General features: G+C 34.6%; 4 protein-coding genes and 2 long non-coding RNA genes across 19 annotated transcripts; 4 read left to right on the top strand and 2 right to left on the bottom strand.

Annotated features, from left to right (window-relative positions):
- Nucleotides 1-2,592: 2,592 nt before the first annotated feature.
- LOC125674576 (uncharacterized) lies at nucleotides 2,593-22,530 on the bottom strand. Of its 4 annotated transcripts, XR_007370152.2 has the most exons (21): nucleotides 22,371-22,520; nucleotides 20,846-20,996; nucleotides 20,176-20,199; nucleotides 19,856-20,002; nucleotides 18,415-18,480; nucleotides 18,104-18,271; nucleotides 17,861-17,920; nucleotides 17,322-17,498; nucleotides 16,513-16,578; nucleotides 16,019-16,180; nucleotides 14,867-14,935; nucleotides 14,703-14,753; nucleotides 12,042-12,148; nucleotides 11,814-11,917; nucleotides 10,836-10,897; nucleotides 9,591-9,662; nucleotides 8,689-8,764; nucleotides 6,670-6,755; nucleotides 4,362-4,435; nucleotides 3,950-4,042; nucleotides 3,018-3,073 (listed from the first exon to the last, which is right to left on the bottom strand). XR_007370152.2 is itself a non-coding variant. In XM_048911746.2 (20 exons), exons 2-20 carry the CDS (start codon nucleotides 20,894-20,896, stop codon nucleotides 2,867-2,869), a joined length of 1,848 nt encoding a protein of 615 aa, XP_048767703.2. In that variant the 5' UTR covers nucleotides 20,897-20,996; nucleotides 22,371-22,530; the 3' UTR covers nucleotides 2,593-2,866. The 4 variants fall into 4 exon arrangements, 3 of the variants coding, with proteins under 3 accessions (XP_048767703.2, XP_048767704.2, XP_048767706.2); XM_048911746.2 differs by lacking the exon at nucleotides 4,362-4,435 and having other exon boundaries at nucleotides 2,593-3,073; nucleotides 22,371-22,530; XM_048911747.2 differs by lacking the exons at nucleotides 4,362-4,435; nucleotides 6,670-6,755; nucleotides 8,689-8,764 and having other exon boundaries at nucleotides 2,593-3,073.
- Nucleotides 22,531-32,524: 9,994 nt separating this feature from the next.
- Nucleotides 32,525-40,283, top strand: LOC125674590 (uncharacterized). The gene is made up of 8 exons (XM_048911781.2): nucleotides 32,525-32,600; nucleotides 32,772-32,862; nucleotides 32,967-33,081; nucleotides 33,589-33,811; nucleotides 34,005-34,121; nucleotides 35,467-35,524; nucleotides 38,753-38,904; nucleotides 39,649-40,283. Exons 3-8 carry the CDS (start codon nucleotides 33,019-33,021, stop codon nucleotides 39,732-39,734), a joined length of 699 nt encoding a protein of 232 aa, XP_048767738.2. The 5' UTR covers nucleotides 32,525-32,600; nucleotides 32,772-32,862; nucleotides 32,967-33,018; the 3' UTR covers nucleotides 39,735-40,283.
- LOC130053192 (uncharacterized) lies at nucleotides 33,712-43,410 on the bottom strand. Of its 4 annotated transcripts, none has more exons than XR_008801698.1 (3): nucleotides 35,539-35,817; nucleotides 35,080-35,224; nucleotides 33,712-33,842 (listed from the first exon to the last, which is right to left on the bottom strand). It is a non-coding gene; the product is annotated as an uncharacterized LOC130053192 (long non-coding RNA). The 4 variants fall into 4 exon arrangements; XR_008801697.1 differs by lacking the exon at nucleotides 33,712-33,842 and adding an exon at nucleotides 43,319-43,410 and having other exon boundaries at nucleotides 34,989-35,224; nucleotides 35,539-35,667; XR_008801699.1 differs by lacking the exon at nucleotides 33,712-33,842 and adding an exon at nucleotides 36,979-37,281 and having other exon boundaries at nucleotides 34,989-35,224; nucleotides 35,539-35,667.
- Nucleotides 43,411-46,331: 2,921 nt separating this feature from the next.
- LOC125673605 (nuclear speckle splicing regulatory protein 1-like) lies at nucleotides 46,332-142,413 on the top strand. Of its 8 annotated transcripts, none has more exons than XM_056159876.1 (18): nucleotides 46,332-46,493; nucleotides 74,902-74,983; nucleotides 75,143-75,365; nucleotides 81,272-81,388; nucleotides 94,120-94,207; nucleotides 94,317-94,405; nucleotides 94,748-94,795; nucleotides 94,886-94,960; nucleotides 97,349-97,456; nucleotides 105,362-105,442; nucleotides 112,042-112,128; nucleotides 118,086-118,172; nucleotides 121,010-121,096; nucleotides 123,708-123,794; nucleotides 126,406-126,498; nucleotides 134,679-134,795; nucleotides 139,434-139,532; nucleotides 141,830-142,413. In XM_056159876.1, exons 2-18 carry the CDS (start codon nucleotides 74,918-74,920, stop codon nucleotides 141,931-141,933), a joined length of 1,656 nt encoding a protein of 551 aa, XP_056015851.1. In that variant the 5' UTR covers nucleotides 46,332-46,493; nucleotides 74,902-74,917; the 3' UTR covers nucleotides 141,934-142,413. The 8 variants fall into 8 exon arrangements, with proteins under 8 accessions (XP_056015851.1, XP_056015852.1, XP_056015858.1 ...); XM_056159877.1 differs by lacking the exon at nucleotides 46,332-46,493 and adding an exon at nucleotides 74,435-74,524; XM_056159883.1 differs by lacking the exon at nucleotides 46,332-46,493 and adding an exon at nucleotides 74,446-74,524 and having other exon boundaries at nucleotides 75,143-75,251.
- Nucleotides 48,793-70,068, top strand: LOC125658529 (uncharacterized). The gene is made up of 13 exons (XM_056159874.1): nucleotides 48,793-49,549; nucleotides 53,269-53,398; nucleotides 53,545-53,683; nucleotides 54,695-54,890; nucleotides 56,131-57,823; nucleotides 58,147-58,243; nucleotides 58,561-58,639; nucleotides 59,753-59,885; nucleotides 61,170-63,194; nucleotides 63,831-63,941; nucleotides 65,851-65,946; nucleotides 68,246-68,302; nucleotides 68,420-70,068. The coding sequence occupies exons 2-13, from the start codon at nucleotides 53,278-53,280 to the stop codon at nucleotides 68,644-68,646; spliced, it is 4,974 nt and encodes a 1,657-aa protein (XP_056015849.1). The 5' UTR covers nucleotides 48,793-49,549; nucleotides 53,269-53,277; the 3' UTR covers nucleotides 68,647-70,068.
- On the top strand, nucleotides 86,625-89,989 carry LOC130053195 (uncharacterized). The gene is made up of 2 exons (XR_008801703.1): nucleotides 86,625-86,860; nucleotides 88,467-89,989. It is a non-coding gene; the product is annotated as an uncharacterized LOC130053195 (long non-coding RNA).
- Nucleotides 142,414-144,179: the final 1,766 nt, after the last annotated feature.

Below are 144,179 nucleotides of genomic sequence, written 5' to 3'. Positions count from 1 at the left end.
GCAGAATGCTTTTCAAGAATAGGTGAACCTTGCACCAAAAAAGAGGTGATGATACATACCATGCATTGTTTACAAATTCATAAAGAGAAACATATTTCCTTATGGTAGAGGGATGACCAATCGGATTGTAAGATATGAGTATTGAAAGTCAAGTATTTATATACATTATTTAGAGAGAAAAAAGGCATTCAAATTATGCCAAAATACTTTGCATTGAGGTTGGATATGCAATGTTAAATGCCAAGCTATTTCATAAAAGAGTTGTGTTTTTTTTTCAATTTGAATAGAAAAGTCATGCCAATAATGCATATTTGTCAAACGTAAAAAAATAAGGCAAGGACGTTTTGAACATATAAAGAAGTATAAATGCAGGTTACAGACCTAGGTCTTTCGTAGTTGATATAGATTCGTGTCTCTGCCTTCCATTTATTCGGGAAACCACGTTATACACTTGCGCGCTTCTCAGTTAGCTTTTAATTTTCAGATGGCTAGCGCTGATTTAATATTTGTGATGATTTTTATAATAATGTTTATACTGAGTTACTGTGTATTATTCATTTAATTAATGATAATGAAAATGGAGTTTTCAAATAGAAGAGCAGCTGATACAGAATTTTGTCTCAGACTTCTATTTATACGATAGGGCTACTCTGTTCAACCTGTGAGGGGTGGATGATCCAGAGGATTACTTCTAACAAGGACTAGAATCTACGAAGGCTGTACATAATGTGTATTGTACCATAGCACGATAACGTTTTGCACGATTTCGTAGATGATACTCTGGAATAGCTCTATTCAATACCTTTCCAACGGTATAAACACGAGACTTCAGCTCCACATAGTTTTAAACTTACATATGCAAAGTGAAGATAACGAACAGTGATCAATCTCATAACTCCTACAAGCAATACAAAATAGATAGTTGTGCAAAGACAATTTCAATAGAGCCAGTCGTTGACCACTGTTGTAAACATGGTGGGGAAAGGGGTTGAAAATATTGAAGAAATTATAGTTTATATAAAAATTCGTACAAAACGGGGTCATTCGGTAATGCGGATTTTTACTGAATTGCGAGAAGTTTATGAATCTGATAAGATATCTTATGAGACAGTTCGTAGGTGGAGAAAGAAATTTCTGACTGGCACAGAGTCCGTCAAAGATGCAGCAAAATATGACCGATCAGTGACTGTAAGAGGCAATGCAAATGTCTCAAAGGTCCAGGAAATAATTGAAAATGATGGCAGATACACAATTCGTGATCTTGCTAATGCTGTTAGCATATAGCTATCGCGGGTGTATTTCATTTAATAGTACGAACTATTTCTGCCATAGGAGTACCGCATATATTGACAAATGACCGACAACGGGTACAAGTACAAACCAGTAAGCAATTGCTCAAAATCTTTCCGAAATTCAATCAAAGACGATTTGCAAACGTTGATACTAGTGGCGAAACATGGCTTCACTATTTCGAACCAGTAAGAAAAATTGGAAACAAAATATGGCTAACTAAACACGCTAGAAGGCCTGAAGTTGCAAAAAGAACCATAGGCATAAAGGAGGTTCTTCATTACACATTCATTCTTCTCATGTGATGGTATAGCCGTGAAAATTCCGGTACGGAAGGGCAAAAGTGTTACAGGTTGGTATTACCGAGATGTTGTACTACAAAAGCTCAAGAATTATCATCATAAACGACGCCCTGTGTCAGGATTTAGGCATGTTTGTCTACGTCATGATAATGCTCCATCACATACATCTGAGCTTGGGAAGCAATTCTTTGAGGTCGGAGAAGGTTGCCGTCTCGACATACCCACCATACTCTCCAGATCTAACCCCATGCGACTTTTCCTTTTTCCAAAACTTCAAACGTTTTTATCTTGTCGTTACAAGTTGCGACAAGCCTTTGACTCTGCCATCAGCCGGTGCCTCAGAGGTCCACCTTAATCAGTGTAGCGTGACGCGTTTAAGGAATTGATTCAGAGATTTAGATTATGTATTTCAAACCGCGGGGAATACTTTAAAGATATGCAATGTTCATTTCACTATTCGAGTCGAATTCTTTTGAAATATCATACAATACACATTACATATCTAACAGCCCTCGTAATTGTGTGAAAGCTCAATAGTCAAACAAATCAGAACAGAAATATAAATATAAAAAATAGAAAACTATTTTAAAGCTGTTTTGGGATATGGCATGCAATGGGTCAGGTGATAAATTCCAGCAACGTCTGCATGTAATTTAAACGTTGGATATTGTTTCCAATATACAACAGCAGTGACAATTCGCTTTTTAAGACAGTACACTTGGTAAAAGTCTTGCAAATGCAGATAAATTATGTTGCATTTGAATGTTATTTTCAGTGGTCCTTGTGTGTTTCCCTAATATGCAAATCATGTGTGGAATCATCAGAACATTCCGTTTGCAATATAACCTGTATCATTTTTTCATCAATTTTGAACATACGATTAAAAAAGTATATCAATGTGTTTATCGTTTAGAATATTTCAATCCGACGCACTTAAATTTAGTGCATTTCGACATATATCAAAAATGGGTCAAATTCAAAAGAAAATAATCATCATAAATGCAAGCAAACTAATTGTATGTCAATAATACATATATACATATACTCGGTAGTTATTGATACAATTGATACCCGAGAGAATATATATGGATGCACTGAAGTAGCTATATCTTGCATGTTATTTTATCTAAAAGTGCACATTGTCACCTCCTCCATAAAAACTACATTCTAAAGTAAATCTTTTCAGTACATATGAAATACACTATACACATTACATTTCCAGATTCCTACTTCATTTATTGATATTTCACATTGAATTCTACCCCAAAAATACACTATTTACTACTTGAAATTCGACGATAAAAAAGGATGTAAGGTGAATCACGCTTTACACAGGAAATATTCGCTTCTGATATGGTGGTATCAGCACATCTGTACCACTTTCCATTTTTCTTTTTCACAAAGGCATAGTAATGACCGTCTTCTAAACCACCAATATGAACTATTGTACCAAAGAGTTCATACTGATCAATTCCCTCCTCCTAAAAGAAATAACACAATGTTGATGAAAAAAACACCTTGATTATCTCTAACGAAGTTTGACACGTTGTAGATGAAAGATAAATGAGTGTAAGAGGAGCATACATTGGTGTCGATTCGCAGGTCTCATGATCGTAATAAATATTCGCTTTCTAATATAGCTTTAGAAGCATCAATATAATGCAATTTAGGCACAATTCTTAAAAAATCAACTGAGATATTTAAAAATTAGTATATAATCGCATTCTTTTACATACTGCTGCGCCTCCTAACTGCTTTGCGCCCTTCGGATATTTTTTCTCCATTTCATAAAAATCAAAATACCTTGAACTGATCTCCAATTCAATCAACTTTTTTAAGAATGCAAGCTTTTCATCTTAATTGTGATAAATCCTCAATGTTATCTGGTTTAAAAGTATTGTCAAATCACACACATCTAGCATTCCTATATCATTGAAATATTATTTTACAATAGTTTGAATTATTTCTTTTAAAGTATTGCAAAGTGATGCAAATATTTCGTGATCTGTTTCAAGCTCACATTCAACATTAACTAAGTACTTCGTTACTAGCTTGAAAATACGGATGTATATTCAATTGCTGTTATAAAATTTAGAAATTCATTTCAAAATTAAGGATTATCTCCCTCATGCATAGCTCTTATCCTTGGACGAATTTGGCTCCACTTTTTTGGCACGCTGTTTTTGGCTATATTTAGCTCTAAAACTTCATAGTTATTTCGGATTTCAAACATTTCAGTTGAGCATCACTGAATAGACATTATTTGTCGAAATGCGCATCTGGTGCATCAAAATTGGTACCATATAAGTTTTACATTAGAACAAATACATTTATATAGAATTGTTAATCTTACTTACAGCATTATGTGTTGTATCATTTGGAACTTCAAAGGATTCCTCAAAGCATGTAGACTCTAAATATTTTGATAAGGATTGTTGCTCGCTTGACATCTGTAAAATATTTGCCGACATAGATAAAAATATAGAGTAGATATAATAGATATAATTCAAAGTATAGGTTAGGTTTACTTTGTCAATCATTACGCATAGTGTAGAGTGTGGGTTTATCTTCTATCAACTTGTATTCTATATCATTCTGTTTTCAATTTCGGTTTTCGATTACATGAATGTCCTTTTCCCTTTGTTTACATAGATTGAGTGAAACTAATATTAAGCTATGGATTATGTTTGCAATACTTAAAACAGTCTTATAAACACAATATTAAGACGTCTTCTTCGTATAAAGGTTTGATAGGGATTGTCTTCTTACTTTTTGTTTATCCCATCCTTGCAATTGTCATAATTCTGGATCAGATCAATCAAATATAATCCATTGCACTCGCACTGGAGCATATTTGGAAAATATGATAGATTATTGAATATACATTTCATCTGACTACTATTTCTAAAGCAGACAGGGATACACAGCGACTTTCTATATGTATCTTATATTCAATGTTACTACACTTAGGATATATAAAGGTGAAGGTAAAGAAAACGAACAGTGATCAATCTGCAAAGTATGAGACACATCTTATTTCATATTGTTTGGCCTCTGCCACGTTAACTAAAGTCAGACCTTTATATTTAAAATGGTATCTGATATCATCCTAAAAGACGAAAAGGTGAGGATTACGAACAGTGATCAATGTCATAACTCCTATGATAAATACAAAACTAAGAACTTTATAAAACACGGTTCCCTGTATATACCAGATGATTTCAGCTTCTCCATCGTCAACTTCCCACATTTATGTAGCAATATTCCATTATCACCTGCATATGGTGTTTATATATCTCAACTGATTCGATATGCAAGAGCTTGTTCTGGGTATAGTCAGTTTTTAAATCGAGGTAAGCTACTGACAAACAAGTTGATGGTACAGGGATTTCAACAGTCTCGATTGAAGTCAGCATTTCGCAAATTCTATGGTCGTTATAACGATCTAGTTCGTCAATACAACCTCGCATTGGGTCAAATGCTGTCTGACGTGTTTCATACCGATTGTTAAGCCGTTCTTGGCACACTGATTTTGACTGCGGATAACTCTGTTTACCTGATCAGGATATGGGGCTCACGGCGGGTGTGACCGGTCAACAGGGGATGCTTACTCCTCCTAGGCACCTGATCCCACCTCTGGTGTGTCCAGGGGTCCGTGTTTGCCCAACTATCTATTTTGTATTGCTTGTAGGAGTTATGAGATTGATCACTGTTCGTTATCTTCACCTTGCATGTTGGATCAGTTGCTTGGGAAGAAGTATCCCATGAGGAAATAATGTTCTAATTTTTATGATTTAACACTTTGTAGATATATTTGTCCAATATTCAAAACCTTATATACTAAGCACCAAAATGACAAACGCCACAAAGAACCAGATTGTCAAATTTTCGGGACGACCAGTCCCCTCTGCAGGATACACAAAAAGGTTTATAAAATATGGTTGGTATTAGCAGAGATTAACAAAACAACATCGATACATCTAGAACTAAAGCTACACTCAATCTACAAACGCATTTACACCCTCAAATTACATGGTTTTGGGTTTAAGCTTACTAGTCAATGACAAGTGTTGAGCGAATTATTCCTCTTAAGGGTGGATCCACAATGTAGTAATAATAGATTTAATCAATTTCAAGTGGAAGGAGTTCACTCATTACGTTAATAAAAATCAAAGTTAACTCGTATCTAGCATTTTTGTGTAGTTGCTGTGCATTACGAATTAATGAATAATTTAAAGTTAATAAAGAATAAAGATATCAATGAATGAAAAATATCAATATATATATAAAGTATGTAATAAGATGCAGATGAAAAAATGTTTAAAATAACAAATAGATTAAACTGTTAACAATGTGGACCAGCTAAAACAAGCTATGAGATTAATCACTGTTCATTAACCTTACATTTTCATATTCATTATCTAATTCACATATACTATATTCAACCGTTGTTTACCACTCCTGATGTCATATTCGAAAGGCATAGAATAATCCTATACATAATCATCTCAAGCAATTTCATTGAAGGAACACTAGCTATTGTAAACTTTGGTTCTACATAATATTAACTTCATTGAAGGAACACTAGTTATTGTAAACTCTGGTTCTACATAATATTAACTTCATTCAGATGTTATGTCTAGTTATAACGATCTGGTTTGCCAAAACAACCTATGCTGTCTGACATGTTTCATACCGATTGCTAGCCCGTTCTTGGCACATTAATGTTTCGCTTATGGCGAGTTTGACCGGTCGAGAGGGGATGTTTACTCCTCCTAGGTACCTGATCCCACCTCTGGTGTATCCAGGGGTCCGTGATTGCCCAACTCTCTATTTTGTATTGCTTATAGGAGTTATGAGATTGATCAATGTTCGTTATCTTCACCTTTCATCCATGAAAATCAATTCAGTTCTAGAAGTTACATATACTATAGTTGCGTGTTTGTTAGTCAACTTGGTTTCGGATTTAGATAGTTCTTGCATTTCCAAATACACGCGCAGTTGAAATGAGTACAGTATAAAAGAACGTATCGCAAAGTAGAGCTCTTGTTTGAAGTGAAACAAATAATAGTTAAACCTTTTTTATTTGAATTTTTCCAAGCTGTATCACAAGAGTATCAGGCAATTCCTTTATTTGCAGTATCTTTGTCATAGCCGTCTTCTCTGAAAGCCAATATATGTAACTAAAATAGATATTCAAATGTTTTAAACTAATTAAAAATGTCTCATTGAATAGTTTGATTACATACAGGTTTCGAAAAATTACATCACCTAACTTTGCACCAAATGAAAATAATGAATTCTCGAAAAATGACAAGAAGTATGAGGGACCGTTTTTTATTTGTTGTTGTTGAATTTCTTCCCTAAAACGACAATACTTGACTGCAATTTTAAATGCATAACGGACATCGATGGAATCCATAAAGCAAATGCAAAGTTCTTTATCGTTAATGCTTTAAAGAAGGAACTATATAACATATAATGAGTGATTAAGTTAAGTTACACATGACGTTCAGAGGAACAGTGTAAACTGACACCAGATAAATGTATCTTCTAATAGTTACCAGCGCATATTTGATAATATGTTTAAGTGATTTACATCCTGCATTTTCTTAATCATTGGTGGGTAAATGTCGTGTACATAAAGGATATTTGAATTACACTACTTTTTTATGATATCATGTTAGATATATATCTTACCATGATAGATGTAGTTACTACACAATACATATTAATACTTGTACTCAATTGGTACTAGTAAAGTAGATTATTCTGGGTGTTTTATGTTGTCGATGTTTATCACTTCAATTGAAAGATGATGTGATACTGATTGCATAAATTTCCAGAGATTTGAAATTTATAATAAATACACTGTGAATATTATGTTGTCAAGCTCTGGTAGACTTTAAGAATTTGTGATTTAGCGCATTTTCTGGGAACTATGAGAAATATTCTGACTGAAATTAACAGCCAATTTGTGACATTTTTTGTTTTGTTTTTATTCAACTGGGCGTTTAAACCCGCAACCGATGCTATTATTGTACACTTATTGCAAGTTAGTGTTTTGTTATTGCTATGATGTAAAATTTATACGGTACCTATTTTGATGCACCAGATGCGCATTACTACAAATAATGTCTCTTCGGTGATGCTCAAGCCGGAATTTTGGAAATCCGAAATAATAGCAATCTTTTAATAGCTAAAATGAAAACTAGAGTGCCAAAAAAACTGAAGCCAAATTCGTCTAAGGATCAAAGCTATGCATGAGGGATATATCATCCTTAATTTTGGAATGAATTTCTAAATTGTATCTCAGCAATTAAATATTCATCCGTATTTTCAAGCTAGTAACGAAGTACTTAGCTACTGGGCTGTAGAGACCCTCGGGGACTAACAGTCCACCAGCAGAGGCCTCGACCCATGGGTCATAATGTAAAATTTATACGGTACCAATGTCGATGCACCAGATGCGCATTTCGACAAATAATGTCTCTTCAGTGATGCTCAAGCCTAAATTTTGGAAATCCGAAATAATAACGATCTTGTAAGAGCTAAAATGAAAACTAGAGTGCCAAAAAAAAAAAAAAAAAAAAAAAAACTGGAGCCAAATTCGTCCAAGGATCAGAGCTATGCATGAGGGAGATATCGTCCTTAATTTTGAAATGGATTTCTAAATTTTATCTCTTTTTTTATAACTTTCTCTCAATAATTGTAAATGAATTCTGGTAATTTTTATTTTTTTAAATTGTCTTTGATAGCAAATTATGCTGCACCATTTCGAGTTTATTCTGACACATAACAATATATTTTGTATGTATAACAACATGTAATTGTACTAATTGCATAACAGTATGTTGCAAATGTCAATGCTTACACTCATATCTTCTTTTACGCAATCAATATAAATGTAACGACTCGAATTCGACATGCCTGCAGAGTCGGATTAGACTTATTTGCAAAGTATATAATGCAATCATGCAGAAGGCACTTTCGAATTCAACAATGTTGGAGTCCTTGTCCAAAATTTCAATATTTTAATAAACTTATAATGAATGTATGAACGCTTCCAATATCTACTTATGGCATTACAGTATACCTTTACATTGCTCACAAACAAGTTCGACGCTCTCCTTTGCGAATAGAGACTTGAACACTTCATTAAATCTGAGATCCTGCAATGAAAATATCACAAATGATGGTGGACAATTTAAAGGAAATGGGATACAGTTAATTCTCAATGATCATGTAGTGAGTGACAGCTAAGTGAGAATTCCTTTGTCATCGAAAGCAAGTTGTTTACTCGCATAGATGGCCGAGCGGTTTCGATTGCTGATTACACGATGCCAGCAAAAATGATTCCACAGGGCATACGTTTAACCCCTGGCAGGGACAGAAATGGAAATCCCAAATTGGAATCCCGCTCGCGCCGGTAAGTGAGAAAGTTTCCCAGTTTACTTTCGGAAGGACGGTGGTCTTATCCCAGGTACATTGTATCTGGGTCCTTTCTTCCATCAATAAAAACTGGGCGCCACCAGATAACTGAAAGTGTTGAGTGTGGCGGAAAACAGCAAAACAAAAACAAATATTGATACTCTTACGAGAAGTAAGGTAATCTTAACTTATTCTATTTTTTTTTCGGAGTAGTAGGATATCACAATCAGTACATCTGACTGGTCAGTAGTCTGCAATGTTGGTCAAGATCCACTTTCATATCCAAACCAAAAAACCTAACCATGTGGTTTATTGTATATTATTTTAGTTTTGGTTAGAATAGAATATAAGCAGTTCTAATTTTAAGGTTTTTAATTTTCCTATTTATGGTTGAATTATTTGCAAATAGAAAGGGCAGACGGTTCAAAATAAAATAGCCATAAACTAAACCCAAACCAAATCTCAACACACTTCCTTAATATTTAAACTTAGAAACGTGAAACATGATTAAACAATTCATTTTCAAGCTAACTGTATATGTATTTTGATGAATTTGATAATACTTACCTTCATTTCATCATTCGAGTCTATCATAGGAAATGTAAGGTTGAAGAAGACACTAGCTCCATCATGTTCAGACTGTTGATTACAATATTTTTATTAATAGAAATGCTAGCATAAGCATGAATTGACTATTTCAGTCAATCAATCAATCTATGTAGATTAAGATTTTTTTTTGTTCTTCTAGTTTGCACTCAACTGATATGATTTGACCTTGCATGAATAAGCTATTGGATGTATCATACCACTGTAAACAGTAACAATAGCCATAGAAAACCATATGTGTGTTTCAATTACTAGTATATTTATGAAGTTTTAGAGCGGCACCAAACTGCTAACTGTCACCTGAATATTAAAACAGTTTGCCTGATCATCCATTATGTGATTTGCTTTTTTAAAAACTTGTTGTGGACTCTAGAATGCCTCTACTTCGGGTCCCTTATTTCGACTCTCAATCTTCAAGAGTCAGTAACTGTGTGATACAAATGCCCTATCATATCCGTCAAGTCCTCTAGCATACCTTTCAAGTTTTTAAAACCATGTGAACAGCACTGCCTGCAGACAAAAGCTGCATTTCAATATAATGCTAATTCGAATAAGATTCGATTTAAAACCTTAGATATGCATTTCTGTAGATGAAATATAGATAGACGTCTAACCTCGTCCTAACCTGCCTTTCGTCAACATTACATGCACAGTTTCTAATAGTGCATTGTCTTTTGGAGCTAGGGAACCACAATACTAGGATGATAACCCATGCAAATTCACAGTATTATACCAATGTGGTACTTTGCGAGATGTCTGCCATTTCCATGAGGGACGTCTGGTATTGGTAAAAAAAAACCTAGACGCCTATACTTTATACAGCTTTATGACTTACTTTTTCGCTCGCCTTAGTTATTAGAGCTTGCTATAAGTTCTTAAACTTGACAAATTAATAGAAAATAGCCTTTTCAAATCATTACGTCTGTAAATAAATACCAGAATTGAAATGGCATTTTAAAATGAAAATGTTCCTAATTGAAAATTACTAGAAGTGCCGTAGCAACAATATCTATAAAATTACTAATTTCGATTTTTAAAACAAGACTAAGTCTGAAAATATTTGTTGCATTCTATATTGCCAAATCAATGTCCACTTTAAAGGTTACACTTTTGTTTCATTCAAATGTACCTCTAAAAGTAACCACAGCTATTTCTGGTTTAATCCATATTTGTATATTTCATTAAAATACATAAATACTAGACTACCTTTTCACATCTTTGGCAGAAAAATTGGCTCCACATAATACCCTGGAATATCTTAGCTGCATCTGTAATAAAATAGTTATTAGGTTCTGTTGGTAAAAGGTCTTTCTAAAATAGTTTGTCTCACAAAAAATGACTTCATTGGTAGATTAAGTGTGAAGCAAGTGACTGGGGTTTGGGAGGATAAACAAAAAATCTAATATTTTTGTTTGTTTGAATGTCGTACATTTATTTTTTTTAATATCATTTATTTCAAATTGGTTGCAGAATACGAGTATATGCACTAAGGATAATACTTTAGCAACTTACGAGACTAGTTGCCCTTACGAGACTCTACGAATTGATCTTATAGATGATTTAATTGATTGTTATTTCAAATGAATGCCCCCTAGCTTGTGTTTGATTTAATTTATAAATGCCAGTTTTACTGTAGATGATAAATACTCCTATGCATTATAATAATGAAACACTTCTTCAAAAGTATTTCAGTTTCTTGTGAAATAAGTTTTGAAATCTAAAAGGTCATCAATTCTTCTAAATTTTAAATGGCAAGCTTATTTTTGTGAATATTTTTCTTTCCAAAAACAGAACACAACTTTGGACATACATTAACTGAAAAAAACCTATGGTATACATTTGCTTGTTTAAGTTTGTTGAAGCATGGGGTCGATGTTTACTATATGAAAAAAAAAGTAGAAAAAAAACAATTTGTTATGTCAAATTACAGAAATGGCTGCTAAATGTCACCTTTATGACGTCCTAATTCCAATCAAATGAACACATCATAATTCATAAACATGCTATTCTATAATAAGAATATAATACTACGTATGCAATATTCAAAATCAGAAAATACATGTACACATTAAGTATGTACATAAAATCATAATTCTGAAATATATTTCGATCACTAAAAGTTTATTAATCATGTTGAAATAATGCACGGCATACAATCAATTACGATCTGTCCTTATATCCGACCTTCATATCCACATTTTCTAGACCCAGCCTCTTTTATGTTGTTCATCAAACTCAGGAACAATGACAGACTGTCATTCACAGTACATGGAGGAAAATTTCCGTCACTATCATATGGTAAAAAAAATAATCTCTTTCATTTCTATCATAGTAAAATTTGTGTTTTCGCACATAAGGTAATTAAAAAAAAATAGAGAAAGAGAGAGGAGAGAGAAAGAGAGGGTGTCTTACGTCTCATGGTAACATCTAGAGAAGTCATCTAAATATATCTGAGGACAAACTTTTAGTTCTCTAATTTCTTCCAGTATTTTCAAAAGAGATCGTAACCATTTCGGTTCCTGAAATAAGCACATGTATGCTAATTTATGCAATTGCTAATATATAACAGAAGTAATTTGAACAACTGGACGTTTGATAAACGTACATTTTCCTTTACAGGTTAAAGATTTACAGTATTGCATTTTCTGCTCTCGTTTGTAATTGATTAACGTGCGTAACAAGACACTATTCTGGACGTTCTATTTCTAGAATGATGTTTTTCATAATTCAATAGAAAGCTAATTGTATTTAACGCGTCCTCGCAACCGAACGTCAATCTTGTCAATGTTTTCCAGTAGAATGTTTGATGTAGTAATACATATTCAAATGAATGAAAGGTGAAGATAACGAACAGTGGTCAATCTCATAACTCCTATAAGCAATACAAAAAAGACAGTTGAGCAAATACGGACCCCTGGACACACCAGAGGTGGGATCAGGTGCCTAGGAGGAGTAAGCATCCCCTGTCGAGCGGGCACACCCGTCAGGAGCCGTATATCTTGATCAAGTAAACAGAGTTATATAAGTTATGGAGTTAAATAATTCATGATGTATCTTTTAACCATTGTGCTCAGCAAACATACTAGCAACATATATTTGCCCTATACTGTTTATACTTACAAGAGAAATGGAAATTTTGGTGTGAGGATACATAATGATTTCCACTTTTTATTTCAGCCCCTCCCCAGTGTCCTAGGAACATCATACGTCAGGTTTTATCAATATCCTATGTACATAATTGATACCGTAATTGTTAATGTAACTATTGCAAGGTATTTACGTTACCGCTTATCCGTTACCACCCGAAGCTAGGGAATCCTACTCTCCTCTTTTGACGTCCCGTAGGGATCTGGGTTACAATAAGCAATCATCACCCCTTGCTTGTCATTTGAGGTGATTCGTTTGGGTGGTCCCTCGGATGAGACCGTAAAAACTGCTACCCCGTGTCACTCCAGGTGTGGAACGATAAAAATCCCCCCCTGTTCAAAGGCCGTAAGGACCGAGCATAGGTCTAGTTCCTGCTGCCTTTCACCTGCAATGTGTCTTAATATGAGTGAAAATTTTCAATCTCGAGTGACGTTAAAGACAATACATCTAACCCTCTTTTGATATTATTGCCTCCATATGCCATATTGAATGTAAACCATGCATAAGGCTCTGATACTGGATATATTTGGAATTTTAGATAAACTGACCCTGATGAACTCTTCCTACTCTTAAATTTGAATTCCTTATAGGAGTTATGAGATTAAACATTGTTCGTTATCTTCACTTTTTCATATAGGAATGAATGTAAATTATTTTCATATAAGAATATTGCTGTACTATTCTTTAGGATACATTCATTTTAAACATTAAAACCAAGCCTAGAGTCACAGTTTGATTTATTTATATTATGTATTTCATAGAACAAATCAATTTCAATTAGAAAGTTAAGGCACTTGTTCTTGCTCCATTTCACTGTGTGCGATTCCACCACATGTGACTTCTGATGAAATACCGAGCCCGATACATGCATGTAAAATTGAATATTTTCATCAAAAGAATTAGTGACACGCAGATGCAGGAGAACGTCAAATATAAATAGAGATGATGATATGCCTGTCCCTGCACTGCATCCTTGTAGAAAAAGGAATTCTCTATAACTTTTTATAATAAATAGCCTGATATTTACGGTAATAAGCACCCCAAAGAAAAACACTACTGGGCATTGGACTTGCCGTCAGAATTGTGACAGTTTATTTTTCTGCGTGAATTCAGTTTGGTGGTAAACAATGACAGTTTTGTGGAATTTGTCTGCGCCTAATGTAAATTAGTGATATCTAAGTTGTTTGCAATTTTTATCTTTGCTTGTCTGAGGTTTATTCTGTCCCGTAAAGACCATTAATTAAAAGTACAAAACAGACGATTCGTGAACTTGTCCATTATATTCTTGTCCATACCACTTTAGACGTCGTGAAGAAAATCCAGCATATTTCATATAAGGGAAAATATACACTTTTAATATTAAAGTGTAGCAATCAAAAATGACAATCTGTACTTTTTAGGAACTAAATGGGGGTTGAGCGGTAAGGGATATTGTTCGTTTACCATTTGGATGCATTTACATGTATACTAGTCCAGCACTAACTTTCATTTAAGTGCAAGTCACTGTAAATTGTATTATCCCCACAATGCTAAAATTTCACGATTTGTTACAACGGTATAGTCGCGTTGGTTTTTATTTCGTGTTATAGGAAATCTACTTTTAAAGTTTCGATTACGAAAGCGTTAACATAATTTTGATATATTATTCCCTATGGGCTTAATTTCGGGGGGGGGGGGGGTCGTGAAAATTATAAAATTAAAACCATAGTGTTAATTTCTCAATCTACACAATGTTAATGGAACTATTTTTCATATCTATAAGAGTAAAGTTACGGATCAGGTAGTGGACTGTTGACGCTCCTCTACATGTCATTCCCCTTCTCTTTAAAACACATGAAATTGATAGAAATTTACGTACAGAATATAATATAATCATATAGTGCTGGGCAATACTAAGTAAGGTGATATAATTTTTGGTTCACTTACATCAACCATTTCCCTGGGACAAAGTTCCGGTAGAGGTGTCTGTGCAAGAACCTTTTCCAAATTGAAGACAAGAAACATGATCATGTAGTTCATAATATATGCATATATGAATGTGAATAATATGTTCAATATCATCATTTATGCACATCATTAAAAATAATTACCTGAAACAATGCATTCCTATAACAACACAATCCTTCGTTGTTCAATCCCCCGGGGTCTATGGGTATTATCTTTAAAATAGATCATCTTCATACAGCTTATCTCTAAAGATTGTTCGACTTAACTAAATTCCTTATTGACAACCAGTAAAAACTATATATGCACACACTAGTCAATTGTAGCAAGGACATGGTACATGAATGGTGAAAATAACGAACAGTGATCAATCTCATACCTCCTACAAGCAAGACAAAATAGATAGTTGGGCAAACACGAACCCCTGGACACACCAGAGGTGGGATCAGGTACTTAGGAGGAGTAAGCATCCCGTGTCGACCGGTCACACCCGCCGTGAGCCATATATCCTCATCAGGTAAACGGAGTTATCCGCAGTCAAAATCAGTGTGCCACGAACGGCTTAACAATCGGTATAAAACACGACAGACAGCATGTGGCTCAATGATAGGTTGTATTGACGAACTAGATCGTTATAACAACCATATAATTTGCGAATGCTGACTTCAATCGACACTGTTGAAACCCCTGTAACATCAACTTTTTTTGTCAGTAGCTTACCTCGATTTAAAAACTGACTATACGCAGAACGAGCTCTTTCCTGCAACGTATATGATGTTCACCTATATGATCACGTAAAGAAACTTTTGGTGTATGTTTCAAAGATACTGTTTTCCAGTAGATTGTTTGATGTAGTAATACACATTCAAATGAATGAAAGGTGAAAATAACGAACAGAAATCAGTCTCATAATTCCTATAAGCAATACAAAATAAATAATTGGGCAAACACGGACCCTTGGACGCACCAGAGGTGGGATCAGGTGCCTAGGAGAATTAAGCATCCCCCTGTCGACCGGTCACACCCGCTGTGAGCACTATATCTTGATCAGGTAAACAGAGTTAACTGTAGTCAAAACCAATGTGCCAGGAACGGCATAACAATCAGTATGGAACACATCAGACAGCATTTGGCACAATGATAGGTTTTAGTAGCCCATAATATTTACGTTTCTGTAAAGGTGTCTTTTTGTTATCAATGTAATATCAGCAGTTACATGTAAAGTTCTTCACATACAACTATAAATAAAGAGCCAATGAAAATATTAAACATGTTTATTTAATGATTATAGGTCATACCATATATTTCTGACTTGTAAAAACATCTCTTAGTCCCTTGTTCGGAAGAAGCGTTGTGCAATCAATACGGGGGCAGTTGAAAAACCCATTTTCCACTTTTCTTTTCCCAACACATTCGAAACAGATGTAATGGCGACATTCTTGAAAAGAAACCGGGCAGACCTGTAAAAATACAATTTTAAAACTGTGAAGTAAAGCTCGTCACTTATGACCATCCGGCATGGAATGGTCTTTATCGTGCCACACTTGTTGTGACCTGGGATCTCGGTTTCCCGGTTTCATCCGAATGACCACCCCATTGAATAACGACAAGCAAGGGGTACCGAGTACGAATTTTAACCCGGACGTGGAAATAGAGCCTTTATCATTTATAGTCATTTCATTTTTAAATATAACTCTTCAAATTAATGTGCTTTCGGAATAAGCATGCTTATATAGTATCTTGAATTTTTATTTGATAGCGCATGCATTATTTCATTTATGTTACATCTTACTTTTAATTCAAGACATGCACAGCATTTTTCTTCTGTTCCATTCTGCAAAACGAATGCTGAAGCAATCTGAAAGGTAATTATGTTATGCATTAGCCGAGATCCAATTGAATTAAAACAAATTGTTGAATAAGATATTTTAAGATATGAATACTATTTCGAACTCTGATTAAATAATAACAGGTGCTCGGATAAATATGTCCAGTCACAAGATTTAAGACTGGATTTTCCATGTCTTTAATTTCATAGCAAATTCAGATGTGTCACCCAATGGGAATAGACAATTTTCTACATATATCGGATGTGATTTTCATAGAAAGGTCAGGAAATACACATTTGACGAAATCGATGTGAAGGAAAGTTGAAGTTACTAAGAAAAGAATATGGCATTTATTTTGAAAATGTTTTTATAACATTTAGAAATAGAATAAGATATGAAGTCCAATAGAATTTTAATTCATTTGTAGTATTCAGATCTTTCTAGGAATATGTTTTAAAAACTAAATTTGCAATTTCACAAACAAAAGGGTAAATTCTATAGAAATATGGATATTACCACATGCTTTTTAAATTCGGTGTCAATTTTGTCCTACATGACAGTAATTTCCCATGATTTCATGTGTGTGTAATTTTTACATCTCAAGTGAAAGTCACCTGTTGCGAAGGTAGAAATAAAGTGTATGGATGTTGATGCATTCCAAAATACCTTTGATTTATTACAAAGCATGAAAATGGCGTATGTTAATTCGTCACTTGCGACATGGCAGATGTGCCAACGAGCGTGTTGAAAAAGCAAGTGCAATGTAGCTTACCACATTATCCTTTCCCTTTAAGATATATGTCATGTATTTAAAGCACTCTGTTGAAATTATAGTATCACAGACTTTGCATCTGGTTTCTTTTTCTGAACTCTCAAGCACTGCTTCGCTGCATTTGATACAATATACATGACCACATCTCTTCAATAATATTTTGTGACTGTCCATAGCCTATGTTGAAGAAAAAACATACCAGTAAATACAAACTGGTAAAAATTTAAAATTCAAATATGACATTAAATTTCAAATCTTAGTTGGTGTATTACTCTTATCATTGTAAATATTTTCTAATCATATTCCATCGAAATAAAATAAGTCATTCGAGCGAACCCGAAAACCTTTTTCCAAACGAAGCCTGGTGCCCAGTATGGTTGGAATTGGCTATGTATGTCTATATGATAATTTGTTAATGTAGAAAAAAAAAACGGCGACGACAGATGACAAAAATCAAACTAAAAATGCTTAACTGCTAGTAGTGTGTATCAGTTGGATTAACTAAATCATGACCTCTTTGAGTAAATATAAAGTTTTACCCCTTTTCCTCCACATCCATTGCACTTGGGACTTGATTCAATTTTCATCATTGAAATGCTCTGCAAACATATCAATCAAAAATGAAAGGTGCATGAAAACATAAACATTATACACTTGTATGATAAATATACGAATTGTTGAATTGATTAAAACCACGTGTTAATTATTACTGTGGGAACAGTATACATATGTTTTAAATTAGAAACAATGCAGGTTAATTTTTTAGTCAAAGCATTACGTACTTTTAAATCTGTTTGCTTAAAATGGTGTACAGAATCTCGTAGATATGAAACCTCACATTTGTTGCACTTAAGATGTATCAAATGGTTTGGTCCACCTGCATACTTGAGTTCTCGATCTTCACAGGACAAACATAACGTGTGATAACAGTCCATTAACAGAACAAGTGCCTGAAAGAAAACGAATTGAAATATGGAGTATTTGAATTCCATTACATAATGCATGCATAAATTGGCATCGAAAATTATATTTCAGTGTCTTCACAATTAAGAACACGTTGAAAAAAAAATGAAAAGTGTTGAATTATATATACCATTTCCTCGCAGCATTTTTTGTCTGGATTCATACCATATGGCAGGGTTCTGAGTTTATCTTCGGTCTGGAATGTTATGTAAGCTTTATTTCATCACCATGTCAATATGAAATACGGCACAAATAATTACCGGATATGTGATATATTTAGGTCGAATGCTGTCTGACATGTTTGATATCAATTATTTGACCGTTCTTTAAAGGTTGATTTAACTACAGATTGCTCCATTCTCCTGATCAAGATGTAGGGGTCAAGCAGGTGTGATCGGTGATCAAGGGATAATTACTCCTCCTAAGTGTCCAGGGGTCAGGGTTTGCCTTACTCGTAAATTTGTTTTTCATCAGATTAATGAAATTCAACTATGCACGTTATATTAACTTTTTATCACTGATTTCAAAGTCTATAAATGTACGTTTTCAAACAACATTTTTAAGTGTAGTCGAATGTAGAGTACTTTGATAAAGGCCTCATTGCGAATGTGAGAAATCAATAGGGGATACCTATATGATGTCACATCCAGCGGGTCCATGGGTTCATGCTTCTCCTACTCTGAATATTGCATTCCCTTTAAGATTTATGAGATTTATCACTGTTAACTTCATTTTCTCATATATATATACTTTAAATATTTTATATCAATTTTTTCCTCATCTTTATGAATCAACATATGGAATGTCGAATGCAAACAGCAAAGCAAAGATAAAATCTTCAGACGTGATTATGGAAATGAATTGAAACGGATAAGGTAGAGGAAAATTCTTTAAATCCTAAATTTTCTTCACCATCTTGTCACTATGATAAAACAAGTGGGTATTAAATCTAAACATCAAGATGAAATGAAAATAATCATAATGGATTTATTCTCCTAATGTCTATTTATTTCTTAGTACATGTATATTGTTTTATCTTTAGGTGAAGTGTAAAGAACCTTGCCATGTGCAAGGCGCCAAGAAATTTGGTGGTGAGGCTTTGTTATCATTCCAACTACCTTATCATGGGCCTCCACTTTTAAGATTGTATCCACATGATCGGTGTATTTCACTTCTAATGTCATGTGGTTGACGAAGAAATAATCAGTGACGATGAAAAACATCGTATGTTGGACACAGTCCCGGTATCGACCTTGTTTCACCCGGTTGAAAATATCACTTATCACTTCACTCTCTCGATCGGCCACTCCAAATGTAGTTTTACGCCTGAGATCATATGATGCACATATTGATCATCATTTTATATACGTATTACTTGAAAAGTAAAGATACATTTGATAATTTGGCAATGCAAAATGCCTGTATAAAACAGTCAAACTTTAGTAGCTTTAATAGTAGGAAATTACATGTATATTACATTATGGGTTGTCTTTCCCCATCACTCCAGAAACATCCCATTGATGAAACAACCATATTAGTTTTTTACAATGCTGATATAATGATGATCTTACTGCTGTTCTGAGGGTATACTGATACATTTCGTCATACTCATCTCGGAAGTCGAAGTGACAACTTTCCACAAGACAACATTTATCTCCCTTTTGGAGATGCAGACAACTGTAGCAATAATAATGACCGCATGGACTTCTGCAAAATGCCTGTATAAACAATTAAAATTTAGTTGCTATATACATGTATATAAAAAGAAACTACATGTAAAAATCGTGTATACTACATTATGGGTTGTAGATTAGTGGCTTTTATCAAAGTTTTCATTTACTTTCCTTTATATGGAAATATGATGTTATATGTATTGCAGTATATTACTCACCTTCAATCCGCATACGTCACACGTCTAGATAAAAAGGATGATCATTATTCAAAACAAGATTGAATTAAAGTATCATTTTGCAGAATTCAAGAAGTTCATTGGATATTGACTTATGCAGAGCATGATGTTTATAATTGTAATACTGAAGAGGAATAAACAAAGACTATGATATCTTTTCAAGATATTGCTGTTTGATGCTTGAGATGTGTACTTGTAAAATGTACTTGTAGCTTCATGTAATTTCTGCATTGACCGAAAAGTAGAATAATATATATATCAAACTTTTAGTGTTAACGAGCATAAAACAAATATGATTTGATATCAGTATCAATCATCATTTACATACCTCGAAGGAGTGTAGCTTGGGTATGCCTGTGTTCGATGTTCCCAATTAAAATGTGTGAAAAGGTGCATGTTTCATATGTTTAGGCAGGTCGTTTCTTGTCGTTAAGTTACAAGTAATATAATGAAGTTGAACTTCAACCCAGTATTATTTCTTATGGTGCGAATTATCTACTGAAGCATAGCTTCACTAATTCCAAATGTCCAATCCTGATCATTACATATTTCAAACTTTAACTGAACTTTAGAACATGGGACATGGTATTGTTACATATATTTCTTCATTACCGAGTTTTCATTTATTAAGTATCATCGAGGAAAAACATACCTTAGATTTTGACGGCGAAGCTTCGTTATGTTTCTCTTCGTTTGATGCCATATTTTCTCTGGTGTAGAGAATATTTTGATCTCTGTCTGTGAGACTACCAATCTTGCCAATCCCACAATACTTTGATATCACTCTTCCTCAATTTCCAACCCTGTAACAGTAAACCAATGAAAATTGTGAAAGATAATGAACAGTGATCAATACCATAACTCCTCTAAGGAATACACAATAGGAGTTGGACAAACACAGACCCTTGGATATACCAGAGGTGGGGTCAGCTGCCTAGGAGGAGTAAGCATCCATTTTCGACCGATAAAACCCACCGTGAGATGATATAGATGTACGTTGAATTATATTAACCACAAAATTATATTTGAATAAACACTTCTTTAGGAATATATAAATCCGGAATAATGCAATAAGATTTGAAAATTCATGGCGGAAATGAAATTTTATGAGTGGTGCTTAAATTGCTGTTTTTAAAAGACGGAGATACAAGAATGGATTCATTAAGGTACGATTTAGATAAACAATGTCGATACTCAAGACCGAAACTAATGAAAATAAGTTTCATGTTCATTTTTATTAGGCATTGAATAAATCAAATTAAGGCGTTCAACCAACAAATACGAGTCAATATACAAAGATATATGCACCAAAAATGGCAAACAAATAAAGTGGAAGAGGGTAGTTTATACAAAATATACAGCAAGCATAAAAATAGGCATACAGGCAGTTGGGGATAGTGCAATGGATGTACAATGATACAAAATACCAATATAATTCAACAACACCCGCAACCTAAAAGTGTCGAGTCGATACAGTGATCAATCTCATAACTCCTACAAGCAATACAAAATAAATAGTTGGGCAAACACGGATCTCTGGACACATCAGAGGTGGGATCAGGTGCCTAGGAGGAGTAAGCATTCAATGTATAAGAAACACCGATATGACCAACAACACGAACAATGCGATGAGTCCTAGGGATTACCCGTCCCTTCCTCAGGACAAATGAAATCGTTTTACTGATAAAAATATAAATGAAGGTCAGGCGAACACAGGCCCCTCTACAATATGTTACTATTTTTTTTCAAAAGGGCATAGCTTAATGCTAACATATGAATTGTTTGTACAGTGATTATGTAATCAAATGGATAATAGAAAAAATCACAAGGAACTTCACTATATATGGTTATTCACTTCCGACCCTGCCTAAGGTCTGTGGACTCCGATATCTTAGCAGCGTGCGGCTAGAGCGCTAGCTAGACCACCCGACCATCTGGGCAAGCTAAAAGACTTGCTTCCGATGACAAAGGGAATCTTGCTACGTTTTCACACGCTACATTTCCATTGAAAATAAACATGGATAAACATGGGGTGGTAATTTGTCATAAATTTAGGAAATTAAACAAGCTTGGATATAAGCATTATTAATCAACTTACATGAAAATACAGTTACACACAAACAGTGAATCGGAAAAAAATCAAATTGTGTACGGTTAAACTGAATATTAAAGCTTACCTCGATAACAGTTCCTAATGATATTTCCTCAATTTAATTTTACAATAATTCTCTGCTGTCCCTTTAACGAATTTTTGAAAACATGTTATCAAATACCTGTACCGATCGATGTCTCGCAGGTACCTTTAAAAAGAAGAATGTCTACAACGTAGTGCGTTCTGAAACATATTTGTTTTGAACTAAATAATGATGGTGACTATGAAAAGTAATACTGGAGAGTGAAATGATATAAATGATTGAGCAATTCACTCATTTAACTTGTATCAATTAACTACAGAATGGACAAAAACTTCTGTTCTATAATATATCCCTGATATTGTGTTGTTGATCATAATCTACCTTAGATTGTTAAATCGTCATTTTACATTTATGTACCTCAGAAGCGTTGTAATTAGTCTAGTAATGATGCCATCTTGACGCATTATCAATTCTAATGAGAGTGATATTACATTCATTTCATTACTCGAAGTTAATGGGTTCTCTGCATTGTACACATCCGCATACACATCTTCCGGATCATTAACAGTGTTGAAGCCTTTGTCAGATTCCTTCACAGTGTCAGAATGACACCTACGCATGTGATCAAAATATGTCAAAATGTTATTACTAAATAGCTCACATCAAACCCTATACAGAACAACTGGGAGCTTCTCCTTTATATTCTAGCACCCCTAAAGTTACGTCAATTTTAGGGAACATCCTCAGCATAAGACAGTACACATAAATCAGTTCTCCTAGTCTGAATGATGATCATACATCCTTGGCATCATGGTAATTCTTTTCTTTCAATTCATGTGCTGTTTTCAAATATATTGGTTATGTGGACTATCTCTATTGTCTGGAGGCATTTCATACATTTGATTTAACGGTGTCTCACCCCAGCACCAACAAAGTTAGAAAGCATCGTGGGGTTTTTTCATATTTTATTGAGCTATACAACATATAAGGTTTAGACATTCAAATTTGATCCCTCATGGAAGTAATAAGAGATTACAAACAGAAAAGAAGCAAACCAATGTAGGGTGTATACAGACCTCATGACACAAATGGTGTGAAATTTGGTGGATAGGAGGATTTGGCATGCCCTGTTGACCGGTCACATTCACTATGATCCCTTTTATCTTGATCAGGTAAACAGAGCAATTTGCAGCTCAAATCAGTATGGCCTAACAATTGTTACGAAAACTTCAGACAGCATTCAGCCTAACGGCAGGGTATATTTGCAATAAGATCATCATATAGACCATATAAATCACAAAATGCTGACTTCAAACGAGACTGTTGATATTCTTCTACCATCAACTTATTTGTCAGTAACTTGACACCATTTAAAATTGATCATACAAAGAATCTGCTCTCGCGTATGAAATCAGTTGAGAGACAAACACCATAATGCATGTATAATGAAATATTGTTACAAAAATATGCGAAGTTGACGAAAACTAAACTGACGTCATCATCTTTGACAGCGATGCCAATGCCTCTGTATGGATTTATATTTTCGCACTGAAACTTTAATCTTCAAGAACAATTTCGATTTCATTATTCAGGATGATGTTTGCGACAATATTCCTATCTTTTCCTTTTAAATATAAGATAGCCTGTCTTTATCGCCAATACGAGGCGCACTGCTATCAGAAGATGCGGTAATGTGTTCAGCAATATTTCTTTCTCATTTATTATTTTTAACTTAATGGAATATCTATATGTATGCGATCTTTTCATTTACAATATAAACACCCGATTTATCGTATGCCTTGTCTGGTTGAACTGTCTGTGTAACCTGTGTTCGAATCACAACAATGCCTTATACAAGTTTTTGTTTTAAATTGTCAAATTTGGTTCTTAGTTGATTTGCTTTATTTGAAGTGTCTACTGTCTGGACGTGAGCCACATCTGATGTTCTCGTGTTGCCGTCCTGTAACATACAATAACCGCTACTGTCAATCGTACATGTATTACAGCAATGCATATTTGAGAGCGACTCTGTTTGATACGCATCTATATTAAAGAGATAAATCGCCATGACCGTTTCTATCAAAACAAGAATCCCGCAGTTGTCTCTCTTGCGGAAGCTTCATATTGTTTGGAATAACATTGATTCTCTCTCAAACATACCATAGTTATCTTTCTTGATGAAATGAGAAACGATTTGTAAGTAAACTAATGATGTTTGAAGATAAAATCCTTTTGACTTAATTTATTTTCTTAGTTATATGTCTTTCAGAAACTCAAAACCAAATGTAAATAATTTTGACTTATTGTTTTGAAATCAAGCATATCATAGGTATATTTCTTGCAAAAACTTAAAAACACTTGTAAATCTCATCTTGTCTTATTTCTTACTAAGAATACCTTAGTTATCGTTCTTACAAAAACTTAAAACCTGTATGAACTAAAAAATAATAATCCGCAAACAAGTGTGAAATGATGCAAAATATTGTGTTAAATGTATCATATGATGGTATATGTATTACAAGATCACATGCATCCAATGAATGGAATTGACCTTGGAGGGAAAATGACATGGTTTTCATAAATAAATGCTCGGATATTCACTTTATGGTATGGAAGCACTTGACATGTGTAAAGCATAGTAAGAATTACTAATTCTAAGAAACTGGCGGAATATCTAGCTTTCCATTTTTAACACAAGTCACAAGCCCTACTTAATTTTACAAGATACTTGATTTAACTATAAACATGGCGCCAAAGTTGTTGAAGTTGATGAAGAAAAAAGTTTTGCAGCGAAAATGTTTGGCTCTGTTTTAGGGGGGTGGTGGCTTTTTTTGCACATGAATACTAAATTGATTTCTCATTAACATATGTTGAATGTTCAGGGCATAAGGTTAAGAAATATTGTCGCTTTTACCTCCGTGTCTTAATTGATAATAAAAGCTTCCTTATGCAGCCCGATGAAAAATATGTTCATTCTTCTCATTCTGAATATAAACGAATATTGTGTTTACAAACAAGATGTGAGAAGATCGGTTTTTTTTTTTTTGGTAAACAGGATTTGTATTTCGTTCAAAGATATTATAATCCTAATTCTTATCTAATCTAATTCTTATTTATGAAGGTCTTTCTTTTGAAAATAACAATTAAAAATGTTAATTGCCAACGATTAGATATCATGCCCATGTCTTTGTAAACGCAATGTATCTTATTTGATACCGTTGACAAGTCAACATTTGGTGACTATGGAATTCGTATCATATTGATTCATTTAGGTTTCTGTCGTAATTGTCAATTCCAGATGTAGAGGGAAACAGCCTTTTTTTCTTTTCTTTTGGTCTGCTTTCTTCACTTTTGCTTAACAATAAATGACTGTTATTCGTGATTCAATTCTGTCGTGGAAGCCTAATGGTTGTTATATCTCTCCCCGACCGGGAGCAACATTTCCATTTGGTAGTGAACAAGTAAACATAAATATTCCATGTATTTTCCCCCATTTGGGCAAGAGCATGGGAAATGGATAAATATGAAGTCATTTGAATTGAGTGACCAAACAAAGTTGATAAATTTCAAAAAGAGAAACTTGCCGTACACTCATATTTAGCCTACAGAAAACAACATTTATTAGAATTAATGGTTTAAATGCGTATGTTCATGTTTTCAAGCTGATGTTTGTGTAACATACATTGGATATTTGTTTCTATTCTCCCAAATTCAATACTTTTCTATAGTATCCAATCAGCATTCAGTAATTAATGATGTGACTCCAACTTACTGTCAATCTACATTTTTGATTTGCTTGTAGGTAGACTTGGCTGCAAAGTGAGATCTTTATCTTTAAAAACTTAGAAATTAATGTGATTTTCGATTATCATAACAACGTTTTCTTAATATGGTGCAGTTTTTAAACAGTAAGTGAGAGAATTGGTTTCCTTTGTTTACTTTGTCAGTTTATGTACATGTGCTGTGGGGAAATTGGACAATGCAAGGAACGCTATGTACTTACAAGCGATAATGGATATCAACAAACCACTTAAGGTATGTATTGTTGGAAACTCTTACATTCACTGGCTAAAGGAATTTTGTGAGATGAAGGACATGTTAAATATAAGGTTACAGGAACATTTTTGTTCCATAAACTTTCGTGGAAAACGGGTGCTTCGTGCAAGCCATATTGGACACTTAGCGGACGGATCTAGGCATGCGTTGCTCCGTTTTGACGAGGTCCCTGACCCACACACATCAGGTTATCAGGCACCTACATTACATATGTAGGTGTATGTAAAACGTCTATGGTACCAATTTTGATGCACCAGATGCGAATTTCGACAAATAATGTCTTTTCAGTGATGCTCTACCGAAATGTTTGAAATCCGAGATAACAATGAAGTTTTAGAGCTATTATAGGGGAAAACAGTGTGTCAAAAAGTGGAGTGAAATTCGTCTAAGGATAAGAACTATGTATACTATGTATCTATTTATACTGATTTAATATTTCTAGTGGCAAATTGGTTGCTAAATAATGCCACCTTTCATATTATTTGACAATGTGTTGTAAAATGTGCATTATTACAGGAACAATGCTACCCACGCCCAGGTAGCTCAGAAGCTACCAGTTTAACATGTTCAAGTGATTCAGTGCGAAGTGATCCGAATCCCATTCAAGCAAATTCAAGTGCAGTGGACACTTTAGCCACACAAATAGACTATGCTGAATAAGCGAAGCATATAATTGCCCAACAGAGACAACAAGGAACAAAAACTCTGCATGGGGCATCAGCAGAGCCACAAACTAAAGTGACTGTACACCATCGAGCTCGGCTATGGTAAATGACAGTGAGGGAAATCAGGAGGTGTCGGCCCCCAACTTAAGTTCCTTGTTACACAATGTGTTTACAGGTGAATCGGCAAGTAGGTGATAAAGTCAAATACCAGTAGAAGTGTGTGACCCTGTGCCACTTTGGGCAACAGTGTCACAGAAAATGAAACAAAAGATATGGAATTTGTAGAGTTAAGATCTTTCCTTCCGTCTTCAGGTGAAGAACCACTGGCTATAACGGTCAAAGCTGGTAAAATGGAGGTCAACCAGGCATCCAGCAATAAAACGCTACTAAGCATTAATCAATGTACAGATGCTTTTTTAATCTTTACATCGATTTATTTGCAAAAGTTCCCTTATGATACCTCCAATATTCTCAAATATGCGTTCACGGTTCGTGAAATCAGTAGCCTTCATATTGATCAAGCATGGGGAAACTATGTTGAATCCTTTCGTCGTATCAGGGAATCTTCAGTTATTTCCTGGGAAAGGCCAATTGCTAAATTGCGCCTGAAGGCAGCATCAATGGGAGTTCGTCAAACAAACAAACAAACCTAAGTCCTTTCGTTCAACCAAAGTTTGTTTCGCCTACAATAAAGGTAAGCAATGTAACACCTCTCCCGGTAAGTACACCCACTTATGTCAAGAGTACAATGGTCACGTCCCAAATGCAAATGCACAGGGGCAAAATCAAACTGGTCAACCTTCCAACCCCAGTCAAAATTGCAAATGCCAGTCCTTCCAACCCCAATAAACCCGATAAATTTGCAAAGTCAGCTACAGGGTTATCATCCAAATAAATTTCGTATTATTCATGATATTTCTTTCCCTCAGAATGATTCAGTAAAATATATTATTCTTAAAGTAGTACACTCAGATGTCCAATATGATTCCATAGACACAGTAGTGTCCCTATAGATAAGTTTAACCGGGGATCTTTGATGGTAAAGTCAGTCATAAAGGATGCTTTTCGTATTATGCCTGTTAGTCCACATGATCATCATCTTCTCGGGTTTACTTGGAAGGACCATTTCTATTATGAACGTTGTTTACTTATAGGACCCAGCTGTTCTTCTCAGATTTTTGAGAAACTTAGCGAAGCTTTGCAATGGTTTATGATGACACACTTTCATGCTGTGGGTATGTCGCACATTTTAGATGTTTCTTTTTTATTGGTCCCCTTAATTCAGAAAAATGTAGGGTAAATCATAAGGCTTTCTTACACTTTGTGAAAGAGTTGGTATTCCTATCAATGCAAGGTGAAGATAACGAATAGGGGAAAAACTTTTGGTCCTTTAACAAAGTTGGTGATTCATGGCATATAAGTTGATTCAAATAAAATGACGAGTCGTTCGCCTCAGGATAAGATTTACAAATGCCATAACCTGCTTTTAACTTTCGCTTCACGAAAGAATGTAATACTAAAAGAACTTCAGTATCTGATAGGAGTTTCGAATTTTGCGTGTTTTGTTATAATCCCGTGATTTTCTGAGGCGTTTGATTGACCTTACCATAGGGGTTATCAAACCTCAACATGTTATCCGTTTGTCTAGAGCAGATATGTCTATGTGGTTGCAGTTTCTTGATCAGTTTAATGGAAAGTCTGTACTCTTTCTTGAATCTTGGGAATCTTTCTACACAGATGGTTCGGGTTCGCTAGGCTTTGCAGCTGTATTTAGCGCCAAATGGTTGGTTGGTTAATGGACCAATGAGATGGCTACCTTTCAAATTGCTATTAAGGAATTATTTGCCATTCTTTTAAGTCTTGAAATATGGGGTACTCAGTTGAAAAACCAAAAAAAAAGTTATCTTCATGTCAGACAATATGGCAGTGGTGCAAATCATAAATAAGCAATCTATCAAGGATAATACATTAATGAGGCTTTTGCGGCGTTTGGTTCTCACTTGTCTTACACATGGTATTTTTCTCAAGGCAAAACACATTCCTGGAAAGTATAACATCATTGCAGATATGTTGTCTTGTTTCCAATTTCAGGGGGCTGTTGCAAAGCGTTTTGTCCCCCAGACAATTTTGAGGGCTTCTTTGTCATTTTCAACTATGACTGCTTACAAACACTCATGGGAGCTGTACAGGACGATGTCTCCAAATATAGTTTCACTACCTTTGCCTTTGCAGAGCATTTGTAATTTCGTGGGATATCTGTTTGAAAAACAGTATAGTACCAGTAGTATTGCCTCGATTACTAGTATATCACCTCTCAGCTATGTTCATAAGCTGTTGGATGTAAAATACCCTACTCAATCTTTCATTGTAAGGAAATTGATGTCCCTACAGTAAATTATCACCTGTCTTTACAAATTTAAAATTGTATTATTTCCAAAAGACAAATTACAACAATTCATAAAATACAATTTCTTCCAGTTCAAAATTCATTACAAGGGGTATATTTTTTCCTAAACAAATGCTTACCTAAACACTATATACAGAACTGTTCCTCGGTTGTGGGGGCATTAAGTTTCTCCTTTGAGTGTGAGGGCAAAGAAAGTTGCAGTTCTTTGTGAAAACTCTGAATGAAGATTGTAAAAAATGCATTGAATCAAGACTTCCATATCATAATGCAGAAAGAACAGAAAAGGAAAAATAGCAAAAACACTTGAAACCTTTATTTGGCGATTGTTGGCCACGGCTGATATTTCCAGTAAGGGGGCCAGATATCAAATATTGCCTTACTGGCATCCCTAAACAATACAAGTATAGACAGGTGGATCCTGGTGCCGTGATAGTCACCTGCTTGATCACCTAGTCCAAAAATATCATACATTTAAACACAAAGTCAGATAAGAAGGATTTGTTGAGCACTACTAGTGAGCCAAAATATCCACCTTGTCCACACGTTGCTCATGGCGTAGCATTTTTCCAGCTAACTACTTATCTGAAATATAAACACACACAAGCCGAGAAAGTGGCAGTAACAGTAAATTTTTCGATACGAGTTTTAACTATAATTAAAATAGGGTGTGGTAGGGAGGGTTGATTTTTTTTTTGCAGACGACTGTCAACTTTGCGTTTGACGTCACCGATTTACTGTGTTTAGTTAATATCCCTTAAATCATGACGTGGATGATTTTAAAAACGTCACGATGACAGAAATAATACAGTATAAAATAACGGACTCAATGTCACTTTGATAAATGAATTTAACCCTGAGTGCTTAAATCATATCATTTTGTTTCTTTTCTTAGTTTTGAGATGACTTCAAACCTAAGATGCAAACAAAGGTGGTGATTGTCCCTTCGCCAGACGCTCAATAATTAGGAGTAATAATCAGGGGGATTTCGGATATTACATTAACATTGAGGTCCCTGGTCGCGGCAGGCAGGTCCACGTTACGTTAAAGGAGGCCCACATCTAAGGCCATAAGCGCAAAATTGTGCCTACAACTAATTTCATCTGAATATGAGTAAAACCTCTCAAAGCCGCGTATTAACAACCAATTAACCAACTCTTGTTTACAGGGACAAACAAGTTGGTGTCCTTACATAAATGGAATATAACACGTGGACATTTGGCACATATATCTAACAGAAACATTCTATGTTGCAATAAAAATGTATTTTAAAACAGATTTTTAAACATAGTTTAATCACGTACATATACAACTGGCAACAAAATAACTTACGCAACTGATATTAATCTGGATAAATTAGACTTCATAACATTATTTTTTATTAAAACACCGAAATCTGTTTCTCAAAAGTTAAAAGCATTGTGCAAATTCTCTTGACAATAGTTTATGAAACAACCGACCCCCATTATGCGCTACCATGTCATGTTTCAATCCATCAGGAACATCGCACTGTCTTTTTCCGTGATGTCGAGAAAAAGAAACCTCGCTTTTTCTTGACTTAACTGAAAAGACCATTCGATGTTCCGATTTGCTCTGATCAAAACTAGTGCATGACTTAGTTGACCCCCCCCCCCCATAGCATCTGGTTCAATCACACATATATTGTCTGTGTGGACCTCATGGCCAACGCAGGTATACTAAACTTTATTTCTAGAGTTCAAAATTGTTTAGACATTAAGTTTCTTTTCATTGGTTCGAATGAGAAGCATACTTCTAATGTGTCTGATTAATTAAACTTAATGTTTGCTGTTTATGTGCTCGTTGATTTACTTTTGATTCGAATATGTTAACTCGATAATTGTATATGCAAAAGAAAGAAAACAAAACTAGAAGTTTGGGGTTGGCGTGTTAGAGATCAATTCCCATCTCTGTTGTGGAGATTCGCCCCACCAATATTTCATCAACAGCACAATACACATATTGAATAAACATCGGGCTCAAAAACATCAAAGATCCCTACTTTGGGACCTTGAAATTTGAGGGTATTGTATCAGTGGCCAACTTCAAAAACTGTTATGGTAAACTCTCATGATTTGGATATCCGTCACTCCAATACTTCATATACCGTTTTTTATTTCACATTTGACATCTTTGTATATATCTGAGTTTGTTTTTGAAAATTAATCGTTAATGCTTTATATAATTTTTCTTGTAAACAAAGATTTTACGTTTTGTTTCGAAAAAGGGGAGAGGGGATTTCAGACAATACAGTATTTTATTGTGCGCATGTATTTCAATTACATAAGTCTAGTTAGAAGGCCTATCAACGTAACAGTGTTTCATGGTGCAAAGTAAAATTAGAAAAGAAAACGTAGTGCCAATATAAACGAATTTTTTCAGCGTACTCTGATAGCTAATCAAATTGTGTGTTACAAGTAAAATCAAATTATGGATGACTGAATGCTATATTATATGTGCTTTGTCACTTAATAAACTGGGCATGTATTCTCCAATAACTATTTGTATTTCTTAATTTAATAATCCAACCTATCATAAAATGACTAAATTCCTGAACATTTTAAAGGGGACAATATTGTACACAAAATTCCTTTCGGGAAATTCTGTAAAAGTTGACTGAAGTTTATCAACTGTTACGTTTATTTAAACTGACATTTTATTTTCTATTTAGTGACAATAAAAAATGTGTATATATTTGTAGAGTTGTGCTTATTTCGGACGTAAATCTACGTCTACGTCTGTTAGTAAATAACGTCTCACACGTAACCGTCCGCCACAATTAGATTTACTGTACGTTTACGTCTACAAACTTTAGTAAATATGAGTTATGATGCGGTAATCCTAAGACAACGTTTTTACATATTGTTTTATTCACCATTTTATTATTCATTTTTGATTACTATTTACTAGTTCATTTTTATTGCATGATTCATATATGAGTCATTCACAAAATATGTTTAAACTCGAATTTAAACTAGTTATATAATCTTCATATCGGATGTTTAATAGGTTATCTGATTTTGAGTTCTAGCAGACAATACATATCTGACCCATCTTCCCTTTAAACAAGTTCCGCACCTGCACAAGATGAAGCTCTTTGTGAACAGTATAGTCCATTAAACTCAGTTGGTGCATACTAGTTACCTCTCTTGAATAGATTGAGCTACTCATACATGTATAACAGCTAATTTAAGATTTGTAATTAAAGTTTTAAGGGATCACCCATACACACGACTGATATTTCTAAACAACCATCGCCTTGCAGCATAAATATAGTTTCTATTTTTTGTTATAAATCAGCTGTAATTGTGGACGGCCTTGACGTTAAAGTTTCGGTTTCATACCCTGTGCGTGTGCATATTTGGAAATTCTACTTTTGGTTTGAAGGAAGGTAAGTAGAAAATCTTTCTTGCACAATTTCTTGCAATTGCTTAATAAACCAACTAATTTTGTACTCTATCAAGTTTGTTTATAACAAACAACTATCCCTTTTAGTATTTTTGTGAATATCGAGATCGCTCTTTGAATACGCTGTTGAATTATCATCATGTTCCATGCGACTGGCAAGGAGGTGACGTTTGCTATAGTAATATGCCTCAGCTATATGAAGGTAAGAATTTTACATGGATTGTCATATCTGATCTCAACATAGAATATGCATGTTATGAGATATTTCAGTAAAATGCATTGATTTTCTTAATACAATTGCGTTACATATATTTAACTCGTATCGATGGTGGCTATCAGGCCTCATGATAAAACCTCTTCAATTGTAAATCTTGAGAGAGATTACGCGGGTGGTATTTGATTTTATCCTAGAGGCAAAATATGGCTATTAAGTTTGCATATAACATCAAATTACATCAAGATATTCGTCGACTTTTGTTAAATACTGATCTTGAGATGATTAAACTATAAATGTTACGCAAATAAAAACCCTTCGCAGATAATATTTAAATACTGCATTTTCACTTGTTGAATATTTACCTATAAAAGGGTACTGCAAATTCCTTTACCTACTCTTTCATACTTTTGCTAATTAATATTATATTTTGAAGCAACAGATAACACACACACTGAACTAAAATCAAATATGTCTTCATTTGTATCATATAAGGCGGTAGCAAATCCGTGTCCTGCATCTATCCCAACTTTGGTGGAAGTCCCAAGATGTCCACGAGACAAATCTGAATGGGATCAAGCGGCGTCGCGGAAACAGTGTCATAAGATTGCTGCCATTCAGAAATGCACTGATCCTGAAAAGTTTGTGTATCACTGCTTACTGAATGAATGGACAAACGGAACGGTAGAAATATGTGCTCCAACCTGGTTCATTTCTGGTGCGCTTGAATTTCCTTATTGATATCCTGTCTGTAAAGTACATTTTTAGAAATGCATTTTTTAAAACTTCGAAACTTTCAGATCAATTTGTTTGCTAATTATAGAAAAGATCAATGGTAATTTAGTAAAAATAATAATTGTAAATTAAAAAATTCAGAAAGTCTCCATTGATAGTATTTTGTACATTAACAGGATACTGTGCTATGTATAGTGTGCAGGAAGAACGGATCAAAGAAAGTACATCTTTAGACTGTACAAACTTCACAGATCCATGCGGAGCGAGATACACATCATCGGATGCCTACATGTGCAAGTATTTTATACGTGTACATGAAACAAACCCCTAGAGAACTCAGAAATATATTTTATCTTTTAAAAATCAAAAGTCAATGGATCATTTTTGGTCATGAGGCGTAGCTTTCATTGCATCATGATCCGACGAACATTAATGTAGAAGTTTTGACATTTCCTTCACACTTACACACTACTTGACTTATAGTTGACATGATTCCACAGTTTTTACAATTCCATCTTACATACACGTGTACTTCCAATGCATATGCGATAGATAAATGCATTATTTCCCTTCAAAACCTTGTCACTGTACATGTTAAAACTAAATTTATTGATTTTTCACCATTCGTTAGTTTGACTAAATCCAGAGAAATTGTCAGGGTTCAAATAATTTACTTTCTATTTTCTTAAGAACGGTAATCGAAATTTTTTTTGTGAATCACCTAAACATTCGAATATGTGTTTCGTATTTTTACATGTGCATTTGTAGGATTTTGTTCTTTGCTTTCCTACTTACAAGTTATGACTGTATATCAAACATATTGTAATTCACGGTGTTGATATGGAACAAGTTATTCATAAAAACGTTTAGAGGATCAAGGATATACCCTAACTTGACATACTATTGATATGTTTCTCTATGACCATTATTTCCATACATACCGTACAAAATAGATAGTTGGGCAAACACGGACCCCTATCATGTAAATTCACCGTTATAATGTAAATATCGGGAAGTATTTACCACCTTTATGCTGTGAAAAGTTAGGTTATAAATCACTGGAATACGACTTAATCACAGTAGCAGATTTATGATTGCTAGATTTACAATGTGACACTCATATTACTTAATACACAAAGTCAAATTAAAGAGCATGCGGGAAGTGAGTAGTCCCCATAGACTGGGCTGTAACAATTTTTTATCAATCGTACGTTACATAGCGTTCATTATGCAAGTAAAAGATGGCCATACACATTGTCCTCCATAGATCTCCATTTTCACATTTTCAATATCATCCACCAACAAAATTTCCCTCAGTCGTGTAGTGTTTACTCCATTCTAATGACTGGTAATTGACAAGGCGCTTTAGTGAAACAACTTCCGCAATGTTTGTCTTCTTCAAAATATGAAAAATCAATTAGGGAAGCAATCAAAATGGAAACTATCCTGGTTGATTAACTAAATAATGATTTCTTGCAATCATGTCTGGAATTTTTCGAACAATCTTGAAAATGTTGAACATAATTGAAAGCCTACGTAATTTAACTTCCTATGAGATTAAGATCTTTTATTCTTCCCGTAGAGTACTCATTCTTTAAGTTACGGTAGTGAATTAACTATGATCTTTTTCTCTTTCAGATCAAAGTTGTTATCAGGAAATTAAAAAGATGCCAACATATATTCCTGGGAATTTGACGTAAGCTTACTTACCGTTTTGAATGCATCGACCACTCGGGTATGATCTTTAACTAGTGCGACCTATCATCAGGAAATGGAGGTCGAATCTATATAATCTTTCCAATCGTAGTTTATCTAAAGTCTGGAGGTTTTAAAGAATTTCTGAAAATAATATTTGAAAATGTGATAGCCATGTGATTATGCATTAAAGCCATCTTAAACTAATCTTACAATTAGTTTGATAGTGATAACCCGCAGTCAATTAAAACCTGAAAAGATAAATGCATTTTATGCATGCAGTTTGCATGCAGTTTGCAATATCTTCATATTTGTATACACATTTCACTATGTATTACAAATTACATGACGTATGTCATTATATAATCACAAGATAGTTTAACACGTTCAAATTTACTTTTAAATCTAAGATACAATAGTATTGCTATCTACATGTAACTAATATCAATTCGAGAATGATGCGAATAAATGAACTTACATTTATGATTTTATTATATAACCCAATACACACATTCAATACCCTTGATAATTAGACACTGCAAACCTCAAAACGTCAAAAATATAAAGGAATAACTAGTCATATTTGACATATATTTTCATTTAACAGATTTTGTCAAATACAGGTTTAAGTCTAATCAAATCTACGCAGTGCATGTTACACACAACCAACGCGTAGATGAACATATTTAGAAGGTATTAAATAATAGTTTTAATGGATAAGACCATAAATTATTAATTCAGGGCTTTCAACAAATTTAAAAGTAGGAGGATGAAATGAAAAAGTAGAAGGTGATCCAATGCTCGGCGTCCTTACGGCTCTGGGGTAAATGAGGCAAAATCCTGCATTCTGGCGGTTTCCTGGCACTTAAATGCAGTTTTGAAATTGTCATTTTTTTGCCTGAAATTTTTACTTTTGCCATGAATTTATTGTTTCATATGTGAAATTTTCTGTTCATGCAAAGACTTAAAAAATTCAACATTGCAAACTACTAATTTTGATGCAAAATGAAAAATAAAGTGCATCAAGATAACTACATGTAATCATTTTTTGCAATGCTGTATCAATTATTTTTTAAGTGTCTTTGCTTGAACAGAAACTTTCACTTTTATTTCTACATTTGTACTGAAAGTTTATAAGACTGAATTGTTCTGTAAGAAAGTTTCTACATGAAGAAAGTATTGTTGAAATGAACTAAACTGCATGTTTTGCTCACCCCAATATTTTTAAATAAACCCAAACAATCTTTATTACAAATTAATAAGTAACATTTAAATGACCTATAATTTTATTTTTCCACAAATTCAAGTTAACAGCTACAGATTTGTGCTGAAAAATTCTACTTTCGTTTTTAATTAATACCACATGGGCATTTGCAAATTAAAAAGAATAGCAACTCTGAAATCTTTCCTGATTAAATTCTGTTTTCGCTTTAAAATTGTTGATTGATATTATACTCGTATCATTTTCACTTCTGGCCTTTTTAAAGCCAAAACTGAACAGGGTATTTGTTCTCTTCATTCCGTCAACATCATTGATTTTTACGTTCAGGACTTGTTGTTATCTTTCGGAACTTCTCGTCTGTGTTGTCACGACTTGGGTAAATCCGAGGCTTTCCGACTATTGCAATTGAAGTATTATTTTCTACACCAACAGACGACCAATCAGGTGCCGGTATTTACCTGAACTAAATTTAGCACAAGTAAACACGTTTTTACATCCTGGTTGATACGGCCGCGATTTCTGAGTCTACTAAAGTTTGGAAGATGTTTAAAATTTTATAAAAGTTTTTTTCATTGCACATACATTTTTGTCACTAAAGTAGCCGGTACCTAATGTTACTATAGGCGACGGAAATCCGCCGGCTACCGGCTACTTTTGAAAGCCCTGTAATAATTATCTAGTTTACATAGAAATAATCGTACTTAGACTAAAGTCACGTACGAAGGTACAAAACCTTCTTCTTGAGTCACCGATTACAAGCTAATCTTAATAAGTTTGCAAAATACATAATACTCTGCTCAAGTTGTTAGTAAACAGAGTCCATTCTGATAAATTCATTTGACATGCTATCCTTATACATTTTACGAAATGAAACTACTTTGATTTATTTACTACGTAATCACTATCCCAATCAATATACGAAATAAAACGATTCTAATTTGTTTACCACATACACACATTATTTTGATTAATACAAAATAAAGCCCGTGTACCATGTTTTGCAATGAAAATAACCATTTTATGTCAGAATACAGAAGAGAGTCGTGAAATGTCGTATTTATGATTGCATAATACGTTTAGTCAGTTTGAGAATTAGAATTGAATTCCATAATGGCATTAGGATTTATGAAATGAAGACGATGAATTCGGAAGCCAGAACTCCTATATTAAAGTGCAAAGATTGCCTACAGTGTTAGCTCCCATGTTGCAGTCCTGTTCAAACAGAATACGTAAATATAGTAATTGTTCTATAGTCAATTCTGAGCATCCAAAAGGGACAGCCATGGGTGTTTCGGCTATCACAATGACCATAAAACCAAAGCACCAATGTCATGGCAATCGTTTGAACGTTAATAAAACCTTCAGTGATGTAGTCCCGGTCACCAATCCTAAGTATAGATTTACGATACTTCACATAGAACTCGTATGTTGGAAAATGTGAACAATCACAAACTAGCAAACATACATTTCTAAAACTAATATTTAGGAGTCCTTTATTTATCAAAGAGTTTTTTCTTTCAAGCCATACCTCCTATGCCAAAGAACATGGTTTTGAAATTATATACATACATTAGAAATATAGTTGAGGATGCTATAGAAAACATTGTGAATGCTATGCAATTTTGCAAACTACATGTTAGAGCACATACTATAAATTTTCTCTTATTTGACAAACTTATCAACCTTGTGTCACGAATGTGCCTCCATGTAAATGATTCAGAATTTATTGATAATATAAATCGACAACCGTTACTGTTTATTAGATCAATGAATGGAAGCAACTCAAAATTTTCTTTCAAATCTCTGCAATTGTTGCATATCTACTTGTATATTTATATATCGACAGGGGATGCTTACTCCTCCTAGGCACCTGATTCCACCTCTAGTGTGTCCAGGGGTCCGTGTTTGCCCAACTATCTATTTTGTATTGCTTGTAGGAGTTCTGAGATTGATCACTGTTCGTTATCTTCGCCTTTCATTTAGGTACATTTCATGATTTTCTTTCAGAATTCTAAAGATCATTCTAAGGAACCCAGTGTTTATTGTGTCTACGGTTGGAATAGTTATATTGGCTGCTTTTACAGGAATCGCAGTATATATAATATGCAGAAAGATTTGTAAGGTGTGCAGACATGATAACGAGAAACCCAGCACAGAAGGTAGGTTCACAAATCTTGTAAGGAATGTTTTACATACAATTAGAGATAGGTCTTATTAACCCTTAAAAATATGTTCGTCAAATCGCCCGCTAAGTATGCAATGTTGTCACATTCATAATTTATTGAATGCCAAATTAACTGAAGAGTCGATATTGAAGGTATACAATGTACCTTTATTGTTAATTCTAATATTTAATTTTGGTAAATAAGATATTGTCGTCATGCATATTAAAGATACATGCAGCATTGCACATTTTTGGGGGAAAACATTTGATAGGTTTTATTATCAACGTGTACTTATGTAGATTTAGCCATTTCCCTACAAACTATTAGGCATTATTAGGTACGTGTGTGGGGGTATTTTCGAATATGACAAACAGTTGAAATTCATTGCTTAAAACAAATACAAGTGACGTAAACAAATCCAAAATCAAGATTATTTCAAACTAAGTATATTTTGGAATATCATTTTTATCGTTATGAATAAGTCCTTCATATACTGATCTGACATGCATAGACCAGACTTTGTGGCGCTTCACCTAAAGCTGATGAAAACTATTTTTCGAATGGAACATAAATGAACAAAGAAAGATACAGTGGTTTAGAATGTAAATTTGCTAGATTTCCATAATAGCTTGAAGCAGAGAATTGAAACGTTCGTATCAATGTGTTGCATCTTTCATTGTGATGTTGGCTCCATTGTCCATACATTTGGAGTAAACAGTTTCTTTGTCATTATTTCAGAACCAGAAACAGAGATATTGATGATTAAAAGACAAGATGGACTGAAACCAGCACCAGGGTATGGAGATAATGGATCTTTTCCTTAAGTCGAATATGCACATTATATATATATATATATATATATATATAGAGAGAGAGAGAGAGAGAGAGAGAGAGAGAGAGAGAGAGAGAGAGAGAGAGAGAGAGAGAGAGTTTCCCCATCTCTTAGCAATTCATCGACAAAACGCAATGTTATACACATACTCCAAATACATAGATGGATGATAATCAAAGCGTATGTGTGAGAACAAAGGAAGATAATCAAAGCATATGTGTGAGAACAAAGGAAGATAATCAAAGGGGAAATACACGTGCTTACATATCAATACATGTGACAGCATGACTAGAGGTTTAAGATGATATAAAATATTTCATAATGTTGATATTGAAATAAATTTTGTGATCATTGTTATAAGATTTTATTTGATTTGAATATTCTTAAAGCAGTATTGGTTTGAGATCGTGAATCCATTGTATGTGGATGTTATATTGATACAATATGATTTAAATTATATCATGTATTGTCAGAGAGAAATATAATGTTTAATATTTGTTTTGATATGTGTATATATTGTAAAATAAACGGAAAAAAACTTTCCTTTCGTCAATTTCCTATATCGATGTACATGTATCAGTAAACATTGTACCATCATCACTTGCATATCGCGTTTATGTCTCTTAATTGATTCGATACACACGAACATATTCTTCGTATGATCAGTTTCTAAATCGAGGCAGGCTACCGACATATCAGACGGCGTTACAGGGATTTCATCAGTCTCGTTTAAAGTCAGCAATGTAAATTATATGGCCGTTCTTGCTATCTAATTTACGAATGCAACCTGTCATTAAGTACAATGCTATCTAACGTGTTAGGACGTTCTTTACATATTAATTTTACTACGGATCACTCTATTTATCTGATTAAGAAATTGGACTCACGATGGGTGTGACAGGTCAACAGGGCTTATACCATCATGGTGCCCGATTTCACGTCTGGTATGGCATAGGGTTCAACTTTGCCGTTTTATTAATTTTGTATTTTTGATAAAATTTATGACATTGATCAACGTTTGTTATCTTCACTTGTTCATGCTAAATATGGCTACAAGAAATCATTAGAATGATATGCCTGTCATCTCACTAAATCTGAAGATAAAAGGAATAAAAGTAGCGTCATGAGAATAACGACACGAGCAACATATCATTGTCAAACTCTCGGGACGACCTGTCCTTTCCTCGGGACAATATATAGAAAAGAAAACTAAATAGAAAAGGAAACTAACAATACAACTAAACTACAAGGGCTAATAATAAACAAAACGTCTAAACATTAAAATTATTGAGTGTAATATGTGGCAATAGGAAAATATGTTCTAATCAAGCGTCAAGACTGAAATGAACTAATCAGTTCTACACTGGATCACGTCAAAAACAAATAACTAGCTAACTAATCAGTATTCTTAAGCGGTATGTTAACTCGTTCTGATAACGGCTTATAATATGTATTTTGTACCTGGAGGTGTAAAGCTATACAAATAGCGTTGAACTGTGATGAATATAAAATATAAAACTCATAAAATAATATGATATATCACTGTTGGCCATCTTCACCTCTCATGAATAGATTAAATTGAAAAATAGATATCCAAACCTGGCACTGGAGTATAGCTAAAATGTGAATGAAATAATTAGGGGTGTGTGTGTGGGGGGGGGGGGGGGGGGGGGAGCTAGGTAAGGATATCAATATATAAACGATAATGACTAAATATAAAAGTGATGACGGTAAGTTTTTAAATCTCACTGTTAAAGCAGGCTCTGGTAAGAATGGATGACGTGAAGGACTTTATTGTGCCAACAAAGATGGGGTTTGCGAATTTGACAACTGCAAGTTTCAACACATTTGTTCAGAACGTATAAAAACGCTCTCAAACAAATTGTAGAGTACTATAAACGGGTAATTAAAACAAATGACCCATCCCCAATACAACTATGATGTGGTGACTCCGGTTATCCCAAATGCCTTGCGTTATGTTTTAATGAATTATTTAATTGCTGTTATAAAATTTAGAAATTCATTTCAAAATTAAGGACTATCTCCCTCGTGCATAGCTCTTATCCTTGGACGAATTTGGCTCCACTTTTTTGGCACGCTGTTTTTGGCTATATTTAGCTCCAACACTTCATAGTTATTTTGGATTTCAAACATTTCGGTTGAGCATCACTGAAGAGACATTATTTGTCGAAATGCGCATCTGGTGCATCAAAATTGGTACCGTATACGTTTTACATTGTAACATTTTTATTGCTGGTTACTTGGTTTTTGGTTTTCAAATGGGATTGAATTGTAGTAACAGTAACCTAGATCATTCATAGTATATGTTTATTGCTTCACATGATATTCATTCATCCAGGGGTCCGTGTTTGCCCAACTATCTATTTTGTATTGCTTGTAGGAGTTATGAGATTGATCAATGTTCGTTATCTTCACCTTGCATGTTCATGTATTTGTGATACCTTTTTTTTTCAATCCAATTTTCAAATCTTCAGATTTCACCAATTGGTGATGTGCCCAATAAAGGAGAAGGGTCAATTTAGACTTATACATCGTTTATCTTTTCCTGTAAATAGTTCTATCAAAGAGTTCATAACAGATTCATTTTCTAAAGACGATTATGCCACTTTTGATGATGCAGTTGATATCACTCTCCTTCTGGCCAAAGACTTTCTTTTAAGCCAACACTGATAACGAATCGGAATATTGTGAGTTATTAGACATTCAAAGCGAAGATATGTTCTTTTCAATGACAATTGTTTACCTATGGGTTGCATAAGTTCCTAGGCGTTTTCAACTGCATTAAAAGTAATAGGCAGAGTTAAAGGTAGCATTTCTCACATTGTCCATGTGTTGGATGATTTTCTATTTACTCACTTATATCAGAGATATACAATCAAAGGTTCCATGTGTCCATGTCTTATATCTACGGAGACATAGGGATTGGACTTTAATGTAGACAAAACTTTCCAGACATGTACATCGTTGGTTTTTCTGCGTACCTAAATAAGAAATCAAACACGTTGGCTATTGGGAATCGACTACTTCAATACAAGTTGAAACAAACCATGGATGCAATGGACTTTCGACGTAAGGTGTGTCTGAGAGAACTTCTTAATTTATCCTAACTGATGGTGGTTTCCGTGAGTGCATTATTAAGGCGTCTGATTGACTCGAGGAAAGATCTCGCTACACCCCATCACCACAGGGATCGTGTTAAAGATATTAGGCATGCTTTTGGTCATTATTCATCTATTTCTTTAAAGTTCGATAGAAAGTCTTTCATGTTCAAATATGTTTGGAAGATATCGGAATAATTGCACATTTATACTGAAGCAGTTAGTTCTTCGGGGCTTGGAACAGATTTAGGGAAATTGGTTTTATGAATCCTGGTCAGAGGTCTGGAGATCTGTGTTACAGAATTTCTGTGTATTTTTCATTCTGATAATACAGCCGTTGTTCACATAGCGATTGCCGAAACATCAAACGCGTTAGAAATCAAGATGATTCTAGCAATAATGAGGTAAAATATTTTGTTTTCTTTGGAACATATCCCAGGGATGATCAACATCTTACCTGACTTAGCTTCACGCCTGCAGGTCAGGAAGTTCCATAAAGTGTCTCTAGATATTGAGGCCGAGCCAACAAGCATACCTATCCAAATATTTGCATTGCACACTATCAAAGTATGTGATTATCTGAGGTGGTTCCTACACGTAAATCATAATTTGTGATTTGGAATTCTAATTGCATAATCTTCAATGCAGCTATGTTTAAAATGTGTCATATAGAATGTAGCCCTTATTTCTATCGGGTTTTCATTTGTGTGGACAATTGAAGCCATTCCATATCTGTACCACAGGGCATCTGTGATTTGTATAAATATGACCACGCAATTTGTGCAAAGACATCTGAGGGGATTTCATTATCCCCAATTGCAAATATGTGAACTTAGTGACTCCGTGACAGTATGACTGGGGAACATGGAGGGAATCCCCAACTCCGATGCACATAATTTATTATGTAATGGACAAAAGGGAAAAACGCATTTGATCAGTATGTAATTGTAACATTTCTATATCTAAACAAACAACAAAAACAAAAGACGTTACCTATGGTGATCATACATGTTTGTTGAAGGCATACGAAATAGAATTTAATTTGAAAAGTACCGTGCATATCTAAATATTGTTATGAATTTGGACTTTTATTTTAAAGTAACAAAATTGACGTCGTCCAAAGGACAAGGTACGGTTTTAGCCAAATTCTGCCCGGCGTTTATGGAGGAAAATTATTTTGCGTTGCAGATATTTTCCTGTCAATTTCCCAAAAGATTAACTTATAGTAACTCTCAAAAGCATATGGAAATCAATTCATCTACTCGCATGCGTAGTACATAATCAAATAAAGTAAGGGGTTTCAGTCTATTTGGGTGTTTTCATGGTTTTTGTATTGATAAACTTGTGAAATTGAACACCTCTTCCTTCGTCGCCCGGAATAATTTTTTATATGGATTAAAAATTTACTAAATAACTTACACTTCCTCTTAGTTTCATCCCGGGCGACGATGGAAGAGGGGTTAAAATATCAGTTGAAAGATGCTAACAAATTCGCCATCGTGACGCAATTTGCGTTGATCGTTGCGGTCGAAGAGGAAACGAGAATCATTTGAGTAGTAAATATATTTTCAAATAATATATCCTCAAATAGTTATTTATTTAAACACATTGACATTTATTAAAATCATAATAATAATAATAAAAATCCGGATAAATTTAAGCCTATTTTACAGACCGGATGCCATTTTTGTTGTTATGACTATAGTGTAAACAGAACGGTATATAAATAGCACCAACCGACGATTCGTGAGAATTCATGTTACATACCAGGCAAACTACATTTAAATAGTTTATATAACGATGGACGATTCTTTTAATAAATAATATATTCCTTGAAGATCGAGGCATTATTTTTTACCATTCACATTCATTTGATTAAATGGGAAACGGCATGTAACAGCAGACGACAATATCCACCTAGGTACGTAAGTACGTACATCAGTGACGTATTTAGCGCGAGTGTAACATTTTATATTTTTCAATGACAACAATTTCTTTGTCAGAAAGTTTACGATGGTTATTCACAAATATAAAATTTTAAGCACACTATCTATCCGAGCGGTTAGAGCGTTCGCCCCGCATGCGGAAGACCCGGGGTTCGAATCCCGGCCGCGACAGACCGAAGTCGTTAAAACAGGTAGTGACAGTTTCATTGCCAAAATGCTCGGCATCAAGTGTGAATTTTTCCGTGACGGGTCCTTGGAGATGACCTTAACACCGGATGACCGGTGTCAATATGGCACTGGGGATCTTCAGTGTTCTAAAAAAGTTTGTGTAGCTAAGATAGGGATTAATATACATTTCTTGACTAAGGAATATATGTTACTCATTAAAATTATTTTTAAATTGAGGTGCCTGAAAGAAAATTTGCTCCATATGTGTTACTCGTATTACTATATGTATTTTAATTTACAATGATTGAAATAGATTATAGGCGCATAGATCGTTTTTTTTTTTTTTTTTTTTTTTTTTTTTAAAAAGGGGGGGTGACTTCTCGAAAACATTGACAAACACAAAAATAGGGATTTTGGTATCATTGGAGTGGGTTGATTACATGTATCCAATGTATCACTTACAATTACATTTCATCTATCTTTCTCTACTACTATTTAAAATGCAGTCCGGAGGAGGGGGTTTACACAAAGCGAATACACAACATATGGATAGATCTATATATAAATATAATATTGAGACTCGCAGTATTGAGCATTCCGTCAAAATTTAGTTTTTCTCCATTCAAGATAAATATACGATATATGTATATACTTGCATAATGAGAAAATGCAGTTTAGATTGAATGGTTTTCTTTTATCATGGGGCAGGGGTTGGTTAGCAAGTCTTAAGTTTTATTTCTCTTGAATAAACTATCGAATGATTTTTGTATTTTACAACTTTTAAGAGGGTTTCTTTGAGCAAAAGTGGATACAATGACACTAAATTGCACAAATAAAGTGTTGGGGTGTACCAGCTTTGTATCGCTCAGTTGTACAGTACCGAACACATTGACGATTTTTTGTGGAGAAGCCTGATAGTGGTGAGTGAGAGTGTGTGTGAATATGTGCATAAGAGACGGTCTGTTTGAGACATGGTATATTTGAGAGAGAGAGAGAGAGAGAGAGAGAGAGAGAGAGAGAGAGAGAGAGAGAGAGAGAGAAGTATTTTGACTTTAAAAGTTTTTCATGTTTTGTTTGTTTATTTTACGTCCTTTCGAGAATTTCCACAATAAAGGAAGTTGGAGACAGAAATAAGAAATAAGAAATCACTGTTACCAGCATATAAATGTTTCTTTAATTAATTTCGTGTTCAAACCATTATATTTCTGCACGTAGTGTAACTCTATATTTCATTTATTTTTGAAATTATACATTTTTGTGTTGGTTGAGGCTTACTTCTCTTTAAGGTTCAGTGTATATCTAGGGGGGTGATTTTAGTAATTGTAGTAATCCACCATCTGCTGTATTGTAGTAATTATACTCTTATGGTTAACTTCATTCGGCAACTAAACTGTTTATTACGCACATGTAACCTGTGCTCATTGCTACCATTAGCCGTGGAACAGAACTGCAGTTGTCAGGTTATATAGTCCGTCGTTTTATCAGTGTCAGTTTGTAAGAGGACATATGTGGAGTTACGTAAGTATGTGATTAAACATATGCGATCTAAATACATTAGTTTACTGGTTTTCTTTATTACTATACATTTGTATATACATTCATGTAACTATATATATATATATATATATATGTGTGTGTGTGTGTGTGTGTGTGTGTGTGTGTGTGTGTGTGTGTGTGTGTGTGTGTGTGTTGGTCTACCTACATTTCTGAGGTATTATATATGTTAACACACCAACAGACTGAGGTATGTGTGAAATACCGAGGTACATTTTCCGTGACCTCGGAATGTATACCTCTGTTTTGGGGTATATATTCTATGGTGATTGCGTGGTTTCAATATCTCAGTTACCTCGGTATGTCGTCAGTTGGCTGAAAGGTGTGTGACCTGCCTCATTCGACTCATATTCTACCACTTTCAACTTTTTACACACGCTTTGCATATCCTTTATCGTGATTGGCTGATTTTTGATTGGTTGACTAGCTAAAACTCGGAACTCGTTTAAACACTTCTAGACTCCTCGGATTTTACGACTTGGATCACAACGAAAACTTTTAAGGTAAGACTTTTCTGTTGACATATTTATAATGTAAGAACACATTATATATATATATATATATATATATATATATATATATATATACCTTATGTACCTGTGACAAAGATTATAATTCTACAAAGTTCTTAAGATTTTATTAGGAAATCCACGCATTTTATCGTACAAAAATGGCGTTCTGTTTAAACAAACAGGTTTTTGAATTTGAAGAATATTGTTAGAAGAAGATCAAAACAATATTTGAGATCAGTTTTAATCAAAAACTGGAGTTGGTTACGGTATCCTTCGATTTGTATACGTTCAAAATTTTCTCTAACGAGAAAATTCGGACGGTGAATAACGAAATAAAAAAAGTTTTCTTATATTTCTTATAGAATTTTAAGAATATGGTATATATATATATATATGGTACTGCCATAAAATCTAATTTCTAGTCTCTTGATAATGTGCAAGTTTGGTATATTTGTTCTGCATTCATCAAGTTATTCAGTTCTTAAAGAGTTTATTTTTACTGAGGATTTTGAAGTTAATTTTTATGACAATGGTTTCTTATACATTTTTGAAAGTTACACTTCGTTTGTTATGTCGAAACTGGTCTTGGAAGATCAAGGGTATTTTCTTCAAATTATCAATGTTTGGTAAGATTGGACTTGTGGAAGAAAATATTTGAAATACATACCTTGAAATCAATATGTCTTTACTTCAAACTGTTATACTGAATTCACATTAAAATTTGCATTTTGAAAAATCAGTGTCCATGAAAATAGCCAATAGTGCATTTGAGATATCCCTATATTATTTTAGTGAATTATCAAATACAATTTCTAAGCAAAATTTTCATATACAATTTAAGGTTATGCATTTGTAAATTCAAATTCCAAATGAATTTAATTTCAAATAATAAACATGGAAAATGCTTAGTTTATATGCAGTGTATGGGGAATATTGATGTATGTGTGTTAAAAATGACAAACTGTTGGGAATTAAACAGCATCTTTGACCTCTGGCACTAAGTTGTGCGTAACTATATAGATTAAATATTTTTTTTGGTTGAAAGTGTCGTACTGTATAGACACAGCCGGCACAGACCCACGTTTGGGTAAAGACTGATGCCAAATATTGAAATGATTAAAACACTTGATCAATTTTTCTACTTATATGTACCCAAGTTTCACCATAACCGTATAGAATTAATTTTTTCAAGGGTAGAGCTTTGATTGGATATAGCACAAGGTCATAATTTTGATGATCCTGGGTTCAAGACTAACATTAATTTGCCAAATCAGACTTTTCAGAGTCCTATATAGTCAATATTCACAACAAGTATTGAGACAGAATATAGAAATTGTAATTTGAAATGGTTAGTGAAATAATAAAACACAGTAAGCCATATGATAATAAATTGTTTCTGCCAATTTTTCTCTAAATCATTTTCACATGAAAAAGTTAATTGATTTAAGATCTCTCTCTCTCTCTCTCTCTCTCTCTCTCTCTCTCTCTCTCTCTCTCTCTCTCTCTTCCCCAAATACCATTAGGTTGTCGTAATCTGTCCAGAATTATCCGCTGGTCAGAATTACCCGAACATACCCTATGTTTCGTACCAAGAAAATAGTCTAATATAAATATTTATACATAATATGTAGATCTATAGCATGATCAAGACATTTCATAGAGAGAAGAAAAAAATCAGTAGGGTAGTCTCGTACTAAAATTGTGTGTGAAAGTGGGGGGGGGGGGGGGGGGGGGGGCTCAAAAGAAAAACGTAAGATGAGGAGATAGCAAATCGTAAAACTGTAATTACATGTAGATCTAGTTGTGTGTGATTTTGTGAGGGGAGGGAGTCATTTCATAAAAAGTTATTTGAAGCGATATATAAATGTGCATATATATCAAACCACGGTCAATGTACGATTCAGCTCTATCATTCTGACTGGGATGAGATTTGGTAGAATGACTATACATTTACAGAAAGGAAATTATAATAACTCAAAATGTAAAGAATACTGAAACTGATGATATTTTACAGGTGTCTTCCGGTGCCCCCTTAATTCCTTGTATTTTTAAATGTTCAATTTCATGGGTATTTCGGGTGTATTCTACACAAAATATGTAAATACAGAGTATTTTTAATTCAGTGTAATACATAAGTCTGATCTATATGTTTATGTGGGAGATTTGCCATGTGAACATGATAAAAAGCGTAAGGTCTAAGCTAATGAATCATCCCTTGGAGCGAAACGTCCCGCATTAAATTTGGTCCTAGTTAGTTTTTTTTTAATTGGTCCTAGTTAGTTTTTTTTTTTAATTGGTATAAATTAAATTATTCTAGATTTATAATTCATGATATTCATGTTTTTCACTGATTATCTACACGTTATCACTTAAACATGAATGTATGATAGAAAAATTGGTAGGTGAATTAATTACGAGGTACTATGGACGATCGGGTTCGGGATAACAATTTTGGCGTAGCTTTTATTGATGGCGGGACGCCGTGCCGCGGGTTAGACCAAAGTGAAGGTTTGTCCAGTTCAAAATATGAGTACAGTCTTGTAAATGATAAAATGTTTTTCAGTTTGACAGAATAATGCATATTAATTGCCTGTCTAGTAATAGATCATAAGATGTAAAGGTCTGTAAATTATACTGCTTAGTGTTAGTTTAAATCTCGTGACGTCACTGGTTTTTGGATACATTGTATGTCATCACATAATACATATGTAATTTGGTGCTTTAGATCTATATAGATATATATTTGAAATGCAATATGTATCATCCCTCCTTAAATTGCCTTCGTCCTCGAAGACGCGGCACAGCCCAGATTCTTTTCCCCTGGCAGGACTTTCACCTGCAAGTCCAGGGGTGGTGTATCTTAATACACGTATCAACACTTCGCCGCGAGTAACGTCCCTTTGCGGGGTCAGTCAAAGGTCAATCGGTGAAAAACTAAGTTTTCCTTCTTTACCTTACCAAATGTACGATGTTATTACTTTGAATTTTAGCCAATTACCAAGTTTTCATACAAGTTAATGGGTTGCCCCAATCTGGGGCATTATTGTAGTTGACTGTAATTGATGGCAAAATAACAGATGTCAAAGCTACAGATAGGAAAATTACAAAGGCCAACGTAGGGAAATACGATTTTTATCCGGGAGATGGCGGACAAGGGACGTAACTTTCGCAAAGTGTTGATACGTGTATTGTATTTAAACCTTTTCGATTTACGATAATTAACTGTATCCCATTTCCACTTTTACTGACCATGTAACATGTGACAGCGTGGCGAGAATGTCATCGTAATCGAAAGCAAGTTTTTTGACTATTTCTACCTACGTGGCTATTAATAGTTACCTAGGTATTTAAACCTACTTTAAAGGACACATCTCATGTTTTCAAAGTATACAATATTACATGCATTTTGTCTTCTTTATGCTTATAGTAATTAATTCTAATAGTTCGTTCGCCGAAATTTTGCGATAATTAACCACAATATAGACTTAAATCTAAGCCTTGATTTCTCAAAGTCAAGTTAATTAGGTAGGTAGTCACGTGGTACAGTGACGTCACATGCGCCCTTCGGATTGTGAAAGTACTGCGAGATATTATTAAAAACTCAACTTTTAGGGACCTAACTTATTTACCATGGGCAACATTTAAATCGATGTTGACAAATTGTCTGAGTTTTATATGTGTTCGCCACCAGTGCACACATATAACGATGTAAATACCCAAATATAGCGAGTAAAGCGTGAATGAAATCGGCAATATTGTGAGTAAATAATGTTTATATGGGTCGCTGTCTACAAACTGTTTGGGGATGTTATTCCTTTATACATCTGTAATTGATGCTGTTTTTCTAAAATAAACAGTGCAATCATTATTTATTTTTGGATTAGACAAATTATGATACGTTAAATTGTTGACAACTAGGCCCTATGCCAAGCTATTGTCACGCGTGCATTTCGGAAAGAAAGAAAAAGACAACACACACAAATCAATAAAAATATTCAAATTTAAAGTGGTAATCACATTATTTTATTTTGATAAAGCAATCTTACTATTTTTGAATTGTAATCTACACGTCTTTAGGAAGTACGAAGTGGGAGCACGGCGTTATAACCTACTGACGCACTCAAGATGCTACGAGTTCATTAAGGAAATAATTTTATAATTCAATTTAAAGTTAGGAAATACAATATTCTATTATTTGTATAATTAAAAGTTAAATTATTTTGTATCTTTAATTTATTTTTCTTGTTTGTAAATCTACCAGTTGGTAGAAGTTACATTGTATCGTCGATATATGTTGTTACAAGGTGAAGGTCAGTTGATCTGAGTGTGTATTGAATTTGAAGAGCAAAACAGAATGTATGCTATAGGCCTACCAGTGCTTATAGCTTTGATATATCCATTTTCTCGCAGTTTATCAGGGTCTATGCCCAAGCGGTGTTTGAAAAGGTGACTGGGTGTGTTTTTTAAGGTAAAGTTCTTGCTCCAACAAAAAAATTATCCACGTCTTTTTTCTCGTACCTTCCTTCGAAAAATTGAAAAATACTCAGTCTAAATCCTTTCTACCGACAACTAGTACACTAGAGCACGGCACAAAACATCTTAATGCATTATTATTTACAAGCCGTTAACAAGATAATTGGTTTTTTGTCGATTAAATCTAATCTGTTTATGAAATGGCTAATAGATGTTTTCAAACCCGTGGGCGCATATGACGTCACACATAATGGCGCGTAAACTAGGAACGAAAATATGCATATCGCAAGATTTGAATTTCATCGCTTTCAAACTCGAAAACTACGCAAAATATTTCATTTAAAACACATTTAAAGTAGTTTTAGGCATAAAAAGAGTTAATTTTGCTGAAAAAATGAAAAAGTTTAGAAACATGCATTGTGTTCTTTAAGTAGCTACTTCAACCTACTTTTACCTGTTTTTAAAAATATAAATAAATGATGATTTTAAACAGGTCAGTCGTTTTATGTATCATGTGCATGTGCACGGCAAAATTCAGAGTGTAAATTTGAATACTTTATGAGGGTGGAGAAGGTAGGGGAAATGCATGAAAAATCCCCCCAAAAACTTTTAATGTAAAAATGCATGAAGGTAAACTTTAAAATTAAAATAATAAAGATTTGTAAGACATTCTAGACTTCTTATCACGTAGCTTTGATCTTAATTAGCTCCTAGAAAATGGAACTGGGTGGAATTATTGATGCAAATTTGAAAGGTTAGAAAGTAATCATATTTTGCCCAATATTTTTGTGGTATTCATCGTCATTGTAAGTGAATCAAAAAATTTGGTACACACAATATTGCGCCGTTCCTGCGTTTGGCCACGAAATGCAAGTAAAGGAAAAAGTAGGTAAAAATAGCTACCTGGAGTAGGTTTAAATACCTTGGTAGCCATAAGTAGCTACGTAGGTAGAAATATTCTTTGGACTGGACCTGAATAAGTTGCTCAATAAAGACAACGATTAAAAAATCCTGCCCCTCTATATAGATGACCACTATATTCCTCTCTCCTTAAATTGTCTTTGTCCTCGAAGACACGGCACAGCCCAGATTCTTTTCCCTCTGGCAGGACTTTCACCTGCAAGTCCAGGGTGGTCAACAGCACCAAAAACAGGAAGGGAGAAAATGCAACGGACCAGACCGGGATTCGAGCCTGGTTCACCTGAATTCTCTAGTCAAGTGCTCTACCAACTGAACTATCTGGCCACTGGCGATCGAAACCGGCTGGCCGCTACATATAAAGACAGTGTATTTATATATTTATATACAGCCCAGTAGCTCAGTACTTTGTTACTAGCCTGAAAATACGGATGTATGTTTAATTGCTGGGATAAAATTCAGAAATTCATTTCAAAATTAAGGATGATATCTCCCTCATGCATAGCTCTGATCCTTAGACGAATTTGGCTCCATTTTTTGTGGCACTCTAGTTTTCCTCTTAGCTCTTCAAAATTTATTATTTCGAATTTCCAAAATTTCGGCTTGAGAATCACTGAAGAGACATTGTTTGTTGAAATGCGCATCTAGTGCATCAAAATTGGTACCATATAAGTTTTACATAGAGGTGGAAGGATTTTTCGATCTTTGGCTTAATCTTATATGAGGATCTACATGTCCCAACAAAAGGATTTAAACGTGATGAATTACCCTTTAAACTGGAGAAATAACATAGAGTAATCACTAACTAGAAATTGATTGTTTCTTATCATTATCAGATTTCTGAAATGAATGCAAAAAGGAAAATCCGGAAAAGAAAAGTTGAAGAATCATTGCTGCTTAACTCTGAACAAAGAGAGTCTGATGAAAAGGAGAATTTTGAAGCAAAATTCATTAATGAAGAAATAGGTACATGTATTTGTATTAAGCAACTTCTTTGATTATCCAAGATTTTTCATTTATGAATTATAGTGCTAGGATCTAGAGAGGGCACACATATCATATGTTCAAAAAGAATACTCGCTATTTAAATACATGTATTTTTGTTTTGTTAGGGCAAGGTGTATTTGCCAAAAAAAAATTTATTGAAGGAGAGATACTACTAGAATATAGGGGAGAACTCATCGAAGGAGATTTTGATTTTGAAGATGACACATATGTTTTTCAATTACACTTTAAAAGAAAGCAATTTTGGTAAGTATAGAGGCTAGTTGCCATTCTATAGCTTTTTATGTCTTTACAAGGGGCAGTCTATGCGAAAGACGTCGGACCTGACCGATGTACAGTGCATGAGGTCCGATGCATCATTTTTTACACCAGACCGAAATGTCTGATGTCTCAGTGTCCGGTTTTGAACTTTACTATTTTGATGCGGAGTCATTTAAATATTTGTTATAAGAAAAAATAGCACACAAATCCAAATATGTAAATGAATGTGATTAAAACCGCATGGACTGTCTAAAGTATTATATGTTTCACTTTTTTACATTAGGTTTTTCGATCGTAGTTATACATATATACATATTTATTCATGTTGAATAATTCCCAAAATGTTGTTTTTTCCAAATCAATACAGCATAAGGTAGCTTTTGAAATTGTTGTTGCATCACCATAACATTTTGATATGTTTTATGTGTTATGATACAATTTTTAGTTTGATAGCATCAATTTGACAACATGATACAAAAGAAGCCATGCGTTGATGAGTAAACAACAAACATTGTTTCAGTTTTGTTTTTATTTGCCACTGGATTAGTGATTTAATGTAATGGACTAGTGAATTTAAAAAGCTTGATTAGTCCTTGGACCAATGAATGTTGAGGAAAATTCAAATGCCTGTGTAAGCATGCTAAGGCATTGAACCTCATCTGGGTTGAAGGTGTGGACAGTATCATGACCTAAAGTAGGTCAAAGTGAACTGCTTTTTAGATTCTATAACTATCTTGATCATATCTTTCATGCTTTTAATCCACTGAACAGCCATTTTATGTATCATTTAATGCTTTAATTTCAATATTTTAATCTTTTAAAATTTGGATATAACTTGTGGCAGTTTCTTCAAAAAGTATGCTTTTAGCCAGATTTGTTTATTTCATTGTGAAAATTAATGTTGGTGATGAGGTTGTGTGTTTTATGATACATGTATGTTGATGCATAATTTTTATTATTACAGTCATTTTATTGACTTATTTTTCATTTAAACAGCATTGATGCTACCGAAAACAGATCATTTGGAAGATTACTAAATGATGAGCACAAAAAACCAAATTGTAAAGCAACGATAATTGAAGAAGATGGTAAACCCCATGTATATTTTGTTGCTGTCAGAGACATAAACACTGGGGAAGAACTACGATATAACTATGGTCCAGGAATTTATAGTTGGAGAACCTCTAAAACGGTATTTGAAACTTGTTTTCCATTATTTAACTCTTGAAAGAATTTTGGGTTTATAAAGGAATCGTTTTATTATCATGTTTGCCTATCTATCCATCTGGTACTCAAATTGCTAATTTGTAAATGTTCACATAGGGCTAAAAGTTTTGAGCTATCAACTGACAGTTTATGACTTAAATCAAGATTTTGCAAGTTAAATTAGGAGCTGATCGGTATTCTGCAACCGTAAATGTGTAACCAGGCTAGTTTTTTTTTAATGGGATCAAACACTTAACTTCAGTCAAAATAGTCAAGATGTGGACTAATCAAAATAACATGTCAGGTCTGTGTTTTTGACTGCATTTGTTATCAAGGAACTTTGCAAATATTGTAAGGAAATCAAAAGTTTTACTATTGGTGACCTTGATCTGAGAATGGCCTGTTAAATTTAAAATAAGGAGTCATTTGACGACTTTGTCCCAAAGTTTTTTTGAGCCCTGTTATTGAGGTCAGATTAACATTAAATGAATATTATACATGTAGTATTCAGATTTGTGCGTTTATTAGGCAAAAAGAAATATATGTTAGTTTCCACTTTCATCTCAATATTATCAAGGGTCGGTAGGTACATGTAGGTAGTGTGTTGTTGGGTTTTTTTTCTCTCTCGATTTTATAGGTTGAATTATTTTTTAATGATTCAGTATTCTACTATGCATGAAATGTATAATTTAGTAATCAAATAAAAGTTATATGATAAATCAAAACAGTTCTTCCTCTGTACTGTATACGAAAACTGTTCTGGTATTTTGGAAGTATGTGCATAATAGATAACTTAATAAGTCAATAAATATACTCTAGTTGTAGTGATGACATTTGCTAAATCTGTGAGAATGGGGGGAAAATATGTTGGGGTCGGCAGAAATTATTAGGGTCGGTCGGGAAAGTGGAAACCAATATATATTTTTGGGCCTCATAAAGAATGATGCATGTTTGTAGCTTTAACTCGGGATAGAGTGAAAAATATATTTCGCATGTATAATATGAATTAAGTGATAAAGTTTTCTGTCATCCAATGCAAATTTGAATTAGTGTCTTTTCTTCTTTAACTGCTTTATATTTACACTGTATATGTTGACATTTAGAAATGTATTTAATTAAGTAGGACTTAATTCCACTGAAGGTACTAAAAGAATAAAAACACTTCTATAGACAGTAATTCATAACATTTGTGAATGCTGTTAATGATTTTTTGAAATATTGTTTAGCGCCAAAGATGCAAAATAGGTGGAGACAAAGACTCTAAGCAAGGATCCACCACCAAAGATTTAGACTCTCCGAGAGGATCCACCACCAAAGGTTCACATTCAGGCTCTCCGCGAGGAGTCACCACCAAAGATTCAGACTCTATGGGAGGATCCACCACCAAAGATTCACACTCAGACGCTACACAAGGAGCCACCACCAAAGATTTACACCAAGACTCTACACGAGGAGCCACCACCAAAGATTCAGACTCTACACAAGGAGCCACCACCAAAGATTCACACCAAGACTCTACACAAGGAGCCACCACCAAAGATTCACACCAAGACTCTGCACAAGGAGCCACCACCAAAGATTCACACCAAGACTCTGCACAAGGAGCCACCATCAAAGATTCACACCAAGACTCTACACGAGGAGCCACCACCAAAGATTCACACTCAGACTCTACACAAGGAGCCACCACCAAAGATTCACACCTAGACTCTGCACAAGGAGCCACCATCAAAGATTCACACCAAGACTCTACACGAGGAGCCACCACCAAAGATTCACACTCAGACTCTACACAAGGAGCCACCACCAAAGATTCACACCAAGACTCTACACAAGGAGCCACCACCAAAGATTCACACCAAGACTCTGCACAAGGAGCCACCATCAAAGATTCACACCAAGACTCTACACGGGGAGCCACCACCAAAGATTCACACTCAGACTCTACACAAGGAGCCACCACCAAAGATTCACACCAAGACTCTACACGAGGAGCCACCACCAAAGATTCACACCAAGACTCTGCACGAGGAGCCACCACCAAAGATTCACACTCAGACTCTACACAAGGAGCCACCACCAAAGATTCACACCAAGACTCTGCACAAGGAGCCACCATCAAAGATTCAGACTCTACAGGAGGATCCACCACCAAAGATTCAGACTCTCCACAAGGAGCCACTACCAAAGGTTCACATTCAGACTCTATGCGAGGGGCCACTACCAAAGATGCAGACTCTATGCGAGGGGCCACCACTAAAGATTCAGACTCTCCACGAGGAGCCACCACCAAAGATTCAGACTCTCCGCGAGGAGCCACCACCAAAGATTCAAACTCTCCACGAGGAGCCATCACCAAAGATTCAGACTATCCACGAGGAGCCACCACCAAAGATTCAGACTATCCACGAGGAGCCACCACCAAAGAATTAGACTCAGACTCTATGCAAGGATCCACCACCAAAGATTTAGACTCAGACTCTATGCGAGGAGCCACCACCAAAGATTCAGACTCTACACGAGGAACCACCACCAAAGATTCGGACTCTACACGAGGAGCCACCACCAAAGATTCAGACTCTACACAAGGAGCCACCACCAAAGAATTAGTCTCAGACTCTATGCAAGGATCCACCACCAAAGATTTAGACTCTATGCGAGGAACCACCACCAAAGATTTAGACTCAGACTCTATTCAAGGAGCCACCACCAAAGATTTAGACTCAGACTCTATGCAAGGTTCCACCACCAAAGATTTAGACTCAGACTCTATGCAAGGAGCCACCACCAAAGATTTAGACTCAGACTCTATGCAAGGAGCCACCACCAAAGATTTAGACTCAGACTCTATGCAAGGAGCCACCACTAAAAAGTCAGACTTTACACGAGGATCCACCACCAAAGATTCACGCTTAGAAGGTATATAAATATATATGTGTACAGTGTATATGTGTATTTGCTCTTGGAAATGCAAAATTATGATAGAAACATTGACAATGAAATAACTTATTAAAAAGGCTCATATTTTGCATAAAAATATAAACATATGAATAGTAAAAGTTTTTTTCTTTTTGGGGGCAAACTGAAATTAATTTTGACAATTTAAATTTCTGTCATGGTCACCCAAATGGCGAGTCCAATTTTCCAGTGTTGACCAGTGAATTCTACATTATTACATGAATTGAGAATTGCTTTGTAAATATAGTTCTTTTCTGAAATTTATTCTCAACTTTGGTTGATAGATGTTGGGATGTGTCTTGCAAAAATAACGGTGATCAAGAAGGATGATAGTTTAGGAGCCATTTACCATATGAATGAAGAGGAATGTGTCATTGGAAGGTATAATTAAGTAATATAAAACGAATTTCTAATTTTTATGTGTGTTATATTTGGAGATTTGACCACACAAATTTTTTTTCAATTGCTAGAATTTTTTCACAGTAAAACTTTTCTAATCCAACATTTTCTGGAAAGAAAATGTATGGGATAGTACATCAATCTATCATGCAATTTCATTTAATAAATAGGAGTATGCTTGCAGTAATGTGAATATTTGTAATATACATTAAGAATTCATGATTATTGACTTGAAAACAATTTGACTAAACTTATATTTTTAATATTTTAGATTTAATACTCTTTTTATTGATTTGTAGTGGAAGAGAGTGTAATATAAAAGTGTCCCTAACAAATGTTGACAATATTCATGCAGTTGTTGCAGTTGACAGATTCAAGGTAATGTACTATCTATATGTAAATCATTAGATCTCCGCTCAGTGTGTGCCTTGTAGTGATTGGTCTTTCTGTCTATTTTTCTAATTTCATTTGTGTGGAGCAAACTTCACTCATAGAGTGTCCATGAGTAGAGTGTGCTGTGACTTTGAACCAATTTTATGGATCATAGGTCAAAGTCATAAACAACTTTTGTGTTGAATCCTTGTCCAGAGCATATTTTTTCTCTCCTTGACCCAATCTTTCTTATCCTTCACACATAAGAGTGCTTTTGGGAAGATTTTTAGTGCCCTTTAACCAATTCTATGGATCAAAGATCAATGTATGAAAAATGTCACTGTAAAATCCTTGTATAGAACATATTTTCTTTCCCCTTGGTCCAGTCTTTGCCAAAACTTCACCCACAGATTATCTCTGGGTTTAAGGGTGTATTAATATTAAACCAATTCATTTAAGATCAAAGGTCAAAGTTAAAAAAATTCTGTAAATCTTTATGAGGTTTATGCTTTCTCCCATTGGCCCAATCTGACTCATATTTTATCCAGAGTGCTTGATGGTTATGCGTTTGCATTGACCTTGAACTAATGTCACAGAGTCAAGGGTTAAAGCAGATCTCTGTTTAAAATCCTTGTCATGAGCATATTGTTCTCCCTGTGGTCCTATCTTCTTCTTCTTCCTGTAAGTACTGAACTGCCTCTGGCGTATTTTCGTACTGGCTCATATGTCATCCAAAAAGTGCCCATGGGTAAAATATAAGTCAGGAGTTGAGGTCATGTTCTTAATACATTCCTATATACAAGTCCATTTGATCCCAATGACCCTTACAAAAAAAGTGGGGCCCTTTGAGATGATCTAGTTTACATATATTTTTCTTTAGTAATCTAATTTGACTTCATGTACATTTGTAATAAACCTGACCAACATTTTTAGCAGTACTCTTTAAACAGTATCTCTAAAGTTCATTAAGTCTTACTTTGATTTTCCCCTACAATTTTACTAAAATGTATTTTTTAAAAAAATATTTATTTTTCTACTTTTATAAATTCCTCATCCTGTTTGTACAACAAATGCTTTATATGATCCTTTCTTTGATTATCCACATTTCCAATTTTTCAGGCTTCCGTAACAAATTTTAGTAAAAAGTTTCCTGTCATTCTCAATGGAAAACCAATTGAAATTGGCAAAGAATTGAATGATGGAGATATGTTGGTCATTGGTGGCAGAAAATTTTTATTCAATCATAAGAAAAGTAAGTACATTGTTATTTGATACTTGTCAAAAACATGATTATGAAACTTCAAAATATTTTTAGATTGGACGTTGTACAATATAGTTATCTTAGTTTGATGGATTAGTAATGCGTGTTCCATAGACTCTATGAAACTTATATTTAAGTCACCAGAAACACCTACCATTTACAGTTCAAGTTTTGAACCTTTATATTGATTATAAGAAGCAACTAGGCAAATCAAAGAGGTCAATGCTTGGGAGTTAGTGAAATCTCGGATATATGGCTGACCACGACTCACCTGTTGGTATTTCTGATTACTCTGTTTTTGTTGTTACAATATTAAATAAAAAAACTTACAGAAATAAAACATTTTAAATAGTTTGTTTATATTAATAAAGAGGTTCTACTTCAATAGCCTAATTTTAAAGATTTATGTGATTTAAATGATGCAAGATTTGAAAAAAGTAAACAATAGGACATGCAAGAAGTCACAAAATTTCAAACAGTTGCAAATCCCTCGTTATTTATGGCTCCGGTTGCATGCGTACATTCAATGTACTTATTTACACATAAACACTAATGGTGCTTTGTAAGATAGCATGTTTACAGATAAAATTAGGTATTCACATATATATATAGTAAATACTAAAAGTGCATGTTGAGGGACACATACTTCTGTATTAACACATGATAAATGGTAATAGAGTTATTTACACATGGTAAACATGGATGTTGCATGGTGAGGTATGATGTATGAATTAAATGCGAATGTTGCATAGTGAGGTATTTAATGTTAACACATGTATGGTAAACACAGATGTTGCATAGTGAGGTATTTAATGTTAACACATGTATGGTAAATACTAATGTTGCATAGTGAGGTATTTAATGTTAACACATGTATAAATACAGATGTTGCATAGTGAGGTATTTAATGTTAACACATGTATAAATACAGATGTTGCATAGTGAGGTATTTAATGTTAACACATGTATAATACAGATGTTGCATAGTGAACTATTTAATGTTAACACATGTATGGTAAACACTTATAGTGCATAGTGAGCTATAAATGCCCGAGGAATTAAATGTTTTTTGTATGCAACATGTTCAAATACACTTTCATTGTAATAATATTTTGACTTAATAATTCAAATGATCTCTTCAACATTGTTATTGAACTTGCAAAAGAAATACAGAGAGTATAGAGGAACAGTTGAAAAATGAAGTCATATAAATTTTAGAAATATTTCTTGCTAAATTTGAAACATTATTTTAAATCCATTTTATGGTTTATTTAGGTTGCAATAGTCACTGGGATCTTTTTGAGGACTCGTCTGAACATTCTGATCCTTTTGACCCAGACTATGAAATGTCAGAGGATGCAGACAATGTGACTTCAGAAGACAGTTGTGATGAAATAATTGAGGAAGAAGTTGAACATGTTTCAGATTCAGGTTCGGATGTTATTCCTTATCAAGGACCACTCCAATTTTTGGACCAGGAGGAAACAGTTAGTTCAACATCAGAGCTTATGGCTTTAAATTCAGCATCAAAGCACCAAAAGCAAAGAGCTACAGATTTTGTAATCAAGAATGACATCATTTCAAGTACCGTTAAAGATGTGGAAGTTCAGCAATCTGGGAATCAGGATGGGATTCGTGTTTGGGACAAGGTACACTATTGTGTGTACTGCGAAAAAGGATTCACCAATATAACTAAACATTATTTGGGAGTACATTCAAATGAAACAGATGTGCAACATATCAAATCTCATCCTTTAAAGTCCACCAATAGAAAACTTGCCCTAATGAAGCTGAGAAACAGTGGTGATTTTCAACACAATTATGAAGTGTTAAGAACACGCCATGGAACTTTAGTAACTTTTACTAGAAATTGGAATGAAACTTCTGCAGACCAATTTCTTCCTTGTCAATATTGTTTGGGATTTTTCCTTAAATCTTCTTTATGGCGACACACCAAAAATTGTCCGTTTGCTCCTGAAAGAAAAGAAAAATACAGAAAAGTATCATCACAATCCATGCTGCTTCTTCCAACTAGCACAGATGTTAGCGAAGGCCTAAGAGAAAAGGTATTAAACCGAATGTCTGCTGATGAAATTAGTATAGCAGCCAGGAATGATCCTATTATTGTGAGAGTTGGAGAAAAACTTTATCAGAAACATGGACACTTGACTCACCTCTATACATATGTAAGTCAAAAGATGAGAGAACTTGGAAGATTACTGATTTTACTTAGAGAAACTGACAAAGATATTAATTCTCTAGATGATGCAATCCATCCAAAGAAGTACCCTGCTGTGGTAAAATGTACAAAAACTCTATGTGGCTTTCAAGAAAACTCAAATTCATACAATAATCCATCCTTAGCACTGAAGTTGGGACATTCTCTTAAAAAATGTGCAAAAATAAAAAATTCTATAGCCCTGATTCAAGGAAATGGAAATTCAACCAAAGACGCAGAGGGATTTTTCACTCTGTGTGAAAACGAATGGACTGATTCAGTCTCAAGCAGTGCATTTCAGACGTTGGCATCAAACAAATTGAACAAAGGTCATGGATTACCTCTCGCAGAAGACATCCAAAAAATGCAAACTCTTCTGAAGGAAAAAACTGAAGAGCTTGTTATTCAGCTACAAAAATCAGTGAAGAAATCTGTATGGGATGAGCTGAATCAAGTGACATTGGCCAGACTTGTGATGTTTAACAGACGCAGAGGTGGAGAGTCAGAGAGAATGACACTTGCATCTTTCTGTAAAAAAAGGTCAAAGAGTGACTCACTAAAAGAAATTGAAGATTCCTTAAAACCACTTGAAAGAATCCTCTGTAAAACCTTTTCAAGAGTTGAAATTCGTGGAAAAAGAGGACGCATGGTCCCAATCTTAATAACACCAGCACTAGAGAGGAGCATAGTTTTGCTAAATGAAACCAGGGAACAGGCTGGAGTAAGTAAAAGCAATCCTTATGTCTTTGCCAGGTCAGGCTTCAGTTCCCTTAACCCAATCCGAAGCTCAGATTGTCTTCGAAAGTTTGCTGAAGAAAGTGGGGTTAAAAACACTCAGAATTTGACTAGTACAAAGCTGAGGAAACACGTTGCTACAGTATCACAAATTTTAAATTTAGAGAAAAGTGACATTGAAATCATGGCAGGTTTCCTTGGACATGACATTAGGGTGCACACATCATTTTACAGGCTCCCAAGCGATACATTACAGATTGCAAGAATGGGAACAATTCTGACTGCTTTTGACAACGGAGAAATTTCAAAGTACAGTGGAAAATCATTGGACCAAATTGCCTGTGAAGGTATTTTTTGTTATTCAAAAACAAAATTGCTTTAATTATTTGTGTATATAGGCCTAATTGGTAATGTCAGAGCTAGGTTTTCAAATTATAGACCATTGTGGTCAATATTGGTCACATCAAAATATGGAAAGTTATATAGTCATATATTTGGAAGTTTTAAGATTACCCAGTTGTGAATTTTCAACCTCTTCCATGAAACTAACAGGTCATTTTCAATCAAAAATGATTTAAACCTCATATGGGTAGAGGGCTGAACTGCTCCTTTTGAAGCCCTCTCCTTAGGAACTTGTGGGTTGCAGAGACAAAATTTCTTATTTCAAAATCGTCTTCACTATTTGACACAAAGTGCATATTTACAACTAGCAAGTGTGCCTCAACATAAATGTGAAATTCCTTATGATAAGGTGTAATATATGCATAGTTGAAGAGTATGCTATCTTTAACATCTTTGTTATCAAGACTGTAGGAGACACACTGAGTGCATAGTTATATATATAGATGTAGTTTAAACAATGTGACAGGTCTTGATTTATATTATAAATAACTCTGCCTGAGGTGGGGATTATTCTGTATACATCTCTTGATCCATGGTAATCTTCATTGTCAATTATTTTCATATCATTTTTTTTATTGAAGACATTAAACTTGGCAATGAAGAAGGTGAAGAGGATATGAGCAGTAGTGGAGAGGAAAGTGATGAAGACAATTGTCACAGAGGAAAAAAGAGGAAGCTGAATCCTCCAAAAGGTGAAAAAAAAAGAAGAAAAATTAAATAAAAGTTACATGCAGTACTTTAAAACCATTTGTAAACTTTGGCTTTCAGCCAAAAATATATTGTAATGAAAAAGAACTGCTATGCACACATATTCTGTCTTCAAAAAATTTCATAAAGTTTGTCCTCTTGGATTCAGGCCCTGTGTTGGGCTGAATTGGTCATTGTTTTAGCTCACAAGTAAGCTTTTCTGATCGCCTGTTGTCCGTCGTCTGTCTGTCTGTAAACTTTTTACATTTCCGACTTCTTCTCCAGAACCACTGGGCCAATTTCAACTGAACTTGGCCAAAAGCATCCTTGGGTGAAGGGCTTTCAAGTTTCTTCAAATGAAGGGCCATGTCCCTTTCAACGGGGAGATAATCACAAAATGCAAAAATAGGGTGGGTCATTTAAAAATCTTCTTCTCAAGAACCACTGGGCCAGAAAAACTGAAATTTACATGAAAGTTTCCTGACATAGTGCAGATTCAAGTTTGTTAAAATCATGCCCCTGGGAGTTGGATGGGGCCACAATAGAGGATCAAAGTTTTACATAGAAATATATAGGAAAAATCTGTAAGATTCTTCTTCTCAAGAACCACTGGGCCAGAAAAGCCGAGATTTACATGAAAGCTTTCTGACATAGTGTACATTCAAATTTGTTTAAATCATGGCCTCCCGGGGGTAGGATGGGGCCACAAGGGGAAATCAAAGTTTTGCATACAAATATATAGGGAAAACCTTTAAAAATCCCCTTCTAAAGGACCACTGAGCCAGAAAAGCTGATATTTACATGAAAGGTTTCTGACATAGTGCAGATTCAAGTTTGTTCAAATCATGGTCCCCGGGGGTAGGATGGGATCACAAGGTGGGATCAAAGTTTTACATACAAATATAGGGAAAATCTTTAAAAATATTCTTCTCAAGAACCAATGAACTAGAAGAGTTGAGATTTACATGAAAACTTCCTGACATAGTGCAGATTCAAGTTTGTTCAAAGTATGGCTCCCAGGGGTAGGTTGGGGTTACAATAGGGGATGAAAGTTTTGCATACAAATATATAGGGAAAATCTTCTTCTCAAGAACAATTTGGCCAAAAGAAGTTGACATTTACATGAAAGCTTTCTGACATAGTGCAGATTCAAGTTTGTAGAATTCATGGCCTCCAGAGGTATGTTGGGGCTACAATAGGGACTAAGGTTTTACATGCAAATATATATGGAAAGTCTTCAGATATGGGCCAAGGTGACTAAGGTGAGCGATGTGGCCCATGGGCCTATTTAAAGTTTATTACACTGTGTACTCTTATATTCTTTACCCTTGAACTTTTGTATGAATGAGCTGCATGAATATAATAATGATCATAAGGTCGTCACCAAACTAGTTTTGGTGACATGAATCGAGAGCCTAGAGTTCCAAGCAAAGTTGGGTGACAGTTAAGGTCCAATGGCCTCTTGCTAACATTAAGGTCACCTGAGTCACTACATTGATCTCTTGGAATCCTTTTCTGTCTGACATTTTGTATGAACATAATTATCATCTGATAGTACTGGACCAGAATCGATAGGAAACAGGTAGCAAAATGGTTCATTTCATGCCATTTTCCCTCTTTCTGGGCCTTTGGTTGGGGCAAAAAATGATGCACTCTTTACAAATCTTGTATTTCTGCATACATGACTTTAACTTGAAGGGGAAAAAATACCCCAAACATCTTTACTTCTGGAAAACATGCAAAAAGTCACTTCACTATACACTGCAGTGAAATTGTGTAGGTTTATTTATTGGTAGTATTTTGTTGAATCTGCTTTTAGAGACCATTTTCAAGCATTATCTGTATCTTTGAAGTTTAGAATGGAATTTTTTTATGTTTTTACATTAAAATCCATGGGCTTATTTATATTGTTAGAAGCTGCAGAGAATGAATCTGACAGTGAAGAGGACAATGAGAATGCACATGGCATGACTAAGAAAGAAAGGGAACATGGGAAAAATACAAAAACAGGTATGAAAACAGTAGATTTTTATGAACCACATTTCATTTTCTTAACAATCAAAGCAGATTGGTGGTTTTTATTTCTGTGAAGTTTCATTAAGATTGTCGAAGCCATCTGAGTGAAAATTCACGGACAAAATAATAGGTCTAGCAGTAACAATATATAACATTTTTGTATTAGTTTTCGCGATATGTCACAAATTTGATATTTTTCACGATATACCCAGAAAACTGCCTTTTCAAACTGGAAACGATTATAATGTCTCTATGAAACAGTTATATCACTCAGGAAACAGTTATAATGCCCTCCAAAACAACTATATCATCCCTCATGTGCATGAATTCTGAATATCAATTAGAATAGGTTCGAAATTCAAAACTGTGGTTGCTACATGAATGTAAACGGCTAAATTCAAACTCTTCGATTTGTGCATTTTTATTCAGAGGATTTGGATAATCTAACAAAGGAGAAAGTTTTTAGCAAACACTATGGAATTAATTAAGTCAAGTTTGGCCATTTTACAAAAAATTCTGTGAAGAAACTCTACGTTTATACTCAAAGGGAAAAACTGCAAGATATTCTTAAGCTATTTTATTGAGGATAGCATAATTCAGATGGGGAAATCTATGCAAAAAGAAGCATTATTTCCATAAGGTATGATCTTCAGAAACATTTCTTTAAAAGGAGAGAAGTCGATGTGTAAATGATTTAGATTTTAAAGAAGCAAAAAACATTTCTGGCCGTGTGTACAAAAATTTCCATAAAAGTTTCGGCTGGTTTGAATTCTGAATATCAACAACAGCCGCGTTAACATACATTATCATTATTATCATGATTTGTAAAACTAACTTTTCCACTTTGGTCAAATTTTGCATTAGGGCTGTTCCAGAAATGATCAAATGGGGGGGTCGGGCGGCAAATGATATTTTTTTGTGTGGGTGGTCGTATTTTTTCATATTTTAATTGGTCTGTGGTTGGACTGTTAAATTTTTTTTTATTATGGGTAGTGGGTAGTTTCTATTGTTTTATTTTGTGCCACGTGGGTGTTGAGTTTCAGAATATTTTTAGTGTCGCTCTTGTCGTGTTGGTTACAAAACGTCGGAGGGAAAATTGAAAACGTGCTTTCGAAATCGGAAGTAACATAGAACTATTCGAGTTGTCGCTCTTTGCAGCGCATAACTTTCCATTACGGCACTCTTCAAATTAGAGGCACGTTTAGTAGGGTCCCTTTGGACGTGATGGCGGCGAACTCTGTTCTGTAGATTATTACAGTTTACAGTGCATCGATTTTGGGAATATTTTGAAACCAATAGGTATTCCGTTTTCTAATAAAAATAGGCAAACCTTAGTTGATTTATACGAGGGTACCGATGCGTTATATTTATCAGTCGGTGTGATGGTGATATAGAGGCCTCCGGGCGCGGGCTCCATTAGAAGACGAACGATTCGTGGAAAAATATATCCATACCCATTTCATGATAATAGCATTGTTTGGACTCCCAATCTTTCCAACATTCCCGCCGTAGATGTCTTTGATTGTTGATGTGACATCGTTCCTTCAGAACTACTGTGATACAATGTCGCACAGGCATTACCGCGTCATTGACTAGAATGTTTGTCCCGAAAACCTCGCAAGATTTGTACCGTTTTCATTTTTAAAAATATTTTTTGTGGTGGGTCTGGTTAGTTTTTTTTTTTTATTAGATGGGTCATTGTAAAATGAGTTTATTAATTTGATGGGTCATGGGGTAATTTTTTATTATTTTTTTTTATGGGTGCTTGGTATATACAAAAGGTGCCTCCCGACCCCCCCCCCCCCCCCATGTATTTATTTCTGGAATAGCCCTTACATTCGTGTGTCAAATAATGTATGATAAGTGTCTTAATGAATTAACCTCTTTGGTTTTGTTCTTTAAAAATGTTATATATTATACCCCTTGATGACTGGAAATCCCTTGAATGTTATGTTGCCCTCTGCCTATGGCATTGGGCAACATATCACCCAGGGCTTTCTTTTTATTATTATTGCACTTTATTTTCATATATTTTGATATAGAGGCATGCTTGTTTTCTTAAATTCCTGTAAAACAGCAATCAATTGAAAAATGATAGTAAAATCTTAATTTTTCTACTTGGAAAATAATCCACTAGCTAAAATGTGCTGGTAGTGAACCCAGTTCATTTTTATCCCTGTTGAGAAATAAACTTAACTGACCCTCTGCTCAAGAAAGCTAGGGTGGAGGAACAAACACGTGTACATATATTTATTGACGAAAAGATTAAACAAACTTTTGCTCTTTTTTTAAGGCTCCTCAAAGAAACCAGGAAGTGATGACCAATACGTGAAAGGGAAACCTAAAAGAGGTTTGTAAATATTTTTAAACAATTACCACATGCACAGAGAGTAAAAGCTTACCTTAATGTGTGCAAATATTTTCAATATTAGTAAATTGTAACAGAGTATTTCTTTCTTTTGTACAGTGCCAAATACACGGCATCAGTGGACACAAGATGAGAAAGCTGCCCTATTGAGAAATTTTAAGAAGCCTATTTCTTTAGGAAAAACACCTGGCCAATTGGATTGCTTAAATGCTATTAGGCAAGAGACATGTTTAGCCAAGTTCACTTGGAAACAAATAAAGTTTGCTGTAAAAAATCTCATTACATCTGAAAGAAGACAAGTGAAGAAAATGACAAAACAGGTGTAGATTTCTTTACAAAGGATGCAAAAAATATCTTCAAAGAGATGCAACTGGATAGGTGATGTAAGAGATGTAACTCAGATGATTTAAAAGATGTAACTTAGAGAAATGATGTAACTTGGATATATTACTTTATTTTCATTTCACTTGTACCATAACTATTTTCCCCCTTCCTGTCCTTATTCTGTAATGTGTTTTAAACTGATTTTTTAAATTTTGCTTATTGTGTTTTGGTACAAGTTTGATCAAAATTGGGGAAACTTCCTTTGTAACTTCATTATATTCATTCCCGCGGAACTAATTGGTAATGCCAACTTGATGCAACCCGTGAAAAACTTTCTTGCAAGCTGGTCTCTTGGAAGAGATCTGCCATGAATATGTGTTTGTCCATCTTTCATCCATCTGTCCATTTGTCACACTTTAGTTAAGTTTTAAAGAAATTGTAGAATATACTTTTATTGAATTCCATATGCTGATACATATTGGTTAGTGTTATTCAATTGCATGTTAACTTTCCTTTGGTCTTAACCTTACTTTTCTTGAATTTGCATTTAGTTCAGTATCAAAGAAACTTTAAGATATTTCTAGGAAAACTCATACACTAATACATATTGGTAAGAGCTATTCAACTGTGTCAAAAATCGTTGGTCTTGAGTTCAATGTTACTCATTTTGTGTTTAGCTTAGTTTTAAAGAAAGTAATCAAGATTTTTTTCTTCAAATTATATATTAGTAAGAGCTATCCAACTGCATCAAAATTTTCTTTACCTTGACCTTCCGTATGACCTTTACCTCACAATTCCTTAATTAGTAATTAGCTCATTTTCAGAAAAAGTATTCCGGATATTTCTATTAAAATTCATACACTGGTACATACTCATGAGAATTATTCAATTTAATATAAGTCTGACCTTAACCTTGCAATTCGTCATTTTACATTTACTTAAAGGATGAACTTTAAACAATTAAGTTATTCCTTCTTTCATCATATATTACTATAAGCTCAGACCAAAGAAGCAGGATATTTTTTTTTTCATTTTACAATACAAATGTACATTGGGTGGGACATTCATGTTTCTAGTTCATTGATGTTTTAGAAATGTGAAGCTTTTCGGCTTACCTCAGATAAAATACTTTGAAATCGCCATGGACTGAGAAACAATAAAATAAAGTTTATTCTTATATCAGTTGTTTTAATGCATATTTTTTAAGAAGGTTATGTTACATGGAATGTAAAAATGAATTGAATCTTTGAACACTGGGTCCTTTTGATGTATGCTGTAGCGCTGTAGACAATGTGTCCTATGTGTACATTTATATGCATAGAAAGTGTACATATATAACATTTGAGAAATGAGTTAATTTGATAGTACATACTAGTCTGAGTAGCAGATATTGTCACTTAAATACATCTACAAGCTATGGTAAAAGAAACCATGCTAAACTATTACACTGAGAATGAATAATAAAAAAGAAAGCATTAATTTTCCATAAGTTTATATTGGTACACATAGGAAATGGAGAAATGTCTAATACGTGAAGCATACAATGAAAGTGTGTTGTAATGCTTGCATAATGAAGGGATATTTAGAAACATTGAATATGCATATTGAGATTTTTGTATACACAGAGTAAACACTTACAGTGCATAGTGAGGTTCATGTGTATACACAGGGGAGACACTTCTAGTGCATAGTGAGGTTCATATATATACACAGGGGAGACACTCGTAGTACATTGTGAGGTTCATGTGTATACACAGGGGAGACACTCCTAGTGCATAGTGAGGTTCATATATATACACAGGGGAGACACTCCTAGTGCATAGTGAGGTTCATGTGTATACACAGGGGAGACACTCCTAGTGCATAGTGAGGTTCATGTGTATACACAGGGGAGACACTCCTAGTGCATAGTGAGGTTCATGTGTATACACAGGGGAGACACTCCTAGTGCATAGTGAGGTTCATGTGTATACACAGGGGAGACACTCCTAGTGCATAGTGAGGTTCATGTGTATACACAGGGGAGACACTCCTAGTGCATAGTGAGGTTCATGTGTATACACAGGGGAGATACTCCTAGTGCATAGTGAGGTTCATATATATACACAGGGGAGACACTCCTAGTGCATAGTGAGGTTCATATATATACACAGGGGAGACACTCATAGTACATTGTGAGGTTATTGTGTATACACAGGGTAAAATCTTGTAGTGCATTGTGAGGTCAATGTGTATACACAGGGGAGACACTCATAGTACATTGTGAGGTTCATGTGTATACACAGGGTAAAATCTTATAGTGCATTGTGAGGTCAATGTGTATACACAGGGGAGACACTCATAGTACATTGTGAGGTTCATGTGTATACACAGGGGAGACACTTGTAGTGCATTGTGAGGTTCATGTGTATACACGGGAGACACTCAGTACATTGTGAGGTTCTTGGGTATACACAGGGTAAACTCTTGTAGTGCATAGTGAGGTTCATGTATATACATGGGTAAGAACTTTTAGTGCATAATGGAAATCATCTAGTTACACAACAAATATTGGATATTAAGGTATCAGTTGATAGAAAGCACAGATTTATAATGCATTTTAGGTTTTAAAAAAAAGATGGAAGAAAAATGCTAGTAGTTATAATCCCCGCAAACAAAATTTTGAGGGTATTCAAAATTCGTTATGTCCATCCTTCTACCTGTATCACTTTCTTGTGCATACGATTTTTTTAAAATCAAGAAACATCAGAAGCCCAATGCACAGTACAAAAGTTGTGTAGAGACCCATTATGTTCATAGAACGACTTTTATCTTGCACATACCCAGGCATAATTCATTGCATTAATGTTTAGCAAATCAAAGTAAAATATAGTATGATATTTCGGTTTCCTGTTTCCCAAGAATCTGGTGTAACAACAGAAAAGGCATTTGAACAATCAATGAAAATTTCACATTTGGTGCGCCTAAAACTCGAAGAGCTGATCCCTAACCCTAACCCCGGATCAGCTCTTCGGACGAACAGGACATGTCCTAATTCGCTCCGCTTTTATCACTGATTGGCAAGCCAAAAAAAACTCCCAAAACATGTACTCTGCTTTGTAAATACGTTGGTAGATTAGTGTAGTTGTAGTGCTAGATGTATTTATATGTAGTTTGTATTATTATTCTCTGTTGATATTGGCCACATTATTTAATTCTTTTCGTTTGTCCTGAAGAAGGGACGGGTCGTCCCGAAAATTTGACAATCAATCTGGTTGTTCGTGTCGTTGGTCATTTTAGTGCTTTGTGTATATATATATATATATATATATATATATATATATATATATATATATATATATTCGCATTAAACGTAGGTTAATGCGAATTAAATCTGAACAGCGTTCACACGGAGATTTTAATGCGCATTAGTTCACTTCGAATTAAAATTGACGACGCGATTTAATGCGAATTAAATTTACTTCGCATTAGCTCCGTGTGAACGCTGAGCGAAGCTAATTCGAATTAAATGTAGACGCATGCGTAATGGCAAATTTGGGTCACATACATCATACCCGTGGTCAGCTATATATATCAATGTTAGTTTTGTGCGAAAAACTAATCAAAATGATAGTAATCACTAAAATACACGTACAAACAGCATGTTATTAGATAATAATTCCAATCTTATTTATTACAATTGTTTTGATTGGACAAAAATAAAGCTGAACAAGAGTTTACACATCAATAAATCCGAAAACGCGATGTATTCGTACACGCCTGAAAACAAACAACATAGTGCGGGTAACTATTCAAATTTTTGCAATTGTTAATAAAGTCAATGAATTGGAATTATAAGAATCAAACATTCTTTTGGAAGAATTTATCGATGTGTAAACTCCAGACATTTTACTCACAAACTTAACATAAAAGTGCTTCGCACTTTTATTCAGTTTGTGAGTAAAATGTCCGGAGTTTACACATCGATAAATTCTTCCAAAAGAATGTTTAATCCTATAATGTCAGACGTAAATATGTGCTCTGCATAGGCATACTGAGTAATACAATATGGAAAGAATTGCTTTTAATACGACAAAAATGTTTCGAAATAGTGATATGATTTTCTCTTTTACATTTTAACAAATATGCCGCTTGATCATTGTTGAATTTCTTTATATCAAATGACGTCAAAGTAGACTTACAGTGTATAATACGTATTAATTAGTAATTAAAAATTACGTCACAACTGTAGTCAGCGGAATGAGGAAAGAAACGTTCCGATGTTTTAACTGGGCTTATGAAGAAGAAATATATTGTCTAAAGTGAATGCTGGTCGTCAGAAGAAATAACAAGTGATTTCTTGGGAACCTATAAAAACGAAACACAAACACAAAACTCCTTGTATGTAGATCAGTTACATGTACATTGTTAAAAGATATAAAGTGTTTTGAACAATGAATTCTGTATCTACACATTATTGATTAAAATATCTATAAAATAATTTTCAATAACATAGTATATATTATTTTATTTATTGTGCGCACCCTTTGATGTAGAGATGCAATCGAATTTAATGCGCATTAGTTTACTTCGCAATAAATATTACCGCCGTGTGAATGCTATTTAATTTGAATTAATTTAATGCGCATTCGTGTGAACGAGGCATTAAAATAGCTGTATCCTTCGTTTAAATTATTGCATACAAACTGAGGTATTTTCCATATTTGGGTATGACCATATAAGGAATACCTCGGACAGTATTTGAAATATGCATATGTATTTGAAGACAAGTATAAGTATATCTGTTGAAAACGAATGTTTGATGCACAGTGGGGTTCAAGGTGAACATGAAGTGCTATTTTACTTTCAGTAAATATTAGTCAAAACTGTGGAACTCGGTATGTTTGTCTAGAAATCTATACCTCTCTTTGTAATATACACAAGTATGTGTGTGTGTGTGTGTGTATATGTGTGTGTGTGTGTGTGTGTGTGTGTGTGTGTGTGTGTGTGTGTTTGTGTGTGTGCGTATGTGTGTGTGTGTGTGTGTGTGTGTGTGTGAATAACAAAAAAGCAACTGTAAAGCATACCTAAATGCTCAAGTTACATGTTTGCAAATTGTAAATGTCTTGACAAGTTTTGTATCATATTAATTTATCCAAAAAAATGACTTAATTGTGTATCATACCGCAGTATACGGCTCTTTCACATTCCTATTTCAATCAGGTACTATGAAACTATGTATTGAAAAATGTCGATGATTTATTTTGTACCAGAACGTGAAAAAATATATCTTCATTTTAACATAATCTCGATCGGAGTTTTCTTGTCTGTTTAAAGAAAATTCTATATCATGATTGTTGATAGAAACATTCTTTGCATCATCATTATTATAGATATCCAAAATGCAATCAATTTTGAAGCATTATCTAATTTTGTCAAAATCCATTTGCTTTTTTTGAAGGGGGTCAAGTCTCCAAAACGAATCATAACGCATAATTTATCTTATTCGAAGTCTGTACTATTGCACAGGACGTATTACAATGTATATGTTCTATTGTTCTCTGTATTTCAGGAAACATTTCTGTCACTGTAAAAGTAATTCTTCCGAGATACAAAATATGAAATGAATATACACAGTATATATATGGACACCTTTTAAAATCATTGTTAATATTTTAAGTATCCGAAAGAGAGTGTCATACAACACTCTATCTTAATATTTACCAAACTAAATATGTACGTAACACAATAACCATGCGAAACCCTCCCAGGTATTGTCATAAACACGGGGTCGATATTAGCGAAGATTGCGCAATGAATGATTAAATTCACGAAAGCGATACACCTTAGAGTTTATTTTTAGCTCGTTGGAATTCATAAGGTAGCGGTTTCGATTTAGCGGTAAAAATGGCCGATCTGTAATGTTTTTAAGATATTCAAGGATTATTAATTTACTTCTGAGTTATAAAAGGTAATCCCTTAATTATGTTATCTCGAGGCAATGATGGTTGGCAGTCAAAAATGATGGATATATATCCTTCATTAAATCGAAAGTAGGAGATAAATATTTAGGGCGTAAGTTTAAACGAATGCATTTTCCTCCCAAATTGACCATGTTTTTGCATATATCTACACCGTGTAAAAATGTTTGACTTTTTTTTCTGAATCCCACTTACAAAGATGTATGTGGATAAGAATACATTTGCTCATGTTTGTGCATGTACATGTATTACACATTAACTTTATCGAATGACGCTGTATATCAAACATGATTTCAGATCCGAGGACATTTGAATGGTTACACAACCTATGATGGGGGAGTCCATTCTAGCAGTTGGTTTAATGGTGCTCTTTTTCCACGTGAGTGTTACAATTTACAGTCATAAAGTATTTTCGTTTTGACTTAATGAAGGTAGAAGTATAATGCCGCAAAGAAATTAACTATTGACATTACAATCAAATATTCGTTTTAAACGCTACCTACACACGCACTTATATTCTTACTGATAATGCTTACAGATCAATCCAATTCTTGGGAACAGTTGTCCGTCAACAACTGCAACAATTAAAATAGTTGATGAATGTCCTAAAACGGAACAAGCGTGGAAAGACGCAGCTGCAAGAAAAGGTTGTCATATGTTGGCGGCGACTCAGTATTGCTCTAAGTTTCAATATCACTGCTTGGTGAACCAGTGGCAAAATGCGACGTTAGAAGTGTGTGCTCCAATCTGGTATATTTCTGGTAATTCTAATGTTTGTTATTCATTCGTAAATGACAGCTACATCTATATTGTGTTTATGAAATGTTTATTATTTTTTTATTTAGGTTTTTTAAAGTTAGTTATCCGGGTTTGATGATAACATGTTTCTCTTATTACATTTTATGTAATTAAGTCACACCGTCATTTTATGGAGGTGCATTAATGCCACAATTACAGTTGTACATTTTAGCATTTTTATTTAACTGTTTAATTTCAAACTGTTTTGTTTTCTGGTTTAACCATTACTAAAATATAAGCGCTCTGGCACACAGTTGCTGCAAATTTGCAGTGAATGTAGTTGCGGCACATTTGCCACAAGTATATTTTTTCGTATGCAATTTTTTTCTCTGACACATAGTTTGTGGCAAAGTTGCGGCACGCACTTGCTGCACACTTCTGCCACACAATTTGCGGCATATTTGTCGCACGTATATTTTTTGTATGCAAATTTTTCCTCAGGCAAAGTTTGCGGCAAAGTTGCTCCACACACTTCCAGCACACTTCTGGCACTGTCTACTTGAAATTAAGAGATTCCATATAAGCTGTAGTTACAAAAAATATTAACAGTTCAATTGATATGATTTCAAGTACAATGAAATACCGTGTAATATTTAACATATTCTGATAAAGAAAATACGCATTAAAAAAAGATTCTAGAACAGAAATGACCGGGCTGCTTTAAAATATATGTTATCTAATCATAGATGCTGCAGTACAGAACATACTGGAAAAGTGACCTATTAAATGTAGAATTTAAAAAAAATCAGTCTTTTAAAATGCCACATGGATAAGTAAGTAAGTAAATTGTTTAATATAGTAACATGTGTAATGATACAGTTATACAATTAATTTGACAATAAACGTAATTCTTTACACCTGGCCCAAAGGACCTATATGTCACTGATTAATATTTTTACAATGTTTAAACAAACACATAAATGCAGATGGAATGATATTAGAATGTCTTTTCTGTGAAGTTCTGACGGATTTTAAGAGCATCAAATATGAAGATAGCGGCTTCCCTAGGAAATTTACATAAAATATGTATATCTTCAATGTTTTTATAACACCTGTAATGTGCAAGGTCTAAAATGTTCAGTAAAAAACTATGAGAGGAGTTGTTTACACAAAGTAGGTACATGTACCATGCGTAAAATTGACAAAATTTAACAACATCATGTACATGTGAATTTTTCAAAGAAGATCCGATCACTTTCAAAACGAGACATACACATCTTCAATGCTTCCATAAGAGCAGTACAAGGTCTGAAAGATGTCAACTGAATACTGTAAGAGGAGTTGATTACAAAAAAAATGTATCGTCTATTTAAGACATTCTTAAACAAGATGTGTTTGTGAAAGATGTCTTTGTGAAACACAAATGTCTCCGACAATGGCCAATTCCAAAGATGGCCAATGTTACAAGGCCAAATATCTTGGTACCAGTAGAAATATCTTGTCACAAGAAATGTTCATGTGCAATATGAAAGCTTTAACATTTACCATTTAGAAGTTATGACCAATATCCTTTTTTAAAACGTAGGTCAAATGCCGAGGTCAAAAGGTTTAATAGCAACAGAAAGGTCTTATCACAAGAAATACTAATATGAAATATCAAAGTTCTAGCACTCATTGTGAAAAGGGTATTAACAAAGTTATAGTTTTCAAAAAGTAGGTCAAACTCCAAGGTCACAGGGTTAAAAATATGCCTATGGTTCTGTTTAAATTTAAAAATAAAACCGAGAGGGCTACGACATTGCAACTAAAATAAGTATAATATCATACAATTAAGGCAATTACAAAATGTCAATTCAACATAATTACAAATATTTGAATGAAATATGTTAAAGTACACTTGCAGTGTTTTTTCAGTACTTTTGGACCGGGGTCCTTACAATTGCGAAAATTAGCTACAAAACAAGAAAATTGCGAAAATCCATTTTAATGAAAATGTGTGATTAATCAGTACATTTAGAATGATGTGTCTTAAGATATAAATAATGTAACACAACCATGCTCCATATCTGGTAAATATCAGTACTGTCAGAGTGTTTACTTTACCAGAAATCACGAAATTTTCATCACCGGAAATGCCATAATAGATAAAGTGGTCACAATATAACATTTTGTTTAGGTACATCATACAGCCAATTTTAAGCATTTGCATTTGGGAATTTTGGGTCAGATTTAGGGGAAATTTCAAAGAATTGGTTATGGGTACAAAAGGAACACTATTTATTTTGAGGTCAATAATCTAAAGGTCAAGGGTCAATCCACTCCGGGCATGGAAATATACTGTACACTCAATATCTTGAGAACCATTTGCTTGACTTACATCAAACTTAGTACACTGGTATATCCATGATACATCCTAAGGAGTAAATTATTCCTTGGGAATCATTTGCTTGATAGGCATCGAACCTAGTACACCGATGCATCCTCGGGATTAGATTACCCCTATTGATTTTGAGGTCTTATGGTTAAAAGTCACAGGTCAATCCACTCTGGACATAGAAAAAAAATGTCCGCGCAATATACCCCGAACTCTTTGCTTGACAGACATCAAACTGAGTACAAAGTTACATCCCAAGAATCAGATTATTCTATTGATTTTGGTTTCAAATGGTCAAAGGTCAAGAGTCAAAGTGGACACATTGATATATTTTCTTCTACATTTTAAGAATAATTTGCCTGATTGACACCAAACCTGGTACATTGGTGTATTATTATGAGCAGTTATCCTCTGTTGATTTTAAGGTCACGTGGGCAAAGGGTAAATCAAATCTGGATATTGGAAGATAATATCCGATCAATGTCTTGAATTGTGTGGCAGTACTGATGCATATGTATAACCGTTTTTAATTTTGCCCCACGGGGAGATATATGTTTGTAAAACATCCCCCCCCCCCATTATATTTCTGTTTTAACGACACTGTAGTAATGTCACTTTAACAATTGTGTTATATAGATATAGAAATATAGATTTGAAATTAAAACCCGACACAAAATATGACAATTCGATTTATTTAAACAAAATTGCTGAAATAAATTTGTAGCACCGATCTATCTCTATATGATATCGATTAGTCCGATATTGCAGTCAACTTATCACTAAAGCAGTGTTTTATTGAATGTGGAATTTAATGCCCATCTTACGTTACACACTTATCAACATGATTATAACAGTATCACAAGTCGACATACGTACCTTATTTTCACTCGGAATTAAATGTCGCTTTTTGATTGGTAAAACTGTACCACATGACTTCCGTCTATATCACTATGTCATGCAGGTTGAATCAGAAACATTATCCATGTTTCTACTTTTTTCCTCTTTTATATCATACTGTTCGCTATCGAGGGTCTCGTTAATTAGAGTATAGGTTTTCTGTATGACATTAGATTTGTTGTCGTGTCCGCCGAACACTAAACACTGAACAGCAACAACGATGCTTTGAATATTTTAAGGATTACTTGACGGTAAAAGGTGGAGTGCAAATTTTGACGAAATTGACTGTGTGAAATTGGACGAAATGTCAGGATACTTTTGAGTTTTCCCTGACGTCGTAGAGACTGTGAAACACATTACAAAGTGACTTCGTTAGATCGCCATGGCATACACATATGTTTAAAGTTATTTCCTTTCAACAGCAAATTTGATATCGTGAAATATGCCTCGTTTACTGACAAGAAAATTTCTCTTTTCAAGGAAGTTGCATCTGAAGCCAAAATAATGGGGAAGGGGGACGTTATTCACCACCTTTCTTTTCTCCAACAATGATAAGAATTTCAATTTTTAGAACTGGTTGTAAAAACAAAAACATTTGAAAAATCGGGGGTTTTTGTGGACAAAATTACTAGTGAAATTGATTATGTTGAATTCAATACTTGTACTGTTCATATATTCCTTATTACCATCCTTCAGAATAATACAGTCAATTCTATTGGGCGAGGGCTGGTCACGTGAAGGAAGACGATTCGTGATGTCTTCCTCACGTGCGGGTTTCCTTCAAACGATGAATTTTGATGACACAATTGAGTTAACTTTAATAATATGAGGGATCGTTAATCAACATATTCTGATAGTGACGTCAGTTTCAACATGAACGACCACAAAGATAGATCTTCCAAATTTATTGCATTTTCCCCATTGTGCTTGATGGTTACTTTTTGTTTTAGGAAATACGTTACATCTTGACGTTATGTTTTTGCATCATTCTATTATGACGTCACAATCGACTTTTCGTGAGTATCCGGGTTAGAATAGGTCCTCAATAACCATTGCTTGTCGTAATAGGCGACTAAATGGGGCGGTCCTTCGGATGAGACCGTAAAATCCGAGGCCCCGTATCACAGCAGCTTTGGCGCGATAACGATCCCTCCCTCCTCAAAGGCTGCAAACGTCAAGTATAGGCCTAAATTTTGCAGCCTTTCACCGGCTATAATGACGTATCCATGTGAGTGAAAATTTCTAGAGAGACGCGTTAAACAATATACAGTCTACTCCAGGGGACCGACCTGAATTGTTCATTATATCCAAAGTTCAATATAACCAATGCTGAACTACACAAATATTGCTACTGGGGATTTATTTTAACTTCAATATAACAGATATTTCAATATAACCGACTTCAATATAAGTGGAGTGGACTGTACAATCATTCAATCAATCAAATGTCAACATCGAATGTTCTCCCTCTCGTTAATGCTCGTTTAAATACCCTAGTATTTGTTTTGTTTAACGTATACATGCATTTGTAGGTAACATTCATTTCACCATTTGAAAACCATTAGATTAGTTTTATTTTTCTGTAGAAAATATAACGATTTTTGACATTTAAAATGAAAAATATGACAATAAGTCAATATATGTTTGGTATTGTATTTTTAGATTCTTCAAGATGATAAAACTATTTTTTTTTATTTCTAGGCGCTCTCGGGTGATAATACTACTAAGACAGGGTAGTCTGTGATGTCTCCCTGATAAACAGTCCATACTCGTATACAACAGTCTTGATTGAAGTCAGCATTTCGCAAATCCTATGGTCGTTATAACGATCTAGTTCGTCAATACAACCTATCATTGGATCAAATGCTGTCTGACGTGTTTCATACCGATTGTTAAGCCGTTCTTGGCACATTAATTTTGACTGCGGATAGCTCCGTTTACCTGATCAAGATATAGGGCCCACAGCGGGTGTGACCGGTCAACAGGGGATGCTTACTCCTCCTAGGCACTTAATCCCACCTCTGGTGTGTCCAGGGGTCCATGTTTGTCCAACTATCTATTTTGTATTGTTTATAGGAGTTATGAGATTGATCACTGTTCGTTATCTTCACCTATTTGATTTGAACATATTTTATGATATAAGTCCATATTATGCACACGGTTTGAAAACAAGTTCTTTCAACTTACGGGGTCATCACCATAAGTACAACTATCAGTATACCGATTGATATTACCAATAGACATAATGGTAAACTGTTAACGGGCTTGAATACGTGTCATTTCATTAATTATCGTGATTATCAGTTGTGTGTATGTCGACTTCTTAATGACACCCCATACACAGCGGACATAAGTAGTATTGTAAGTCAGGATACGTATCAGACAAGACGGCATCATTATCTAGAAATACGACAGAATTTCCTATGAGAAAAGTATTTCTAGTTATCAAATGATTGGGCTGACGTGTCAATTAATTATATCAACTTGTCTACAATATCTATTCAGTTTCAACACGTGTATGTCTGTTTTAAATGACGATTTGATGAGTTTCGAGTTTTGTTATCTATTACCTGAAATGTAACCTATCTTCACTGAATATTTGATGTAAAACCAGATCTGAAAAATTCATCGCATTTATACTATCTACCTTTGTTTTAGGATTTTGTGTTATGTTCAACACGGATGAAAAGAGAGTAATCGATAATTTTCGATTAGATTGTACAAAGTTTAGAGACCCATGTCCGACGAGATACATATCGACAGATGCTTATAAATGTAAGTAACTAAGTAAGTTTAGACATAGTTTACAATGAAGAGAGAGATAAACAGAGAGAAAGAAACAATGACTAGTACAAACAATTCTCAACAAAGTACTTTATCAGCATATCGACACATCTATTTTTCGTATTAGGTATTTACTCATTGATAGCCATATGGTAATTTTCTTTTCAAAATGCATAAACAAATGTCTTTAAACCTTTAACATTTGGTCATGACGAGTTTAGATCGATACTTTGGTGAATGTTCACTGGATGCAAATTGAATGATAGACGCAACAATTCAGTGCCTCGTCAGTGGTTATTCAGTTGTATTGAGTTCATTGACAGATTCAGTCCCTGGCATGTTCTACTTTCCTACTTGATCGGTCAGCCGAACGGTGGACGAACGGTGAATGCGTAGAAGGATAATTTGTACCCTCTAGTAGGACACAGGGTCTCTCCATTTTAGTATGACCCCGGGTCACCCTATTTTCTACAGTTCTAAGTGAAAGCACAGTGTAGACAATGTATATTGCAGACTAACAAGGAAAAGGAATATTGCAAGTCATTATTGGTCATTTGCATGTCATCAGTTCTACGCAAAACACAGCCCTATTTTAAAATGATAATTCACTGTTATCCGCATCTCATTCACCAGATCTTCCCATATACGAAAATATCATATGAACCTCGCTTATAATAAATACAATGCTGTGAAAGGGAAATTGATCTTGGAATATCATCCTTTTATTTAGTTGTTTATTTATCCGCGAAGCGCATTATAAGAAAGCGTAAACTGATGCAAACCATGTTATGCTCGTATGATATGCCACAGAATCAAAGGCAGTCCTTATAATTTAATGCAAAATACACAATATACTAACCAGCGTTTATCAAAAAGTATATAAAACCTAAAAAAAAAAAAAAACAAATACAAGTCAACTGAACCGCGAATTGATTCACTTAGCAATAACGAAGAAACGTCTATAAAGCTATGAAGGTAGCCATCTTAGTTCTAGGGAGCCTATTTATCAAAATATTGTAAACGTAGTTATTGAAGTTTGTCATTGCAGAAAATATGTGTAGCTATGCATGCAATGCGCATTTCGCTGCCCCTTTAAGGACACATCGCATGTTTCTAAACTTTTTAATTTGTTCAGCAAAATTAATTCATTCCATGCCTAAAACTACTTTACATTTGTTTTAAATGAAACAGTTTGCGTAGTTTTCGAGTTTGAAAGCGATGAAATTCAAATCTTGCGATATGCATTTTACGCGCCATTATCTGTGACGGCATATGCAACCTCGAGCGAGAAGATTTGAAACAGTTGTTAGCCATAAACAGATTAGATTTAATTGACAAAAAAAACCAAAAAAAAAAAACAAACAAAAAAAACCAAAAAAAAAACCAATTATCACATTGACGGCTTGTAAATAACACTGCATTAGGGTGCTTTGTGCCGTTTAAGGTTGTACTTGCTGTCAGTAGAGAGGATTTGGACTGTGTTTTTTTCAATTTTCGAAGGAATGTATGAGGGACAAGACGTGAATATTTTCTGTCGGCACAACGACTATGCCATAAAAAAAAAACAAGTAGAATTTGTCCCTGTACTTTTTCAAACAAGCACTTTGACAAAGACGTAAATAAACAGCGAAAAAATGGTTTTATCGAAGCTACGCACCGTTACATATAGGGCTACGGCTTACGCTTTCCGTTCTGCTCTCAAATTCAATACCCACTCGCACCAACTGACCTTCACCTTGTAACAACATATAGCCTAGCAGTTTCCACCAACTGGTATTTTTAAAACAGAAATTTAAAGATAAAAGATAATTGAACTTTCAATTATAAATAATGAAATATGATATTTCCCAACTTTGAATTGAATTAGGCCTATAATGCTTTCATTTTTTTTTAAAGTCTAAGCTATTGGTAAAATTTTGCATGTTCTAAAAAGGTGGCAAAATTGAAGATCATAACTAGAAAATCACAGAAAGTTCTTCAGAATGTTTACAAACACATTGGATAAGCTAGTAATTACGAAATAAGTCCCTGTTCTCATTTGCCTAAACTGGTACCCTTTCACTTCACATCTCTTATGTTTGTGTGTAGCCACCAATCAGCAGGGTACCAGTTTAATATATTGTCCTCCAGACAAATATTTTATAAAGGGCTAAAACGTCAAAATGACTTCAATTTCAAAGCGCTGCAGCTATAGATAACTCATAATTAATACTACAAATTTGTTTTTGGAGTTCTTCTTGCAAAATATTGTGATGTCATTTTTGAGATAAAAGATAGACACTATGCCTTTAAGGAACGCGTACGTAACAACAACACGCCGCGTTCCCGCTTCCTAACAACGTGTAGGCCTAGATTAAAAAAAATAATGATTAATAAAATTGTTTGAATAAAATAATTTAAAAGTATTGTGATTTTCACTATAAATTTTCTTATTTTTATTTTTTCCGAAATGCACCCGTGACAGTAGGCCTAGTTGTCAATGATACATACGTAATCGTATCATAATTTAGGCTTATCTAATTTTATCCAGAAACAAATTTAGAAATAATTGCACTGTTTATTTTAGAGAAGCTACAATTAACACTAATTACAGTTGTTTAAAGAAATGGCATTACCAAATAGTGTTTAGACAGTGATCCCATTAAAACATTATTTACTCGCAACTGCATATTTCATACTTGCTTTCCTCGCTACATTTGGGTCGCTATTTGTATGCACTGGTGGCTAAAAGACATAAGACTGGGGAAAGTTGTCAACATCAAAATAAATGTTATATATGGTAAATAAATTAGGCCCTTAAAACCCGAGTTTTTAAAATATCTAACACTACTTTTACAACAAGTTGATCGACGAAGGTCGCATATGACGTCACTGTACCACGTGACTACTTATCTAATTAACTAGGCTCTTTGAAATCGGGGCTTAGATTTAAGTCCGTATTGTGGCTAATTATCGCAATACTTCAGCGAACAAACTATTACAATTAATTTCTATAAGCGTAGGGAAGACAAAATGCATATAATGCTGTATACGTTGAAAGCACGAGATGTGTCCTTTAAGGTAGCTACTGATAGCTAGTCCCCAAAAACCACTCATTGAATTTTTTCCAATTTAATTTATTATAATATTTGGACTTTATCCTAAAACATATAAAGAAATCGACAAAAGTAATCAGGTTAATTTTCGAGGAAAGCGAGATTGAAATTCCCTCTTTTGCAGCCCCAAAAGAGAAAAATGCCAAAATTGAGCAAATTTACTCAGAAGCCAATAAAAATTTTATTGACACCAGAAATATTGTTTGTCATATATATATATATATATATATATATATATATATATATATATATATATAGTTATGTAAATTACTATATATATATATATATATATATATATATAGATAACAGATAAAAAATCAACATTAATTAATTAGAAATTCAAAATGCATCTAAGGAAAACATTGGAATGATTCGACTTGACAATCGACCAAATTTACCCTGAATATGGCATTTCTCAAATACTATCAGGCATAAAGTTTCTGACAAAAAAAAAATTCTGCTCATAAAATTTCTGATTTTATTTCATTTGTATCTAAAATATTGAATAGAAATAAATATACTAAATGAGGTTTAATCTGAAACTATGTCAGATTTTGTAACCTTACCCCCTCCCTTCTAGAAATGAATTTTAAGAGATACAGTCAGCAGATATAAAGTATTGACCTTAAATGATTAAGCATTTCCAAATTAATTCCACTTTGAGCATTCAACATTACAATACTAGAAGTTTCTATGAGCCATTTAAGAATGATCTATAGTGTGTGCTATTGCAGTTGATCTTTTTGCACTCACAATGATTGCCTAAATATTTAGTTATTCTTCATACAATTTCTTGTAATAACTGGACCAAATCTACATCCTATACACATTTGTTTTATAAAACTTTATATCACTATACAGTATAATACACCAAAATCGTTTAAATAACCATTTCATATTTCAATAAATAATTAGTATCAATGGAAAGAGACCCATGGACTGCCCATTTATCACTAAGTCCATCTGAGCCACCTTGCCTTCACAAATAGGTGTGTCTTTTATAAGTTTAAGAATCCTGATTGTAGTTTCACAATGAACCAAAAAACTCACTATTGGATAACTGAGAATGCATGTATATTGCATTAACTAACTGTAATTTTCCCCAGGTGAAGGTCTATGTTCACTGTACGTATAGGAGGGGGTGAATTAGTTCCATTATGAAACTTTTCTAAAAATTTGATGAACATGTACATTAATGTATCAATGATGTGTGTTTCAACTAAATTTTGAATTACAAGGAAAATGCAAACACATTGATAGAAGTTATAAAATTGGTATTCTATCATGTGTACATTTTTTACTAATATATCTAAGAAAGAATAATCAACAGTGAAATTTCCTTTACATCTATGCAATATTATTGTCTTTCAAAAGGCATGTACATGTAATACACGAGTACATGTACTTGTTTTCCCTTAAATTCACAATTTAGTTTAAAGTATGTTGTACAACATACACTACTCTGAGCTCATAAGTGAATTAATGTTTTTCATCCAAGTCTCAAATTTAACAGTAGTTCTTTAATCTTCGGAACTTGATCAAACATTTCTAAATTTGTGGAGTTGTGGGGGTCCAGGGGATATGTCATCATCACTGTAAATGGAGTACCTGTTCAAAATATAGATAAATATATTTAAATATAGCAAAAAAGATGAATATCTTATATACTCAGAATTGTCTTTACAAATGTTTATCAAAAGAAAATATAGTACCTCTCTTACTGCTATACTTGTTGACTCGAAATCCACTTCAACCTGCACTGGTCCTATCTAACCTCCATTGGTCCTCAGGCTGATGCCTAGAAAAAAGATCATCATAATTGATATTTGCACAATTAGGTCTATATTATACCATTGAGTAATTAGACTGCATCAGACAATGTGAATTTTAAAATTGTGTCTTAACACATATTCAGTGAAAAGGACTAAGACCATGTTTATCAAAATTCGGCCTAACGTCCAAAGTGAATAATTTTTTGTTAGAAATATTCTCTAACATGTTCTTTTCCTGTAATGTAATGGTTTTTATATGTAGAGTTGGTGAAAGAACAAAATTTTTAGGTTTACATTACTAGTATAAATCCTATAATTTGCGCTATTTTTTAAGATTGCGTCATACAACGTCGCTATATATTATTAGAAGTGGTAACGTATTGTAAAACATGATTATGCAATGAGTGGTTTAATATATAATAAGATCTTGAAAAAGAAATTTTCTTTCCCAAATACGCAAGAAGGTTATTTTACTTATAGCCCGAATGGCACACCATATTTTTCAATCCTTCATTCGGCCATTTTCACACGCCGCGCCATTAGCCTGTTTGCGCTTTTCGTGGAAGTTGCAGAGGATGTACTCATCGCATTTCAACGTAAGTTTTAGAAATATGAATATACTTCACCTCTACTCGTTAAACTGTATAACCAAATAGGTGTACCAATTGCTCTTAAAAATAATAAACAAGTCGCATGGAACGTATAGTATGGTGCGCCTGTGGTGTGTTGACATAAACTCATAATATTCACGCATTGGGCTGTTGGAAATCCCACAACAAATCTGTTAACTGTTGTCAACATATATTTATTGTTTATCTATTATAATTATATATTGTTAAGATTTAAAATTGTATGTATATCAGCTGATCAGAAAAATCAGATGTTTCACGATCATGTCATTTTCAATTCCGAGTGCATGACCTTCTCGGGTATATTTGAATTTTCTTACATAATGTTTGACTCGCTTTACACTTTGAACTTTCCATGTATCATTGTATGGTCTAAAAAGTATTTGTATAGGTTAAAGAGACATATAATTGTATATAGATGTATATTTCCATAATGGTATATGTCTCTAGGGTAACATGTAGGCCTGTGGGGGGTTATAGGTTGAATAATTTTCGAATGATTTGGTATTCTAGTATTCTACTATGTTTAAACTTAACTTAGTGATTATTTAGTAATCAAATAAAAGTTATATGATGAATCGATGCATTTCTTCAATTTACTGTAAACAAAAACTGTTTCTGTGTTTTGGAATCTGTCTGGTATTAGTGCATAATAAATAACTTCATAAGTCAATAAATATATCCTTGTTGTAGTGATGACATTTGCAAAATCTGTGAGAATAGAAAAAAATGTGTTAAGGTCAACAGAAATTTTTGATTAGGGTAGGTCGGGAAAGTGGAAACCAATTAACATATATATATATATTTTTGGCCTTACGCGGAAACATGGATTAGAAAAGTCGGAATGATTTTTACATTCAATAATTTTTAAGTACTTAAAAGCACCATTAAGCCAGGAAAATCATAAGAACAGTTTGGTTTTATAATTTAAATATGCCTTATTTCAAGATAAATTGTAAACATGTCAAACTTAATTTCAACAATTACGCTTACAAATTACATGCCTGCATTGGGATTAGACATAGAATCACTCAGAGAATGTTGAATTTCATGAATACTACCATGATTTAAGCATAATTTTTTGTTAGCTTAAATCTCCTTTATATTATTGAATATTAATTTTTTCCATACATCTACCACAAGAAAGAGTATGAAAGATAAAAATATTTTGTGAATTTGCTGATAATTGTGAAGTAAGATAATATATCAACATTAGCTACAACAAAAATTATTAGATGGGGAATCAAATTCAAATGAAATGTTTGTGTATATAATTATTTATGCAGAAATGTACATGTAGCTAAACTGTCCTCTATTGTTTAGTTGGAGACATGTCAATCTCCCACCGAATACATAAATGTAATTTTTCTGAATTCTATATCAATGAAAATACATGAGGACATGAAAGTACAACTTTTATATGAATATTATAATACAGGGGTCCGTGTTTGCCCAATTATCTATTTTGTATTGCTTGTAGGAGTTATGAGATTGATCACTGTTTGTTATCTTCACCTTTCATTTATGATATAGTTTTGATAATGATATAATACTGGAGTAATTTGAATTTCAGGATATATAATATGTACAGCAAAAATTTATGACAAGGGTGACATGAATCAGATTGACAAGAATCCATATTCCTACTCCTCAATAATGCTATCATCACTGCCATCAGATTCATCAATGATAGTGGCATCAGTGACACATGCGGATAAGTGTTGGACATCACTGCAGGAATAGCTTCCTTGTTGTGCCTGCCAATAGCAAGGTACCAGATTATACAGCAGTTATGTGGAAACAGATTCCCACAATAGGGGGACCAGATTGACACCTACATTGTACAGTATCAGGCAGTTATATCAGAACTGGAAAAACTGGATCCAAACAAGACTATATTGCTTGGAAGAAACATGTCGACTCTGAAGTTTAACCCTTATTAACCCATGGCACTTCCAGAGACATCCTGATACCATGGTTCTATGTCATTTGAAATATACCTGTGGAGGTTTTTAAAGTGGTTTTTTATGGGGGGGGGGGGGGTGTGTTATTAATTGGAAGAATTTATATTTGATGATTCAAATGAAAATCTGCATGTTGAATTATGAATGTCATAATAAATGTACTTTTTGAATGAGTTCAAGAATGGTTGTCCTGATAAAAAGTGTAGAGTCAAAAGTTAACAAATTGTCAAAAACACTGGTCAGGTCTGAATTCATCATCTTGGACACCTTGCAGTTGGAATTATGATCTCTATGAAGAAATCCTGAAAATCTTGTAAAAGAGGAAATGACAAGTTGGGGTCCAAGGCACTTGCATATATGCATGAGAAGGTGTTCTATCCAGGCTTGAGGTCAATTACATAGCAATGTAACGCCTTACATTACCTAGAAAATTTCACATTACCATTACTCCTATTTTGAAATATAATGTATTACATTACTTGAGAGTGAATTTACATTACACATTTACATAACATACTGTCAGATATTAAAGAAATGGCAGAAAAATTATTTCTGTATTATGATTTTTAATATAAGTACACAAAATATTCAGCAATGTTAGGAAACATATCTATTAAGTTATTCATTGCATTTGATTGTCATCAATGTTTCAAATGCTTCAGTCAGTCACTAATATAATTAACTATTCTAAATCTTCAAAATATCATCAAATATTTGAAGTAGTGTAAATGTAATGAAAAATAATGTGCAGTACAGTATGCATTACATTACCATTACTTGTAATGCAAAAATGGTCCATTACACCCCCATTACATTGAAACTGGCTGTCATTTAATTACCATTACCCCAGGCCTGGTTCTGTCGAGAGACTTTGTCTCAGGAAGTGGCCGAGATTGGTGGTGACAATTTTGTTGGATGTGAATTTACTGACACACATGTCTACACTTGCTACACAATATAGCATGTGGTGGTTTCAACAAGAAAGTTCTTACTTTGTAGGAAATGACGAATAGCTAATGGATTCACATTTTTTCTGACTTTTCTTCTGTACATTAGATGCATTGGAAAAACTTTCCTTTCCATTATCTTTTGCTGGTTCATACTTTGAAATAAAATCAAGTCCGAAAATAAAGTATTTTGGTTGTTTTTTGTCAATGAATTTAAAAAAATGTAATCTGTAATCCTTGCATATTTTCTTGGTGTTCTGTGATTGCATAGGCCTATTGATTTTTATTTGTATTCAGGTATAATTTCATCTTCAGTGTCTTGAAAGAAATTAATTTTTCAATAACGCAAAGAAAAATGTAGTTAACAGTATGATTTAAAAAAAAATTGACACGGGTAGGAATTGAACTCGGATCTCCCGATTCAAGGACGGGCTCTCTACCACTAAGCAACGACGTCTATGACGTCATTCGCTCATAAATCCTTCATACATTTACTTGCCCTAATTAACGTTATACTTTCGATATATCGGCAATAGTTTTAGTTATATCAATGCATGTTCTATAAATTCTTTTCATTTTGATCTTAGTGATTCTGTTGGTGTCGTCTAAATAAAAACTTTCTATAGCATTGAAGGTCCGATTTGTCGGACAGCAGATTCGTTTGTTTACGCATCAAAATTCTATAGCTTTTAGAATTCCTGCACAAACCTGTGATAAAAACACCACATAGGGGTGTATTCTGCATGGAAATGATGTAGACTCCACATAAGTATATTGTTTAAATTTTTCAAAGCAACATAATTAATAAAATACCCACAACTCTCACAAAAATAAATAATTCCGGATTGCTCTTGATTTAATTCAAAGTTGATATTCATCAACAGCACACCTTTCGATCCAAAAAATCGTTCGTGCAAAATTTATTTGTATTGATAGATTTTGATAGACTACAGTCAGTTTCTGGATCGAAGGTCTTGTTTTATATGAATTATATGACTAAATTTGAAAAAAGTGGATATTTCTGCAGAAAACCAGACCGATACCGGTTTTGTCTTGTATAGAATTCCACAAGCTGACGTTTTGGCGGGGAAATCTTGGTACGTCGCGATGGTATAAAGATTATATTATCAAATGATAACAATTTTATTTCAATTCATTCTGCTCTATTTTTTAACACACCACAGGGCCGATATAGCTAAACATGGTCTTAGTCCTTTAAATACTAATGTTTAAAAATTATAAATTGCAATATGAGATCACTGTTCGTTATCTTCACCCTGCATGTATATATGTTTTCATAAACTGCCATAGACTCATCATATCTGTTTTATTTACAAAATGTGGATCAAGAGAAGGGCATACGTGTAGTATACATATCTTACTTATACATACAGTGCATACATTTGCCTATGAGAGGGTATATGCGGACTTGTGATTAATTTACATTATTTTTAAAAAGGTTTTGCCAACCTACATGTTTGTGTGAAACACGAAACCTCATGTTTGATATATTTCTTAGGTCACTGAAATCTCAAAGTAATAGTATATGTATACTATAGTCTAGGGAATTATAATTCAACACATGCCACCCCCTTCCTCTTTCTACCCGGTTCCCCATACCCCTAGATAGTGAATTTATACAGACATTTGTTTTTCATCACTTTTATACATGTAGTTCAAAGTATGTTATTTTCGTAACGGCTATTTTCATAACTATATTTTCTTAATAAAAGAGTTGTGAGAGCCCATGTTTACAAATGTGGTATACATTTACATGGCATTCGTTTACAATCACATGCATAGGTGGGAGTTATATTTTAAGCACACATGGAATACATATATACATACAAAATAGTACATCTACTGTATGTCGTGTGTTTAAACTTACAGATGTTATTATAAATCGTGATGTGAAATAGCAGAGAAAATGTGAGTTGAACTTTTGAATACAAATTTATGGCATTTTTTTCACTCACCAAACGAAACTATGATTTCGTTGTCCAACTTGAATGCATCCATCAAATTCCTCTTCTTGCAAGAAACTTTGTTTAGCCTCTCAATGACTGTATAAACAATATTTAATCTCGCAGCATGCACAGGAGTTTGAAATTTTATCAATAAAGTCAATAAAATTCACTTGATTGACCAAACCATAAGCTATGCGTATTATTCGGCCGATGTTTTACAACAGTGATTTGCATACAAGTAGACTTTATAGGTAATGCTTATATAGGTATTGCTTATAGGAGTTATGAGATTGATCACTGTTCGTCATCTTCACCTTGTAATGCATGACAACGAGAAAACAATCTGCATCAAACCGAACTATCTTATTGCACAAGTTGACTTTCTATTCCACGAAAGGTCCAAAAACAGTGCTGCAGTGAAAATAAAGAAAGACAAAAATACAAAAAGTAGTTCCGGCAATTTATTATCAACGGGGCTATGTCCCCAAACCAAAGCAGGCTATTTTTGTGCTCAATTTTAATTTGACTAATCAAAGACTACATGTATAATACAACAAGAATTAAGTTATTATGAACGTTTTCTTCAACTCTTGCGCATGCGTTCCTTTCTGTTTTGTCCTCCTTATAAAGATCAATCCTTTCACTCTGGAATTCCGAATGACAATGCAAAGACAAAAAACGATGAGCAGATGGTGAATATGAGCGGTTGGTCAATGCTTTGTGATGCAGCTGAGTTAAGGCTATCCGAGAAAAATCACAGTGCTGTTATAAATGTACCTCAGTGCACTTAGCACCATTTGACGTCACAATGAACAAGTACGTCACAGTGTACATTTTCTAATAGTTGTATCGCGGGGAAATTGTCATAATATTGTGTCGTTATTTACTACTGTTATCAAGTGATAAGCTGTATACGTGAAAATATATCTTGTCAAATGGATATATATATAATATATATATTGTTCCTTTATGATATCAAATCATTTTCCGTATTTAATGTATAGTATGCACGAAGGTGATATTCATATCATATTGTGACCTTGAAATCGTCCCTAATCTGAATGACTGATGCGTTTAAAAATTCCCCCATGTACATAAATTATCTCACACTACAGAAACTGCGGCAAAGTTCAGGTTCAATTGCTAAAAAAACAATATGACTTTTTCTGCTATATAATCTGAATATATTTATGCGTTTGAAAAGTGCGGGGAGTAATTTCTGTCTTGTATATTAACGGTATGATATATATAAGAATGTGGACAGCCCCAGTAATTCGCTGATGACTGTTGATATGTTGTTAAATTACAGCATGGTTATTTTGAGTATGCATTTGCTCCCAACACTTTTCATGTTAAAGATTTTCATTTTTTTTTTCTGAGTATATCAATAAAAATTCAACTGGTTACCCGCATGAACCTGAACTTTTGTTCACAAGTAGGGCCTTTTGCTGTTTTCCAACAATAAAGTGTTACGTGATATTTAAGTGACGTCACGGGTAAATTACCATGAGGGGAATTTACGGTAGCTCAGTCACAGTCAACATATGGGTAGTATGATTTCGATGTTTAACCGTAACAAGTGTAATGATACCTGTGAATTTGAGGTGCAATTTCACCACATGATTATTGTGCATTTGACTATGGAAGCCTTTAACCTAGTTGCGGAACAGTGAATGCAAAAGTGTGAACGAATATCACATGAATAGCGAATGGTGAACATACGGAGAGGACACGATGAACGAACTGAAGAATGGTAAAGTAGAACGTGTCAGGGACTGCATAGTTCCGCCCCGTGTCAGTATTATCGCATCATTGATATAACTAAATTGTACGTGTATTTTTTCCCATGATAACATGTACATGTAATACCAAATGTTACTCTGAGACTTATATTTCAGAAGGGCAGTAGGTCTGAGAACTGAAACGTGTATTGGTTGAAGGTTAATATAAGAATGTGACGTGAAAAAAGTATAATTATACCCCATTATGTTCATGGATGTCTGTGATTATAGCGTGCACCTGATCCCACCTCTGGTGTGTCCAGGGGTCCATGTTTGCCCAACTATCTATTTTGTATTGCTTGTAGGAGTTATGAGATTGATCACTGTTCCTTATCTTCACTTTGCATATGCATAATCAAAGAAAGAAATGTCACCGCGGCTTAGAAAGCATACCGGCGTGAAGCGTCACACTTCGTGCACTCTTATAATTTTGAAAACGAAATTCTACATAGACATATAGAAAGTTCACGATCTTCATTTTTTTCTGGCTGTACAAATAAACATTATACCATACTCTATTCTAAGGTATATATTCACTTTGATTGTAAAGGTTCTCAAATTTTGTAGATCAAAAATGCTATGAAGTACTCAATAAAACCAAACAAATCTCGAATCAATTCCAGGAAGATAAAGTGGTTCCTACACCATGTAGCAGGTATCTATTATCATATTGACACCTTTAGAACAAAACTGCTGCTTTGTGTTTAGAGGTCAAAACTAATTTCTTCCATCTCTATTTGATGCATGTTAGATTTATATTATAGTGATACACCGTGGAGAGAAATAGCAGTGGTGTTCATTGTACTAAGTGCATTAATGTGCGTTGGGATACCGCTTACGGTGTTGTATAGACGTAAGTTCTCCAGATTAAAGATAAATTGTGCGTGGTTCTCTTGCAAATAAATGACATAAACGACTAAAGTATATTTCATAGTTTAACTAGTCACTTTGTAGTTGTTTACAGTTAGTCACTTTTGTGATGTAGCCCAATCAATTATTGCTATGCACATATTGCAAAATACTGTGATATGCAATTTTTGTTTCTGGTTATTTGCTTGTTTTAAAACTTATAACAGATTTACTCATTCTTATTTTTTCACACGGAATATCCAGAAAAAAAATTGCGAATCACTAGATTTATTTTCTAACATTTTTCTGACAATGGAATGGATGTAAATGTAATTGTTCATTTCAGGAAGGAAACATCCCTTATCTTGCCAAAATGCACGTGACACAAGTGAAAGTAATTGTTTTAGAAATATTCAATTGTCGTATTGGTCAAAAACAAACCAGACTATGTAATTTATACAATTTTATTTTTTCTCTATTTTAGAGCACAAAAACCCTGAAGGTGGTGATTTGGATATCACGACGCAAAACGAAGAAGCTGCTCTACTTGGTAGTGAAGGTAAACAAAAACGTAATTATTTACCAGAAATTTGCCGCAAGTGACACATTATACACTGCACATCAAAACATACAGTGCAACATCCCTGTTCTGACTCGCATTAAACTGTACCTTAATTATTTAATTATAAAGAAAACCTGCACATTACGAATGTAAATGGGTACTACTATGATGCAAGGTGAAGATAACGAACAGTGATCAATCTCATAACTCCTATAACCAATACAAAGTAGATAGTTGGGCAAACACGGACCACTGGACACACCAGAGGTGGGGTCAGGTGCCTAGGAGGAGTAAGCATCCCCTGTTGACCGGTCACACCCGATTTAATCAAGAATCATTAGTTAATTAAAAGGTAAAGATAACGAACAGTTCGCATACCTCCTACAAGGAATATGAAATAAAGCGTTGGGCAAAAACAGACGCCTGGACACACCAGATGTGAGATGAAGTGTCTAAGAGGGGTAAACACCCTCTGTATACCGGTTATACGCCCCCTACATGTATATCTTTATCAGGTAAATGGAGTAAGCCGTAGTCAAAATCAGTGTTACAAGAATGACCTAATAATCGGTATTAAAGTCGTGAGACAGCATTTGACACCATACTATATTGTATTGGCAAACTGACTTTAAACGAGATTGTAGAAACCCCTGTAACATTAACTTGTTTGTCTGTAGCCTGTCTCGATTTCAATACCGATCATGTGCAGAACAAGCGCTTGCGTATCGAATCAGGTGATAATGGAATATATTGATATGTGAAGTTGATGTTGGAGAAGCTGAATCATCCCGTTTGTCATAACTTTGAGTTGCTATTTTCCGACTGACATCAATATGTAATGGAATATCTAAGTTGGAAGCAGATCAGGAAAAATATGTGGTGTCTTATTTTGGGTTCACTGGGATATATCAAATGGAAATATGAATGAAAATGCTTATTGTTAATACATGAAACGTCGGGGATACATTCAAAAGGCGAGGTGAAGACCACATCAAGAGATTTTTTCATCTCTTGATAAATTTTGTCTCATAAGATTATGAAAAGAGGTCAGCATACTAAATAGAATGGAATTCCAATAGACTGTTGGAAGACCTGATTACCAAAGCCTACAAAGATAGTATCAATGAAGAACTCGTGGATCTTATAAATACCAATTCACATTGAAGACAAACGGAATTATTTCAGCCTCTGTATCATCAACATCACAGACCTATTTATCAGCAACCAACCATCATATGTATATGGTGTTTATGTCTCTCAACTGACTCGATACACAAGAGCTTGTTCTTGGTATGATTAATTCTTAAACTAAAGCAGGCTACTGACAAACAAGTTTATGTTACAGGGGTTTCAACGGTTTGATTAATGACAGCATCTCGCGAATTCCGTGGTATTTAAAACGATTTATTTGCCCATAAAACATATAATTTGATAAAGTGCGACTTGATGTGCACCGATAGTTAGGCTGTTCGTTACACACTGATTTAGATTATGGACTACTATGTTAATCTGATCAAGATATAGGTTGCACGGCGGAGATGGTCAGTCGACAGGAGATGATTGCACCTGATCCCATCTCTGGTATGTCCAGGGATCCATGTTTAACCAACCCTTAATTTTGTATTCCTTAAAGTAATTATCATATTGATCACTATTTGTTATTTTCACCTATTCATTCATATTCCATACAAATATGTTGCACATTTCGACAACGTCCGCAATATGCCGTGCAAATTTGAATTCCAGCCATTCTTGTCACACTGATTTTGACGAAGGTAATCACATTACGCCTTTGATCATTTGCGGGGGACTTTCTAATATGATACAAATCGGTTTATCGTGACGAGGTACAAAGTGAGCTTACCGTAAATGATCAAAGATTTTTCTGAATACGTCTTTGTATATATTTTTCTTTCCAACAACATATACACCCCACCTTTTGAAAATTATAAATAGTCATCATGAGACATGTACATGAATATCACCTTGATACGAAATCGTTAATCATGTTGTGCAATGCACCAATAGTTAGCTCTACAATCGCAATGTATATTTGACACGGATGAACGTTGTAGCACAGGATTGCATGATTGATTGTATCTTGTTTAACGTCCCTCTCGAGAATTAATTACTCATATGAAGACGTCAATCAATATACACAGATAGATAAATAGATATAGCCTAATATCTGTTTGTAGTCCAAGTCAGTGAGATTGGAGTTAAAACAGGTATGTCATATTAAGATAAACAAATGTTTTATAATCTATGTTTATTAGATATAAATATGCAAAAAACCATTGATTGCATTGTTCTGAACGTTTCTATGGTAGCACCATAAGTAAATGATATTTGCGATAGAAAATGATTAAGATTTTCAATTTACAGAACTAACTACATCAGCACACTACAAAAATGCCCCAGAGGAGGAGAAGATGGCGAGAGAAAACGATAAGAAGCAGCTGGACAGAAAAGGAGTTGTGTCCAATGCCACTTGTAAATACTGAATTTTTGAAATTCATAATTCCTTGTCAGATATTCTTCACAGAAGATAATCAGGTTTAAATCAATCAATAAGTATCAAATTCTTCATAATTCATTTATAAGATACAAAACAGTCAGTTATGCATTGGTTTCGTTTTCCTTGAATGGTGATTTGTATAAAGTACGTACCATTTATCCATCTGTGTTTAGTAAACCAAAAGTGATAAAAGAATTAGATAAGTTACATGAGGGATATGCTTTGTTCCAGCTGACAAAACTTCTAACAACATCGTCTTTGTTTCTAAGGTTCATTATTACAATAGGGCCTCCGTGGCTGAGTGATTCAAGCATCGCGCTCAAAATCACACGGCCTCCCATCTTTGTCGACGCGGGTTCGAATTCCGCTCGCGCTGGTAAGTGAGAAAGTTTCCCAGTTTACTTTCGGAAGGTCAGTGGTCTCTTCCTAGGTACATTGTATCTGGGTTCTCTCGTCAACCAATAAAAACTGGGCGCCACCAGGTAACTGAAAAATTGTTGAGTGTGACGGATCAATTAATCATTATTACAACTGTATCTTAACCCTCTCTCTACCGTGTCGGTCAATATGACCGATAGTGCGTAAAAACAGGGCTACGCAAAAGGAGTGTCTATAAATCTTTGAAACTACGGACGTAATATATATGTTTTATATATCATATTTTTGGAAATTTTTATATTTTTTAACTATGTAAAAATCAATTGAGTAAATAAAGCCATTAAATTAAAAAAAAAAAGCACTTAAAATGAAAGATGGCTTCGTCTAAATATGACGCAACGCTTTGTCGCAAGGCCATTTCCCCCCTCGCAATGATTTTTTTTTATTTTCCCTATGAATGCAATATTTTTTTTATATTTTTGAAAAGCATACATTCCCTGCTTTCAGTACATATAAAAATTATTTTTAATGCCTGGCAAAGCTATAAGAAAATAGCAATTTTTTGCACATGTACGTTTTTTTACGATTTTATTTCTCAATGTTTAAACAGATCGGCGTTTTATCTATATTTATATATGGAAATAGGGAAAAGTAAATACATCCTGTAAAAGTAGAGGAAATGTTGTTTTGATGGACCCTTATTCATATTATAATTTTCGGTAGTTTTTATATTACGATAAAATGAAATTATGACACTCTGCACGGTTTTCTTAAAAATTAGCGACAAATTGACGTCGCTAACATCAATCGACGCGCGTTGCACAATAAAATGGTGAAAACTATTTGTGTTGCCCTCTATTAGTACATTCAGTACCTTTTGATACACTAAAACAACATACATACATGTATGAAATAATCAGCCAGGTATCTCTGCTTTCTTTAAAAAGCATAAAATCAATATTGGTATATAACAGTTACACAACCTACATGTAACTTCATAAAACACCTATTGAGAATGTTACATCGGCAGAATGAATTTAAAAAAAGATAAAGTACTTCAAATTCAGATATAAATGCTATATTTGTTCGGAATAGTAATAATTTTTTTCTCTACCAAAGAAAGAAAACAAAAAAGAAGTTCGCCTATATATAGCCTGTATACTTTTATTTTTCCGTGATCCGGATCGCAGGCCTCGCGGGGTTTTCTGAAAGTGTGCACGGAGAACACACGTGTTTCTGTTTCAACGAAAACAACATAGCTTCACCGTGATTGTCACAGCGAACGCTTGTATTTTACATCTTTAAAACGACCTGATGTCAGAAGAAGAAGATGACCTGGATCTCCTGTTGCAGAATGACCCAAACGATCATGCATTCAGTATAAATACGTACAATGTAAGTTGATGTAGTCGCATAGGCCGACTAAAAAGAAAAAAATGCGGTTTTTTCGTGTTATGAAAAATTCACGATTAATTAACCGCGATTTGATGCCATAATTTGTCGTTTCATGAAAGAAAATATTCATATTTTATGATATCTAAACCAAGTGAACAACACCCTGTCCGGGTCCGACATTAATCAGTTTGATTACCCCCTTCCCCTTTTCCCCAGAATTATCTCATTACCTGACGTGCGAGTGTAAGAAGGGGTGGATTTAGTGTATAATGGGATGGGGTGGTTTTAATCAGACTGGGCATTAATGACCGCTGGTGAGAAGGCTATTTTCCAAGTTTTTTCCATGTTTATAAAAGAAATTATCTTGCTATGAAAAGAAAACACAATCTGTGAGGAAAACACACTGCATTATTGTAATAATAGAAATTATTATCATAATTTGAACTATTTTCTCTAATCTGTAACAGAAATAAAAACAAAATGTGTGTTTAGGCCAAAATAGGGGGGGGGGGGTTTAACATCAATCAAAGTCTGATTATGACAGGCTAATGAAAAATCATATTGATTTTTCTTTTATCCAAATGCATGCATTTTATATACACTTAATAGCTTATGATCATAAATTACATGTGATCCATACATGCTGGTACTTGTATGCTATGAGCTAACGGGCACATGTCCCCTTCTTGCCGGCCTCCTCCGTGACCGAATGGTTAGAGCATCGCGCTCAAAATCACACGGCCTCTCACCTCTGTCGGCGTGGGTTCGAATCCCGTTCGCGCCAGTATGTGAGAAAGTTTTCCCAGTTTACTTACGAAAGGTCGGTGGTCTCTTCCCAGGTAGCTGGGTTCTCTCTTTCACCAATAAAAAAACTGGGTGCCACCAGCTAACTGAATTCAATTCTACTTTTATATATGGGGTCATTCACTTTCCCTCAGGGTTTCAGTATTTTCGCTGGACCCTGTAGGTTTTAACCTGAATTTCTTCAGTATTTGCCCTCATGTATTTGCTAGGCATAATGCAGACACCTACATGATACATATTTTTTTTCATTACCCACTCTGCTACTCTCGTAATGTATAATAAAATATTCGATTCATTTCTAACACATGTATGCAATCCCTTACCTTATCTTTAAAGAGACACTACAGCTCATTTTCCACAATTTGATAAAGTGTTTTTTTAAAACATGTATTGATAAAATGATAAAATTCATATCGATACTGACAATTTTGAACAATTGGGATGCACCAATTTACTCTCAACTGCGCTTTGAAGATCGTTCGGAATTCAAAGGTTTCTTCATTCTGACTCGGACTTTTGAATGCTTATTTACATCACGTGGTTTTGAATGACAGCAAAGGTGTTGTGTAGGAAATTATTTAAATTCCCCTTCAAGGGGGTCCACACTCATTTTTCAAGTATAAGAGTATTCCCTGCTCCTTAAAATAAGTAATTATATAAATCATTATTTCAACAGAAACCCTTCCATGTTCCCATTGACCGATGTTTTTACAACTAACACGTGTCATGTTCAGATAAAAATAGCACTTACTTTTAAAAGTAGTGTCTTCGCAGCTAGTCTCGATGGCAGATTTGGGGTGGGTGGGGGGAGGGGGGGGCAGGATCCCCCCTCCCTTTTTACGCCACAGATTGTGCATGAAAATCCAAATTTTTTCACCAAAATGGCCGATTACTGTGGCTAATCTTTGACTTTCACACCCCCTTCGGAAATCCTAGATCCGCCACTGAGTTACATGGGTTTCTCTGAGCTCTTTGTTTTCCAACGGTCATACTGATCCCAAGGTAAATTTTAATTCACGTATGAGTTTTATCTCATTCTATTTTTACCTCTTTTCTCACAGAATCTGTCAAAATTCTAGATTTATTAACTACACTTTCTCTCACTGGACGACATGCTGCACTGTTTACTGTCTATGCGCATGCGTCTGAAGACTGAAAGGAGGAGACTCGATATTTTTTTTGTACAGGCCATCAAAAAGTATTAATGTTTACGTTAAAACGATAATTTTTAACTTTAGATAAGTGTTATTTTCGCAAAGTTCATACTTTCAACAATGCAACAAAAATTGAGAAAGCGCTAGGAAAATTGTCATTTCATGATTTTTGCGCAAAATGAGCTGTAGTGTCTGTTTAAATAAATTTCAGTAAATAAATTTAAGTGCGAAACTGTTCCATGCTACCGTGAAACTTATATTTTGCTTTTTAAACATAAACCAACAATTCTTAATTGTAATTTCTTTTCTTCTTTAAAAAGGGTATTGACATCCCAATATTTAGTGGGAAGTTCCTAGGTATCATCCGCTAGTGACAGTCTAGTGGCAAATCCAGACATGCATTGGAAGAATGCTGATGTGGAGGACACAGGGACACCTGATCCAAGAACCGTGGCATTTCATTCGGGGTGACAACCTGGCGTTCAGTTGGTATGACTCTTTGAGGTTGAATATAGGGTTAAATCAGTATAAAGTTGATTAACATTCAAATAAATCCAGATAATACATTCAGAAATGGAATCATGGCATTATGGTACACTGATATGTGTGTACCATTTTACTGTTTGGTTTTTTGTTGTTGTTTTTTTTTTTTGTTGTTGTTGTTGTTGTTGTTGCATAACTACAAAAAGAGACAAATCAATTTCTAATTAGTTTCTAATTATAAGGTATGACATGTTTTAAGGTATGGTGGCCAATACTGATTTTATTTGCAATTTTGCAATTTTCTTTCATATATGGGACCCTATTACGGTATTCGGAGAACTGCAGATTTTATGAAGCTGTCTTTGACAGAAGATTTGGTTTTCTCCATTTGTGTTGCCACCGACCATTATACTGAGATGGTCATATCCAGGGGGAAGGGTTGCCATATACTTCCCAAGGAAGTTTGCAGCCTCTCACTAAAGAGGAACTGTACAGGTATTGATTGTTTTTAAAACCGATATTGTGGCAGTGATTTCCAGTTTAAAAAGAATAATAAAATGCATAGTAAAAAGATTACCTTTAACAAAATTAATCTGGTTGTGAATCTAACTCATTTATTAAATGTGTACAACAATTACCTCTGATAAAATTTCATAAGTAATTAAATGCATACTTTTCAGAGAACCTTGATTATCGAAAACATTTACAGAGCCAATTGAGTATTCAAAAGCTTTGACAATACATTAGTATTTAGGACTAAGTATTAAGAAATACTTTTTTTCTTCAGATTTTGGTGCATTATCTTATGCATGCCTGCTGTGAAGTTCCAGTCGATAGACAGATATTGGTCAACGCATGCCCCTGTCGGAACAACTCATCAAGAATTATGTCTAGAAATAGGTTTCAAGAGGTTGAATATAAGAACATTTTTGTTAAATATGATTCAAGTACATTTAAATCTAGTGATTGAAAGTAAGTACTTGAATATTCGTATATGTTGAACTTCGAGAGGAAAAATGGTTAGTACTTTTTGATAACATTTGATAAGGTGTTGTTGCTGAGCAACCAAATATAATTCAATAAAAAAATTAATTAATTTAGATTAACAATAATTGAAAAATATTTGTTTTAATGTTGCAATACTTATTCTATTTAATGGAACATAATGGCAAAACGTCATATTATTAGAAAATGATGGACAAATATATAAAGTGCGAATTTTCCATTTGGTGACCTTAATTCTCTTCATCATATCTTTTGTTAAAAACATTTTAAAATGATTAAGATCTATTTAAAAATTATATTTTTAAAATAATGTGACATTTACTAATCATCATGGAATGTAATTATGTTTAAATTGTGTCGAATGGATGCAGAAAGGCAAATTATGGTCAAAATTGTACTATAAGTGTTGTTACTTAGCAACCAAAAATATTTGTTTGTCAATAAATTTGATTAGTTTGATTGTGTTGTTTTTGTAGTATTTTAAAAGGCACATTAGCTCATACATTTAGAATTTCCTATTTTTGACTCTAATCTAGTGAGAGGGGTCGTAATATATATATATTTCAGAGAGAAAAGATTGCAAAAATGTGCACTTAGATGACCTTTGACCCCGTAGACCTCTTTGACGTTATGGGATACATTGACAACTTTTATACGAAATTGTTTCCTGTCCAATTCCTAACAAAATTATATGTCATATGCCTACCCCAAATCGTGATCCATGCAGATTAAAAATACTGTCATTTAGTCTTTAAATACCTCTAAAATATGCCGGTAGAGAAAGGGTTAAACTAACTTGACGTTAATTCCACTTTTGGTAACCGTACTTATACTCCAACTACTCTTTCAAAAGATGAAATTAATTGCCCAACTATCTATCTTGTATTACTTATAGATTTTATGAGAGTGATCAATGTTCGTTATCTTTCACCTTACATACATTAATTTGGGCTGCATTTGATCCAAATTCATACTGTTAACCTTTGATAACTATTCCTCTTTTCTCTTTAATGCTAAATAATTTACTTGATTTGTGTTTTACATAAAGTTATCTAATAACTATGCATTACAAAAATGCATTGTAATATAGACATTTCCTACTTCACGTAACAATTCCGTTTTCGCCTTAGGGAGAAAAATAATTATCTCAAAACTTGCAAATTCTAATTAAACTGTTCTGTTATGAAGTTCGGGGTGCAACAAAGGTTATTTTTTTCCTCATGACGTGTACGTCGCATTACCTTCAATCATTATTACATATTTGGTCTTACAAAAAAGCACATCCATTGAACATAGTGCGAAAATAACCATAGGGGAAAATAAATCATGGAAATGCTATAGAAATCATTACGCTACACGAGATTAACACTTTCTAAATGTTTGTACATCCCCTATTACTCATATTTTTGAGAATCGTGTTGATAATCAATACGATTCTTAATTTACTTACTTTTGCCTGCAACCCTTCTAGAGCATAGACCGCCGACAAGAGATTGCCAGGCGTCTCTATCCTGGACCTTCTGTTCAATCTGTCTCTAGATATATTCCATTTTATTGGTGTCGGCATCGTCATGTTTGTCGGCCAGCCTCTGTTCTTTGCGTTGGAGATCCCAAGATAACGCTTGTCTTGTGATGTTTGACGCTGGATTACGGAGTGTGAGATCAATCCACCTAGAATATCTTCTTATACAGGGAGTGGGTTGGTTCCTTGTCACAGATCTTTGTTGCTGATGGTTTTCGGCCAGCGGATTTGGAGCATCCTTCTCAGACAAGAATTTATATTAAAAAATACGAGTCCACCGTTGTGTAAATGCAGCATCAACTTCAAAAACAGATTCCTACAGATTTAGTGACAGATTGAAGATCCATATCCAAAGAAATTTATTTTAAAACGTCTATGTGAAAAGAACAGATATTTTGCTGTGACCTTCAATGTGACATTTAAATATATCGACGACGTTTTATTTATTAATGATTATAATTTTCATTTATATGTCGATGCAAGGTGAAGATAACGAACAGTTATTTAATAGATCCCTGTGAACTCGAAATCAGAGACAGAACAGTGTCGTCCACTTCTGCTTCATACTTGGATATTTTATTGAAAATAGATATTAACGGTAAAGTAACAACTCAACATTATGATAAACGGCATGATTTCAGTTTCTCCATCGTTAACTTCCCACATTTATGTAGCAATATCCCATTATCACATACATATGGTGTTTATATCTCTCAACTCATTCGATACACAAGAGCTTATTAAATAGAGACAAGCTACTGACACACAATTTGATGGTACAGGGGTTTTAACAGCATTGTTTAAAGTCAACTGTTCGCAAATTATATTGTCGTTATAACAATCTAGTTTGCAAATGCACCCTATCATTGTGTCAAGTGCTGTTTGATTTGTTTCATATACATTGTTGTTAGGCCGTTCTAGGCACATTAATTTTGACTACGTATAACTCCGTTTACCTGGTCAAGATATAGGGCTCACTGCGGGTGTGACCGGTCGACCGGAGATGCATACTGCTTCGAGGCACATGATCCTACTTCTAGTATATCCAGGAATCTGTGTTTGCCCAACTCTCTATTTTATATTGCTTGTAGGAGTTATGAGATTGTTCACTGTCCGTTATTTTCACATTTCATTGACAGATAAGGCAACGGAAAGAAACCAACCTATGCCAGAAAGAAGACAACTAGCTTGTAGTGCAAAAAATGGCGAAAGCAACAAAGGTAAAAATTAATTTTATGAATTCATTTAGCATGTCACACTATATCATCGTTAACTTCGCATATTTGTTTAGCAATATTCCATTATCACCTGCATATGGTATATATATGTATATATCTTAACTGATTCGATACCCAACAGCTTGTTCTGCGTATGGTCAGTTTTCTTTTTTAATCGCTGGCTACTGACAAACATGTTGATGTTACATGAGTTTAAAGCAAACTCCCCGTCGAGGCCTCATTACGTCACCTATGTATAGACCTCTCCTATGTGACGCAGTACAATATACAGATTGATATATTGTGAGTCTGCGATTATCCCGCGGGCAAATAACACTAAAGAAGTAGTTCACAGTTAAAAGTTTGAAGATATTGATATTAAGAGCATTAATATAAAAGTATGGATTTTATTTTAAACACAAAATGATCAAAGGATCATCGAAAAGTAGGGATACTCTGTTCAAATTATTGTGTAAAGTTAATGAACTTGATGTTTACGTTCTTGTTTTGAAATCTTTACGTTTGACGTTATGTTTGTTCGTCATTCTACAGTGACGTCACACAGTATACGCTGCCGAAGAAATCGCTATCCCATAATGCTTAAGTGGAAGAGTTTGGTTTATAAGCAAACGAACTCTGGCGGAAGTTTCGAGTTTAACGGCAGTAATTCGTCAAATTATTTATGAATGGGAAAGGTATAAACTGCTGGAATAACTTATGCAAGAGCGATGATATAATACCAAATCCTGCCACAAAACACCTGTAAAAAAAAAACCCTCTAACTTAAAGAGTGACTTGAGTTTCTTCACAGTCAACGGTTTCTCGAAATTCTGCACCGGCCTGATTTTATCGGAGTCAGTTTGAATTACATCAGATGATCAAGATAGAGAATTTCACTTTGGAAAAAAGGAGATAAAATTGGATAAGAGAAATTCGTAGAAATTGAAATTTCTTAATGCACTGTTCATTTCACCCTCCTCCTAAGCTCACAGGGGATTTTAAAGTATATAAAAACAGATCGAAAAAATATTACGATGTTTTCCTACCATTTTGTCATGTGATTAACAAAATAATGATATTTTACGATAATGGACCTTTATTCATTACTGTATTTCAACTTTAAAAGGTAAGGTTTTTGTACGTTGGGTATACTTATATGCAAATACATGTAGCAAAACTGTACGGTAAAAATATCATTATAGTTTATAGAACCTACCGTTTAAATAGATTCCACGGAGAAGAAAGTCGATGATGAATGTAATTCAAATTTCCTAAAAGAAGAACATAACGCAGATAATTCTGATACACCAGATGATACAACCTATCATTGGGTCAAATGCGGTCTGACGTATTTCATACCGATTGTTAGACCGTTCTTGGCACACTGATTTTGACTACGGATAACTCCGTTTACCTGATGGGGATATAGGGCTCACCGCGGGTGTGACTGGTCGACAGGGAATGCTTACCCCTCCTAGACACCTGATCCCACCCCTCAGGTGTGTACATTTCGGATCGTTTCCGCACGGTTTATATGTATGTAATAATTTGTAATAATTATTTTCTTGTAATTCAACAGAAACCTCTTCCGTGGAGAAGCTATAGATAAACTGAAATATCTTGCCATGATGTGAAAACAACAAGACTGCAATTCATATTCAGTAATTATCTTGTTCATTTAATACTGGGGTCCTTCTGTCCAGGTGTCCACCGGAGATGGATGATAACTAATTTTCCACATCACTGATCACGTGCACCCATGGCGGTTTATCGAGATAATTAACACTTTGAAATAGACTTTTCTAACTAAAACACCGTGTTAATTGGCGATTGATAATTTGGCATGTTAACAAAAATTTTAAGCAATAGGGAAAACATTCTGAGAAAAACACTGCGTTATAACCAAAATGGCGATGAATTGAGTGGCGATAATTCGAGAACTAACTGTATGTATATTTGGGGTTCGAATCCCACTCGCGCCGGTAAGTGAGAAAGTTTCCCAGTTTACTTTTGGACGTTTGGTGGTCTCTTACCAGGTACATTGTATCTGGGTTCTCGCTTCCAACAAAACAAATGGACGACACTAGATAACTGAAAAATTGTTGAGTGTGGCGGAAAACATCAATCAATCAATCATTGTTACTATGTATCGATACAAATCATTTTTGTAGAATTCCAATGTTTCTGCCATGCAAATCCATTATTACAAGTCCATTTTCTGATTATTGATTGAAGGAAAATCTTTGCTATACCACGTTTCAATGCAATATGAGATTCACAAATTGTGCGAAGTTGACTATATAAATACAATTCGCTACCGTGCAGCATATTGGGATAAAAATCAAAGATACAAGATTTATGATGCATAAATACAGATATACATTATCTATCAAATTACGTCCCAGAGAAACTGGAAAACCCTGGCAACTCACACAAATTCACCTCCAAGAATTTAGATGAGTTCACAATATGTGTATCACTATTTACAAACGTTAATAAGAAACTTAAATGTAAGTTGATGACATTTTTCGATGCAAACACACCCCTGTTGAACATACTTTTAGATATGATTGCAACGTAAAGTAATGTTATCTATTGCATAATGTAACATAGTTGAGCGAGTGATAATTTATCAAACGGACACATATCCTGTAATATAAGTATGTACTAAATCAGAGTGCTATGTCCATTCTGTTGTAATTCCCATGGACACGAATTGTATGCCTTTGTTAGCTGACTTGTTTTTATATTCTTACGAAGCAGAATTTATTCAAAAACTGATACGCGAAAAGAAAAAATCTCTTGCTGTGGCCTTCAATTCGACATTTAGATATATCGACGACGTTTTTATCTATTAACAATACATTTCATTCATATATCGATTCCAATTATCCCTGTGAGCTCTAAGTAAAAGACACCACAGAGTCGTCCACCGCTGCTTCATACTTAGATATTTTATTTAAAGTAGATAATAACGACAAACTAACAACTCAGCTTTATGACACACGGTATGATTTCAACTTCCCATTTTTATGTAGCAATAGTTCATTATGATCTGCGTATGACGTTTATATTTCTCAACTGATTAGATACACAATAGCTTGTGCTGCCAAAGGTGAGTTTTTGAATCGTTTATAAAAAGTGGTGAGTGCATAGTACCCGAAATAGCATTTCAACGGGCAAAGATTGATTGATTTAATATTGTTTAACGTCCCTCTCGAAAATATTTCACTCATATGGAGACATCACCACTGCCGGTGAAAGCTGTAAAAGTTAGGCCTATATTCGGCACTTATGGCCATTAAGGAGGGAGGTATCTTTATCGTGTCACTACTGCTGCGACACAGGACCTCGGTTTTTGCGGTCTCATTCGAAGGACCGCCTTATTTAGTCGCCTCTTACGACAAGAAAGGGAAAACGGGGGACCTATTCTAAACCGGATCCCCAAAGTGATGGGAGAAGGGACAAAAAGAATGAAGATAAAAAGTATGAGAAGTAGAGAAGTAGAGAATGGGCAGAGTTAAAGATTGAAGTAATTTGGGGAGAAAAAGAAAAATGTTCCAGCGCGCTAAAATACAGTTTCTGCAGAATCTGACAGATCGATTGTCTTTTTTTTACAAGAAATCTTCACAATATGCAACATAACCTTTTCATGGCCATCAATAATTACTCTCTATAAACTAAATGATACAAAACCGTAAAGCCAACACATTACTTCTACGTCATGGATCCCCTGTTAAATTCTATCAAAATATAGACTGAGCCATTAAAGGCAGGTTACGGTCAGGTTCACGACAATGATTTAAACGTAATCAAAAAGTAAAATCTAATAAACAAATGAAGGTAACGAAAAGTGAAAAATGTTATAAATCCTTAAAGAATTTTAAATTAAGAGGAGGAACATGGAACTCTATACATACCACAGGTGAGATCAGGTAACTTGAAGGAGAAAAAAGACTGTTGACCGGTCACACCATCAGTGAGACCAATATCTTGATATTTCTGGTAAACAGAGCAATCTGTACTAAAAATCAGTATGTAAAGGACAGTCCAACAATTGATATGAAACAAATCGCACAACGTTCGACCCAGTGACAGATCATATTTTCAAGCAAGTAGGACCACTGTGATGACTGTACATTTGCAAAACATTGACTTTAAATCAAACTGTTAAAATTTCGGTAGCATAGCCTTATTTGGCAGAAGCCTACAATTTGAACAAGAGGCCCATGGGCCACATCGCTCAGCTGGGTCACCTTGGCGCATATCTGAAGACTTTCCATATATATTTGCATGTAAAACCTTAGTCCCTATTATGGCCCCAACTACCCCTGGAGGCCACGATTTTTGCAAACCTGAATCTACACTACGTCAGAGAGCTTTCATGTAAATGTCAACTTCTTTGGCCCAATGTTTCTTGAGAAGAAGATTTTTAAAGATTTCCCCTATATTTGTATGCAAAACTTTGACACCCCCCCCCCTCACTTGTGGCCCATCCTACCTCCGGGGGCCATGATTTGAACAAACTTGAATCTGCACTATGTCATAAAGTTTTCTTGTAAATTTCAGCTTTTCTGACGCAGTGGTTATTGAGAAGATTTTCCCTACATATTTGTATGTAAAACTTTGATCCCCCTTGTGGTCCCATCCTGCCCGCGGGGACAATGATTTGAACAAAGTTGAATCTGCACTATGTCAGAAATTGTCATGTAAAAATCAGCTTTTCTGGCTCAGTGGTTCTTGAGAAGATTTCAAAAGATTTCTCCTATATATTTGTATCTAAAACTTTGATCCCCTATTATGGCCCCATCTAACCCCCAAGGACCATGATTTGAACAAACTTGAGTCTGCATTATGTCAGGAAGCTTTCATGTAAATTTCAGCTTCTCTGGCTTAGTTGTTCTTGAGAAAAAGATTTTTTAAAGTTGTTTCCTATATATTTGTATGTAAAACTGTGATCCCCCCTTTTGTACCATCCTACTCCCGGGGGCCATGATTTGAACAAAGTTGAATCTGCACTATGTCAGAAAGTTTTATGTAAAAATCAGCTTTTTTTCGTTCAGTGGTTCTTGAGAAGATGGTTTTTAAAGATTTTTCCTATATATTTGTATTTAAAACTTTGATCCCCTGTTGTGGCCCCATCCAACCCCCGGGGGCCATGATTTGAACAGACTTGAATCTGCATTTTGTCAGAAAAGTTTCATGTACATCTCAGCTTTTCTGGCTTATTAGTTCTTGAGAAGAAGATTTTTAAAGTTTTTCCCTATATATTTGTATGTAAAACTTTGATCCCCTATTGTGGCCCCATATAACCCCCGGGGACCATGATTTGAACAAATTTGAATCTGCATTATGTCAGGAAGCTTTCATGTAAATCTCAGATTTTCTGTCCTAGTTGTTCTTAAGAAAAAGATTTTTTAAAGTTGTTTCCTATATATTTGTATGTAAAACTGTGATCCCCCCTTTTGTTCCATCCTACTCCCGGGGGCCATGATTTGAACAAAGTTGAATCTGCACTATGTCAGAAATTTTTATGTAAAAATCATCTTTTCTGGCTCAGTGTTTTTGAGAATATTTTTCGTATATATTTGTATGTAAAACTTTCATCCCCTATTGTGGCCCCATCCAACCCCGGGGCACATGGTTTGAACAAACTTGAATCTGCATTATGTCAGGAAACTTTCATGTAAATCTCAGTTTTTCTGGCTTAGTGGTTCTTGAGAAGATTTGAAAAGTTTTTCCCTATATATTTGTATGTAAAACTTTGATCCCCTATTGTGGCCCCATTCAACCCCGGGGCACATGATTTGAACAAACTTGAATCTGCATTATGTCAGGAAACTTTCATGTAAATATCAGCTCTTCTGGCCCAGTGGTTCTTGAGAAGATTTTTAAATGACCCCACCCTATTTTTTCATTTTTGTGATTATCTCCCCTTTGAAAGGAACAGCCCTTCATTTGAACAAACTTTTTAAGCCCTTCACCCAAGAATGCTTTTGGCCAAGTGTGGTTGAAATTGGCCCAGTAGTTCTGGAGAAGAAGTCGAAAATGTGAAAAGTTTACAGACGCACACACAGACGGACGACGGACAAAATGTGATCAGAAAAGTTCACTTGAACCTTCGGTTCAGGTGAGTTAAAAATGAATCATAAGCAAAATATGCTCTCGCATCTTAAGTCACTTCAGAGACATGAACATCATAAGCAAGTACATGTATCTTATGGAGACAAATGTTAAGGGGTTCAGATTATTTACTTCCCTATGAATTGTCCAGAATTATTTTTTTATCCATGCATATAACTACGGTTGTTTTGAACATATTGATTTTCAAATCTCTCTGAAAGGTATGAATATTTCAACTGGTGAAGTATACGTTAATTTCGAATTTTCGACCCTAGCGTCGATTCAGCAATTTAATGTGGTACTCTATTGCCGATACTTTAATTGCGCAACTTCTCCTCTGTAATGTGATATGTCGGCACTTTATGATTGAGGTTCTTTTAAATATATAAAATTATTTGCTCGTTTCAATACACCAAAAATGCTTCATCGATACATATTTTAATTGTTTCTGACACCTACGGTTTATTTGTATTCCATAGAGAAAAGCAAAGATCTTCAAAGTGAGAAGGAAAGAGGAGTAAATAGTGATACCCCTAAAGATGACGTCGCAGACAAGAAAAATGCAGGTAAATGTAATAATTTTGTTTGAACTATACAATGTATTTAAAATGTAGGAAGGTAAATTCTTAATTATTTAGTTATCAATTAAATGTTGATGTTACTGATACTTGTATTGCATGACATGCAATGTCTAAAACACATAAAATTAAAGAGACAAGGGGTAGTATGTTCCGCGTTTGGTCATGCAGAAAATTAGATAATCTGCAAATATACCAAATGCAGCAATATTTCATTATCACCTGCGTATGGAGTTTATATTTCTCAACTGATTCGATACACAATAGCTTGTGCTGCCTAAGATAAGTTTTTGAATCGTTTATAAAATGTGGTGAGTGCACAGTACCCGAAATAGCTTTTGACGGGCAAAGTTTGATTGATTTAATATTGTTTAAAGTCCCTCTCGAGAATATTTAACTCATATGGAGACATCACCACTGCCGGTGAAGAGCTGACAAATGTAGGTCTATACTCGGCGCTTATGGCCATTGAGCATCTTTATCGAGCCACACCTACTGCGACACGGGACCTCGGTTTTTGCGGTCTCATTCGAAGGACCGCCCCATTTAGTCGCCTCATACGACAAACAATGGGAAACTGGGGACCTATTCTAAACCGGATCCCCACGGGCATTAAACATTTCAACCTTGATCAGAATACCAACAAAAGGTAAAGATTTGAAAAAAAATCCTTAAGGAAAATAAACGATCTTCAACCGAAAGTAATGGAAGAAGGGACAAAAAGAATAAAGATAAGAAGTAAGAGAAGTAGAGAATGGGCAGAGTTAAAGATTGAAGTAATTTGGGGAGAAAAAGAAAAATGTTCCAGCGCGCTAAAATACAGTTTCTGCAGAATCTGACAGATCGATTGTCTTTTTTACAAGAAATCTTCACAATATGCAACATAACCTTTTCATGGTCATCAATAATTACTCTCTATAAACTAAATGATACAAAAACGTAAAGCCAACACATTACTTCTACGTCATGGATCCCCTGTTAAATTCTATCAAAATATAGACTGAGCCATTAAAGGCAGGTTACGATCAGGTTCACGACAATGATTTAAACGTAATCAAAAAGTAAAATCTAATAAACAAATGAAGGTAACGAAAAGTGAAAAATGTTATAAATCCTTAAAGAATTTTAAATTGAGAGGAGGAACATGGAACTCTATACATACCACAGGTGAGATCAGGTAACTTGAAGGAGAAAAAAGACTGTTGACCGGTCACACCATCAGTGAGACCAATATCTTGATATTTCTGGAAAACAGAGCAATCTGTACTAAAAATCAGTATGTAAAGGACAGTCTAACAATTGATATGAAACAAATCGCACAACGTTCGACCCAGTGACAGATCATATTTGCAAGCAAGTAGGATCACTGTGATGACTGTACATTTGCAAAATATTGACTTTAAATCAGACTGTTAAAATTTCGGTAGCATAGCCTTATTTGGCAGAAGCCTAAAATTTGAACAAGAGGCCCATGGGCCACATCGCTCAGCTGGGTCACCTTGGCTCATATCTGAAGACTTTCCATATATATTTGCATGTAAAACCTTAGTCCCTATTATGGTCCTAACTACCCCTGGAGGCCACGATTTTTGCAAACCTGAATCTACACTACGTCATAGAGCTTTCATGTAAATGTCAACTTCTTTGGCCCAATGTTTCTTGAGAAGAAGATTTTTAAAGATTTTCCCTATATTTGTATGTAAAATTTTGACACCTCCCCCCCTCACTTGTGGCCCATCCTACCCCCGGGGGCCATGATTTGAAGAAACTTGAATCTGCACTATGTCAGAAAGTTTTCTTGTAAACTTCAGCTTTTCTGATTCAGTGGTTGTTGAGAAGAAGATTTTCCTTACATATTTGTATGTAAAACTTTGATCCCCCTTGTTGCCCCATCCTACCCCCGGGGGCCATGATTTGAACAAAGTTGAATCTGCACTATGTCAGAAAGTTTCATGTAAAAATCAGCTTTTCTGGCTCAGTGGTTCTTGAGAAGATTTCAAAAGATTTTTCCTTTATATTTGTATCTAAAACTTTGATCCCTTGTTCTGTCCCTATCCAACCCCGGGGGTCATGATTTGAACAAACTTGAATCTGCATTTTGCCAGAAAAGTTTCATGTAAATCTCAGCTTTTATGGCTCAGTGGTTCTTGAGAAGATTTTAAAAGTTTTTCTCTATATATTTGTATGTAAAACTTTGATCCCCTATTCTGGCCCCATCTAAACCCCGGGGACCATGATTTGAACAAACTTGAATCTGCATTATGTCAGGAAGCTTTCATGTAAATCTCAGCTTTTCTGGCTTAGTTGTTCTTGAGAAAAAGATTTTTAATTTTTTTCCTATATATTTCTATGTAAAACTTTGACCCCCCCCCCTTTTGTCCCATCCTACTCCCGATGGCCATGATTTGAACAAAGTTGAATCTGCACTATGTCAGAAATTGTCATGTAAAAATAAGCTTTTCTGGCTCAGTGGTTCTTGAGAAGAAGATTTCAAAAGATTTGTCCTATATATTTGTATGTAGAACTTTGATCCCCTATTGTGGCCCCATCCAACCCTTGGGGCCCATGGATTGAACAAACTTGAATCTGCATTATGCAAGAAGCTTTCATGTAAATTTCTGGCATAGTGGTTCTTGAGAAGAAGATTTTTAAAGATTTTCCTTACATATTTGTATGTAAAACTTTGATCCCCCTTGTTGCCCCATCCTACCCCTGGGGGCCATGATTTGAACAAAGTTGAATCTGCACTATGTCAGAAAGTTTCATGTAAAAATCAGCTTTTCTGGCTCAGTGGTTCTTGAGAAGATTTCAAAAGATTTTTCCTATATATTTGTATCTAAAACTTTGATACCCTATTGTGGCCCTATCCAACCCCGGGGGTCATGATTTGAACAAACTTGAATCTGCATTTTGTCAGAAAAGTTTCATGTAAATCTCAGCTTTTCTGGCTCAGTGGTTCTTGAGAAGATTTTAAAAGTTTTTCCCTATATATTTGTATGTAAAACTTTCATCCCCTATTGTGGCCCCATCTAAACCCCGGGGACCATGATTTGAACAAACTTTAATCTGCATTATGTCAGGAAGCTTTCATGTGAATCTCAGCTTTTGTGGCTTAGTTGTTCTTGAGAAAAAGATTTTTAATTTTTTTTCCCGATATATTTCTATGTAAAACTTTGATCCCCCCATTTGTTCCATCCTACTCCCGGGGGCCATGATTTGAACAAAGTTGAATCTGCACTATGTCAGAAATTGTCATGTAAAAATCAGCTTTTCTGGCTCAGTGGTTCTTGAGAAGATTTCAAAAGATTTTTCCTATATATTTGTATGTAGAACTTTGATCCCCTATTGTGGCCCCATCCAACCCCTGGGGCCCATGGATTGAACAAACTTGAATCTGCATTATGCAAGAAGCTTTCATGTAAATTTCTGGCATAGTGGTTCTTGAGAAGAAGATTTTTAAAGTTTTTCCCTATATATTTGTATGTAAATCTTTGATCCCCCCTTGTGGCCCCATCCTACTCCCGGGGGCCATGATTTGAACAAAGTTGAATCTGCACTATGTCAGAAAGTTTTATGTAAAATTCAGCTTTTTTGGCTCAGTGGTTCTTGAGAAGATGATTTTTAAAGATTTTTCCAATATATTTCTATTTAAAATTTTGATCCCCTATTGTGGCCCCATCCAACCCCCGGGGGGCCATGATTTGAACAAACTTGAATCTGCATTTTGTCAGAAAAGTTTCATGTAAATATCAGCTTTTCTGGCTTATTGGTTCTTGAGACGAAGATTTTTAAAGTTTATCCCTATATATTTGTATGTAAAACTTTGATCTTCTAACCCCCGAGGACCATGATTTGAACAAACTTTAATCTGCATTATGTCAGGAAGCTTTCATGTAAATCTCAGCTTTTCTGGCTTAGTTGTTCTTGAGAAAAAGATTTTTAAAGTTTTTTCCTCTATATTTGTATATAAAACTGTGATCCCACCTTTTGTCCCATCCTACTCCCGGGAGCAATGATTTGAACAAAGTTGAATCTGCACTATGTCAGAAAGTTTAATGTAAAAATCAGTTTTTCTGGCTCAGTGGTTCTTGAGAAGAAGATTTCAAAAGATTGTTCCTATATATTTGTATGTAAAAATTTGATCCCCTGTTGTGGTCCCATTCAATCCCTGGGGCCCATGGTTTGAACAAACTTGAATCTGCATTTTGCAAGAAGCTTTCATGTAAATTTCTGGCTTCCTGGTTCTTAAGAAAAAGACTTTTAAAGTTTTTCCCTATATATTTGTATGTAAAACTTTGATCCCCCTTATGGCCCAATCCTACTCCCGGGGGCCATGATTTGAACAAACTTAAATCTGAACTATGTCAGAAAGTGTTCATGTAAAAATCAGCTTTTCTCACACAGTGGTTCTTGAGAAGATGATTTTTAGAGATTTTTTCCTATATATTTGTATTTAAAACTTTGATCCCCTATTGTGGCCCTATCCAACCCCGGGGGTCATGATTTGAACAAACTTGAATCTGCATTTTGTCAGAAAAGTTTCATGTAAATCTCAGCTTTTCTGGCTCGGTGGTTCTTCAGAAGAAGATTTCAAAAGATTTTTCCAATATATTTGTATGTAAAACTTTGATCCCCTGTTGTGGCCCCATCTAAACCCCGGAGACCATGATTTGAACAAACTTTAATCTGCATTATGTCAGAAAGTTTTCATGTAAATCTCAGCTTTTCTGGCTTAGTTGTTCTTGAGAAAAAGATTTTTTAAAGTTTTTTCCTATATATTTGTATGTAAAACTTTGATCCCCCCTTTTGTCCCATCCTACTCCCGGGGGCCATGATTTGAACAAACTTGAATCTGTACTATGTCAGAAAGTTTTATGTAAAAATCAGCTTTTCTGGCTCAGTGGTTCTGGAGAATATTTTTCGTATATATTTGTATGTAAAACTTTGATCCCCTACTGTGGCCCCATCCAACCCCGGGGCACATGATTTGAACAAACTTGAATCTGCATTATGTCAGGAAACTTTCATGTAAATCTCAGTTTTTCTGGCTTAGTGGTTCTTGAGAAGATTTTAAAAGTTTTTCCCTATATATTTGTATGTAAAACTTTGATCCCCTATTGTGGCCCCATCCAACTACGGGGCACATGATTTGAACAAACTTGAATCTGCATTATGTCAGGAAACTTTCATGTAAATCTCAGCTCTTCTGGCCCAGTGGTTCTTGAGAAGATTTTTAAATGACCCCACCCTATTTTTTCATTTTTGTGATTTTCTCCCCTTTGAAAGGAACATGGCCCTTCATTTGAACAAACTTTTTAAGCCCTTCACCCAAGAATGCTTTTGGTCAAGTGTGGTTGAAATTGGCCCAGTAGTTCTGGAGAAGAAGTCGAAAATGTGAAAAGTTTACAGACGGACAGACAGACGGACGACGGACAAAATGTGATCAGAAAAGTTCACTTGAACCTTCGGTTCAGGTGAGCTAAAATGAATCATAAGCAAAATATGCTCTCGCATCTAAAGTCACTTCAGAGACATGAACATCATAAGCAAGTACATGTATCTTATGGAGACAAATGTTAAGGGGTGTAGATTATTTACTTCCCTATGAATTGTCCAGAATTATTTTTTTATCCATGCATATAACTACGGTTGTTTTGAACATATTGATTTTCAAATCTCTCTGAACGGTATGAATGTTTCAACTGGTGAAGTATACGTTAATTTCGAATTTTCGACCCTAGCGTCGATTCAACAATTTAATGTGGCACTCTATTGCCGATACTTTAATTGCGCAACTTCTCCTTTGTAATGTAATATGTGGGTACTTTATGATTGAGGTTCTTTTAGATATATAAAATTATTTGCTCGTTTCAATACACCAAAAATGCTTCATCGATACATATTTTAATTGTTTCTGACACCTACGGTTTATTTGTATTCCATAGAGAAAAGCAAAGATCTTCAAAGTGAGAAGGAAAGACGAGGAAATAGTGATACCCCTAAAGATGAAGTTGCAGACAAGAAAAATGCAGGTAAATGTAATAATTTTGTTTGAACTATACAATGTATTTAAAGTATAGGAAGGTAAATTCTTAATTATTTACTTATCAATTAAATGTTGATGTTACTGATACTTGTATTGCATGACATGCAATGTCTAAAACACATACAATTAAAGAGACAAGGGGTAGTATGTTCCGCGTTTGGTCATGCAGAAGATTAGATAATCTGCAAATATACCAGATGCAGCAACTTTTCATTATCACCTGCGTATGGAGTTTATATTTCTCAACTGATTCGATACACAATAGCTTGTGCTGCCTAAGATAAGTTTTTGAATCGTTTATAAAATGTGGTGAGTGCACAGTACCCGAAATAGCATTTTGATGGGCAAAGTTTGATTGATTTAATATTGTTTAAAGTCCCTCTCGAGAATATTTAACTCATATGGAGACATCACCACTGCCGGTGAAGAGCTGAAAAATGTAGGTCTATACTCGGCGCTTATGGCCATTGAGCATCTTTATCGAGCCACACCTACTGCGACATGGGACCTCGGTTTTTGCGGTCTCATTCGAAGGACCGCCCCATTTAGTCGCCTCATACGACAAACAATGGGAAACTGGGGACCTATTCTAAACCGGATCCCCACGGGCATTAAACATTTCAACCTTGATCAGAATACCAACAAAAGGTAAAGATTTGAAAAAAAATCCTTAAGGAAAATAAACGATCTTCAACCGAAAGTAATGGAAGAAGGGACAAAAAGAATAAAGATAAGAAGTATGAGAAGTAGAGAATGGGCAGAGTTAAAGATTGAAGTAATTTGGGGAGAAAAAGAAAAATGTTCCAGCGCGCTAAAATACAGTTTCTGCAGAATCTGACAGATCGATTGTCTTTTTTACAAGAAATCTTCACAATATGCAACATAACCTTTTCATGGTCATCAGTAATTACTCTCTATAAACTAAATGATACAAAACCGTAAAGCCAACACATTACTTCTACGTCATGGATCCCCTGTTAAATTCTATCAAAATATAGACTGAGCCATTAAAGGCAGGTTACGATCAGGTTCACGACAATGATTTAAACGTAATCAAAAAGTAAAATCTAATAAACAAATGAAGGTAACGAAAAGTGAAAAATGTTATAAATCCTTAAAGAATTTTAAATTAAGAGGAGGAACATGGAACTCTATACATACCACAGGTGAGATCAGGTAACTTGAAGGAGAAAAAAGACTGTTGACCGGTCACACCATCAGTGAGACCAATATTTTGATATTTCTGGTAAACAGAGCAATCTGTACTAAAAATCAGTATGTAAAGGACAGTCTAACAATTGATATGAAACAAATCACACAACGTTCGACCCAGTGACAGATCATATTTGCAAGCAAGTAGGATCACTGTGATGACTGTACATTTGCAAAATATTGACTTTAAATCGGACTGTTAAAATTTCGGTAGCATAGCCTTATTTGGCAGAAGCCTATAATTTGAACAAGACGCCCATGGGCCACATCGCTCACCTGGGTCACCTTGGCCCATATCTTCCTAACTACCCCTGGAGGCCACGATTTTTGCAAACCTGAATCTACACTACGTCAGAGAGCTTTCATGTAAATGTCAACTTCTTTGGCCCAATGTTTCTTGAGAAGAAGATTTTTAACGATTTTCCCTATATTTGTATGAAAATTTTTGACACCCCCCCCCCCTCACTTGTGGCCCATCCTACCCCCGGGGGCCATGATTTGAAGAAACTTGAATCTGCACTATGTCAGAAAGTTTTCTTGTAAACTTCAGCTTTTCTGATTCAGTGGTTGTTGAAAAGAAGATTTTCCTTACATATTTGTATGTAAAACTTTGATCCCCCTTGTTGCCCCATCCTGCCCCCGGGGGTCATGATTTGAACAAAGTTGAATTTGTATTATGTCAGGAAACTTTCATGTAAATCTCAGTTTTTCTGGCTTAATAGTTCTTGAGAAGAATTTAAAAGTTTTTCCCTATATATTTGTATGTAAAACTTTGATCCCCTATTGTGGCCCCATCCAACCCCGGGGAACATGATTTGAACAAACTTGAATCTGCATTATGTCAGGAAACTTTCATGTAAATCTCAGCTCTTCTGGCCCAGTGATTCTTGAGAAGATTTTTAAATGACCCTACCCTATTTTTTCATTTTTGTGACTTTCTCCCCTTTGAATGGAACATGACCCTTCATTTGAACAAACTTTTTAAGCCCTTCACCCAGGAATACTTTTGGCCAAGTGTGGTTGAAATTGGCCCAGTAGTTCTGGAGAAGAAGTCGAAAATGTGAAAAGTTTACAGACGGACAGACAGACGGACGACGGACAAAATGTGATCAGAAAAGTTCACTTGAACATTCGGTTCAGGTGAGCTAAAATGAATCATAAGCAAAATATGCTCTCGCATCTTAAGTCACTTCAGAGACATGAACATCATAAGCAAGTACATGTATCTTATGGAGACAAATGTTAAGGGGTTCAGATTATTTACTTCCCTATGAATTGTCCAGAATTATTTTTTTATCCATGCATATAACTACGGTTGTTTTGAACATATTGATTTTCAAATCTCTCTGAACGGTATGAATGTTTCAACTGGTGAAGTATACGTTAATTTCGAATTTTCGACCCTAGCGTCGATTCAACAATTTAATGTGGCACTCTATTGCCGATACTTTAATTGCGCAACTTCTCCTCTGTAATGTAATATGTGGGTACTTTATGATTGAGGTTCTTTTAAATATATGAAATTATTTGCTCGTTTCAATACACCAAAAATGCTTCATCGATACATATTTTAATTGTTTCTGACACCTACGGTTTATTTGTATTCCATAGAGAAAAGCAAAGATCTTCGAAGTGAGATGGAAAGACGAGTAAATAGTGATACCCCTAAAGATGAAGTCGCAGACAAGAAAAATGCAGGTAAATGTAATAATTTTGTTTGAACTATACAATGTATTTCAAATATAGGAAGGTAAATTCTTAATTATTTACTTATCAATTAAATGTTGATGTTACTGATACTTGTATTGCATGACATGCAATGTCTAAAACACATACAATTAAAGAGACAAGGGGTAGTATGTTCCGCGTTTGGTCATGCAGAAGATTAGATAATCTGCAAATATACCAGATGCAGCAACTTTTCATTATCACCTGCGTATGGAGTTTATATTTCTCAACTGATTCGATACACAATAGCTTGTGCTGCCTAAGATAAGTTTATGAATCGTTTATAAAATGTGGTGAGTACACAGTACCCGAAATAGCATTTTGACGGGCAAAGTTTGATTGATTTAATATTGTTTAAAGTCCCTCTCGAGAATATTTAACTCATATGGAGACATCACCACTGCCGGTGAAGAGCTGACAAATGTAGGTCTATACTCGGCGCTTATGGCCATTGAGCATCTTTATCGTGCCACACCTACTGCGACACGGGACCTCGGTTTTTGCGGTCTCATTCGAAGGACCGCCCCATTTAGTCGCCTCATACGACAAATAAGGGGAAAATGGGGACCTATTCTAAACTGGATCCCCACGGGCATTAAACATTTCAACATTGATCAGAATACCAACAAAAGGTAAAGATTTGAAAAAAATCCTTAAGGAAAATAAACGATCTTCAACCGAAAGTAATGGAAGAAGGGACAAAAAGAATAAAGATAAAAAGTATGAGAAGTAGAGAATGGGCGGAGTTAAAAAATTGAAGTAATTTGGGGAGAAAACGAAAAATGCGTCAGCGCGCTAAAATACAGTTTCTGCAGAATCTGACAGATCGATTGTCTTTTTTACAAGAAATCTTCTTCACAATATGCAACACATCCTGCAAATGAAAACTCTTGCAGGAAGTAACTTTACTATCCAAGTCCAAGTATCACAAATTCTTATCTTTGACCTTTAATATTAAAATATAATGCAAGTGACAATAACACTGAAATACTTTTGATGAAGCGTATAGCTTTATTTGAAGTTTTGGTTTAAATTACGGAATGTGTAGATGTTTAAATTACGCAAATAATGTGTAAGGATATTACATTATTCAAAGAAAAAAGTTCTGATTAGAGAAACAATTTTTGTTTTATGTTTCAGAACATTCACTAACACTGATCAAAGAATTGGTATAACATATTCATAATGACTTTTAATTCAATATAATTATGTCGAATAATTAAAAAAGAATTCTCTATCAATGAAAAGGGAAAACTAATACCTAATCGTGCAATTGTAGTGAGGCAAATTTCAGATGTCAATGTCCTTCATTGACAAGTGACACATGACGAGAACATTGATATTTCAATTCGGAATGCTAAACGTTTGTTTATTGCACAACAATCGAAAGACGCAAGTACGTTTCCTATGGCGACTTTTTGTTACAATTCCCCATCCTTTAGTTACTCTCTTATCATTCAGTGACTATGCAGGCACTAATCAAGTATCATTATGAAGTTAATCATATTTCGTATTTGTTCATTCAACCCCATGGTCATTCAGTAACCTTTTCCTGGCCATCAATAATTACTCTATATAGACTAAATGATACAAAGCCGTAAAGCCAACACATTACTTCTACATCATGGATCCCCTGTTAAATTCTATCAAAATATAGACTGAGCCATTAAAGGTAGGTTACAGGAAGGTCCACGACAATGATTTAAACGTAATCAAAAAGTAAAATCTAATAAACAAATGAAGGTAACGAATAGTGAAAAATGTCATAAATCCTTAAAGAATTTTGAATTAAGAGGAGAAACATGGAACTCTATACATACCCCAGGTGAGATCAGGTAACTTAGAGGAGAAAAAAAAAGACCGTTGACCGGTCACACCATCAGTGAGCTCAATATTTTGATATTTCAGGTAAACGGAGTGCTCTAATCTGTACTGAAAATCAGTATGTAAACGACAGTCTAACAATTGATATGAAACAAATCACACAACGTTCGACCCAGTTACAGATCATATTTGCAAGCAAGTAGGATCACTGTGATGACAGTACATTTGCAAAATATTGACTTTAAATCAGAGTGTAAAAATTTATGCAACATAGGCTTATTTGGCAGAAGCCTACAATTTGAAAAATGAATCATAAGCAAAATATGCTCCCGCATATTAAATCACTTGATAAACATAAACAAGTACATGTATCTTATGGAGACAAATGTTAAGGGGTTCAGATTATTTACTTCCCTATGAATTGTCCAGAATTATTTTTTTATCCATGCATATAACTACGGTTGTTTTGAACATATTGATTTTCAAATCTCTCTGAACGGTATGAATGTTTCAACTGGTGAAGTATACGTTAATTTCGAATTTTCGACCCTAGCGTCGATTCAACAATTTAATGTGGCACTCTATTGCCGATACTTTAATTGCGCAACTTCTCCTCTGTAATGTAATATGTGGGTACTTTATGATTGAGGTTCTTTTAAATATATGAAATTATTTGCTCGTTTCAATACACCAAAAATGCTTCATCGATACATATTTTAATTGTTTCTGACACCTACGGTTTATTTGTATTCCATAGAGAAAAGCAAAGATCTTCGAAGTGAGATGGAAAGACGAGTAAATAGTGATACCCCTAAAGATGAAGTCGCAGACAAGAAAAATGCAGGTAAATGTAATAATTTTGTTTGAACTATACAATGTATTTCAAATATAGGAAGGTAAATTCTTAATTATTTACTTATCAATTAAATGTTGATGTTACTGATACTTGTATTGCATGACATGCAATGTCTAAAACACATACAATTAAAGAGACAAGGGGTAGTATGTTCCGCGTTTGGTCATGCAGAAGATTAGATAATCTGCAAATATACCAGATGCAGCAACTTTTCATTATCACCTGCGTATGGAGTTTATATTTCTCAACTGATTCGATACACAATAGCTTGTGCTGCCTAAGATAAGTTTATGAATCGTTTATAAAATGTGGTGAGTACACAGTACCCGAAATAGCATTTTGACGGACAAAGTTTGATTGATTTAATATTGTTTAAAGTCCCTCTCGAGAATATTTAACTCATATGGAGACATCACCACTGCCGGTGAAGAGCTGACAAATGTAGGTCTATACTCGGCGCTTATGGCCATTGAGCATCTTTATCGTGCCACACCTACTGCGACACGGGACCTCGGTTTTTGCGGTCTCATTCGAAGGACCGCCCCATTTAGTCGCCTCATACGACAAATAAGGGGAAAATGGGGACCTATTCTAAACTGGATCCCCACGGGCATTAAACATTTCAACATTGATCAGAATACCAACAAAAGGTAAAGATTTGAAAAAAATCCTTAAGGAAAATAAACGATCTTCAACCGAAAGTAATGGAAGAAGGGACAAAAAGAATAAAGATAAAAAGTATGAGAAGTAGAGAATGGGCGGAGTTAAAAAATTGAAGTAATTTGGGGAGAAAACGAAAAATGCGTCAGCGCGCTAAAATACAGTTTCTGCAGAATCTGACAGATCGATTGTCTTTTTTACAAGAAATCTTCTTCACAATATGCAACACATCCTGCAAATGAAAACTCTTGCAGGAAGTAACTTTACTATCCAAGTCCAAGTATCACAAATTCTTATCTTTGACCTTTAATATTAAAATATAATGCAAGTGACAATAACACTGAAATACTTTTGATGAAGCGTATAGCTTTATTTGAAGTTTTGGTTTAAATTACGGAATGTGTAGATGTTTAAATTACGCAAATAATGTGTAAGGATATTACATTATTCAAAGAAAAAAGTTCTGATTAGAGAAACAATTTTTGTTTTATGTTTCAGAACATTCACTAACACTGATCAAAGAATTGGTATAACATATTCATAATGACTTTTAATTCAATATAATTATGTCGAATAATTAAAAAAGAATTCTCTATCAATGAAAAGGGAAAACTAATACCTAATCGTGCAATTGTAGTGAGGCAAATTTCAGATGTCAATGTCCTTCATTGACAAGTGACACATGACGAGAACATTGATATTTCAATTCGGAATGCTAAACGTTTGTTTATTGCACAACAATCGAAAGACGCAAGTACGTTTCCTATGGCGACTTTTTGTTATAATTCCCCATCCTTTAGTTACTCTCTTATCATTCAGTGACTATGCAGGCACTAATCAAGTATCATTATGAAGTTAATCATATTTCGTATTTGTTCATTCAACCCCATGGTCATTCAGTAACCTTTTCCTGGCCATCAATAATTACTCTATATAGACTAAATGATACAAAGCCGTAAAGCCAACACATTACTTCTACATCATGGATCCCCTGTTAAATTCTATCAAAATATAGACTGAGCCATTAAAGGTAGGTTACAGGAAGGTCCACGACAATGATTTAAACGTAATCAAAAAGTAAAATCTAATAAACAAATGAAGGTAACGAATAGTGAAAAATGTCATAAATCCTTAAAGAATTTTGAATTAAGAGGAGAAACATGGAACTCTATACATACCCCAGGTGAGATCAGGTAACTTAGAGGAGAAAAAAAAAGACCGTTGACCGGTCACACCATCAGTGAGCTCAATATTTTGATATTTCAGGTAAACGGAGTGCTCTAATCTGTACTGAAAATCAGTATGTAAACGACAGTCTAACAATTGATATGAAACAAATCACACAACGTTCGACCCAGTTACAGATCATATTTGCAAGCAAGTAGGATCACTGTGATGACAGTACATTTGCAAAATATTGACTTTAAATCAGAGTGTTAAAATTTATGCAACATAGGCTTATTTGGCAGAAGCCTACAATTTGAAAAATGAATCATAAGCAAAATATGCTCCCGCATATTAAATCACTTGATAAACATAAACAAGTACATGTATCTTATGGAGACAAATGTTAAGGGGTTCAGATTATTTACTTCCCTATGAATTGTCCAGAATTATTTTTTTATCCATGCATATAACTACGGTTGTTTTGAACATATTGATTTTCAAATCTCTCTGAAAGGTATGAATATTTCAACTGGTGAAATATACGTTAATTTCGAATTTTCGACCCTAGCGTCGATTCAACAATTTAATGTGGCACTCTATTGCTGATACTTTAATTGCGCAACTTCTCCTTTGTAATGTGATATGTGGGCACTTTATGCTTGAGGTTCTCTTAAATATATGAAATTATTTGCTCGTTTCAATACACCAAAACTGCTTCATCGATATATATTTTGATAGTTTCTGAGACCTACCGTTTATTTGTATTCTATAGAGAAAAGCGTTAACAACGATTTCCAATGTGAGATGGAAAGACGAGTAAATAGTGATACCCCTAAAGATGAAGTCGCAGACAAGAAAAATGCAGGTAAATTTAATATTTTGTTTGAACTATACAATGTATTTAAAATATAGGAAGGCAATTTCTTAATTATTTACTTATCAATTAAATATTTATGTAACTGATGCTTGTATTGCATCAGATGCACTGTCTAAAACACATACAATTGAAGAGACAAGGGGTAGTATGTTCCACCTTTGGTCATGCAGAAGATTAAATAATCTACAAATATACCAGATGCAGCAATATTTCAATATGTTACACTAATCATTGTTTATATTTCAATATGTAGGCCGAAGTGTTGTTTATAGTTTAAGTGTTACACTTCATTTTATGTTATTTGCTAAATTGGGTGTGCACTTTTATCCTTTACAAAAATTGTTCGCGAAAAATAACTTGAAGATTGTTTTATTATACAAGTATGGACTGTTTAGCAGGGAGACATCACAAATTATCAGGTCTTAGTAGGGTTTTCACCCGAAGGCAACTATGATATAATAGTTTTATTATCCTGAAGAATCTGAACATAAAAAAAAACAACTATCACACATTTATTAACGAAAGCAAAACATTGACGTTTGAGAAAGTTAAACGAGAGAAAGCTTTCAATTGTGACGTCACAGTAGAATGACGCAAAAACGTAACGTGAAACGTAAACATTTCGTAACGTATTTCAAGACAAAAACGTAAACATCAAGTGAAATGCAAAATTGCATTAGAATGGAAATATTTTCCTCTCGACTGTTATTTGTGACCGTTAATGTTGACGCTGAAGTTGTTGAACATAAAGTCAAATGTTACATGTGCCCGAAATGGACAATGTCTTTAGAATATTCGAAAGCCATCGTATGTTAATCGTCACTATGGTTACCCACTCTGAAAAGCAGAATTAAAGAGACAGTCAGTAGTATTTTGCACGCTTCATGAACCGTGAAATTAACATATATATGTGTTTATTAACAGACTGGATGTTTTATTTTATTTTAAAGTGTTACATCATTACTATATTGTTTTGTAAAATAAATCCATGCGCACAAGCATAAAAGGCGAACATTTGCGAAAGTAAGTATTAAACTCAAGTTCTTGAAGGTTGACTTACTATATTCGTAATATCCTTTGTATGATATTTGCTATCCATATTTTAGGTCATTTGAGTCACTTAGATAACCTATCGCTAATAATCTGCGTCCGCTGACGTTTGTTGTCCAACGTGCAGTAGCTATGGAATATTTTCAACTTCTTGTTGATAACTACCCTTTTAATTCTTTTGAACTGTTGTGTAAACCATATCTAAACAAGGGGAATAACCTGTAACATTATGAACTTCTTTAACTCTGGGCCTTAGAGGCGGTACAACAACTGCCAGGAATCAATTTTGAAAAATCGCCCTCTCAACAATGGCACATTTGCAACAGAAACTAAAAGCTTAGTCACGTAAAATGGGACATTCTCTACCAATGTTGTAAATTTCATGATACCATGGGAGGAGGGTCTAACTCCAGGGTGGGACAATTCTTGTCATATACCGTTTATTTGTGAAACGTTGAATTGTCATCTTTTTAATGTTGCTGCCACTAAAATAAAACTAAAGGAAAATTCAGGTGCAGACTGACCTTTACCAAATTTATAAGTTCAATGATCCCAGTGATAGCGTGCTTGTACCAGGATGAAGCCAAGATTGGCATAACAATCAGATGTTTGCATTAACAATGAACACCTCTGGTATATCCAGGGGTCCGTGTTTGCCCAACTATCTATTTTGTATTGATTATAGGAGTTATGATTGATCACTGTTCGTTATCTTCGCCTTTCATCTTAAACTTCTTTTTAATAACTAACCTTCCAATTCTTTTCAAATTTGTTATGAATCATCTCTGGCACAAGGGGGTGCATAACATGTATCGTTTTCGACTCATCATCCTGTGACCGTGGGGACGGGAAAACAACTGCATAAAATTGACTAGGTTTGATAAAACGTCTTTTCTCCAACCGCACATTCTTAAGATAATCTAAATGCATAGTCATGTAGAACAGGAACGTCTCAACCAAATTATTATATTATTTCATTATGTCTTGGGACGATGTTCTGATTCCAGTGTTGGGCAAAAGTTTGCATCTAGTATTAATATGTTAAAACATTAAATCATATCTTTTAGTGTTAACGATACTTATTAAAAACAAATGGATAATTAGAAGGAACAGTAATAGCTCCATGTGACTGAACATTGTAAAAATAAAAAAGTCTGCATTTCCTCTTATCACAGCCTTTTTGATCGGTACCACTTATTTCCAAAATTAACATCATTATTATACATCGGTTTTACAATTTTCAGTCACTTAGAGCTATTACAGACTAGATTGGAGTAAGAAATTCAACATCAATATGATATTTTGTGTTGCACAATATGTGTAACATCTTGTTGCAATGCTCAAGCATTCTGTTTAGTGGCACAGTGTCAGGGCCTAGCACTTTTCTTATAATTCATTTTTGCATTTTTTGTGAAGTATACGGAATCTTGGTATAAACGTTTTATGAATATTTTTTAATAAAGAGTAGAATTTTATGGCATTCGGTTTATTAGCTGAGTTGCAACGAAGTTGAACTCGGCTATTGGTTTAGTGATGCGGGCGAGCGGGCGGGTTGGCGGGCGGGTGGGTGGTTCGGTGTCAACAATTGGTTTCCGGATGATAAATCAAAAAGTTTACAATCTAATCAAATGAAACTTTGATATATTGTTGGGAACCAGGTAAGAAAGACCCCTATTGATTTTGGAGAAAATTGTCAAAGGTCAAGGTCACAGTGACCGAATAGAGATCGAAAATTTCAGAAAAATTTGGTTTCTGGATGATAACTCAAGTTTAAATCCGAATCAACTGAAACTCTAATATATTATTGGATACCAGCTAATAAAGATACCTATTGATTTTATAGAAAAAAAGGTGAAAGGTCAAGGTCACAGTGACCGAATATAGAATGAAAATTTCAGAAAAATTTGGTTTCCGGATGATAACTCAGAAAGTATACATCTGAATCAAATGAAACTTTGTTATATTGTTGGGTACTAGCTAAGAAAGACCCCTATTAATTTTGGAGAAAATAGATCAAAGGCCAAGACCACAGTGACCGAAAATAGATTTAAAATTCCGAAATATTTTGGTTTCCGAAGGATAACTCGAAAAATTTTAATTTCAATTAAATGAAACTTGGATATATTGTTGGATACCAGCAAAGCAAGCCCTATTGATTTTTAAGAAAAAAGTTCAAAGGTCAAGGTCACAGTGACCGAAAATAGATTGAAAACTTCAGAGAAATATGGCTTCTGGACAGTAACTCGAAAAGTTTAAAACTGAAATTAGTTCTTCACAATTATAAATATGCCACATCATTCCTGACCTTACAATGTATTCCATGCAACTCGGCTCATATACCCCTGGGTGCATATATTGATTTTTCTTTTATACATGGGTGCACTGGGGTAACCTATATTTAGAGTTATATACCTTTACTCTTTAATATTACATTCGAACCCAAGCGATATAATTGTCTGTGGCCATGTTGTAATTTCTTACGCCATTCAATTTAACATCAACCATCAACTATTTTACATTTGGCTTAGTAGGTAAACATAATTATGTTAGAAAGTTGTAATTCATGTCCACGATTTTAATAGTTTTGTTCGGATTTGTCAATACCTTTGAAAAAAAGGGCACCGCTAAACCGGTACACGATACGCTCGCATACGTTATTGACCCAGTAATTTAAACAAGTAAAACAGGATTATCCACAAAAGAATTTTGTCGGAGTTGCAATAACGATGTATTTTGCATTAAACAAATATAAGTCCAAGGGTTGTAACTCCTTCTAAAATAGTGGGACAGCATCTCCTGGTAATATGCACATTTAAACATTGCGATCTTCCTTTGTACCAAGTTTCATTGAAATCTCCGAAAAGGTTTAAGAGGAGTTGCGAAGACAAGGTACTTGCAGAAATGAAATCTAAGTCCAAGGACCATAACTCCTTAAAACCTAGTATGACAGCATTCCCCTTGTACCATGCACATATATACTTTGTGATCCCTCTTTGTACCAAGTTATATCAAAATTCACCAAAGGGTTTAAGGATGTTCTCTCCTGGTTTGAATTTTTTCAGAAGTATCAAACTTTTTTGATAAACTATTTTAACTGATGTAAAACTTATACGGTACCAATTTTGATGCACCAAATGCGCATTTCGACAAATAATGTCTCTTCAGTAATGCTCAACCGAAATCTTTGAAATCCGAAATAACTATGAAGTTTTAGAGCTAAATATATACATCCGAATGACATTTAAAACATAAGAAAGAGTACGTTAGTGTGGACTTTTAAGAATAGCAGCCCCTCAAAGTTGCCCCTTTGCTGAAACTTAATTTTTCATGAAATCATAAATTTTCACAAGAAACACACTATAAAACAATTATTAAGGACAGAATAATCTTGGCTTTCTTTTAATTTTATGAAAATTAAGCATAATTGATTATTTCAATAACTTTTACATAAAATATATCACCAATTCTACAAAAAAATCAAGTATTAATTAACATAATTGTATTAAATATCACACAAATTTGTAGACCAATTTCATCAAAAAATTCAACTTAGGGAGAATATCTGTATCAAACTTTTTCTGAAATTACTAATGTAGATTTGAATCATATTTTTCCTTAATTTAAATTTAAAAAATGTTTTTGGGTAGTGTGCATTGGCATTGGCAATGATAGCGTTCATTCATATGTCGATTTGATATATCCCTGTGAGCTCGAAATAAAGGTCACCACAGAGTCGTCCACTTCTGCTTCATACTTAGATGTTTTATTGAAAGTAGACATTAACGGCAAACTGACAACTCAACTGTATGACAAACAGCTTTTCCCTCGTCAACTTCCCACATTTATGTAGCAATATTCCATTATCACCTGCATATGGTGTTTATATATCTCAACTGATTCGATATGCAAGAGCTTGTTCTGGGTATAGTCAGTTTTTAAATCGAGGTAAGCTACTGACAAACAAGTTGATGGTACAGGGATTTCAACAGTCTCGATTGAAGTCAGCATTTCGCAAATTCTACGGTCGTTCTAACGATCTAGTTCGTCAATATAACCTCGCATTGGGTCAAATGCTGTCTGACGTGTTTCATACCGATTGTTGAGCCGTTCTTGGCACATTGATTTTGACTACGGATGGCTCCGTTTACCTGATCAGGATATGGGGCTCACGGCGGGTGTGACCGGTCAACGTTACCTCGATTTAAAAACTGACTATACCCAGAACAAGCTCTTGTATATCGAATCAGTTGAGACACCTCCACATTGTAATCGTTCTTTGGTCCAAACTTAATTAAAATCCCCCAAAGGTACTTACATAAAATAAATCTAAGTCCAAGAGCCCTAACTACTTCAAACATAGTTGAGCAGCATTCCCTTTGTCATAGGCACATTTCTATATTGTGGTTTTTCTTTGTACCAAGTTTCATAAAAAAAAAAAAACAAAGGATTTAGGAGGAGTTGCGAAGACAAAGTATTTTGAATAGAGAAAAATAAGTCCAAGGGCCACAACTCCTTTAACCATCATCGGACAGCGTTTCCTTTGCAATATGCACAGCTCCACATCGTTATCTTTTCGTTCTCCACGTTTCATCAAAATCCCCTTAATGGTTTAAGAGGAGTTGTGAAGACAAAGTTAATGGGACAGACAGACAGACGGACGTTAGTGGTATAGCATAATGCGCCCGCATTTTCATGCTGGTGTATAAAAAATGAAGGAGAACTACAGGGGATATATCCCCTCTCCTGCAAACAATCACATTGCATATTGATGAGACGGGCCATTTCAATATCTTTTCGCACATTCCTTCATAAAGCAAATAAGAAAAAAATAGCTATCAAATCATTTAGGTGTTATACCAACAGTTTTTATCAATGAATTGATATTCACAATACCATGATTATGAATTCTGAATGGTGTGGAGGTGGTCTTAAGCATGTATTAAATGCATATTTTACAGAACTCAATTTACTTGTATAACGTTAATAGCTAAATCTTAGCTGATATAATGACTTATCTGATATCAGATTAGTTGATAAAACGCTAGAATTTTATAACTTGTATCCTTTAATATAATCTTAATATGCTAGTGTTTGGTAAGTTTCCAATAAGCTAAATTGAATTTCTTTCATATGACATGCTTCTTATTGAGAACATTTTTATTTCACAAATGTCTATCCGGTACATGTGTATATCGTCCAATATATTTCACACTTTTTTGCAGGAAGTCAAAGTCTGCTGTTAATTTCAAATTCCTACCGTTGTTAGTTTTTCTGTTGCACAAGAATCTGAAAATACATGGTATATACATGTACAAGTTCGACATAGGCCATTGTATCAATTAGAAAGCAGATTTATTATTTCTCCAGATGTCAATTTCTATAAAAAATATATGCCACGGTCTAAAGCAACTAATTGATGTTAAAGTGGTTTTTTTAATCGTTCAATTGCTGGTATTATATTTGCTTCTATTATTCTACGTTAGAAATACACCTATCAGTCAGTAATTTTAATTATCCTCCTTTGTGGTGTCCACAACATGTCAATCGGTGAATAATCGTATTTATATTCCAACTGACCTTTCAAAAGACGAAATTCTTGAAAATCATGCTTCAGTTTTAGACACATTAGATATTCCAGTCAATGTGTCAGATGAATATGAGTTACCGTACCTATGCTGGATCCCTAAACTACATAAAAACCATTACAAACAAAGATACATTGCTGGATCTCGTAAATGATCTAACGAGCCCCTATGTTTGCTCCTCACGAACATATTAGCATCTGTGAAGGGAAAACTTCAAACGTACTGAGCTACTACATATGCCAGAAGTGATGTAAATCAAATGTGAACTCTAAAAAAAATTCTAAACACATTTTAGTAAACTTGAAATCACAAAACTTTGCTCAAATAGACAACATCACACGTATGACTGTTCAACACTTTACCTAACCATTCCTCGCGATAAATTAAAGACTAGACGTTTTGACATCATAGACAGTTGCTTCATCAACAAATATGAGAGACGCATATATTTTTATATAGTGATCAATCATCCAAAAAATACTTTGTTAAACGCTACCCTAATTCCGCGCATAAGTACTCTGAAGTTGAAAGAAAACATATCTTGGAGTTCCTAACTGACAATATCTTCGTGATCTTTGGTGACCAGGTCTTCTAATAGTTTGTTGGAATGCCAATGCACAGGAATTGTGCTACTTTGCTAGCTGACTACTTATATATTCCTATGAAGCAGAATTTATCTAAAATGTCTAAAAATGTGAGAAGAAAACATATCTTGTTGTGGCCTTCAATTCGACATTTAGATATATCAATGAAGTATTATCTATTAACAGTATTGATTTTCATTCGTATGTCGATTCAGTATATCCCAATGAACCCGAAATGAAAGACACCACAGCGTCGTTCACTTCTGCTTTATACGTAAATATTTTATTGAAAGAAAATTTTAACGGCAAACTAACAACTCAACTTTATAACAAACGGGATGATTTCAGCTTCTCCATCGTCAACTATCCATATTTATGTAGCAATATTACATTATCACCTCCATATAGTGTTTACACCTCTCAACTGGTTCGATACACAGGAGCTTCTTCTGCGTATGATCAGTTTTTAATTCGAAGTAGGCTACTGGCTAATACGTTGAAGGTGTAGGGGATTCACCAGTTTTGTTTAAAGTCAGCATTTCGCAGTTTCTATCGTCGTTATAACGATCTAGTTTACCAATATAACCTAGCATTGGGTCAAATGGTGTCTGTTGTTTTCCATGCCAATTGTTAGGCTGTTCTTGGCACACTGATGTTTTACTACAGATAACCCCGTTTACCTGATCAAGATATAAGGCTCACGGTGGTTGTGACCGGTCGACAGGGGATGCTTACTCCTCCTAGGCACCTGATTCCACCTCTGGTATATCCAGGGGTCCGTGTTTGTCCAACTCTCTATTTCGTATGGTTAATAGGAGTTATGAGACTAATCCCTGCTGGTTATCTTTACCTTTTATTCATTAAATATATCCCAGTGAACTCTTATAGAAGACACCAATATATTCATATTGGTTCTGATACCTACATGCAACTTATTCTTCCTCTGCAGAGGAAACTGTTCAAAAAGACCGCGCTTCAAATCAAGTTCAAAATGAAGAGGAAAACGGAGTGAATAAGAATACTCCTAAGGAAACTGGCACTGTCGTTGCTGCCGAGGGAAATACAGGTAAATATAGTATTTCTATATTTTACATTGTTTTGTTATTTAGGAAATCCATTGCAATGTTGATGTTTGATTGTTATTAACGATTGTTTTGCATCAGAGACAATGAAAGGCACATGCAATTGAAATAAGGAAGGGCTAGTATTTTCTGCGTTTGATCTTCCAGAATATATATATATATATATATATATATATATATATATAAATTGACGATCAGATGGAGTTCAATCACATAACATTTATTTCTCTACAGGCTGTTTCGTGAGGGGATGGTTTCCCCTCACTCGTCGGGAGAAAAATGACATCTAACGAAAAACATCCGCGTGGCTGAGAATATATTACACAGAAACATACTGGATAGTTGCTAAGCATGATTACACACAGGATTGAGTAAATAGAAATTTATGGGAATGACGGCAAGTGCTGACAAGTTCTGAACGCTTATTCAATGAAGATTTTTCGGGATGACATATTATAAAGAATTTCTCTAGAATACAGAGGTTGCACTTTTTTGAAATGTTTGAGTATGATGTTGTTTTTCCTAAAATTTCCCACTTGATTTTGTAGTCAATATTTTTGTCTTTCAATGTCCATATGAATTTGCTGAGCTCGGTGGTATTCTTTTTCGTGGAATTACGGAATGAATGAGTGTGGTTGGCGTATCTTAATTTGAACTCGGTGTCTGCTAGTCCCACGTAGCTCTCTTCTTGTCCATTATCGGCTCTGACTCTAGCTAAATACACAATTCCGTGGGCGCGACATTCACCGTTGAGCGGGCATTGGTCTTTGTTTCGGCAATTACACCTGTTACATGTATCTCCGGTCTGGCGCACTTGTTTAATTGAAGCGTTATGCGAGTCAATTACATTTTGCATGGATGGCATACAACTGTATGATATTTTAATAGTGTTTCTGTTGATAATCGGGCGTAGAACATGGCCTATCGGGAAACACTCATCTATAATTTTGAGAAACTGTTTACCCAAGTTTGTTTTTACGTTACTATCATATGGGGGGTTAAACCATGTGATGTTACGGGAACGATTTCTTCTGCTGTTCTGTTTAGTTTTGGCTGATTCGTCGTATGTTAGCTTGTATTTATAGCCGCTTTCATCAAGTGCTTTTTGGTATATGCCGGCGGCTTTGACGAATTCCTCTTTGTCCGATGAAATTGATGACAATCGGTGATTGATGCCTGATGGTATAGCTTTAAGTATGGAAGGCGGGTGGTTACTGCCGGAGTGTACGTAACGCGGAATGTTGCCGGGTTTCAAATACGGGGAATGTTTACTTGTATGTAAGTTCAACGTTACGTCCAAATAGTTGACCACCTTCTTGTTGGCATCTATAGTGATACGGAGACCATGATCCTCAAATATCTTGCACAGACGTTGTTTTATCTTCTCTGTGACTCGTGCGCTGCATTTCGTAACGCCTAGTCCGTCGTCTCTGTATAGTCCTACGTTTAATAGACTACCGAACTCGGCTTTGATCACTGACAGCAGGTAGATGCCGACTAATTCACAACACTCAGCGCCATCGTATAGCCGAAAGAGAATGCTTTATAACACTGAAAGATCACAAAGAGAACTTTGAAAACGACCCGAAATGCCGTCTCATCAACCCGACGAAGTCCGAACTCGGAAAAATCAGTAAATCAAATCTACAACGTATTATACAAACAGTAGCGGCAGCCACTAGACACAAATTATGGCGAAAAACTTTATCCGTAGTGGAATGGTTCGACAGTATACCTGACAAGAGTTCATCTTCATTCATCTGTTTTGATATCGTGGACTTTTATCCCAGCATATCTGAGCAATTACTCCACAATGCTCTCAGTTACGCATCGAAGTTCCATCATATTTCCGATGCGGATAGTCACATCATTATGCACACAAAGAAGTCGTTATTACTATGTCAAAACGAACCGTGGGTCAAGAAAGAAGCCAAAGAAAATCTATTCGATATTACCATGGGCTCATACGATGGCGCTGAGTGTTGTGAATTAGTCGGCATCTACCTGCTGTCAGTGATCAAAGCCGAGTTCGGTAGTCTATTAAACGTAGGACTATACAGAGACGACGGACTAGGCGTTACGAAATGCAGCGCACGAGTCACAGAGAAGATAAAACAACGTCTGTGCAAGATATTTGAGGATCATGGTCTCCGTATCACTATAGATGCCAACAAGAAGGTGGTCAACTATTTGGACGTAACGTTGAACTTACATACAAGTAAACATTCCCCGTATTTGAAACCCGGCAACATTCCGCGTTACGTACACTCCGGCAGTAACCACCCGCCTTCCATACTTAAAGCTATACCATCAGGCATCAATCACCGATTGTCATCAATTTCATCGGACAAAGAGGAATTCGTCAAAGCCGCCAGCATATACCAAAAAGCACTTGATGAAAGCGGCTATAAATACAAGCTAACATACGACGAATCAGCCAAAACTAAACAGAACAGCAGAAGAAATCGTTCCCGTAACATCACATGGTTTAACCCCCCATATGATAGTAACGTAAAAACAAACTTGGGTAAACAGTTTCTCAAAATTATAGATGAGTGTTTCCCGATAGGCCATGTTCTACGCCCGATTATCAACAGAAACACTATTAAAATATCATACAGTTGTATGCCATCCATGCAAAATGTAATTGACTCGCATAACGCTTCAATTAAACAAGTGCGCCAGACCGGAGATACATGTAACAGGTGTAATTGCCGAAACAAAGACCAATGCCCGCTCAACGGTGAATGTCGCGCCCACGGAATTGTGTATTTAGCTAGAGTCAGAGCCGATAATGGACAAGAAGAGAGCTACGTGGGACTAGCAGACACCGAGTTCAAATTAAGATACGCCAACCACACTCATTCATTCCGTAATTCCACGAAAAAGAATACCACCGAGCTCAGCAAATTCATATGGACATTGAAAGACAAAAATATTGACTACAAAATCAAGTGGGAAATTTTAGGAAAAACAACATCATACTCAAACATTTCAAAAAAGTGCAACCTCTGTATTCTAGAGAAATTCTTTATAATATGTCATCCCGAAAAATCTTCATTGAATAAGCGTTCAGAACTTGTCAGCACTTGCCGTCATTCCCATAAATTTATATTTACTCAATCCTGTGTGTAATCATGCTTAGCAACTATCCAGTATGTTTCTGTGTAATATATTCTCAGCCACGCGGATGTTTTTCGTTAGATGTCATTTTTCTCCCGACGAGTGAGGGGAAACCATCCCCTCACGAAACAGCCTGTAGAGAAATAAATGTTATGTGATTGAACTCCATCTGATCGTCAATTTATGTAGCTCCGTGAGGCCACGTCGAGCACTCTAGAAGATTATATCGGAGATTTATCCCAATATATATATATATATATATATATATATATATATATATAAGCACTAAAGTTCCAACAACACCCGATACCTCAAAGTGTCGGATCCACAACATGGATACAAGGTCAAATACAAAAAATTATACAAAGCACTTATATATATATATATATATATATATATATATATATATGACCATTTAGAACCACCTATAACCCAAAAAATCGCAAAAACCTGAATATGACTCCTGTGGTTCATCAACGTAATAATACTCTGAAATCAGATGAAGAAATGACAAATATTCTCCGTAGAATTATATGTCCATCAATATTTCATAGAAAATCTGATATCCGAGTCAACAGATACAAATATCCCCAGTGCTGTCTGATGTGTTTCATACGGATTGTTAAGCCGTTCTTGGCACTCTGATTTTGACTGCGGATAACTCCGTTTACCTGATCAGGATATAGGGCTCACGGCGGGTGTAACCGGTCAACAGGTGATGCTTACTCCTCCTTGGCACATGATCCCACCTCTGGTGTGTCCAAGAATCCGTGTTTGCCCAACTATTTATTTTGCATTGCTTGTAGGAGCTATGAGACTCATCACTGTTCGTTATCTTCACCTTGCATATATAAAGGAGAGACAAACTTTCCATTTCAGCGGAAAGGAATTCACCGTAAATGCGGATATGTATTGTGGTTCTAAGAATTTAATATATGTTATTACATGTAGCGGATGAAGATACACCTATATCAGAAAGACAGGAACAACTCTTAGAGCCAGAATTCGTGTACATAAGCAACACATTCAAGTACCGGAATACCGTAATATAAAACTGAGTGAACATTTAGACGTGGGTGGAAATGAACATTTTAATGATTTTCCTTTTTAAAAACTTTTCACGGACAATTAGTGGAAAGAAGGGAAAAAGAAAAATTGTTTCACTCGTTCATTTAGATCTACACTTCATAGGTTAACGTAAATTCTTTGTATCACGTCAGAATATTATGCTCAAAATGACTCCTTCTGTGTTGTGAAGTCATTATAATGTTATAGTCATAACAACAGTATCTTTTTTCATAATATAAAACGTTTTCAAATGCTATTTTTGTGTTATTACGGCTTTGTGTTCTGCTATTAAGTATTTTGCATCATCATATCCTCTATTTTAAAAACTATCTGTCATTTGATTTACCCTGATAGACGTTAGTAAAATATGATAAATACATAATGAAAACATCTTAACAATTTTCAATTTACGTCTTAATCTCATCCGATAGAGGAAAACAGAGTTAATGAGGAATGCATACAGAGTCTGAAAGATAAAGAGGAAAAGGCAGACAAAGATGACGGAACGATTGCCCATGTTGAAAATAAAGGTAAATGTGGTCTCTCTGCTCGAATTGAAGAATGTCTTTACAATAGTCTAAATCCATTGCAATGATAAAATTCACTCTGGTTAACTACTCTGTAAAGCGGAATTTAAGAGACAAGTGTTAGTATTTTGCACGTTTCATTAACCATGAGCTTAACTTGCATCTCTGTACATCAGCAAACTGGATATTTTCTTCTATCTGAAAATCATTGTTATGTTTTCGTTTGATTTGTGAATGAATACAGTGCGTACAAGCTTAAAAGGCAAAAGACGTGTTTGCGGAAGTAATTATAAAACTCAAAATTCTTGAAGGTTGTCTTGCTAGATTGCTAATACGTTTGTATATTTGTTTTCTAATTGTTTTGAACTTTGGTATTAAGCATTTCTAGGGCATGGGGATAAACTGTTACAATATGGACTTCTGCACCATTGGGCCTAAGTGGCGGATAGAAACTGCCATAAATCGACAATTATTGAAATATCGTCTTCTCTACAACTGCATATTTGCAATAAAAACTAAATGAGTAATCATGTAAAAGAGAAATGTCTTTACATGTATCAATGTCTTTAATTTCATGATATTAAGGAAGGGGTTATGACTCCAGAATGGGACCAAACTTGGCAGATATCGTTTTTGTGACATATTTAAGTGTCATGTTTGCCTATTACGAATAGATTGAATTTAAATGGATATTTAAAAGTAGTAAGCAGACGTTTACCTAAGTAACTTTCATGATTCCAGGGGTAGAGTATTAGTATCACGAACGAGACAAAATGGCCATAGAGATTAAATGTTAAATATTCAACTTTTTAAAACTTCTTATTGATAACTAAGATTTCAATTTCATTTCGAATTTGGTATGAGCATCTTTAAGACAAAGGGAACGTACATTATATGTTTATAGAACTCCCACCCCAATTCCGGGATCTTTGGAAACAGCTACTCAGAACTGACAGGTTTTGAAAAACTGTTTTCTCAACAAATACACTTCTGTAAGACAAATTGCACACATGGCCATTGACAACAGTAAGGTTTTTAACCAAATATAAATATTTCTTTGATTACTTGATTAAAATATTTTTCACAAATTGCAAATAAAAAGCATACTTATATTTGCGTAGGGATATTCAGTAGTAACATATCTCTCTCTCTCTCTCTCTCTCTCTCTCTCTCTCTCTCTCTCTCTCTCTCTCTCTCTCTCTCTCTCTCTCTTACGTAGTTTTATGCAAAATACTACTTTCGCTATTTCAATGCGTCGATTTTAAAAATGATTCAATATAGCAATTAGAACAATTTGAAGATAAACAATTTGAAAATAATCGATAAGGTTTATTAAGAGAAGCAAATAAAACGCAAATCCTCAAAGGTATTTTTCTACAGCCCTTCCCTCTCGATTTATAATTTTGAAGATTAGGCAAAATAACCGATGTCAATTTCAATTTTTCCTCCTACTGCCCCTTCCCTTTATAAAGGATGCTACTTTAGGACACATACCCTCTCTGGAATTTAAGTATAATGGCCAGTGATGATATATTCATAACAAGGATTTGTTGCGAAGTTTGTTTAATTCTTTGAAATAAAAACAAAGTACAGTTTGATATTTTATGAAAAAGAGAACATACGCTACACACCCAGCGAATTTAACATTGAAAAATTCAGTGGGAGCTTTCTGTCCAGAAGCACTTGTGATTTTTAGAAGGCGTGTGTAATCTGCGCAGAAACATGTGCATAATCAAAAAAGAGAAATAATTCAAAACTTGTTTGCTTGCCCTTAAATGTAAGGATTGCTGCTTGGAATCGCACAAATACAGTCTTACATGTTCTTTGTCAAAGTTTTGGTGATGGTATAATTTCTAGCGCCATTCAATATTAACATCGCCAGTCATCTGCTTCATATTTGGCTTAGATCAGGTAAACGGAACCATCCATTGTCAAAATCAGTGTATGCCAAAAATAGTCTAACAATCAGTATGAAACACGTCAGACAGCGTTTGACCTAATGATAGGTTGTATTGGCAAACTAGATTGTTATAACGACCATTTAATTTGCGAAATGCTGACTTTAAACGAAACTGTTGAAACACCTACACCATCAACTTGTTTGTCAGTAGACTGTCTCGATTAAAAAACTGATCATACGCAGAACAAGATCTTTCGTATCATACTTTGACAATTCCCTGCGGACTTTATTCGCTGTTAATAACCGGGCAAATTCGCAGAAACCATGCTACACCTCATGAAATGACATGTAAACGTATCAATGGATGTGGTTATATTCTTTGATATATTTATTTCTGTAGGAGAAGAGGATGGTATTGGACCAGAAGGGCATACCACAAAAGATGAGAAAGGGAACCTCGTAGCTGTACGTATATATATGTTTGAAGGTGGCCGGAAGAACTGAAATAAAATCGTATGACGAATTATTTGATGTAAACAAGTTATTGAAAGCTGCTATTATTTCTCATCACAAATTGACGATGTAAATGTTTTAAGTACATGTCTAAAGTTAGTTGAGCAAATATCCTATTTACGATTGTTTTTCACAACTTTGTGCACACGATATAGGTTCATGTGTGTGTGTGTGTGTGTGTGTGTGTGTGTGTGTGTGTGTGTGTGACTGCTTTATCTTATAGAAAGTCTCCTACGTTGGTTGTTTTTGCTAGTGATATGTTAGGAACACGTATTGAGGTGTCAATCATATTCAGAGCGACATCTTACAGACCATGCTTACTTTTAACTGTGTTAAATGTGTAGTCATGTGTATGTATGATCTATTTGTGCATTGGATTTATCGATATAGTGTTCCCAAAACGGGAACATTACACATTGTATCGGACATTTTATTTCTTGTTTGATTTTGTAATTAAAAGGATATAAACTATTCAGTGTTTCGAAACATTCGTATAGAGATCATGGCAGCTTTTCATTTTGAGCAGATAGATAGAATCTGAATTGAAAAGAAATATGTTATATAAGTATATTTTATGTACATATGTTCCAAATTTATGCAAAATATTGATATCGATTTTACAGTATTCTAAGTATGGTTCCACGTAAAAAAAATCAGGCAAAATCGCATTTTCGTGATAAGTCCATGTTCACGAAATGAACCCAAACTTAGCATACTAACTCACCGTAATATGTTTAGCAAAAATACAAAGTAGTTTTGATTTATTTCGCCTTGTGTCAAAATTATGGACAGATAATTATGAACATGGAGAATTCACGCTTAGTGCAAATCTATACAAAACACTGATTTGATTTGAACATATTTTATTGTCTGGATGTTATTACAAACGGATTGAGCACAAGTTCTTAAAACTTAGAACGCCCTCTCCTATATGACAATTGATTACATATATGATGATATTCAAGAAATGAAACACAAAGGTATATCAAAGGTCAATGTGACCTTTGATATCGGTTAAAAAAGAAAGAACAAAGTAAAAAAGGTAAACAAACAACAACAAAAGAAAACAGTGACTGTGTTCATCCCTAGGCAAAAGCCTGTTGGTAGCATCTAGGTTAAATAACAAAAACGTTATGTACAAATATACATTTTCTGGTAGGAACAGCATACTTTGGAAGGAAAAATAAGGGTTACAATGTTTTTGTAATGAGTACATATATATTAGTACAAAGATGCATGTACAGGTGTACATGTACATACACAATGCAAAATGGAACTAATAATAATAATAATATAATGGTAGTGATAATAATACAATTGCATGCTAAATCAAAGTGCGACTGTGATAATGAATACGTATGGAGGTCCATATTAATCAGATCCTGGCCTTGACACAATGTGGTAAAGGTCATTGAAGGAGCGGATCAGGTGTTTTGGCCCCATCTCTTCAAATTTCACAAAGATGCGCCCGTCATTCGTCCAGTATGAGTTCACTTCACCTTCGCGTTTTGCTTTGGCCAATTCCTGAATCATTCCCTGCCGGTACTTCGTTAGGTCCTCTGTCAAGAATATTTGAGTATTTTTGAGTTTCCGTTTTTCTGAGTATACTCTGTTTTTGATTTTCCAATTTTTGAATTTACAAATTATCTGTATATTTCCACTTTTGTTGGGTTTGCCGATTGGATGGGATCGGGAAATGTCATCGTCTGTCAGATCGATATTCATCTTCTTGCACAGCTCTGTAACTATCGCGTCGATATCTACCCGATTTCGATGATGTTGCTGATGTTGGCTAGGCACTGGACAGTTGTGGAACCTTAAGGAGTTTCTTCTGCCATACTGTTCTAGTTCATCTACCGATTCTTCCAAACCCCATATTTGTTTCTGAAGATCTGTATTGCATTCCTCTGCATCACTTAGTTTTTTTTTAAGCTCACTGATCTCTTCCGTTTGTTTTTTTAATGTCTCTGTCAACTGATGAAATACTGACTGGACAGCCTTTTCTATAGAAGGTGTTATGGCATTGGCCAGTACAGGTACTAACTGTTACATGAAACTTTGGTCACTCATAGCCGAATAAATCAGACCTGGTAAACTGTATGGTTGACCCTCGGATTGTATAAGGGGCGGTTGAGCAATGGGGATTGCATCCGTTGTTATAGTTTGATTGGTACATGTTGTAGGATCAGACAAAGAGTTATTGCTTGTAGTAGCCAGTTCACAATTATCTTCCATAT

The sequence above is a fragment of the Ostrea edulis genome, chromosome 3 (assembly GCF_947568905.1).
Source record: "Ostrea edulis chromosome 3, xbOstEdul1.1, whole genome shotgun sequence".
In the NCBI taxonomy this organism is placed as follows: domain Eukaryota; kingdom Metazoa; phylum Mollusca; class Bivalvia; order Ostreida; family Ostreidae; genus Ostrea; species Ostrea edulis.
The sequence above is the reverse complement of the archived record's forward strand: the minus strand, read 5'-3'. Positions and strand labels throughout refer to the sequence as shown.

What these genes read in the sequence shown, in the direction of transcription:
- LOC125674576 (XM_048911746.2), bottom strand. Translation starts at nt 20,896, where the DNA reads ATGGCATCAAACGAAGAGAAACATAACGAAGCTTCGCCGTCAAAATCT. An exon ending in TAGAAAATGTGGATATGAAG is followed by an intron (nt 10,898 to 11,813) that starts GTCGGATATAAG and finishes ATTTTATTACAG; the next exon opens with ATGCAGCTAAGATATTCCAG. An exon ending in TGTTTGTGAGCAATGTAAAG is followed by an intron (nt 6,756 to 8,688) that starts GTATACTGTAAT and finishes ATTGGCTTTCAG; the next exon opens with AGAAGACGGCTATGACAAAG.
- LOC125674590 (XM_048911781.2), top strand. Translation starts at nt 33,019, where the DNA reads ATGTTCCATGCGACTGGCAAGGAGGTGACGTTTGCTATAGTAATATGC. An exon ending in TATGCCTCAGCTATATGAAG is followed by an intron (nt 33,082 to 33,588) that starts GTAAGAATTTTA and finishes GTATCATATAAG; the next exon opens with GCGGTAGCAAATCCGTGTCC. An exon ending in TATATTCCTGGGAATTTGAC is followed by an intron (nt 35,525 to 38,752) that starts GTAAGCTTACTT and finishes ATTTTCTTTCAG; the next exon opens with AATTCTAAAGATCATTCTAA.
- LOC125658529 (XM_056159874.1), top strand. Translation starts at nt 53,278, where the DNA reads ATGAATGCAAAAAGGAAAATCCGGAAAAGAAAAGTTGAAGAATCATTG. An exon ending in TTTATTCAATCATAAGAAAA is followed by an intron (nt 59,886 to 61,169) that starts GTAAGTACATTG and finishes TGGTTTATTTAG; the next exon opens with GTTGCAATAGTCACTGGGAT. An exon ending in GAAAGGGAAACCTAAAAGAG is followed by an intron (nt 68,303 to 68,419) that starts GTTTGTAAATAT and finishes TCTTTTGTACAG; the next exon opens with TGCCAAATACACGGCATCAG.
- LOC125673605 (XM_056159876.1), top strand. Translation starts at nt 74,918, where the DNA reads ATGGTTACACAACCTATGATGGGGGAGTCCATTCTAGCAGTTGGTTTA. An exon ending in TAATGGTGCTCTTTTTCCAC is followed by an intron (nt 74,984 to 75,142) that starts GTGAGTGTTACA and finishes TAATGCTTACAG; the next exon opens with ATCAATCCAATTCTTGGGAA. An exon ending in CGCAGACAAGAAAAATGCAG is followed by an intron (nt 126,499 to 134,678) that starts GTAAATTTAATA and finishes CTTCCTCTGCAG; the next exon opens with AGGAAACTGTTCAAAAAGAC.